This window comes from Lepidochelys olivacea, assembly GCF_965140295.1.
Source record: "Lepidochelys olivacea isolate rLepOli2 genome assembly, chromosome: 4".
NCBI classification, from domain to species: domain Eukaryota; kingdom Metazoa; phylum Chordata; order Testudines; family Cheloniidae; genus Lepidochelys; species Lepidochelys olivacea.
Window position 1 is genome coordinate 135685787 of NC_140414.1, and position 108702 is coordinate 135794488.

The following is a 108702-nucleotide window of genomic DNA, read 5'->3' on the forward strand; positions in this document are numbered from 1 at the left end:
GGTGAGCTACTAGCATGTAGTTCATGAAATTATGGACAGCAGATAGTGCTATTTGTTTTATTGTGATAAGGGCAAGAGAGAGAGAGGAAATTTTCCATCAGAACATGCCAGTTAGTTGAAAGCAAAATGTTTCAATGGAAACATGTTGATTTTGCCAAAAGTTCATTTAGAAAGAAAAACTGAAATAAAGCATTTCAAATCTTCCATTTCAACCTTTTTGTAATGGAGTGTTTTCTGATTTTCCATTTCAAAATAACTTTTTGTGTCAATTTGTAAAAAAAAAATATAGTATGTAATATAAAATGAAAAAGTTGAAATTGGAATGAAACATTTTGATTTTATCAAAGCAAAATGTTTCAATCAACCTGAAATGATTTTTTTTTATTTGTTTTCCACTGGAAATATGAAATGTTTGCTTTCATTTCATTTTGGAATGGGAAACAATTTCCCAGGTATAAGGTCAGAGCTATCTGAAGCTTCAGAAAAGCTGAATCTTACATAGGTATCTTATTATTAATATTGGAATTTTAATTATATATTGTGGTACTACAGTATCATGGCCTACAAGTTCACTGAGTGGTAAACTTGTGCAACCTCTGATGAGCAGCAGAGAAATCTCGCTGCTCCCACAAACTCAAGAGCAGATCTTTGTAAAGCTATTCAGAATTCATGCTTGCTATCTGAGGACCCAAAAAGGCTAACAGACTGCTGTTTACTTTCCGTGACCAAGGAAATGGTGCCACAAGTGGTGGCACAAACACACTAGTACACACTGTGTTGAGGGTGAGAGGTCCCAAGCATCAGAGGCAGGAGTGGAAAAAGACCACAGTTTTGAGGAGATCAGTTTGAAGTGGAACAAAATCATTTTCGAAATGTTAGAATTTCCCACAGAACTGGAATTCCAACTCTAGAAGTCACTTCCTCTTTTACCCTTTTCTTCTATTTTATATGCTTTATGCGTATAATTTGGAAATATAGTCACAGTAGCCTTGCCCAGGCTTTGGAAATAGGGAGAAATGCCTGGGCAACAGAGCAGGCCTCCTTGCTACTAGGGTCAGCTATCACACCCCCAACAAAATACCAAGAGTTTTCAGATGTATTCAAAAGGTGAAACATGGACACACTGTCCCCTCACTGGGAATATGACTGCCTGATCAACTTACAGTCTGGGCAACAATTCTGTTTGGCGGAATATATTCCATATCAGAACCCAAATGAGCCGCCCTTAAGGACTACATCCATGAGGCTACATCCCCTGTAAAAAAGAAAGATGGCTCCCTAAGACTCTGTGTGGACTATTGTGTTCTAAACAAGATCACCGTGTGGAACTCATACTCTCTACCCTGATCCCAGAGTTCCTGGATCAGGTAAGAGCAGCCTGGATATTTACCAAGTTAGACCTCAGAAGGGCATTCAGCCTAATCAGAACCTGGTCAGGGGATGAATAGAAAACTGCTTTTTGCACTCAATAGGGACACTTAAAATATCTTATGATGCCTTAGGACTTACTAATGCACCTATGACCTTTCAGCATGTAATTAAAGATGTCTTTTGAGATATGATAGACCACTATCTGGTTGCCTGCTTAGGTGACATCCAAATTTACTGGTCCAAAAAGGCTCTGTCAACAAAGTCTCTGTGCTAAGCTGGAGAAATGCATCTACAGTCAGCCCACTGTGGAAATTCTTAGGTTACATTCTCTCTGCCGAGGGAGTCTTTATGAATCTGCAGAAGGTAGAAGCGGTTTGAAAGTGGGCAACACCATGAAGCAGTTGGGAAATTCAACACTTCATTGGGTTTGCGAATTTCTATAAACTCTGTATACGAGACTACCCCCAAATCCTGGCCCTTATAACTTCTCTGTGGGAAAACCCGCCCAGGTCTCTTGGACACAAGAAGCCTTCACTCATCTAAAGGCAGGGTTCGCCTTCATGCCCATCCTCACGCATCCTGACCCAAGTCAGCTGTTTATCCTGGAAACCAATACTTCCACCATGGCCATTAGGGTAGTGCGGTCCCAAAATCAGGGCCTCAACAAAGAAGTTCATCCCTGTGCATATTCCCGCAAGCTCACTCCTGCCAAGTACAATTATGAAATTTCAGACAAGGAGCTACTTGCCATCAAAGTGGCTTTTGAGACCTGGAGGCATTATCTTGAAGGAGCCAGCCACCCAGTTCAGGTGTTCACTGATCACAGAACTCTAGATTATCTGTGCTCTGCGAAAGCTTTAACCCAATAACAGCTACACTGGGTTCTCTTTAAAAGGAGTCTTAAAAAATCTAGTTTGGATAACACAGATGCCTATTTTAGCCTGTTGGACTATCGGAATACACTGATGGGAGATATGCTATCATCTGCCCAACTCCTCATGAGAAGATGTCTAAAAGCCAGATTGCAGACTTCATCATAGTTGTTGCAACCTAAGCGGATTCAAGGAGACACACAAAGTAGCCTAAAATTGAGACAAGCAAAGCTAGTTCTTTGATAAAGGTGCAAAGCCTTTATCACCAGTGGAAAATCCAGAGACTGTTTGTATTTGGCATAAAGGAGCATGGAAACCAGCAAAGGTGACAGACCAACACACTGCTCCAAGATCTTATCTTGTTGAGACAAAGGAAGGAGATCTCTGTAGGAAAAACAGAAAGGATTTGATGAGCACTAAAAGAAATAAAAGAAACGTGCAGAAAGGGAATAGAAACATGGAACAAATAGAAACTGTGTCAACATCCAACTCAGAAATGCAAGCAATGCCAGACCAGTTTACTGAATCTCTGAGTCTCAAGTGGTCAGATCAAATTCAGGAAGAAGAAAAAAAAGGGGGGGAGGAAACACACTGATACTATTATCTCTAAATGCAGAGTGGTAGGAAAACCTGCTAGATAAAGAGACTAATTGTTCTAGACTCTTTAAGGATTCAGAGTAGAGTTATGGATGCTAAATTAAATTGATATATTTAAGTAAAAAAGTTGAAGTTCAGTTAAATTGTATGTTTTTATTTAAAAATAAAGGAAGATGTAACGATATTAGGAACTTTGGAGTAGGAACCAAAGTTACCCACAGTGTTGTTGGGGGCGGAATCGTAGTGAGCATTATTAGCAGAAGCATGTGGCTACGGCACTTGGAGCCAGGCAGGTAGCTGTATGGTTTGACTAGGTAAGTAAATTGTTTACTGTTACTTAAAAAATCTCCAGTATCTTTTTGTATGTTATAATAGTAACTTGGCAGTAGCTCTTACACAAGCTATTAGTGAACCTGAGTAATCACAGTAGGCTTCCCTCCTCATTTGGGCTTTTATCAGTATGTCTGAAGTAGATGACCCAGTACAATTTCTAAAGAACTTTTACAGCACTTCTAGAGAGAGAGAGAAAAACTTTCAAGGAATCCTAAAGTGAGGGGGTTTTCTGTCTTTATCTCCATTAACTGCAACGGGAATGGAGGATGTTCAGTTTCACACAGGATCAGGTCTTATGCTTTCTGTAAATCCTGGCAAGTCCTTGCTTGGTTCCCGAGTCACTCTTTTTCATGTGTTAATGAATATTGTAGTTTATTACTGATTGATATAATAAATCATGCAGTGACCAAGTAGAGAATGCTTTTGAAATGGAGTCAGAGGGGTTGCATGTGTCTTAAGTGAAAGCAAAATGTGGCTCAGTTACTACAAACTTGTGTTTCTCCCAGGCCCTCTGAAACCACAGTGATGGGCATGGTATAAGAACATGAATAGAAGTGTGATTGGGGGTGCTGCAGGGTTCTCCTGCCTAGTGGTCACAGTTCACTACAGTGGCCGTTATGCCTAGTAGCGGTAGTCCAAGGAGGCGTCAGTCCCGCCTAGTGGCACTAGTTCAAGGTGGTGGCAGTCCCGCCTTGTGGCTGCCGTTTGGGTGGGAGCAGGGGAGCCCAGGCCTGCCTTTCTCCACCGGATTCCAACCCATGGCCCTGTGAGGCTGACTCAGCTGCTCACCTGTGTTCGTGTGATGTGCAGCTTCCTGTCAGCTTCCCTGGGTCACTTTGTGCTCCAGTTCACCTCCCATCTGGCTGCTTCCGGACTCTGGAGGATGTCGCCTTCAGGCTTTTGGTCCTTGTCTCCTCCAATGGGTGCTGTGGCTCCCTTCTACCATCTTGATACTGGCTCGACTCTGGTCCCTCCTGAGAGCTCCCAGGTATGTCCTGCTTCCTGGCTCACCAGCTCCAGATTGAGCTGCCTGACGGCTTTTAGACCCCAAATCCCCCCCAGCCTCCGCAACACAGCCTTCACAACGTCTTCTGGCAAAGAGTTCCACAGGTTGACTGTGCGTTATGTGAAAAAATACTTCCTTTTCTTTGTTTTAAACCTGCTGCCCATTAATTTCATTTGGTGATCCTTAGTTCTTATGTTCTGAGAAGGAGTAAAGAACACTTCCTTATTTACTTTCTCCACACCAGTCATGCTTTTATAGACTTCGATCATATCCCCCCTTAGTTGTCTCTTTTCCAAGCTGAAAAGTCCCAGGCTTATTAATCTCTCCTCATATGGAAGCCGTTCCATATCCCTAACCATTTTTGTTGCCCTTTTCTCAATCTTTTCCAATTCCAATATATCTTTTTTGAGATGGGGCGACCAGAACTACACACAGTATTCAAGATGTGGGTGTACCATCGATTTATGTAGAGGCAATATAATATTTTCTGTGTTATTGTCTATCCCTTTCATAATGATTCCCAACATTTTGTTCGCTTTTTTGATTGCCGCTATACATTGAGTGGATGTTTTCAGAGAACTATCCACAATGACTCCAAGATCTCTTTCTTGAGTGGTAATAGCTAATTTAGACCCCATCATTTTATATGTATAGTTGGGATTATGTTTTCCAATGTGCATTACTTTGCATTTATCAACATTGAATTTCATCTGCCATTTTGTTGCCCAGTCACCCAACCATACAACACAATTTCATAACTTCATATGCACTAATGATATACATATTTAGATAGAACAGTGACTTTCAGCAGATCCTAATCTTTCCTGATACTTTACATGGCGTGCTTTATATGCAAGATCACAATTATATATAAATGAGGAATATGGGGGTTACAGAGCAGTCCCCCAAGGAATAGAGTGTCACAGTAGGTCTCTATCCTGCTACAAGGGGGCACTAGCAGACAAAGGCCCCCATATTATGCATTGCAATTGCAAAACAGAAGGGTCATATTGTGCCCAGTCCTTTCATAGGTGCACAAGATGGTGGGATGACACAAGAAGTGCCCCGCACTGTCCAGCAGAGATCTTCATAACTCCCTAGCTAGTAAGTGGGTCCTTCATGTAGCAGCTCTTGTCTGCATTCCAAAGGGAAGTTATTTATTTTTCAATCCAGCCAAGCTCTTGTGTGCCCTACTGCCTCAGGTAGATAGGTTTCAGAGTAACAGGTTTCAGAGTAACAGCCGTGTTAGTCTGTATTCGCAAAAAGAAAAGGAGTACTTGTGGCACCTTAAAGACTAACCAATTTATTTGAGCATGAGCTTTCGTGAGCTACAGCTCACTTCATCAGATGCATGCCGTGGAAACTGCAGCAGACTTTATATATACACAGGTAGATAGTTACTGATAAAACCCCAAGTTTTATTGATGTGTTGATACCATATTAAAAAATATGAGAAATAAAGTGATTTTTGTCTATTAAAGAATTGTTTCCATTCATTGCTTCCCAAGGGCAGGATTTCTACTGTAAGCAGAGGTTAGGAGTGTGGTGGGGAGTTGAGTGGTTTTGGCAGGTCCCTCACACAAATCCAGATCACCACAGGAACCTCCCCAAGAACTACTTGGAGATGGATACACTCACATGTCAATGTGGAATAGGAACACTGGGCACATGCAGGTCTCTAGACTTGGGCCTGAGCCTATGATGCACAACTGAGCAGTTCTGGGATTGTCCAGAAGATGGCAGGGGTGTGTACATACGCTCTCTCTCCCTGGCTCATACAACCCTAGTTAGACAGAGTTCATCCTCAAGTGGCTGGGGTTCACTCAGCAGTAGGGTGACCAGACAGCAAATGTGAAAAATCGGGACGGGGGTGGGGGTAATAGGAGCCTAGATAAGAAAAAGACCCAAAAATCGGGACTGTCCCTATAAAATCGGGACATCTGGTCACTCTACTCAAAGGAATTAACCACGTCATCTCTCTGTGCCTTTCTTCAGAGTAGCAGCCGTATTAGTCTGTATTTGCAGAAAGAAAAGGAGTACTAGTGGCACCTTAGAGACTAACCAATTTATTTGAGCATAAGCTTTCGTGAGCTACAGCTCACTTCATCGAATGCATTCAGTGGAAAATACAGTGAGGAGATTTATATACACACAGAACATGAAAAAATGGGTGTTATTGTACACACTGTAAGGAGAGTGATCACTTAAGATGAGCTATTACCAGCAGGAGAGCGGGGGCGAGGGGGGAGAGAAAACCTTTTGTAGTGATAATCAAGGTGGGCCATTTCCAGCAGTTAACAGGAATGTCCGAGGAGCGGTGGGGGAAATAAACATGGGGAAATAGTTTTACTTTGTGTAATGACACATCCACTCCCAGTCTCTATTCAAGCCTAAGTTAATTGTATCCAGTCTGCAAATTAATTCCAATTCAGCAGTCTCTCATTGGAGTCTGTTTTTGAAGTCTATTTGTTCTAATATTGCAACCTTTAGATCTGAAATCGAGTGACCAGTGAGATTGAAGTGTTCTCCGACTGGTTTATGAATGTTATAATTCTTGACATCTGATTTGTGTCCATTTATTCTTTTACGTAGAGACTGTCCAGTTTGACCAATGTACATGGCAGAGGGGCATTGCTGGCACATGATGGCATATATCACATTGGTAGATGTGCAGGTAAATGAGCCTCTGATAGTGTGGCTGACGTGATTAGGCCCTATGATGGTGTCCCCTGCATAGATATGTGGGCATAGTTGGCAATGGGCTTTGTTGCAAGGATAGGTTCCTGGGTTAGTGGTTCTGTTGTGTGGTGTGTTGTTGCTGGTGAGTATTTGCTTCTGTAGGCAAGGACTGGCCTGTCTCCCAAGATTTGTGAGAGTGATGGGTCATCCTTCAGGATAGGTTGTAGATCCTTGATGATGCGTTGGAGAGGTTTTAGTTGGGGGCTGAAGGTGATGGCTAGTGGCGTTCTGTTGTTATCTTTGTTGGGCCTGTCCTGTAGCAGGTGATTTCTGGGTACTCTCCTGGCTCTGTCAATCTGTTTCTTCACTTCAGCAGGTGGGTATTGTAGTTGTAAGAATGCTTGATAGAGATCTTGTAGGTGTTTGTCTCTGTCTGAGGGGTTGGAGCAAATGCGGTTGTATCGTAGAGCTTGGTTGTAGACGATGGATCGTGTGGTGGGGTCTGGGTGAAAGCTGGAGGCATGTAGGTAGGAATAATGGTCAGTAGGTTTCCGGTATAGGGTGGTGTTTATGTGACCATCGCTTATTAGCAGTGTAGTGTCCAGGAAGTGGATCTCTTGTGTGGACTGGTCCAGGCTGAGGTTGATATTGGGATGGAAATTGTTGAAATCATGGTGGAATTCCTCAACGGCTTCTTTTCCACGGGTCCAGATGATGAAGATGTCATCAGTGTTGCGCAAGTAGAGTAGGGGCATTAGGGGACAAGAGCTGAGGAAGCGTTGTTCTAAGTCAGCCATAAAAATGTTGGCATACTGTGGGGCCATGCGGGTACCCATAGAGGTGCCACTGATTTGAAGGTATACATTGTCCCCAAATGTGAAATAGTTATGGGTGAGGACAAAGTCACAAAGTTCAGCCACCAGGTTTCACGTTACATTATCGGGGATATTGTTCCTGATGGCTTGTAGTCCATCTTTGTGTGGAATGTTGGTGTAGAGGGCTTCTACATCCATAGTGGCCAGGATGGTGTTTTCAGGAAGATCATCGATGGATTGTAGTTTACTCAAGAAGTCAGTGGTGTCTCGAAGATAGCTGGGAGTGCTGGTAGCGTAGGGCCTGAGGAGGGAGTCTACATAGCCAGACAATCCTGCTGTCAGGGTGCCAATGCCTGAGATGATAGGGCGCCCAGGATTTCCAGGTTTATGGATCTTGGGTAGTAGATAGAATATCCCAGGTTGGGGTTCCAGGGGTGTGTCTGTGCGGATTTGTTCTTGTGCTTTTTCAGGGAGTTTCTTGAGCAAATGCTGTAGTTTCTTTTGGTAACCCTCAGTGGGATCAGAGGGTAATGGCTTGTAGAAAGTGGTGTTGGAGAGCTGCCTAGCAGCCTCTTGTTCATATTCCGACCTATTCATGATGACGACAGCACCTCCTTTGTCAGCCTTTTTGATTATGATGTCAGAGTTGTTTCTGAGGCTGTGGATGGCATTGTCTTCTGCACAGCTGAGGTTATGGGCAAGTGATGCTGTTTTTCCACAATTTCAGCCCGTGCACGTCAGCGGAAGCACTCTATGTAGAAGTCCAGTCTGCTGTTTCGACCTCCAGGAGGAGTCCACCTAGAATTCTTCTTTTTGTAGCGTTGGTAGGAAGGTCTCTGTGGATTAGTATGTTGTTCAGAGGTGTGTTGGAAATATTCCTTGAGTCGGAGACGTCGAAAATAGGATTCTAGGTCACCACAGCACAGTATCATGTTCGTGGGGGTGGAGGGGCAGAAGGAGAGGCCCCGAGATAGGACAGATTCTTCTGCTGGGCTAAGTGTATAGTTGAATAGACTAACAATATTGCTGGGTGGGTTAAGGGAACCATTGCTATGGCCTTTTGTGGCATGTAGTAGTTTAGATAGTTTAGTGTCCTTTTTCTTTTGTAGAGAAGCAAAGTGTGTTGTAAATGGCTTGTCTAGTTTTTGTAAAGTCCAGCCACGAGGAAGTTTGTGTGGAAGGTTGGTTTTTTATGTGAGTATCCAGTTTTGAGAGCTCATTCCTAATCTTTCCCTGTTTGCTGTATAGGAGGTTGATCAGGTGGTTCCACAGTTTCTCTGAGAGCATGTGGCACAAGCTGTCAGCATAGTCTGTGTGGTATGTAGATTGTAATGGATTTTTTACCTTCAGTCCTTTTGGTACGATGTCCATCTGTTTGCATTTGGAAAGGAAGATGATGTCTGTCTGTATCTGTATGAGTTTTTTCATGAAGTTGCCTTTGTTTCCCCATCAGTTAAAGTGTATAATCCTTACTTGCCTCTGAGGGAAACGGGGAAGCTAAATTGATGAGTGTTTATAAAGCACTTTGAGACCCTGGGATGAAATGGGGTCAGATACCAGTGTGATGGGCATGTGCGGTTACCATGAACTTTAAAAGTGCAAAGTCTCATTGAAGAACTATAAGATGCTAAATAGCAATATTTAGTTGATTGAGAGTCCAGGGCCACATTCTTCACCTCAGCTACAGCAGTGTGAATGTGGAGCAACCCAACCAACCTCAGTGAAGTTGTTCTGGATTTACACTGACTGGGTTTGTAAAGGCACCACTCAATGCAGCAAAAACAAGCCTACTCTCAGGACTGCAGGCTAGGAACTTGCTGCTTTATTAAATGCACGCCCCCTAACACAGCTGGGGGAAACTCCTACTAACTAACCAATGATGGGTAGGGGTTGAGCATGGCTCCACCCCCTAAAACTCTGAGTAACCCAATTAACCCCTTGATGACCGTGTTACTACAGTTGCTGTAAGGGGAGAGCAGAAACTGGTCCCCATTTTTGCAATTTAATTGAACTCACAGGTAATATTCTCTTTCTCTTGTGCTCTGTGGCCCCAATTCATCCATCCAATTCAGTGGAGAGGAACTTGGGTGAATTTAATCCTCTGACATGTTACTTCATTGAGCTTAGCCTATTAAACACCAGAGGGAATAGCTGACATGGCAAGCTTGCGCTGAAAGAGATGCCAAGTTTCTGCAGTCCTTCCAGCATATTCCCCATGCTTCTACAAGCCACTTGGCTGGCATTTGAAAAGCATCTTTTCCAGGCCTGTCTTCTCCAGCAGCACTTGGGGCAAGTATTTGACTATGGCCTCCTCTCTCCTACTGTAAATCTCACTGAGGGGGGAAAAGAAAGCAGCATTGTTTCCTTACTGAAAGAGACCAGATGACAGCGCAAAGGATACACACCAGCCCACCACTTACCACTGTCTCAGCTGTTGGCTCCTGACAGACAGAAGCATGTGGTTTCTAAAAATACCCTCCTAAAGAAAATATGTGCTCTTTCCAATGGGAGAGGGTTAATTAGACGCTGTGGCCATAACATATACAAATGCTTTCAGCTTGGGGAAATAATTCCAACGTGTTTTTCAGACAGGCGTATCCTAATGAAGCAAACAGTGCTGGTCACACGGGACCAGCCCCTTTGATTTCCGGGCTTACAACTATATTAAGTAAAAAGCTCCCCCCACAAGTGGAAAATAGTACAGCCTCATGTAGGTGGGTGTGATGGGGACCATCTATTTCTAGGATTGGTCCTGTGGCAACCCAAAGGTGCTGAAAAAGCAGGAGTGACAAGGGACCTGGCTCACAGTGGGACACTTGCGTTGCAAGCCCAGTTTCCCTGACATGACACCTAGGGAGATGGAGATGGTGGAAGTGTTCACTTCGGAAGGCAAAGGCAGGGGGTTGAAGGCAGCCAAGGAATTCTGGGCTGGAGATGTCATCTTTGCGGAGCCAGCCTACGCCGCAGTAGTTTTTGACAGGTAAGAGAGAAGTTATTACACAGCAAAAAGCCAATCTGTGCTTCTTGTGAAGCCTGATCTGGCTGCGGTCGGTGAAGGCTTCCTTACAGTCTGGATAGCATCAAGAAAGGCTGAGAATCGCAGTCAGCAGCTCTCCACTGTGAGTCATTCTGTGGAGATGCAGCTCACAGCGGCTGTCCTCTTGCTATGATGGGATAGTCAGTCTGCTTGCCTGTTTTAAATACAGTGTGCCTGCTTCTGGGACATGATCTTGGAAGGTGCTCAGCGCCTTTAGCTTCCATTGAGAGCAGAGGGAGTGGAGGGAGCTCAGCGCCTCTCAAGATTGGTCCCCAGCGAATTATTCAAGTGGATTGCAGTGTGCAAGCTGCGATTCTAGTTACAATGGGCCTCTAACTGACTTTGCTATAGGAGGCTTCCACTATATACTGTATGTTGCGGGTACAATATGCCATTGTGCTTTGTTTTCACATATAACCTCTTTGACTATATACGTAGAGAGGGCACTAATGCTAAAAGTCAGTAGATACATTCATGCCACTGATAGTTTGTAGTAACTTGAGATTCCTTCATCCTGTGCCCCTTTAAAACCCATTGCCCCCAAACAAATAGCCTAATACATGGAATTTGGCAGCATTTGGCCTGCTTTAAAATGGTGTTATACCTGTCAGTGGATGAATTAATGGGCTGGGCTGGTGCAGTCATCTTTGAGAGGAGAGATCAGATTTCTGTAACTTTCCTGTGATATTGACGAAACCCGAAAGTGAATCCTGATGAAGATGCATTTTCCAGTGATGTCACTTGTCGTGCGCTTCTTATTTTTACATGAATAATATTTGATCAACTTCTCTTGCGGATGTGGACACTGAGGGCTAGATCTGCAAAGGGATATAGGCACCTAACTGCCATGTTAGGCACCTAAGTCCAAAACGTAGATCCTCACAACCACTGCTCAGATGCCGCCTCCCACAGTAGGTGCCAATTTTTGCTGCTAAAGTCCCTTAGGCACCTACATTCCCACCAGTGGCCATGCAAAAAGCTTCCTGATTCCTGGCACCAAGTGTCTAGCTGATGCTTAAGCCCCAGTGGGATCCTCAAACTAGGCATTTCTCCTGCCTATGTGGCCTGTGGGGTCTGGTCCATGGGCATTTTCAGATGCTGCCTAAGAGCACAGCAGATCAGATGCTGTGGGCCAGGGGTTAGTTGAGATGTGGGAGGCTTAGGTTCAAATCCCCTTTGCAAGGACTTGCACCCATGTCTCCAATTCCCATGTGAGTGCCGTAAGCCTTGGGCTAAAGGTCATTCTGGCCTGGGGGTTTCTCAGTCTCTCCTGGTGAAGCTGTTCCACTTTGTATGAAATCCTTAAATACTCAGCAGGGCAGGAACTGGAAGCTGGTTCTCCCAGGTGAGTGCCCTAAACACTGGCCAGCAGAGTCATTCTCACTCTTTCTCTGGCCCATGAATATGAGATAATAGAGTTACTCTGGATTTGACATCAGTGAAATTACTCCACATTTGTATTGGTGTAACTGAGAGCAGCATTTGGCCCAAAGTTCTTAAATATGAAACTAACCTTCAGCTGCTGTTTTTCATTCTGCACTTAGGAAGAGTCTAAACTTTCCTTAAGTGCAGCACAAAAATGAATTCTGGGATTGAATTTTGCTCAAAACTGCCATTCATTTCAGTGGGGCTTCTGCACATGAAATAAAGGTAGGATGTGATCTTTCCTATTAAAGCCTTCCACGAACAAATGGTTTCTTTGAATGAGGTCACGGGTAGCATCTAACCTTTCACTGTGCTTTTTAACTCTCGTCATCTGGGATATTTTAAATCACTCACTTGAAGTGAATTTGCTTGGCAGCTTCATGTCACCTGACATGAAAATTAGGTATTGAATGGAAAGAGTAGAAAAGAAATGTGTGGAGTTGTTTGTGTTTGCATCTTTTCACTCCTTCTTTCCCTGCCTTTGCAGTATCAGTGGGAGAACATGTCTGTGAACCTAGCACAATGACAACGTAGAGGTTGAGGCCCAGATCCACAAAAGGATTTAGGCACTAATTCCCTGAGAGAGACGGGGCTTAGGCCATACCCTGTCCTTGGCATCTGCTATTGGTTAGCTCTGCTCAGCATGCTGGTTGTTGTGGATTTCATTCTTAGGCACCTATCTCTCCCCATTCATTGTATAGAAAGTCTGGGAGTCTAACTCAGGACTGTGGATTCCACTGGGTGGCAAGACGTCTCAAAGTTAGATGCTGCAACACTGCGCATTGCGATACCTTATCCCTTTGTGGATTTAGTCCCTAGGTTTTATTTTGCATTTTAACATGTCATTGCAAGAGCTGCTGTTTTAAAATGTAACTGCAAATGTAACACCGACAGACCCCGCTGTCGGCGGGTGAGAGCGAACCTGGGACCTCTGAAGCTAAATGCATGAGCCTCTACTGCATGAGCTAAAAGCTACATAGCCCTTAGCTAAGGCTGTAGAGCAGACTCATTAATCTCTCTCTAAGTGGTCTCGGTGCCAGTAGATGGGACAGAACACCACACCCAGGCGGTGTGTGGGTTACACAAACACAACTGTACTTGAATTATGCCTAAATACCACAGTGGGTAGTGCTATATAAATGCCCAAATAGATTAGACTGACAGACTATGGGCCCAAATTCTGCTCCTGTGACTAGGCCAGATTCTGCCCCCCGTTACATTGGCCCTGATCCAGATCCCATCAAAGTCAATAGGGCTCTTTCCACTGACTTCAGTGGGCGTTCGGCCAGGCCCATTGAGTAACTTACTCTGCAATTAGTCCCACTGGAATCAGTGGATCTAATTGTGGAACAGGTAGTACTCACTAAGAGTTGGGGTGGCAGTACCTGGCCTATTGAACTCAGTGGAAAAATGGAAGCAAGATAGGATTAAGAGGTGATTTTATAGTGATTTGTTCCTAAGCATGGTCGTTTGATGCCAGTTAATCATTCTAGCCAAAGCTGAACTAGGCTGGATCTGATGGATCCTTATAATGAACTTTTTTTAAAAAAATAAGCAGCAGGCTAATTAAAATATCTGGAAGAATGTTTTGTCTCAGGCAGAGACAGCAGTAGCTTGCACAGAATGTTCTATCTTTAAAATATCTTTAAAATAAAATGGTTTTATTTAGTTAGGGTTTTTTTTTTTTTAAATATGTTCCTAGTAAATGGACACTGCCCATTGAGACGAGTCTTAAAGATTGTAGCTGCCTTGCAGACTCCTCTAGAAATGGATGGTTATGATTATACACTGTTCTTGGAGTACTGTTCTTGGGAGCCAGTTATGCTCATGTTAAAGGCCTAGATCTTCTTCAGTCGGCTCTTTGCATACAGATCCTTATCTCTATGATGAGCCCCTTTGACTACAGCAGAGATACTCCACTTTACACTGGCTGAGGTCAGGCCCTTAGATTGTGTTGTTTGACAAAAAAAGGCTGCTTGGTCTCTTTACAGCTAAGGATCTCAAAGATCTTCACAAGCCCTCATTAATTTGCACAGCGCCTTGTCAAGGTAGGTATTATCCTATCAATGGTCCATTTATTCTACATTGTTCTGTCTACTGAACACAGCAAGCCACATCCCCACATGGTGTAAATTGCCATAACCTATGTCTGTGTATGCCAGCTGGGGATCGGGACCAATATACGGAGCTTTGCAGGCTTATGTGTGGAAGCAGCGTGTAAGGCGGGGGCGGGCAAACTTTTTGGCCTGAGGGCCGCATCCGGTTTCTGAAATTGTATGGAGGGCCGGTTAGGGGAGGCTGTGCCATCTCGGCACTGATCCTGGAGCAACTGGCCAGCCAGAGGGGTGTTCCCCAGTGCGGCCATCTCGGCACCGACCCCCAAGCAACTGGCCAGCCAGAGGGGTGTTCCCCAGTGCAGCCAATACCAGCAGAGGAACCTCCTGCTGTGAGCTTGTTCGGCACCCAAGCTCTGGAAGCTGAAACCTGAGAAGGGGCTTCCTGCCGTGAACTCTGCCCTGCTCTGAGCTCTGCTCTGTGCACCGACATGGGGCTTCTGTGAGTTCTGTGCTGCTCTGAGCTCTACTCTGGTCAACTACTGCACCGAGAGGGCACAGTTACCATACCATCTCTAAAAGAGTGCCACAGAGAAGCCCTGCTGTCAGTTCTGCTTCGCACTGAGACACCAGAGGCTTCCACCGTCATGCTCTGAGGCAATGGTACTGGTACCGTCCCCTAAGGAGAGGGGACAGTTACCGTACCATCTCTCGTCCCCTAAGGAGAGGGGACAGTTACCGTACCATCTCTCATCCCCTCCTCAGACGTTCTTGTTAAACCCTGGATTTGTGCTGGAAATGGCCCACCTTGATTATCATACACATTGTAAGGAGAGTGATCACTTTAGATAAGCTATTACCAGCAGGAGAGTGGGGTGGGGGGAGAGAAAACCTTTTGTAGTGGTAAATACCCATTTTTTCATGGTTTGTGTGTATAAAAAGATCTTCTGTACTTTCCACAGTATGCATCCAATGAAGTGAGCTGTAGTTCATGAAAGCTTATGCTCAAATAAATTGGTTAGTCTCTAAGGTGCCACAAGTACTCCTTTTCTTTTTGCGAATACAGACTAACATGGCTGTTACTCTGAAACCCATCTCTAAAAGAGCGGCATAGAGAAACCCTTTGGTACCAGGTGCAACAAAACTCCCATCTAGGAAGTGTTCTGCACCTTCCCAACCATTGATACCGACTCTCATTTAGGGAGTGCTCTGCCCAAATATTGGTACTGACAACGTACCATGGATCCTCCTCTGTGGTACCAAATGAACCCATGGTACTGCATTAGCTCTGGTACCCTGGAAGCTTGATGACTGAGGAAGAACCACAATCCCCATTACTTGGTACCAGGACCCCGGTATCGAGCACATCCCAGCACCCAGAATCGCTCTTAGCACTGGACTGTATACTGCCAATACCCCAGTCAGCGGCACCGTTACCCACTGACCAATCTGACGCTGGCCAAGAGAATATCATTCCCTGGCCCCTCAAGGTGGCCCACCACCACACTACAAGGGTCATCCCCAATTCCATCACGCCAACCACCTGTGCCTGTCTTCCTACCTCTCCTTCCCAAGGCCATATTGTAACTCTTCGGGTATATACACACACATGGTGTGACAGTCTCCGGTGTCTCTCAGGGAGAGTCCACCAGATGGTTTGCTACAGCCTGGCACCTGAGCCAGGGCAGGAGAAAGCTTTCTGAGAACAGGAAAGAAGGGGGAAGGGGAAAAACAAACAAACAAAAACAAAAAACCACACCTGAAGAGGAAGCTACCTCTTCAGCACACTTCTCCTCATCTCTGCCAGATGAGACTGTGCTGCCCACCCCTCATCACTAGGTGAAGATTTAAGAATTTTCTGGATCTTACCAAGAGGGTGGCAGACGAGCTGCAGATTCCCTTACAGGAGGTGGCAGATACACATCACAAGTTGGTGGAAATTCTGCACACTACCTTCTCATCTAGAACTGTCCTCCCAATTAATGAGCTAATTCTAGATCCTACCAAAATCATCTGGCAGAGCCAGCCTCTATCGCACCAACCAGCAACAGAGTGTAAACAAAAACAACCCTACATCTCTACCCAAAGAGGCAGACTTTGTTTTCAAAATCCGCAACCCAACTCCCTCATAGTGGATGTGGTTAATGCATGAAGCAAGCAACATAATGCCAAGTCAACTCCATATGATCAGGCTTCACAGGATGGCGTATTCATCAACAACTTTACTGTTTAGAGTCATAAATTACCAAACTGTCATGGCCAAAACAATTTTGTTAATCTTGGGAAACCGAGGATGTTTCTGAAACATTACTGGAAACACAAAAAGAACAGATTCAGACCATTCTTAGAGAAGGTCAGTTAATAGCCAGACCGGTCCTAGAGACACCACTGGATGTAGCTGTTACAGCTGCCCGCCAAGTCTCCATGACAGTGGTACTGAGGTGGGTTGTGGTGTTTTTTTTTTGTTTTCTACACCTCTCTAGATTGCCCAAAGAGCTACAGACTTCCAATTTGAAGGATCAAACTCTTTGCGGAGAAGACAGATTTTTCTCTCCACATCCTGAAGGATTCTCAGACTGCACTACATTCCTTAGGAATCTACACTGTGGAACAGAAGAGAAGATATACCTCTCAACCACACCACAGATCACAATCTTCTCAATACTCACCGTCTCTGTGCTGTTATGAGCCACAGTGTAAGAGCCCAGGGCTCAAAAGTGAGAACAGTCTGCACCCCAGTCCATGACCTCTCAAACTGCCTCTTATAAGCACTTTGATGAGCTGGTCGGGGGCCTGAACAATGATACTGTACAGCATCAGCTGCCATCTATACACCTGTCAGGGCACTCAGAAGTCACCTTACCTTACTTCACAGCAGTTAGGACCAGCTCTAGAGCAAAGAGATTGATTTCTAGCCTTGAACTTACAGGGTGCCTATTTCCATATCTCAATACAACCATCGTACAGGAGATTTCCTACTGCTTACCTTTGAGGCAGGATCATATAGGTACAGACTGCTCCACACAGGGTAGTCTCCAAGGTTCACTTTATTGTAGAGGCATACTAACCCCGGTACAGTGACTGGACTTTATCAGCACCAACCTGATGCAGTACAAGTGAGATCACTCCTCTCACTGCTCACATTCACCACCCGGAGACACATGTCTCCCTGATATGCTGGGGAGCTCACATGCACAACAACAAGGTTCAGGACAAATGGCCTTCCACAGAAATGACCTTCCATATCACTCTTCTGGGGTTAGGGGCGGTCAGGAGTGCCTGTGCACAAACTGCCTTTCATCAAAAACAACACACAAAGGTTATGATGGACTTAATGTGACCTGTATGTTTTGTATAAACTGCCAAGGAGCTGCCAGATCTCCCTCCCTCTGCAAGACAGCATTCAAACTTTGGAATTGATGCACTTATCACAATGTGCTCATCTCAGCTGTTTGTCTACAAGGGATACAGAACGGAATAACCAACAGTCTCAGTTGGAATTTTCTCACGACAATGAGTGTATACTGAATTCACAGGTGCTTCAAGATATAGCCACCCTTTGGGGAAACATTCACTGGCAGTTGCCCTCATCTTCTCAGCGGACAGGGCCCACTTGTATGTCTTTTCCCAGTTTCCTACCCTATCCAAGATTCTGTAGAAAATTCAATGAAACAAAGCAAGAGTTATTGTGATTGCCCCTCTTGACTATGACAAGTCTGGCTCCCTTACCTGATGCAGATGGCAATATGCCCTCCTGTTCCTCTGACATCAGCCCATTCCTCACCCGCTCTCTCAAAACAATGGGCTGACCCTTCACCCCAACCCATGGGTCCTCTGCCTCCAGGCATGGATCTTTCTTTGTTCCAAGGCTTAGAAGCAGAATGCTCTGACAAGCTGAAACACATGTTGCAACACAACCACAAGTTGACCCCTCCACATACCTATCTACAAAATGGGAACGACTCCCAAGTTTGTACCATTCCCAACGGACAGACCCAACCTCATCTTTCCTCCCTGTGATTTTGCATTACATTTTAAACTCTCACTCAGCTCCCTTAAGGTACATCTCATGGCAAACATGGCTTCCCACTTGGAGTTTGCTCAACAACTAATGCGTAGACTCTTTAAGGGCATTGGGACTCTCTTCCCTCATGTGACACCACCCGCTCCAGCCTGGGACTTTAATCTAGTTCTCAGGGCTTGGACTAGACCTCCCTTTGAGTCCAGGGCAACTTTTTCTCTCTTCCACCTGTCCATGACGACAGCATTTCTAATTGCCCATCACCTCAGCTAGGCTCATAGGAGAAATAGCGGCCCTGATGGCACACCCATCATTCATGGCCTTTGTCTTTAAAATAAATAAATAAATAAAATAAAAAATAACTCTAAGGCCATATCCCAAGTTTCTCCCTACTTTTTTGCACTTTCCATATGAATTAACAGATCCATCTCCCTGTTTTTCCCCAAAACCACATTGTGACAACTGGGAGACAAAATTATTGTGCATATAAAAGATATTAGAAGGACATTAGCATTCTACTTGGACAGGACTAAGGACTTCAGGAAATCCCCTAAACTCTTCCTTTCGTCCACAGAAAGATCCAAAAGCTCTTGATATCTCCTCAAAGACTATCCAAACGGGTCTTTAGTTGCATTAATCACTTAGCAAGGGCACAGCTTGCTTCCGTCCATATGCACTCCATGAGATCAGTTCCTACCTCAGTCACATTCCATAGGGATACCCCTATCTCCCCAATCTATAGAGCAATGATTGGGGCCTCTGTCCATACTTTCACAGAACATTATGCGATCACTGCAGATTTGGCTGCTGACACCATCTTCGATTCCACAGTACTCTCTGTAGTGAAAGACTCCGCTCCGAAGTCCCAGCCTTCAGTGGTACGTACTACTCTGGAGTCACCTAAAGTGGAGCACCCATAGGGACACTACTCAAAGAAGAAGAGGAAGTTACTCACCTTGCACACCTCGATGGTTCTTCGAGATGTGTGTCCCTATGGGTGCTCCACAACCCACCCTCCTCCCCTCTACTTCGGAGTTCTCTATAGGGCTCTGTGGTAGAGAAGGAAGTGAGGGGGGTTCACCCATGCAGTGCTAAATAGACTCAAGGCAGACCACAAGGGAGGGAGAGCACATGTGAGGGCTCAATGGGACACTGCTACCGAAAGTCTCCGATTAGAGGTGCAGGGGCATACAGATACCTAAAGTGGAGCACCCATAGGGACACACATCTCGAAGAACCATCGTTACTGCACAAGGTGAGTAACTTCCTCTTTCTTCCTGCTCTCATGGGGGGGGGACCCCAACAGCCATAGGTCAGCGGTTCTGCTGCAGCACATCCTCCAGAAAACCTTCCTTTGCTTTGACGGGTACATTGTTTACAAACCTTTTTCAGCTGCTGTCTACATGTGTGCAGTAAGATGGCTCCCCTTAACGACAGTGGGGAGGACCCCTCCATTCCCAGGCATTATCTTTCTCCTTGCTTCCCAGTACAGTACACTTGTGTGTTTTTATCAGTCCTGTGGCTCTTTGCTGCCTTACAAGGAGCGTAATCTCTGCTGCACCTTTCTGCCCCCATGACTTGACAGCTGACAGAACACAGTCTTGCATTTCTGACCAGCACCCAGTTCTGCCGTTTGACTCAAGAGAGCAGGCCACTGCTCCTGCTATTAGCATGGAACCTGCTGGCCAGCCTGCCTATTGTTAGCATTCCAGCATGCCTGATCATTGTCATCCTACAAGCCACAGTTTAACATGGGACTTTACACTCTGCCTATAATCTTGTTTGTAATTGTCGCTTAATAAAGCTCTGTTTGTGTTGCAAAACCTTGGGTGAAGGGAGCAAGGCATATGTCGTTAGCAGCGCAGGTAGCAATGCTAGACGAATTAGAGCTGGGCTGGCCTTTCCCTTTTAAGTAGCGAGGAAGGATGGCTGTGTGGGCACTGGATGAGGCCTCTGAAGCTCTGGGTTGAAGTCCCATCTCTGGCACAGACCTCCCATGCATATGGCACCTTAGAGACTAACCAATTTATTTGAGCATAAGCTTTCGTGAGCTACAGCTCACTTCATTGGATAAATTGGTTAGTCTCTAAGGTGCCACAAGTACTCCTTTTCTTTTTGCAAATACAGATTAACACGGCTGTTACTCTGAAACCTCCCATGCATAGTTTCTCTCAGCCTCGGTTTTCCATTTGCAAAAGGTAGGTGATAATCATAGGACTGGAAGGGACCTGGAGAGGTCATCTAGTCTAGAGCCCTGCACTCATGGCGGCACTAATAAATAATGCCTCCTTTGCCTGTCCTGTCTATTTAGATTGTGAGCTCTTTGGAGCAAGGATTCTCCCTTCTAGGTGCATCGCTGTGCCTACCTAGCACAATAATGCATTGCTTGAGGCCTTTGGCTGGTAGGTTAGACCTTGTTACGCTTATTTGGATTCTCTTGTACTCAATAAGACACTCTTAGACTTCTTTACACCCACTGACCACTGTCTAAGCAAAAGCTGTGCACAGGCTAGCCTACCTGAACTAGTTTGAACCCAGCTGGTGCAGGTAACAACAGCATCGAAGAAGGCTCAGTGTGAGCTTCAGTGTGAGCAGTACAAGCTCGACATGGCCCGTCAGTACGTACTCAGGTTTCAGAGTAACAGCCGTGTTAGTCTGTATTCGCAAAAAGAAAAGGAGTACTTGTGGCACCTTAGAGACTAACCAATTTATTTGAGCATGAGCTTTCGTGAGCTACAGCTCACTTCATCAGATGCATACCATGGAAACTGCAGCAGATATTATATACACACAGAGATCATGAAACAATACCTCCTCCCACCCCACTGTCCTGCTGGTAATAGCTTATCTAAAGTGATCATCAAGTTGGGCCATTTCCAGCACAAATCCAGGTTTTCTCACCCTCCACCCCCCTACACACAAACTCACTCTCCTGCTGGTAATAGCCCATCCAAAGTGACAACTCCCTTCACAATGTGCATGATAATCAAGGTGGGCCATTTCCTGCACAAATCCAGGTTCTCTCACCCCCTCACCCCCCTCCAAAAACCACACACACAAACTCACTCCTGCTGGTAAAAGCTCATCCAAAGTGACCACTCTCCCTACAATGTGCATGATAATCAAGGTGGGCCATATCCAGCACAAATCCAGGTTTTCTCACCCCCTCACCCTCATACACACACAAACTCACTCTCCTGCTGGTAATAGCTCATCCAAAGTGACCACTCTCCCTACAATGTGCATGGTAATCAAGGTGGGCCATGTCCAGCACAAATCCAGGCTCTCTCACTCCCCCCCTTCCCCCCGCCCCCGGGGACACACACACACACACACAAACTCACTCTCCTGCTGCTCCAAACGTACTCAGTTTGCTAGCCAAGGCTGTGCTGTATTCATTGCCTTTGTTACCAGTGCTAACCAGGTTCAAGCTAGCATAGGCAGGCTAGCCTGTGCACATAGACATATCCTAAGTTTCCAGTTCATTCATGGTATAACTGTATCAGAGACTGGGGTGGAAGGATCCTGAAGGTTCTGGGGCTTACGGCAGAGGAGAGAAGTGGCTTCCCCTTTTTTCCAAACAAAGCAAGTGACCAGGAGAGGCAGCTATATGGATGAAAGTTGTAGAGTTAGGTGCATTATGGGTGGGCTTCTGCCTCCCTCTGAAGTATCTGACATTGGGCACAATCAAAGAAAGGATAGTGTGCTACTGGCACTTCCAATGTGTTTTATGAGAGACACAAGTGAAGCCCTTATGCACTTGGAGAGGAAAGTCTAAATCTCACCCTTTGAAGTGTAAACTGTAAGCTAGTAAACTACAGAGCCAGCTGGCTGCACCTGTTGTGTCCTCTGGATATAAATGTCCCTTGCATTTCAAGTGAACTTTCTGGGGACAGCTGGTTCTTCTGAGAAACCTGCCATCGCCAGCCAGTCTGCATGAAAGAGGAAGGTGTTCTAAAGAGCAAACACAAGGGTATAAAATCCTCTTGAAATGTGTGGCACATAACCTAGAGAGGTTACTCGTTACCTTGTAGGTTTAATAGTAGGCTGGTGATGAGCCTATGAAGACATCAGTGTCCAGTTCTAAATTGCTAACCTTTCAATTTGCCAAAGTGCACTTGATTCATTACTAACATCCTATCATGGTTGTTAATGCTAATCGCCTGGCTGCATTTGGCTAATATTACAGTCTGTCACCTAAAATCCTACCTGCGGTCAGTAATTTTGCAGTTTTTTAGAATTCTTCTTTATTTCCTAAAAGAAAAGGAGTACTTGTTGCACCTTAGAGACTAACCAATTTATTTGAGCATGAGCTTTCGTGAGCTACAGCTCACTTCATCGGATGCATACAGTAAATTGGTTAGTCTCTAAGGTGCCACAAGTACTCCTTTTCTTTTTGCGAATACAGACTAACACGGCTGTTACTCTGAAACCTGTCTTTATTTCCTGGCCTCAGCTATGATTTAATGTTGCTTGTATACTGCTAGACAGCTGACACATTGGATCCCACTTCAGTGATAGGTAAACAGATTCCTATGTGTATATATGGTTTTATTCAGGAGAAAGCAAAGTTAGCTCCTTTTTTAGTGCCTGATTTTGCTGCCATTGAACCAATGGACAAACTTCCAGTGATTTCACTGGGAGCACAGTCAAGTCAGTGTGAGGCAACATTTCAATCATTACATATGTAGGACCTGATCCTGCCTATCCTTACCCTGAGTACCACTTGTGATGATGGAGGACCAGGTGCCAGCTCATGCCGAAGCCCTGGGTTAATTCACTTGTGTGTTAGTATAGATCAAAGTAACTGTTAAATGTAGAAGAGTGTATTTGGTGTTTAAACTTCATGAAAACTAATGGGATGTTAGTTGCGTTGTTTTCACTTATCTGTATTCTGTTACACTATACTAGCAAACGTTTACATTGTGCATATCCCATAACGAAATAACCCATCAAACAGGAAGAGGCCTTGTGGAATTTAACAGAAAAGTGCTAATTTCAAAGCAAGAGGTCACTGTGTGTAATGATCGGAGGCAGGACCGGTGTAAGGATCTTTTGTGCCCTAGGTGAAACTTCAACCTTGCGCCCGCCGCCCCCCAGCCCTGCGGCAGCTCCCTGCCCCCCCCCGCCTTGAGGCACCCCCCCTGCAGCAGCTCCCCGCCACCCCCTCCCTGCCTCCCTCCCCTCGGCCCAGGGAGCCGTGCGGCAGCTCCTTGCCGCCCCCTCCCTCGGCCCGGGGAGCCGTGTGCAGCAGCTCCCTGCCCCAGCTCACCTCTGCTCCGCCTCCTCCCTGAGCACGACGTCGCTTCTCCTGTCTCCCAGGCTTGCAGTGCCAATCAGCTGTTTGGCGCGCAAGCCTGGGAGGGAGAGAAGCAGAGCGGGGCGGTGTGCGCAGGGGAGGAGGCAGAGCAGAGGTGAGCTGGGGCGGGAGCGGTTCTCCTGTGCGCCGCCCCCCCCCATTACTTCCTGCAGGTGGCCCTCCCCGCGCCCCCCTGCCCCAGCTCACCTCTGCTCCACCGCCTCCCCAGAGCGTGCTTTTGGCCGCCCCCAACCACTTGGCGCCCTAGGCGACCGCCTAGTTCACCTAGTGGTTGCACCGGCCCTGATCGGAGGTCAAAGACTCTAAATGAGTTCCTCACTCTCTGTCCTCAAAGGAAAAGCCCATGTGGGTAGTGACACTGTCAGCTTGTTTTCTGTGAGAAGACACTATAAGTATGGATTCAAAGCAGGATCTCTGGACTGTTCAGACTCTTACAGAGAAATGTACTAGATGCAATCTGGAGATCCCCACAGATAATCGGGGTACCCCGAAAGACATTTGGGAAACTGGCAGTTTATTACATCACTGCCACCATTTGAAATGACAAACCATGACTCACCTGTGAATATAACCTCTCAATAACTCTCACTTCCTTAGCTAATAGACCTTTAGTTAGTTTTACTATAGAATTGGCTGCCAGTGTAAGATCTTTGGTGTAAAATCTGGAGTACCAATTGATCTAGGGTAAGTAACCAGTCTCTTGGGACTGGGAGCAACCTGATGTGGTGTGATTTTTGGTGTAAGTGACTTTTCATCATAAAGTCCTCTTTGTCTGGGTGGGAGAATGAGAGTGCCTCACAACCTTTAATATCTTTATTTGTCCTCACAGTACCTCTTTGATGCAGGGCACTACACCCGCAGCTTCCCTGCTATTGTCGTTTGGCAGCTAGATCAAAACAAGCTCAGGTCGGTTCATGCGTGCTCTGATTACCGTGTAGACCTCTTCTTAGGGTACATCTACACTGCAGCCAGGGCAGTGAATAGCAGCTTGGATACAGGTACCCACACTTCTTTAATCTAGTAGCTCACTGAAAGTAGTAGTGAGGACACAGCGGTGTGAGCTGCTGATCCTCCCCCTCCTCCTCTTCCTCCAGGCATGTGCTCGCTTGTGCAGCTCACGCTGCAGCATGCTCACTGCTATTTTTAGCAAGCTAGCGAGATGGAAGCTAGTGCAGGTAATTGCCCATCACGCACCTGGCTGCAGCGTAGAAGTACCCTAGATGATTCACCCAGGGTCACGCAGGACAGAGAACTGAACCCATAACTCTAAAGTCCCAGGCTAGGACCTGAACCACTGGATCATTCCTCCAGCTGTCCCTAAGCTTGTGGTCAATGTCTATTTCTACCTATTGTCAGCATCATGGCAGAGAGGCCATTACTGTTTTACCCATTTGGTGCCATACCCACTTCACATTACAGACTTTTTTTTAATTCGTGCTTTCATGTTTTCAGTTCCTGCCAGACCGAGGGTGAAGTGGATTAAAAAAGTGCATTTGTTTTTCTTATTCCTACACCATAAGTTATATGCTGTGTTTCAGGTGGAACAGTCGGTAAGGTTTCTATGACATTTTCCTTGTTTCCCAATCCGACCTGTGTGCTGGAAACTCTCAGGCTCCTAATATTTCTTTATGCAAAGGATCATGTCTGCAATGCACCCTAACAGTCACAAACCTGTTTTTCCAGGAGTTAGACAGGCTCTTAGGGGAAAGGAAATTGACGGGGTAAACATTAGCCAGGTAGATGGAGGGAGCTACAATTGTGACAAGGATTAATTGCAGAGAGAACATGGTAAATGCTTTGTAAACAATGGTAGTCAGTCATATGGTAACAAGCTGTACCTTTCCCATGGATTGTCCTAAGAGTGTGCACTTTACTCGGACAGGCCCCAATTCAGCAAGGTACATGAGCTAACTTTAAGCATATGAGTGGCCCCTTTGATTTCTGTGAGACAGCTTACATACCTAACCAGTGAAGCAGAGCTGTAGCCATCCATTAGAAGGCAGTGGCGCATATCAACACTAGCCGTCTAGTTACAAATATCTCCAGGTGATTTATTGCTATCCAGTGCTGTTGCCATGTGTCTATGGTGGTGGGTGGGTTACGGACGGCTTATGCCCTAGGCAAGTTCTCTGTCTCAGCCCATCCAGTAGAGTTGCCACCTGTTCAGGTTTTTCCCAGTATTGTCCCCTTTTTGGAGGTAGCTCTCCTCAGAAATCTGTGAGGATGCTCAGTAAACACTGTCCCGTTTTATGGTCCCAGGATCATCCCAGATGTCCCCCTTTTTTGTACCTCAGAGGTGACCAGTTCTTAATTTATGCTGGGGCTTGCCAGGGCTGAGCCCTGGCACCTCTAGGCTTGGCAGCTCATAGTCCTGGCTCCTCTGCGCTTCCCATGTCAGTTATGAAAGTAAAAAAACTGCTTGAGCCCAGGTACCTCTTTCATTAGAAATTAGGCACTGGAGGTGGCAACCGTACCTCTCAATTAAAATGGGAGATAGAAACTGGTATCCCCAAGGGGGTGCCGAAAATCAGGATCCTCCCAACTATTGTGGGAGACAGAACAGCTCTGGCTGGGGCCTTTGGGTACTATCTTGTGGAGGGGGAGCCAGGGAGCCCCATGATACGTATTGCTGGGGTGTGTGAAGGTGGCAGAAATGTCCCAGTGGACAGAGCAAGCACTCCTGTCTGTCAAGATGGATTTGCTAGCAGCAGCCCCTTATGGGAGACTTGTAGAATCATAGTAATCACTTTCATGAATTCATGGCTGAGGGAGGGTGAATCAGTGGGGAGGGAGGAAGGAGAGGGAATAAGAGAGAGAAAATAAGTGGGGGGTGGGGACTGGCTGGGGCAGCACTCCTAGGTTTTAAACCCTCAGCTTGGCTGCTTTTCATTCGACACACAGGGGAAAAAAATTTGGGAACATTGGTGAGTGTCTGAGTGTCTTTACCTGCTTCCAGAGAGAGTTGGAGAGGGTGAAGGGGGGAGTTCTCACCTCCTGCCTCCCACTCCTCTTTGTTCCCAGTGCACTGAGGGATTTAGGCCTGCCTGTCCCACCCCTGCCATTGCATGGGGGCTAGAGGGGGTGAAAATTAGGGCTTCTCTCTTGCCTGTGAGAAATGTCCCCCATGGAGCCACAGAGAGCTTGGCAGCTGGGTTCTCACGCAGGTTTGAAATCAGTGTAATCTGTTGAATTCAGAGGAGTTACTCTTGAGTTACACCAGTGTAAAGAGGTTCTGCTGAGTGACAGACTCACTAAAACAACGAGGAGTCCTTGTGGCACTTTAGAGATTAACAAATTTATTTGGGCATAAGCTTTCATGGACTATAGCCGATGCCCAAATAAATTTGTTAATCTCTAAAGTGCCACAAGGACTCCTCATTGTTTTTGCTGATACAGACTAACATGGCTACCCCTCTAAAGACTCACTAAATGAATTTTTAGAAGGAAATTCTCAGTGGACAGGCAGCTAATGTTTTAACAAGGGCCTACCGGGAAAACAGTGTCCCTTTAGCAATGATGATACGAACCAGGAGTGCATATGCTGAAGACAGGAAGATTGGAGGACTGGGGAATGCATCCATTTGTTCCCTCTTTTAAACAAAAAGCTCTCTCATACTTATAGCCCAGGAAAGAGGCAACAGCACTTGGCAAAGACACTGATAATAACTGCACTTTGCTTGAAATGTTTATCCTTCCTTCCCGATAGGCATGTGGAATATATTGCTCAGCATTATTCAGTTTATTGGGTGTGATAACCTCATGGGGTTGGTGTGATGGGTTCGGTCACAGAGACCCCCTTGGAACTGTCACCTGATGTGCTGAAATTACTCTGAGCCCATTTTCCCTGCCAGCTTGGGACTCCAGAGCCCTGCCTTGTTGAGCCAGACGTGCAAACCTGCTGCAGCACAGACTCAGGGTCTGGACCATGCTCCCAAAGCTGCAGACTTTAACTAAAATCAGCTCCTCATGTTACCTACCTCCAGCACCCGGACACCCAGCTCCCAGTGGGATCCAAAACCCAAATAAATCTGTTTTACTCTGTATAAAGCTTATACAGGGTAGACTCATAAATTGTCCGCCCTCTATAACACTGATAGAGAGAGATGCACAGTTTTTTGCTTCCTCAGGTATTATATACTGTATATTATATATATAATATTACTCTGCGTATATTAATAAACAAAAGTGATTTTATTAAGTATAAAAAGTAGGATTTAAGTGGTTTCAAGTAATAATAGACAGAACAAAGTAAGTCACCAAGCAAAATAAAACAAAACATGCAAGTCTAAGCCTAATATTATTAAGAAACTGATTTCAGGTAATATCTCACCCTCGGAGATGTTCCAATAAGCTTCTTTCTCAGACTAGACTCCTTCCTAGTCAGGGCCCATTCCTTTCCCCAGTACTTGTTAGTTCCAGCAGACATCTTAGGTGGTAAACAGGGGTTTTCTAATGACTGGGATTCTTTGTCCTGCTCCACCCCCTTTAATAGCTTTGGCACAAGGCGGGAATCTTTTGTCTCTTTCGGTCCCCACCCTTCCTTCTAAATGGAAAAGTACCAGATTTAAGATGGATTCCAGTGTCATGTGACATGGTCACATGTCACTGTAAAACCTCATTCTTCATTACCCATGGGCTGGCCCACACATACACAGGAAGGCTTTCAGGTAAATAAACCATTTACAACCAATTGTCCTAGTCAATGGGAGCCATCAAGATTCTAAACCACCATTAATGGTCCACCCTTTGCATAATTACAATAGGACCTCAGAGTTATACTTCATATTCCTAGTTTCAGATACAAGAATGATACATTCATACAAATAGGATGAATATATTCAGTAGGTTATAAGCTTTATAATTATACCTTAAAAGAGACCTTTTGCATAAAGCATATTCCAGTTACATCATATTCACACTCATAAGCATATTTCCATAAAACATATGGACTGCAACGTCACAGTTGGGACCTAGGCTATCCTCCCAGGGAACATCTCCATGGAGCCAGGGACCAGCTGGGAAGTTTGGATTGGGATCCGATGGACTTTTCCTGGGTGCTGACTGCCATCTCCTTTTGTCTTTTTAGCCTTACTCACCTGGTCTGCCACACCTGCTTTAAAAGGCAGGAGAAGCTCCACCGCTGTGGTCAGTGTAAGTTTGCCCACTACTGTGATCGAACCTGCCAGAGGGATGCCTGGCTGAACCACAAACATGAGTGCTCTGCCATCAAGGCGCATGGGAAAGCGCCCAATGAAAACATCAGGTGAGAGGGCAAGAGTGTTGATTTTGGTCTGGTTCTTGAGTAGGCCTGAAGAATGTAGGCGTGAGAGGGGCCTTCCCTTCTATGGCTTGGAAATCAAGATAGAGCCTAAATCAGATCTAGGCAGGAGTGATGCCTCCACAAAGAGCTGGTGACAAAGAGCTAGGAAGAGCCCAAGGATCATAGCCCTAGGCCAAAACCAGTACCAGGTTTACAATGGCAACAATGGCTCCATCGTGCTGGGCCCACACTCATATGTTTGCCAGGCAGGAGTGCTGGAAGCTCCCTAGAAGTGTGTGTGTGTGGGGGGCACCAGTGCCTGGACTGTGACCCTGCCCCCCCACCGGCTCCACCCTTCCCCCCAAGGCCCTGCCTGTGCTTCGCTCCAAGGCCTCATCCCCATTCAGCCTCTTCCCAAGGCCCTGCCTTTGCTCCGCCTCTTCCCACTCCCATTCTGCCTCTTCCCCGAGGCCCTGCTTGCCGCTCGCTCCTCTCCACCCTTCCCTGTCTGTCGCTTGCCCTTAAGGTAGGGAAAAAGTGGGAGGGCATTGCTTCCCACTTTTAAAGGTGACCCCTGATGCCCCTGTTCCAGCGCCCCTGTTGCCAGGTGTCCAGTTTTCGACTGGAAAGTCCAGTCAAAAAGCAGACCTGGTAGCGTCCAGTCAGCAGTGCTGACTGGACACTAAAAGTTCGGTTACAGGAGTAACCACAATCAGCCTCAATCAGCCTCCCCGCCAGGAGGGCAGGAAGAGCAGCTGCTGCTGCTTGGAGGAGCTGCAGCTCAGCTGGAGAGAGAGAATTGGCTCCCAAGAACCCGGCTCTGGTGGAGAGAAGTCGGTACCGGCTCTGCGCCACTCTGGGGGGATCCTGTCTCTCCCCCCCTCCCAGCCCTGCTATGCATGTCCCCAGCCCCTTCCTCATTCTGGGGACAGACCCCTCCTTCTGTCCCACAGTGCTTGCTCCCAGCCCCTGCCTCACTAAAGGGACTGAGCCCCTTCCCACTCCATGGGGGCCCTCAAATATGTTTGGTGCCAAGCCCACAAAAGGTTAAAACAGACTTACAGGGTGTCACTCCATCCTCTGCCTACCAAGTCCCTACCTTTCTGTGTCTTGCTATTATTTGTATCACTGTGGTTCCTAGCACCCTTAGTCACGGACCAGGACCCCACCCCTAAGAGCTTACAATTGAAGTATGAGGCAAGGAACAACAGGGAGATACAGGCAGACCAACTGGAGAGCGCAAGGAAACAATGAGACAAGATAGGTCAGCAGGATAGGCTGCATCTGCTCCCAAAGCATCTCTCTTAGCAGAGCCTACCAAGCCAAACCCAGCCTGAATGGTTTGGTCAGGTGAGGAAATGTGGAGAGAGATCCAAGCAGAAATTTCACTTGTGTCCAACTGGACACACTGATTTTGATTCCTGTCTGAATCCTGGGGGCCAAATCCCAAGGTCAGTGATTTATTTGTGAAAGTCCTGGGTGACGGGAAGCCACAAGAACGTTTCAAATACTAGGGGAAATAGCGTAATGTAGTATATAAAATATGGCTGTGAATTGGTGAGTGTGTGCACCACTGCCCTTTAGAGCAGTGGTCTCCAACCTTTTTACCCAAGATCACTTTTTGAATTTAAGGGTAACCCAGGATCTACCCTGCTCCCTTCCCTGAGGCCCCACCCCTTCCCCAAAGCTGCACCCTGCTCACTCCATCCCCCACCCCATCTCTCACTCTCCACCACCCTCACTCACTTTCACCGGGCTGGGGCAGAGGGTTGGGGTTCAGGAGGGGGTGTGAGCTCTGGGCTGGGGCCGAGGCGTTTGCAGTGTGGGAGGGGGCTCTGGGCAGAGCCTGGGGCAGGGAGTTGGGGTGCAGGAGGGGGCTCTGGGCTGCGGCAGAGTGTTGGGATGCAGGAGGGGGTTTGGGGTGTGGGCTCTAGAAGGGGGTTAGGGCTGGGGCAGGGGGTAGGGGTTCAGGAGGGGGTTTGGGGTGCTGGCTCTGGGAGGGGGCTCAGGGCTGGGGGTTGGGGTGTGGCCTCCCGCCGGGCGGCACTTACCTCGGGTGGCTCCCGGGCGGAGGTGCAGCAAGGCTAAGGCAGGCTCCATGCCTGCCTTCGCTCCATGCTGCTCCTGGAAGGGCCAACGCGCCCCTGCAGTCCCTGGGTGGGCGGGCGGGCGGGCAGGGGGCACATAGCTCTGTGCACTGCCCCTCTCTGCAGGCACCACCCCTGCACAGTTCCCTATTCCCGCCAATGGGAGCTGCAGGGGCTGTGCTTGCAGGCAGGACAGTGTGCGGAGACCCCTGCTCCCTGGGGCTGAGGGGGCATGGGGCCAGGGCAGGCAGGGAACTTGCCTTAGCGGCAGTGGGCAGCCCCGCTGCACCACTGGAGATTGCGATCTACTGGGAGAGTCTCGAGGATTGACCAGTCGATCGCAATCGACCAGTTGGTGACCACTGCTCTAATGTATGGAATCAGAACTGCTCACTTGTGTGTCCTAGATTCTACACTGGATAGAGCAATAGGAAATTCCCTTTTAGCTCAAGTGGTAGGGGCCTGTGATTTTTGGAGCAGGCAGATCAGAGTTATTATTATTTATTATTTGTATCGTGCGAGCACCCAGAAGCCCTCATCCTGGACCAGAACCCCCTTGTGCTAGGCACTGTACAAACATAGACCGTCCCTGCCCCAAGGGACTTACAATCTCCATCCCTGCTCTCTCTGTGAAGGTCTGAATGGCTGTGGCATGCAGCATGGTGAGGATCATTGGCAGCTAAAGGTCCGTCTACAATACACAGTGGAGGAGAATGCAAAACAAAGAATTAGTCAGCCTCCTTCCCCTCTCAGACCATTTCCTCACTCATCCCTAGAAGGAGTTGAGCCCTCAGAGATGCACATGGCTGAGTGTGCTTTGTATTGCATCATGCTGTACTGACCGCACACAGTATTTCAGCCAGCAGGCGAGGGCCACCAAGGAAAGGAGACAGACGGGGTTTCTGAAGACGCTCTGGGAAGGGGTTATGCTCTGTGTACTGCATCACCCAGAGGGATAGTATGGGGAGAGTCCCTTTTCTCCCTTCCCCGCTGAAGTTGGAAACACCTCTGCTGTGACTCAGTTCTTGGCTTGCCCCATGCACTGCCCACCTGCCATTTGCTGCCCTGGGTGTTTGAATTCAGCACGTAAACATGCTGGGCCTTACAGAGTGCCTCGGGTAACGTAGCGCTGTAGTATAACCCACTAATTCAAGGAGGATATGAGTTGTTACAGCCCCCAGCTTGGGAGCTGGGCTCTAGCTCAAACTGTATCAGTTCGTGCTTGAAGCTGTGGAGGCCCCCGGTGTGTGGCTAAGAGGGTGGCTGTCACAGAAGCACACTGTATTCAAACACTGGGCAGCTGAGTCCAGCCTGACCCCAACTGAATCCCTGTCCTCACTTTTCTCCAGCAGTCGGGCCTCCCGCGATGGAACTGGGGCTTGAAGTTCTGTTGGGCCCTGGACTCTGCGTGTGATCTGCCGTTGCTTGGAAGGGTTTTGGGGGCCTCTGAGGCCTAGGGCCTCTTGGGAGATGGACCTGTAGCACCATCTGACCCTGACCGTATGCCACTCTGTGTTTGTTTTGTATTGTGTCACACTGTTGTACCCATATATGCTCTTTGGGGCAAGGAACTGTTATTTGTCCAACCCCAAACACCTACTGAACAGTGCTGTGTATGCTTCCAGCCCTGTATAAATAACACAGCAGCGGAGAGGAAAATCCTTTCATTGCTTGGGAAGCTACTGAATATTTGGAGCTGGGGGGACAGACAGCTTAGAGCGGTGAGGGGATCTGGGAATAGCTTTGGCCTTTCACTTGCCCACTCCAAATAAATTGGGGAATCTGCTGGTAGCCCTAAGGAAGGTATGTCTAAAAGCCGTTCCTTCCAACAGCAAAGTTGACAGCTCTCACCATCCAGAAAATAACAAACATCTCTACAATGAAGGAAGTTAATCTCCCCTTAAAATATGAAGTTAAAAGGCAGGTTGGCTTTCGCTAGGACATGGAATTGCCACCTGCTTTCCCTGGGTTTAGTCTTTGCCTCACTGTAGAGTTTCTTCACTTATCAGGCTAGCTATTAATAGCCTCCGTATAAAAATAAACCTTTGTGATACATGAGACTGAAAGGTATTGTTAGCTAGTGGCAAACATAGCTCCAGGGGTTAGCAATCACTCAGACGGCGCTGGCATGGGAGTGTGTGTTGCCAACCACCAGTGTGGGTGTTCAGCCTGCAGGACAAGCAGAGGAAGGATGGAGACTGCATTGCCACTTTTAAACTAACTTGTTAACAGTTGCACTCTGCACATCGTCCACCCACGGGGCCTGTGGAGCTTAGGGTGTATTATCCTTCGATGGCTCCACTCCACAGGGGGATCCCCCTTCATGGGGGGTCCACTAGGCAGCCACTAGCTGTGGGAGTTCTGTCAGGCCTTCCATGCTGCTGGGGTGGTGCTGGAGTCCCAGAGGATACACATAGAGTGGAGAGTGGGTGTGGTGAATAAGAAGGTGCCATTTCTCAGCTTAATGACTCTGTAGAGGAAGGATTGACTAATGGTTAGAGTGAGAGCTGGCGACCCAGGTTCAATTCCCTGCTCTGCCCTGGACTTTCTCTGTGATCTTGGACAAGTCACTTAGTCTGTTTCAGTTCCCCATCTGTAAAATGGGGGTAGTAGCACCCACTCCCTACCCTTGGAGGATGTATACATTAAACAGTGTGAGGTGCTCAGATACCCAGGTGATGAGGGCCAGGTGAGCACAGTAACTATAGTCACAAGTTGATACATTTCATACCATATTTTAAAAATGAAAAAATTACTGAACTCCCTGGTTTAAAAGTTTCGTGCTTTACACAACTAGAGAGAGGACACGAATAACAGAAAAGTCTCATCACTGTTCTGCTTTAAGACTCTGCATTGTTTTCCTTCGGTGCTTTGAAGGCCATGTTCAGTTATATTGGTAGCTACCTGCGAAGGGAGCCAGGAGCCACTGATTGAACTAATTCCAGATGAGAATCATCAAGGCCAAATCCTACCCCTGCTTTGCCCTAGTGCAGTGTGATGCCTCCATTCGGTCCCTGCCGCCTTGCTGGGCTTGGGTTTGATTGTCTGTGGATTGCACAAGCACATTGGAGTTTCCTAACATGCTTCTGTATTGGCCAGGCTGGCAGCCCGCATCATGTGGAGGATAGAGAGAGAGGGAGGTGGCCTTACAGAGGGCTGCTTGGTCTCCATCGACGACTTGCAAAACCACGTGGAGAACTTTGGAGAAGAGGAGAAGAAAGAGCTGAGGGCCGACGTGGAGAGTTTCCTCAACTTCTGGCCCCCACAGAGTCAGCAGTTTGGCATGCAGTACATCTCTCATATATTCGGAGTGGTATGTCAGCCTCCCGGGAGAACAAAGTGAGAGCTATTTATAATGCTCAAGGACAAGGGCTATGCTGAGTTCACAAAGAAGGTTGAAAATGAGCCTTCTGCCATTGACTCCTGTAACCAATTAGTTCATTTTATCATCCATTTATCATTGTGCTATGTGGTGTTCTGGTCAATGCATATGCTATTGCATATATAATCAGTGTATGTTAAATAGATTTAAATTGTAGGATTATAGAAGTATAAGGTTGACAAGTATTTAGGAGTGATGAGTGTGTATTAGATACATAAGTAAAGCATGGCTGGAATGCAAGGCCTACAGGTTGAGGCCTGTAAGATTTTTGTTTAGCCAAACTAGGCCATAGACTTAAGAACACTTGACATGAGTGGATGACCTAGGAATAACCCTATGTCAGTAAGGTCACAAGATTACTGAAAAAGATGTGCCAATAGTTAACATTATGGAAACCTAGATGGCAATAAACTGCAAGTTGTTGTCCAAGATCATGAGACACCTGATTGTAATATCATGGAATGTCCTGTCCTGACTGCAGGGTCCATGTTATGTGTAGCTGCTATGAGAATAAGAGGAACTAAGAAACAACCTATGTAAAACGGGCCACCCCAGTATTCACAGGGTGTGGATGTATAGATAAGGAAAAGAGGGTTGAAACCCTCATGCATATGCATAAGCTGTTAGGTGTGGTCAGAACACCATTTCCCAGTAAAGTAGTTTGCTCTTTTTACCAGAGGCTCTCCAGACCCTTTACAAACAGTGAGGAACTTCCCCCAATACCAGAATTCCTATGTGACCTGGAGCAAGTCATTTAGTCTCTCTTTGCCTCAGTTCCTCATTCATAAATGGGGAATTGAGGCGCAGAGAGTCCAAGTGACTTGCCCAGTGGTAAACTGTGCTCTGCTTGGTGTAGCAGAGAGGGAGGCCTCAGCATAGGTGCTGACACTGTGGGTGCTCCGGGGCTGGATCACCCAAGGAAAAAAAACAGTGTGTGCTCAGCACCCACCGGTGGCCCTGTCAATCAGCTCCTCCCCCTCCCTGCCAGCACCTCCCACCTGCCACGGATCAGTTGTTCAGCAGCGGGCAGGAGGCACTGGGAGGGAGGGGGCAGAGCAAGGGAGGAGCGCACTCCAAGGAGGAGGCAGAGGGGGTGGGGTGGTGGCAGAGTGGGGGTGGGAAGAGGCAGGGTGGGCTGGGGACCTATCAGGGGCGGGAAGAGGCGGGGTGGCAGTGGGGTAGGGACAGGAAGAGGCGGGGCGGGGTGGGGCCTTGGGGGAAGGGTTGGAGTGGGGGCAGGACCTGGGGCGGAGCAGGGGTCGAGCAGACCCGTGGAAATGAGAAAGTCGGTGCCTGTGGGCCTCAGTGAACCAGTTATGGCTCTGATTCTCTGTCTGGCCCTGGTACTGGTGAGAGTTGACATGAGGATGCTGTAACATACACCAGTGGGCAACAGTCCCAAAGAACCATCGCCAGCTGAGGCTAGATGCATAGAGTGTGCTCCAGTGATTCCTTCTCCCTGCACCAGGGGCTGATGGGAGGGTTGCACAGGAATTGGCTATGCTGACTCTCAGCCTGCTGGGGGAATCCCCAGCTAGGGGGATGCAGCCAGTCTCTGCTCCCTCTGTGCTGCTCCAGCAGAGGGAACGTGTCCAATGGGTCAGTGGCAGAGCCAGGAATTACAGAGTCCAGACTCGCTCTCACCTCTGCTAACTGCTAGACGATGCTCTGCTAGTCCTTGGCTGGAGGATAGGGTCAGGGAGGCCAGGAAAGGAAATAAAACAGATTGTAGTTGAGTGAATTATTTCCTAGTGAACAGTTCATTTGACAGATTTCCGCTCCTTTTCTGTCTCTGAATTGTCTGAAAACACCTTATGGTTTTTTTGGTTTCAGAGTAGCGGCCGTGTTAGTCTGTATTCGCAAAAAGAAAAGGAGGACTTGTGGCACCTTAGAGACTAACCAATTTATTTGAGCATAAGCTTTCGTGAGGTACAGCTCACTTCATCGGATGCATTCAGTGGAAAATACAGTGGGGAGATTTATATACACAGAAAACATGAAACAATGGGTGTTATCATACACACTGTAAGGAGAGTGATCACTTAAGATGAGCTAATACCAGCAAGAGAGCGGGAGTGGGGGAGTGGGGGGACACAGGGAAGAAAACCTTTTGTAGTGATAATCAAGGTGGGCCATTTCTAGCAGTTGACAGGAACGTCTATGTTTTTTGTTACTGAAATTAGTCCCTGAATAATGACTGCAAATAGTTCTCAGTTTGTTGGTCATTTGGGAGTTGCCAGGATGCGATAGGCGAAAGCCATTACAAATGGTGTTATTTTTATTTGGATGCATAGGTCACGTGTTCTCAGATTGGGTGAGGGTGGCATGTAGAATTAGGTTGACACACATACTCTCACAAATTTGGAATTTGCTTCCTGTGACTATTCTGCACAAATTGCTTAAAAGTCCCTTTCCCCATGAGACTTGTTTGCTGGAATATTTGCAAAAAGTGAACACAAAAGGGGCTTGAACACGCTCAAAGCAACAACATTTAAAAATGGGAATAAATGTTAGCAGACAGTGTTTTGCAATATTTGCTCTGCTCATTAGATCATGCAGTCTATGTGCTAGAGTTCTGCATTGTGAACTTTCTCTTGCTTTGTCCAGGCTAAAGGATGCTGTTTCTAGCACTCCGTGTGTGTATCTCTCCCTTGTTCCCAAAATTTGAAGACCACGCCCCTATGCCTAGAGCACAGAAAATATACATTTTATGAAGAATCAGTGGAAAGTATTCTAAAATCTAGGGTGCTATCTGGGCCTCAGTGAAGTCAATGGCAAAACACCCTTTGAATTCAATAAGGCCAAGATTTCACCATTATTCTCCTCCACTAACACTTTTTTTGCCTATGTTTTGCGGCCTAGATAAACTGCAATGGCTTCACCCTGAGTGACCAAAGGGGACTGCAGGCTGTTGGCGTGGGCGTCTTCCCCAATCTCTGCCTGGTGAACCATGACTGCTGGCCTAATTGCACTGTCATATTCAACAACGGCAAGTGAGTACATTTCCATTCTAAGGGACAGGGGGGAGACGTCGGCTCCAATGCTTGACTCATTTCCCAGAGTTGGTTCCAAGCCTCGCATTGTGCACCTAGGAAGAAAATCCCTTGGTTTCCTCTTTTTCTGGCTTGTTTGTGGAAAACAAAATACTAGACGCAGGAAAGCCAAACCCCTTAGTGGCGAGCTGCTGCTTTTTCTGTCTTTTGTTGTTGTTGTTCTTGTTCTTATTGTTTTTTGGTGCACAAAACAAATATGCAAAAGACACCTAGAAGGCTTGGTCCAAACCCATTGAAGCCAGTGTTTCAATTGATTTTAGTGGGCTTTGGATCAGGCTCATAACACTCAAATGGAGTAAAATAGTAACAAGACATATGGGTTACACTTTATATTAAGGTTCCACTTAGAAATAATTTACAGTTAATGGATGATTATGGTAAAGCAATTGTTATAAGAGTCCAGGTCAATAGGTTGCTTAGAACTGTGGCTTGTAACCACTTATAATACCTTGATGAGTTTACAACCATCTATAACACAGCATACTCATGTGGCTGGCATGCTTATAATATCTAGTAATCATTTATTAACCCTTAATAAACCATTTATAAATGGAACCTTAATATAAATTGTGACTGACGTATGTGAGCTGAGACCCCCCATGCAAATATGGTGCTGAGCACCCACAATTCCTCTTGAGGTTACTTAAAGATAACAGCTGAGGCTGAAAGGGATTGTGCAAGTTAGAGTGGAAAACACAGCACCAGCAGACCAGTTGGACAGGGCTGGTAGGTTGCCAGCTGCCAGAACATTTGTCCAGCCAAGTCAAAGGGGTGTGTGTGTGTGTGTTCAGAAACTTCTTGGGATCATGCCCGCAGATTTTAACATACAAGGAAGGCCAGATCCTCAGCTGGTGTGAATGGGCATTGCTCCACTGACTTACACTGACTTATGCTAAGTTACACTAGCTGGGGATCTGGTACACAGTGTTTAAATCTGAGCAAAAACTGCTGTCACTTTAATTAACAAAGAAAACCTCAGAACATCTGTATCGTTTGTAGGGTTTGTCACATCTTGTTCTCACAAAAACTAAATGTTGGGCCTAAATCAACCCAACAGTGTCCTCTTAATTATCTTCCTCGTGCACCAAAACAGGGAGCTTAAGGGGTGCCAGGAATCGGATTGAAACCCTCGCAGCATCTACTGACCATTCAAGCTTCTACGCCCACCAGTGGGGAATGAGAAAAGAGCAGGAAACTGCTTTGTAACTGTTAGATTTGGGGAGATAGGGCCTGATCCAAAGACTCTCATGTCAATGGGAGTCTTTTAATTGATTTCAGTGGGCTTTGGATCAGACCTATGTCATGGCGATGGGACTGTATAAGAACCTAGATAGATAGTGAAGTAGTGAGGTCAACAGCTCTCACATCTGATCTTGGCTCTTTGGCAGCTATGTAGGGGAGTTATTGATAGTTTTGTTTATTTGGCAGTATGTTTATTTTAAGTTTGTATGCCCGTAGACACATTCTGTTACTGAATTTAAACCATTTGGTTATTTTTTTAAAAAGGCATTTCAGTTCACTTTCAATAGCCACTGCACACCAGGCCTGGGTTACTTATAGTGCTATCTGTCATGTCAAGTGTTTGCCTTCAAAAGGTGGAGACCATTTTGAGCTGCATTCTCATCTCATATGTGTGGCAAACACTGGCTTATTTCTTTAGGACTCCACTACTGTGCATATACCCCACATACTCCCCCATGAATGAGGGTACATGCATTGTTTCTTAAATCTGTGGCAGGAAGAGGGCTGGGGATGTTCTGAGGCAGACACTCTCCAGGGAAACAAAGAAAGAGTAGATTTCAGGACAACACTGTTTCCCTGCTCCTAATAAATGTCCTTGTTCAAGAAAGTGACTCCTTCTGTGATTATATGCCATTGCCACATGACACGGCTGCAGAGACCTGGGCTGCACACTGCAGATCTACCTAGGGCCTGGGCTGCAGAAACTTTTCCTCTCTGCCCCCAGGATGGCAGTGGAGCGTCTCTACGCTTGCTATTCCAGCCACAGCTGTAGGACCAGCTTCCATACATCCCTCTCCATTCGGAGGGATGGCCCAAGAATCCATGTGACAACTGATCCCCTCACCCTGATCCAAAATGCTGACTGTGCAGCCATGGGCAAGGACTCCTTCTGGAGCTGGCCTCTGCAAGGCACAGGGGAAGTGCACTTGCCCCATGGGCTCACCAGAGCCTGCCCCTCTGTATTGTGGCATAAGTGAGGTTCTGCCACAGACAAGGTCTCCTGGGCTCCCATACTCTGGGCTGTGCTGAGGAAGGAGTTGCTCCAAAATGTGCGAGCACACTGGCAATCCGTTACATAGACACACACATCAACGCCCACCACATGTCTGAGCTTAGAATCTGCTCTTTTGCTTTGAACATTGCTGTTTCTCATGTGTCCTGAGGCCTATTACTATTTTAGTTCTAAATGTCCAGGGCCCTGTGCGGAGTGAGTTGGAGGTCTCAGTTCAATGCTTAGGAAACCAGTGTTCATATGGCAAATCAAGGGCACTACAGCTGGCAGCTTCACCTGAGTTTCAGAATTAACTTCCCTGGAAAATGTGGAGGGTTTTTCTCCATGAAAAGTCATACATTTAAGATGGTTTAAATCATGACTTTCCAGATGATATATTATCTGGTTAGTTACTGCTCTCCCAAATCCCCTCTCGAAGAAAATGTCCCAGACACTGGTATTCTCCAGATCTCTATGCACAGTTTCCCCCCGCAATGAATTTACCAAGACTTGCAAAGTGGGTAAACACGTGAACAAATATCATGTTCAGGACATCTGCTGACCACTTGTGGGAGTCAGGAAAGACACTCTCCACCCCTCTTGCAATTGGCCAGGTGCATTATGGCAGTTTCTTGTCTTCCTCTGAAACCCGAAATAGGTAATGGGGCCTGCTCCCATGAAAGTCAATGGGTATTTTGCCATTATTTTTAATGAGGCTGATCAGATATGATCATTTCTATGTTTCTAATAACTGGGGCTGATTTTCCTTTCACGCTGGTTTTAAGCCAGTGCATATCTATTGGTGTCAATGGAGTGATTCATGATTTATGGAAAAAAAATCAGATCCATTCTTTTCATAATGTAGCAAAACATGAGTCTCTCTCATCCAGGTTATCCATATATGCCCAGTTCCTTGCAGATAACACCTGTCGGTGGCTAAACTAACTGCAAACAGAGCTGATTTCCCCTTGACACTCACATGCACTCTTGTGCAGAATGCTCCTTAAGTCACAGTGCCAGGACAGCTGCCAGCTGAAATTGCCCTGGGCCTAGGGTGACCAGATGAAATGGACAAAATATCCAGACGCATGGGGGGAGCAAAAAAAAAGAAAAAGAAAAAAGGCAGCTGGAGCAGCCAAAGCCGCAATATTGGGACAAATGGCGTCCCGACCTTGCATCAGTCGGGACGCGAGACAAAGAACTAAAAATCAGGACAGTCCTGACGTCCGGTCAACCTACCCGGGCCACCGATGGCCGATTTGGTTACAGCTGCTGTATAGTGACAGCAGAGAGCTACATCACTTCAGACTCCACCCTGCAACTGTTTGTCTCTGGGGCCTCTGTATGTCCCCCGGACCGTGAGCAACGAATGTGCCATATACTGTATGTGCTGACTCCATTTTGCTTGTGTCGTACGTGTACTTGTGTAAACTGCAGATGTTTGTTTTGTCTTTCAGTCATGAGGCTGTAAGATCAATGTTCCACACACAGATGAGGTGGGTTGGTGTTGTAAGCATAATCCTTCCCCTTTGACCTTCCCCTCTGACCCTGTGTTAACTAAAAGCCATAAGTGACAATGATGAGGCTTGAAGTTGCCTCGGTTTGTGAATAGTTTCACTCTCCCCACTGTCGGAATGTAAATGTTTTTTCACCCCCATGTGTAAAGCCCCACTAAACCCGAAGCCTCCCTTTGTAACCTCTGCATTTTGTAGTAGATTAAAATAAAAGCTGACATTATTCAGTATGCTTAGACCTGCCACTTGTTAATGCCCTCTCTGTCTCCTCATTCCTTCCTTCCCCTGCCCTCCTTCTGTATTTGCCTTCTGCACTCTTCACTCCTGTTCTCTCAACTACAGCAAGGGCATGAAAGTCCAACAAGGCCTCGCTAACCTTGCCCAGCCCCAAATAATTGCAATAAAACCTGGTTTATTATGAGATGAGAAGTGATTGCATTACTGACAAACTAAATACTCTGTGTTTCTTTGTAACAAAGAGTTCCCTCTGGATGCACTGATTACAGTGGCAACACACTGAGATTTAGATGTCATCCATTTTTACCTTTACAGTTGTTCTTGTTATGCCTTTTTATGATGCCACTGTTAGCTGTTCAAAATATTTTTCTGTGTGGTGTTATAAAAGGATTTTTAAAGGTGTATTTTGTTTTTTAAATTCTCTGGTTACCTCATTGCACTTGATATATTGCAATCTGTTTAGTTTAAAGGGACACTGTTGTCTTAACCAGGGCTTTGGAGCTGTGCTCCGGCTCCGCTCCAGCTCCAGGCAAAAACCTGCAGCTCCACTGCTCTGGAGCTGCTCCGCGGGCTCTGCTCCAAAGCCTTGGTCTTAACATATAGGATCCAGAATCTCAACATATGTAAACCAGCATAGCTCCATTGGCTTCAATAGGATCTGCATGCAAAACAAGCAGGCAATGCATTGTCATAAATTAGAACTGAAATATTTTAAAATGATTTTCACCATTAATGTTGTTTGTGTCCTCAATGTATTTCCATGAAAATAGACTAGTGAGTTTCATGTTTGTTTACAGACATTATATCTGGTCAACTTCACTTTCTGGCTGTTTTGTGTCAGCACACTGGGGCAATGCTCCAGGTATAAACACTGCAAGTTCATTGGAATTTTGGCGGAAGAAGGGAAGGTCATGGGAGCAGTTTTGTTGATCTTAAAGTCTTGTAAAAACCTTGTTTTGAGCCCTTATCAAGCAGACAGTGTCCCTGTAACTGTACAGTTCCAAACAATTCCTTGTATTTCTTTTTTCCCCCAAAATGTTGCCAGTTCCTTCTATGGTACGGCTGGCTGGTTAAAAATATCTAAACCTCTACTGTGCTTGGGCTACCAAAGCACCATCAGAGTTCAAAAGCTTGATTTTGTTTCTCTACGTTTATGAAAGGCCCTAGATAAGGCCCCACTAAGTCTGAAAAGGGATGTGCATATATGTAAACCTTCACCATGGATACTGTACCTGATGCATTTTTCTCCTTAGACTCACAGCTGGTTGCATCTTACTCTATGTATATGTAGTACTTTCTCGTGACATAACTAATAGCTGTCCTTTTTGACGGCATGTTCAGTGGTGAGTCTAGTCTGAAGGAGCCTGCTGATATAATCTAATGCCAACAGGTGGTCAGGGCCAGCTTCACAGGATGAGTAACTTAGGTAGCAGCCCTAGAATTTTATGGCTGAGAGATTCAAGATGGCAATCCCTGCATAGTTATGGTCAAACATAGTTATCCTCTGCAAATCTTCGTCCTCTTAGAAAAATGCAGTAATGAAAATCACTGAAGTAGATTTGCTCCATCCCTTGAAAATTCTCCAGGTATGCTTTTGGCTGTATTTGCCTTAGGTGCCACTGTTTAAATGAAAGCGAAGAGTTCTCATATGACCTACCCTGTTCTACTGAAGTCAGTGGGAATTTTGCTATTGACTTCAATAGGAGCAGGCTCAAATCTTTACTAAAAGAGGATAATTGTTTGAATTGTTTCAGTTCCCACGGCCCCACCTTCCTCCCGCTCAGGTTTGGTGTGCTGCTCCATTTAGCTCTGCCGTTTACAAACTAATTTAATTACGGCTGCTCTCAAGGCAGTGAACACTCCCGATAGTGCTTTATCCTGCTCTGGCAGCTGGGGGTTCTCTGGACATGATTTGCTGAAGAATAGACTTCATTCACTACAGATCCCCAGGCCTCGTAGAGAGGTACGCAGCCCTTGATGGGTCATGCAACTAACCAGCTGAGTCAGAGCAGGATTGGGAGCATGGCGATAGATTAAAACAGGGTAAAATGTACTGTAGATCCGGTCACTGGACTAGCTCCATCTTGCTGATATGTAAGCATGCTTAGCTATGCACAAATACATTTTGCTTGCTAACTGGGGCTCTGTTCCCAAAAATGTAGTGATCTAGTGCTAAGGATGGCCAGAGTTGCTAATAGGTGGATGGGGAGAAGGGTCAAAAAGGGTAGAATAAAGGAGATATATATATATATAAACAACCTAGTACTTTTAACCATCTCCAAGGGCCTTATTTACAGTCACTTGGTGGAGCTTTCCCCACCTTAGATAGTAACCCCACAGCTGGGCTAAATTCTCCTCTCACTCACACCAAAGCAGCCTGTTAACTTCAGTGGGGTTTGTACCAGTGTAAAGCAGAGGAGAATTTGGCCTGCTCCAGTGAAACAAACTATGGTGGACTTTTGAGTATCCCGGGTCTTTTAAACACATGGTAGGGGATGAAATGATGATGCAAAGTACTGGCTCTTTAAGGGGGTGGTCTGGCATCGTCCCACAGCTTTCACCACAGTACTGTAGTAGCAATTGGTATTTTCTGAATGGTCAGTGAAGACAATAGTAACACGCTGGCAGTTAGAGACATGGGACAGTTTTGTTAGGAAACCTGAAGCCCATGCGGGATTGGCCTCACTGTACATTTGAAGCATGGCCATCTTCACTGAAGGGTTTGCCAAATCTTTGAGTAGAGATGGGTGAAGCGACGTGGAGAAGTCACTTTCAGATTCCTGATCCAGGGCTTTGGAAAAAACAAAGAGTCTCCCACCTTTCAGGGATCCACCCCAAGTTTTACACTGAGTCCAGTTTGGCCAGGGTGGGGTGGGGTGGGGAGGCAGTTTAGTCAATGCTTTGTGAATATTCACATGGGGCAGACAGGATCAGAAAGGCTAGTTTCAGTGGTAGCCGTGTACTATCAAGCGTCAGTGCCTTCATCTGAGGAGATTCCCCAGTAAACTGGGACACATCAATGGCCCGGAACCAAAGACCCACATCCAGCTCTCCTTAAACATAATAAAAGTTTGTATCTTAGATTCAGCCCCTAACTATATAAGCAGATCCAGATCTGAAGATCACAGTTCATTTACTACTTTCAAGTGAACTTCTGGTTGGGACAGAGGGAGGGGCAAGAGGCGGCGAAGGGTTTGGACGAGGCGTTTTGTAGTGGGCGTTAGAATAGCTGAAGTGCTGCACAGCTGTGTATTTTCTTCAGCATTTGAAGGGTTCAAGTGGTTCTTTAAGACAACAGTTTGCCTACCGGAGGCCGGATCTTTAGTGGAAATTGTCCCTTTCAGTTTTACAAACAGTGTCCTGGACTTGAGATGTCACTGTCTAATTCCACATCTCTTCTTGTCTGACACCAGAATCGAGCTGCGTGCGCTGGGCAAAGTCTCACCGGGGGAAGAGCTGACTGTCTCCTATGTTGATTTCCTCAACGTCAGCGAAGAGCGGAGGCAGCAGCTCCAGAAGCAGTACTATTTTCGCTGCACGTGTGAGCACTGCCAGAAAGGGATCAAAGATGATCTGATGCTGGCTGTAAAAGAAGGTGAAAACAAGGTACTTCACTGACTTTGTTAGCTGCTCTCAGTCATGGGGCGATGCTTTTTCTTTACTATTTGTATTGCAGCAGACAAGAGGGGCTACCGCCCAGGCAATAGGAGACAGGGTAGGCCAGAGCTAGCCCAAGCAGGTTAAAAGGAAGTTTCCCTGGTTACAAACACGGGGTCTAGGTCAGCGTTTCGGCTGCCAGGGGCTTTTCTTGGGTAGTGACTGGGGGAAGGGGCAAAGCAGCAGTCCCTCCTCTGGGGCTGCCAGGAGGGGATGGGCCCTGGCCTCCCCTGGAGCCACAAGCATTGGAGGAGCAGACAGCCAGTGTGAGTTCCCCACCTTCCCGGGGGAGGTGGGACTCAGGCTTCTGGCTTCAGCGCTGGGGTGGCGGATGGCAGGGTCCGGCTCCGCAGAAGTGGGCTCCTGCCACTTGCTCTGACTGTGGGGCTTTGAGCTCCAGGCTTTGGCTGCACTGCGGCGGGCTCCATCCCCCGGCTGCAAGACTCTATCCCCAAGCTTATCACCCCCCTCATCGCCCCTGCTGCCTCCCTACTCACCTCCTCATCCAAGGCTTAATTTGTGCCCCAGCTTGCCAGGACTGAGTAAGTCTGCTGTGAAAAGTGATATTTGAATATTTGTCAATATCACTTTCACTGCCTCCCTGCTAGAACAAGTCTGCTGCTGTGAAAAGTGATATTAACAAACGTACAAATATCACTTTTCACAGAAGCAGACTTACTAGCTAGTAAGTCTAAAAAAATGCAACCAAAATAAGCAAAAGAAACAATAATTAAAAAAAAGAACAAGAACATGTAAAGCCCCTATATTTGTGTTTCTATTCTGTTTAGGTCCAGTAAAGAATAGAGACAACTTACATTATTTTTATTATTGAGTCTGCAAAAAACCCCTACATTGAATCATAGAATATTAGGGTTGGAAGAGACCTCAGGAGGTCATCTAGTCCAATCCCCTGCTCAAAGCAGGACCAACCCCAACTAAATCATCCCAGCCAGGGCTCTGTCAAACTGGGCTTTAAAAACCTCTAAGGATGGAGATTCCACCACCTCCCTAGATAACCCATTCCAGTGCTTCACCACCCTCCTTGTGAAATAGTGTTTCCTAATATCCAACCTAGACCTCCCCCACTGCAACTTGAGACCATTGCTTCTTATTCTGAATGTAAATAAATAAGTTGCTATGATTTGGACATGTATATGTGCATATTTATTTGTTTTTCATAAAGTTAATTAAGTATTTTAGGAAAAATTGTCTGAGTGACCACCAGCAAGAGTTGGTGGCCGCACTCTGAGGCCACCAAAAAAATTGTTGTGAGAACCTCTGGATAGGTCTTTGTGGGTGACTGCATTGGGTCAATTCTCTGTGGGGAGTTCACACGACAGGCTATTTATCTTTTGTGCAGAAGCATAGTGACTTGTATTTGTTTATTATTCAGCTTCACACGAGTTCTTGGAAGAATGGATTATGATAGCATGGCAAGTTTGTGGGGTGTCTTGTAGGTATTAAGCTGTTTTCCTTGACAGGCTGTTTTACTTTGAGACGGTGCTGATAGCTCCTGATTACATGTAAGTGGGAATTTTTTCCCTTGATTGCTGTTCTCTTTCTGAGCTAGCTTTATTCACACAATGATCAGCTCCTCTCTAAATCAAATCACAGCTGAACTACGTTAAGGACCTAGTCCTGCAACTTTGCACTCATGCAAGTAGTATCCCTGGAATCAGTAAAAGCTTGATCCTGGAATGTGAGTCTTGCACTCGATTTTGGTAGGACTACTCCCACAAGTAAAGGTTTACAGGATCAGGCCCTAATTGAAGTCAAGGGGACTACTTGTACAAACAGGATCTACTCACATGAGTAAGGGCTGGATGCAGCCCGTAACTCCTACTAACTTCTGGGAGACCACTGCAAATTAAACTGTTGTTTAGTTTCTATTATTTGCTATAGTAATTCATCGTGTACTAGTAAGTTACCTCTCTTTATTCTGTATCTGTGGCCACTTGTACCACACTTATCACCATGGCTTCGGACCACTTCCAGCAATGTCTTCAGAAATATAAGATCTTTCTACAGCACCTGCTGTTAAACCTTTAGGCTACATCGACACAAGGAGTGAGGGGATGCGATTCCCCTGCTCATGTACATATACTCTTGTTAGTTCTGATCCAGGTAGCACGTGTATAAATAGCATTGTAGTCATGGAAACATTGACACAGGAGTGGAGGCGCAGTTTAGCTGTACTGAATACCTACCCACTGGTTTTCAGGTGGGCTCATACTCAGCCTGGCCTCTGCGGCTGCTCATAGTGTAGACAGAGCCTTAGTGAGCAGCGAGGGCTTGTGTGTCTCTGTGTGTGTGTATGAGTGGGGATCTGCTGTACACACAGTCAGTGTGTGTCACTTTCAGGGTGAATATTTTCCATATCTTTTAGTGCCCTCATGGAAAAATCTCCCTGTATCTATGCAAGGCCTGGGATTTTACGTATTAAAAATACACTCCATACATAGGTAATAAATCTTGGTATTGACCTTAACAGGAGACAGTTCCTGCTTGCTGCCCAGCTTGTCTACATTCTCCGAATTCAGGCTCAGTCCCCGGTTAGTAGCAGCCCTCACAGCTGCATGGAAAATGCCCTCTGAATGTATGCTGGAATGACAGTTTACATACTTGACAGCCGTTCCGTTCTCTGATCCTTCACCCCTTCAGATTAGTGGCAAAGCTTCCATTGATTTCAGTGGGACCGGGATTAGGCTCTTAGTGAAGGCAGGAAACAGCTTTCATTTGACAATTCATGTAGGCAAATGGGATAACCCCTCTTCCCCCCCGCCCCACATGCATGTGCTGCTACTGTTTAAGTGACATTTCAAGTGCCCATTATAGGACAGTGCCCTTACTCAGACAAAACAACTTGCATTGACATCAAAATTCTTTTTGAACAAAGTCTGCAGGACAGGATAGGACCCCAATAGGTCTACACAGCAGCTGGGAGGTGTGATTCCCAACTGGGCTAGAAAGGACATACGCTAGCTCTGCTTGAATTAGCATGCTAAAAATAGCCATGTGGGTTGTTGAGGCACAGGTAGTGGCATGAGCTGGCTGGCTGAGTCCAAGCCTGCCTGGGCCCCCTGACCACACTCCGGTGGCTAGCCCGTGTCACAATGTCCATACTGTTATTTTTAGTGTGAGTTTGAGCAGAGCTAGCATGTGCCTGTCTACCTGGGCTGGGAGGCATGCTCTCACCTGCAGGGTAGACCTATCCCAAAAGCACTATTCAGGCTTAAACCCTGGTTAAAATATTAAAACCTGGTTACCTTCAGTAGTTTCAGTCTTTTAAGCTATAACTCTGTATATAGGCTCCGAGTAAAAGACCATTCTTGTTCCTTGTATTGTAAACTTTCAGGGCCCTTTCTAGCCTGGCTGTCATTAGGATCACAGGTGGCTTTCTTCACAAATTTAGCAAAATCTAACACAAAGATTCCCCAAGCCTCCCGCAGTCCAGATGTTAAAAGCAAACAACAGGACAAACCTAGAGCACTGAATCCAAACCCCTTCCTCTTTCAGGAGGGATCAAAATCTATTCCTCAGGTCCAAACCCAGGATTACTGCTTTGGTTCTTGGTCGTATAACAGTGTTGTCAATTTTATCGTGAATTTCACAATAAAGGGTGGTTGGGTTTTTTTGAAGCCCCACCTCAGGGCACCATGTGATTATAAAACAACTTCAGCTTTCCTTAGAAACAAAAAAAAAGTAGATTTCTAGCCCTTGTGATTGTGGGGAAAACTGTAGCATTTAATTTCAGAAAGGAGGACTACACAAAAATGAGGAAGTAAGTGAAACAGAAATTAAAATGTACAGTGCAAAAAATAAAATCCCTGCAAGGTGCATGGAAACTTTTTAAAGACACCATAATAGAGGCTCAACTTAAATGTATACCCCAAATTAAAAAACATAGTAAGAGAACCAAAAAAGTGCCACCGTGGCTAAACAACAAAGTAAAAGAAGCAGTGAGAGGCAAAAAGGCATCCTTTAAAAAGTGGAAGTTAAATCCTAGTGAGGAAAATAGAAAGGAGCATAAACTCTGGGAAATGAAGTGTAAAAATATAATTAGGAAGGGCAAAAAAGAATTTGAAGAACAGCTAGCTAAAGACTCAAAAAGTAATAGCAATTTTTTTTAAAGTACATCAGACGCAGGAAGCCTGCTAAACAACCAGTGGGGCCAGTGGATGAACGAGATGCTAAAGGAGCACTCAAGGACGATAAGGCCATTGAGGAGAAACTAAATGAATTCTTTATATCGGTCTTCATGGCTGAGGATGTGAGGGAGATTCCCAAACCTGAGCCATTCTTTTTAGGTGACAGATCTGAGGAACTGTCCCAGATTGAGGTGTCATTAGAAGAGGTTTTGGAACAAATTGATAAACTAAACAGTAATAAGTCACCAGGACCAGATGGTATTCACCCAAGAGTTCTGAAGGAACTCAAATGTGAAATTGCAGAACTACTAACTGTAGTCTGTAACCTATCATTTAAATCAGCTTCTGTACCAAATGACTGGAGGATAGCTAATGTGACGCCAATTTTTAAAACGAGCTCCAGAGGTGATCCCAGCAATTACAGGCCAGTAAGCCTGACTTCAGTACCAGGCAAACTGGCTGAAACTATCATCAAGTACAAAATTGTCAGACACATGGATGAACATAGTTTGTTGGGGAAGAGTCAACATGGTTTTTGTAAAGGGAAATCATGCCTCACCAATCTACTAGAATTCTTTGAGGGGGTCAACAAGCATGTGGACAAGGGGAATCCATTGGATATAGTGTACTTAGATTTTCAGAAAGCCTTTGACAAGGTCCGTCTTTGACAAGGCTCTTAAGCAGAGTAAGCTGTCATGGGGTAAGAGGGAAGGTCCTCTCATGGACTGGTAACTGGTTAAAAGATAGGAAACAAAGGGTAGGAATAAATGGTCAGTTTTCAGAATGTAGAGAGGTAAATAGTCATGTCCCCCAGGGGGCCTGTACTGGGCCCAGTCCTATTCAACATATTCATAAATGATCTGGGAAAAGGGGTAAACAGTGAGGTGGCAAAATTTTCAGATGATACAAAACTACTCAAGATAGTTAAGTCCCAGGCAGACTGCGAAGACTACAAAAGGATCTCTCAAAACTGGGTGCCTGGGCAAAAAAATGGCAGATGAAATTCAATGTTGATAAATGCAAAATAATGCACACTGGAAAACATAATCCCAACTATACGTATAAAATGATGGAGTCTAAATTAGCTGTTTTACCACTCAAAAAAGAGATCTTTGAGTCATTGTGGATAGTTTCTCTGAAAACATCCACTCTATGTGCAACAGCAGTAAAAAAAGCTAACAGAATATTGGGAATCTTTAATAAAGGGATAAATAATAAGACAGAAAATATTACATTGCCTCCATATAAATCCATGGTACACCGACATCTTGAATAATGTGTGCAGATGTAGTCTCCCCATCTCAAAAAAGATATGTTGGAATTGGAAAAGGTTCAGAAAAGGGCAACAAAAATGATTAGGGGTATGGAACAGCTTCCATATGAGAAGAAATTAATAAGACTAGCACTTTTCAGCTTGGAAAAGAGACGACTAAGGAGCGATATGATAGAGGTCTATAAAATCATGACTGGTGTGGAGAAAGTAAATAAGGAAGTGTTATGAGAAGGAGTAAATAACACAAGAACTAGGGGTCACCAAATGAAATTAATAGGCAGCAGGTTTAAAACAAACAAAAGGAAGTATTTCTTCACACAACGCACAGTCAACCTGTGGAACTCTTTGCCAGAGGATGTTGTGAAGGCCAAGACTATAACAGGTTTCAAAAAAGAGCTAGATAAGTTAATGGAGGATAGGTCCATCAATGGCTATTAGCCAGGACAGGCGTGAATGGTGTCCCGAGCCTCTGTCTGCCAGAAGCTGGGAATGAACAACAGGGAATGGATCACTTGATGATTCCCTGTTCTGTTCATCCCCTCTAGGGCACCTGGCATTGGTCACTGTCGGAAGACAGGATACTGGGCTAGATGCACCTTTGGTCTGACCAGTATGGCCATTCTTATGTTCTTATTTCAAAGAAGTGGGAACCCCAGAAACTCAAAAACCAGAAGGCAAAGAAAAAGAATCCAACATTAATTAGTTTTTAAATCTCATGACAATCTCAATATTTTGGGGGCCTGACTTGTGGTTTTGGAATGCTTGCAGCTGTCATTCCAGCATGGAGAGCTGGAAGGGGCCAGCTTTTAAGGCCAGGTGGGAAGTCATGTTTTGGCCCAAATGCTGACATTTTTTCAAGTATGTAAATGAAATAAAGGGTTAAATTCCTCCCTGGTAGAACTCTGTGGAAGTCTCAGTCGATGGCCCCAATCCTGCCATACGCTGTGCACATAGAATCATAGAATATCAGGGTTGGAAGGGACCCCAGAAGGTCATCTAGTCCAACCCCACATGCAGTACCTGGTGGCTCTGTGGAACCCCACTGAGGGCGGCCTCTTCTCTGTCTCCCATGCTCAGTCTCTTCCATTCCCCCGTGAGGTTTGCAAGAGTCTCCCAATTGCCAGTCACTAACTTCTGACATTTTGCAGGAACAAACAAACCAAACCAAGCCACCCAAACCACTCAGGTCCCTTCCTGTCCCCCTACCCTGCTACACCCTCGTCCCAGCGAGAGCACAATCGGGTCATATCTATTCAGTAGCAGCACTGAGTGACACTGTAGATTAGTACAGGTAGGGGCTGATCCTGCTCCCATTGAAATCAGTGGAAGTTTTACTATTGAGTTCAATGGTAGCAAGCTTCAGGACCTCAGTGTGGCAGCTGGTTCTATTCCGGGGAGCATGGGTGTAACTTCAGAAGTGAATTCGTTTCAATAGCTTTCCAATGCTGTCCCCAGCCCTCCCAAGATGTAGTGAAGGAAGTTCTCCAGTTCTCCAAGGACACCCTGGAGAAGATCAGCAAGGCCCGATCCGAGGGGGTCTACCACGAAGTAAGTCACGGTGTCTTTGGTCTCTCGTTGCTGTGGAACTTCAGGGGCAGGAAGCAGGCAGCTGATCTCACCAAGCCACTGGGCAGACTCAGACAGCCTTTGTGTTGTCATATTAATGAAACAGTCCTGCAGACAGGGGCACTAGTTGCACACTCAAGCTGACGGGTCAGTTTGCTTATGTCAGTGTTTATGGGGCAGACAACGAATGAATACACTGAAATTAATTCACCAGTGTTCACTTCCTTCCTCCCTGGCTCATTCATTCTCCTCTGCCCGTCTTGGCCTCCTCCACCTCTCTATCCACAGCCTGGCAGTGGGTGATCCTTCCACCGGGGCTGCCTATCTCGCTGGAGTGCTCTTTTTCTCTCTCCATGGCAATAAAATAGGGATGGGACCAAGTCACAAGGGTTCTGGGGTGGATCCAAACTCCCCCAGAGTCCAAGGGAATCAGATCCAGTCCTTCTCCTCAGATCCATCTCACAGAGGATGAGTCTGAACCTCCAGGGATGACACTGGATCCACCCTTCACCAGCATGTGAGAGGTTCAGAGCTGGTGTCAATCTGGTCCCATCTCTCTGCTGATGCCCTTTAGTGAGGTGGGGAAGTTAGTGTGATGGCAGCCATCTTTGCCAACACACTAGGGATCTCCAGAACTAAAAGCATGAACTAAGAGCCAAGACTCCCTAGGTGAGGCTGCAATAATCTCATGTCCTTTGCAGATGGGGACAAAGGGGAAACCTGTGACTCACTCACCAGTGGGTTACATTTGCACCCTTCACTCTTACTTTCCTCGCTTGTTTATGACTGACTCTCTCTATTTGGCGAGCAGCTATTGAGCAAATAGGATAAACGTGAAACATACAAGATACAGCGCTCTGTCGTGGCGGATGTGCAATTCTAGGGCAGGTGGTGCTGTGACATTCTCTTGAACTCATTTGCCTTTCATGGGTGCCTAGGTTGTGAAGCTCTGTCGTGAGTGTCTGAAGAAACAAGAGCCTGTGCTGGGAGACACTAACATCTACCTGCTCAGGATCCTGAGCATCGCTTCGGAAGTGCTCTCCTACCTCCAGATGTTCGAGGAAGCAGCAGGCTATGCGAAGAGGATGGTTGATGGTTACATGTATGTGATCAAGTCACCCATTTTCATGGTGGCTCTTTTTGACTCAATAATTTAATTAAGACATTTCTACAAAGAATCTGGACCTGACTCTGCTCTCACTTTACAGTGATGTAAAACAGGAGTAAGTCCACTAAGGTCAGTGGAGCAACACTGGTGTAAAACCTATATAACTGAGCTCAGAATCAGGCCCTGCTTTTATCACCAAAGAGAGAGAGAGAGAGTTTTGCTCACTTTGTGAATGGAAAGCTCCAAAACAGGATCATTTTTCAATTTGTCTACATATAACTTCAGAGGGCAACTGGACAGGTTTAATTAACCCATCTCTTTTGTCTGAGAAGCTGCCCAGAGCTGCTTAGATGGTGTCAGAGAAAGTAGACATGGAGAAAACCTATCATTATGTAAAGAACACACTGTGCTCCTGTAATGTGATCTCTGACTGGTAAAGAGATGCTACTGTGATAAGAAAACTGCTGGTGGATTGCACAGATGTCCCCAAATGCAAATTTTTGTCTTGCCCTTTTACTTTACACTTCAGGTCACATCTAGGCCTTGCTCCTGCTAGTAACTGTTCCTTGCAGTTTATTCCTGAGTGTCACAGTCAGTGTTTAAGGCCAGAAGGGACCACTAGATCATCCAGTGTGACCTCCTGTATGGCACAGACCACCAACACCCACCCAGGACTCGCACACTAAACCCAACAGCTGAAGTCAGACCAAAGTAAATGAAACCCATGGAAGACTAGAGTATTATGTGCGACAGGCAGAGAACAGGAGGGACTGAGGTGCACCCATGCCCAAGGCCCCCACAATGGCAGGGAAATAATTAAATGAGATACACTCAGATAATCCTGGCAAGTCACCTGCATCCCCAGCTGCAGAGGAAGGCACAACATCCCCAAGGTCCCTGCCAATCCAACCTGGGAGAAAATTCCTTCCTGACCACACACATGGTGATCAGTTAGACTCTGTGCGTGACGGCAAGAACCAGTCAGCCAAGCACTTGAGAGAGCAAATGCTTGATTCTACCCCAGAGCCCTGGCCCAACTCGCCCAGTGTCCCCTGTGGCATCCCTGAAGCTTCAGAGGAAGAAGATAAAAAAAAACCCTCCCAGAATACACTGGGGGAGGAGGAGGAGGAGAATCCCTTCCTGACCCCCTGCAGCTGGCTTGGCCCAGTCCCATTTTAAAGGAGTCAAGTGACGGGGGTAGGGGACAGGCATTTAGGAAATAATATATATTCAACTTTGTTTTGGCTGTTGACATTTTCCATTGTGAAATAGTCTCTTGCTTTGCTGGGGCATCTCCACCTGGAAGCTGCTTGCCTTCCTTCCAACAGTTGGCCATCAAGAGGTGATTGGCCAGAAACACCCAGTTGGTCTAGAAAGAGCCTCAAACCGTCTAGAATTTCCTTCCATCTTAGCAGCCCAGCAGCATCTTATCCAGGCGCTTCCCCCATGTTGTGATAATTTTAATGTGATCTCCTTTTGGACAGCCCAATCATACATGATGGAAATTGCTGTCTCCTTTGCACACTCTGTAGCTACTTCTTTACTGAGTAAACCAAGTTTCTACTGCAAAGCCAGGAAAGCTATGGATTGGGTTTTATTCTGTTCAGGCTAAGGCGCTCCAATTTCTGTTTTTCCTCCCTCATGCTAAGTGTAGCTCAAATGATAAAGTGAGCACAGATTCTTAGAAATCACAGGTTTTAAAATCATAGACATTAGAAGTGGAAAAGGCCTATTGCATCACCTAATTCATCCTCCCTTCAAAGAAGAATTGTTCCCAGGAGTGTGTTGTTTGCCATTTTGTCCAGTTTCATTTTAATGCCTTTCACCACTGTTGTTTGATGAGAGGCAGCGTGGTCCAGGGGAAGGGTCATAAGCCTGGAAGTAGAACCTGCATTCAAGTCCTGTCTCTGCCGCTGATCTGCTAGGTGACATGGGGAAAGTCATTTCACCTTGCTGTGAGTCAGAGTCCCCATCTGTAAAATGGGGACAATGATACTTTCCTTCCTTTGCAAAGTGCTTTGTGATCCACAAATGAAAAATGTTACATAAGAGCTAAGCGTTAGGTTTAAACGTAATTTCAAGCAATTGCTCACTGTGCTGGAACTGCAATGTTAGGGGCATAGCGTCGGATCCTGATTGCAGTTATATCGATGGAATGTGGTGTTACAAACCTTCGGAGCCTGTATCAGACCCTGTCAGCATGTTGTTCCTGCCCAGCCAGGTTCTGCCACACCGTGTAGTAGCTCCCACTTCCAGCGGTTCGACTGATTTCAGTGGGGCTACTCATGGATTGAGGTACCGCTCAGTGTGAGTAAGCGTGACAGAATCTGGCCCTCAGTAAACAGTGTTTTCAGGTAATATTTGGAAAGTTAGACGCTCCCCACAATGAAATTTCTCAATGTTTTCCCAGGAAAATATACCATCCCAACAATGCGCAGTTAGGGATGGCAGTGATGCGGGCAGGAGTGACCCATTGGCATGCCAGTCTCATTGAAGCAGGGCATGGCATGATCTGCAAAGCCTATGCTATTCTTCTGGTGACCCATGGACCTACCCACCCAATCACCAAAGACCTGGAGGTAGGTGGCCAGCGTCTCTTGGACAGTTCCTACGTTGACATGTGTCTGTGTAATCTGGTTTGTTGTCATTGTATATGAAAAGTTAAATTTAAATAAACAGTAGAAGCAGATGCCTAAAAAGCTGGGAACTGATCATATAAAGCTTGCTTTGTGCAGTGTGATGTTAATATGTTTTCCATTAGATTATACTGGAGCTGGTTAGAAAATGGAATTCCTATCCTCTGGGACATTCCAACGTTTTAACATTGGTTTTCATCCCAAATGGGGAGAATAAGTCAAAATACAGTATTGAAAACCTTCATGGAATGAAAAGCGATAAAAAATTGGAAATGTTGAAACAAGATGTTGATTCGAAATGAAGTGTTTCATTTTGGAATGTCGATTTGAAACGAAAATGTTCATATCTAACAGACATTTGGACTAAAAGTTGACATTTTTAAGTAAAAAATTGTCAATTCAAAACAAAGTGTTTCACTTCCAAATGCAGCGTTGAGAAACTGAAAAATGTGACATTTTCCGATGAAGTTGTTTCGCTTACCTCTATATTAGCCACAGAGTGGGATGTAAGCTTTGCTGTGCCTTTGGAGAAGTGACATGTTCTCCTGCCAGCTATGTCCTCACCTGAACTTGGCTGGTGGCACTGTGACTGCTAGGTCAGGGATGTGTGTGTGTGTGAGAGAGAGAGACAGACATGCATAGGTCTTTATGCAACTGCCCCAGTAGTATAGGGCTAAAGCCACTGCCAAATGTGCATTTTATTTCCTCGGCCCATAATAAGGGGCAGTGCGTTGCTGTGCTCTCCCAGGAAAAGAATTGTCCTTTAGGGACCCACTTCATTCCATTGTAACGCTGACGGGCCCCAATCTTCGGTGGGCGGGATCGAACCTGGGACCTCTGGAGCTTAGTGCATGAACCTGTACTGCATGACCTAAAAGCCATAGGCTCCTTAGCTAAGGCTGTAGAGCAGGCTTATTTTCTCTCTCTCTCTAAGTGGTCTTGGTGCCACTCAATGGGACACCCAGGAGGTGTGTGGGTTACATATGCTCTCCCTTTGCTCCCGGGATAGTAATTTGTTGCTGGCCTACAGAAGCAGCAAATTACAGGCCTCCTTTCTTCCTGCCCGCACTGACTTAGCTCAGTTGTCTGGTGTACTGGAGGATGGAGTCAAGGCTCTGCCCGTTCCCTGTTGTTCCCTGCCGAGCTTCTCCAGGAGGAGAGCAGTGGGCTCACAGCACCCACTTACCCTTGTGTGCCTGGATCCAAGGCCAGCTAGCCTGCAGAAGGGTGTAAGGGGAATCCTTAGCACCTCTTCTCTGCCTGTGCAGGCACAGAGGCAGCCCTTTAATCTAGCGCTGGCAGTGAATTTGTGCTCATGAAGAACTCTGGGTTGACAACTTTGGGAATGGGAACCTGTATTTGTCTGCAGAAGAACCACAGCAGACAGGCAGTGCAATCTACCCCACACTGCCTCACCACTAATCAGCCTGGTCTAGGAGGGACCATGATTGGGTTTGGGAGAGCAGCTGAGTCTCTATGTCTAGGCAGCCTTTGGCCTCCTGGATGAGGGACAGGTTATGGAACTGGACTGATGTCATCCTCCCTTGTCACATGGGCCACTGAATACTCATTAGATGGCACCGATGTTCAGCCATCTAACAGAACTGGGGAGCAGGAGGCCACTATCCTACCTTAGAAGGTACTTTATTTCTTTACTTTGAGAGATATTGTAGAGTTTTCACCACTTGGCCTGCCCTTCATCCCTGCAGGTCATGCGTGTCCAGTCGGAGATGGAGCTGCGCATGTTCCAACAGAACGAGTTCATGTATTACAAAATGAGAGAAGCAGCCCTGAAAAACCAGAAGATCCAAGTTATGCCTGAGCCCACCAATGAAGCTTCATCGGGCCTCTTCCACACGAAACAGTAACCCCAAAGCTTCCAGTTATCTGTATTCCTGCACATCTGGTAGAACATCCACCCTTTTCTTCCAAATCTGAAGAGGTTATTTGTAATAAGCACCGTACTATCTAATTAAGAACACTTATATCTCCTGAGACAAGTATTCTTCCAGGAGCTCAGGGCACCAGCTAAGAAATATTTCACAGGAAATAGATCTTGTTTCCACAAATAATAAAAAGGTCATTATAGCTTCGCTTCCACAATAATTCATTTTAGGAGTAGTTCTCTTCATATAAGGCCAAATCCTGAAGTCCCTCACTTAGACTTTCAATCAGTTCTTTCTCAAGCGAAACATCCACTGGAGTCAGCAGGTGCTTGCCCAAGTGAGGATGGGGATAGACCCCAGTAAAAATGAGGATGGACGACAGTGTTTGACCCAAAGGGAGTCTTGTCTGTGTGAGGACTGAGTGAAAACTGAGGAAAGCTGTTAGGATTTAGCACTGAGGAAGTTTTAAGTAAAGACACTTTTCCTGCCATTTTTCTATAGTTCAAAAACGATTCTGTAGTGTAGGAACTAACCTGCCGAATGGAGCAGACTTTAGGCAGTACTGTGACCAGTATGCAGATTAATTAGAGATCCTACCTTCGGTAGAAGAATTTAGGTACCATTAGGGCCGTATAAACTAGGGTGACAATGGCTCAGCTGACATTGCCCTGCCAAGTAAAAAGTCCATAGACAATGGTTTAAATCTCAGCATGAATGAAGTCAAAGCAGGTTAGGTTTCAGAGTAACAGCCGTGTTAGACTGTATTCGCAAAAAGAAAAGGAGTACTTGTGGCACCTTAGAGACTAACCAATTTATTTGAGCATAAGCTTTCGTGAGCTACAGCTCACTTCATCGGATGCTGAGCTGTAGCTCACGAAAGCTTATGTTCAAATAAATTGGTTAATCTCTAAAGCAGGTTAGGACAGTGATCAGAAATGGAGCTCTGGTGTTGGTCCAAACCAGTGGCCAAAGCAGATTGAAAGAGAATTGGGAGCTTCCATCACACCAACCAATGGGGCAGGGAGTGGCGGGGAAGCACTCGGCCACAGTGTGGGAACTCCCATCTGGAGTGATGTGGAGGACAGGGAGTTGTCCTCCTCACTGCTTCTACTTCCTTTAGTTCCCAGTCCCAACCTGGACTGGAGCAACGTCGGTGTTCTAATGTGCTTTGGACCCCTTCATGCTGGCCGACCAAACTGTGTCGTGCTTACCCTGTTTCAATACAAGAGCATTTAAATCATGCTTAAGCCTGGTGTGTAAGTTAATTTATGAGGCATGTGTAGCTGGGGCCTGCAGTGAGTACCACAGATGGATCTAATATAGTATATAGCCAGGGGGTGGCTTTAAGGCTCATGTGCCATAGGAACTGAACTCTGATGGGCGGGGAGTGGGTAGAAGGACAATTCTTTTAGGAAGAGAACGACAGATGTCGTTGCCAATATCTTTCCTGCGTACTTGCTTTGATTCAAGAAATGTCAAGTTCAGCTTGGACTTATCTGGTGGTAAGGAATATGGTCTAGTGTAATGGCCAAGGGAGCCATCATCATCTGTGTTCCAATCTCGCCTCTGTCATTGACTTTGGTAAAGTCAATTACTCTCTCTAGCCAAGTTCAGAGTTGAGTCTAAATTTCAGCTAAAAAAATGTGAACTCTGGTGAAGCTGGAAAGAAATGTAGATTACATCAGTTTAGATTCACCTTTGTATTTGACTTTCTGTGCCACCATTTAATAGGCAGCAGGTTTAAAACAAACAAAAGGAAATATTCTTCACACAACGCACAGTCAACCTGTGGAACTCATTGCCAGGGGATTTGTGCAGGCCAAAACCATAACTGGATTCAAAAGAGAATTAGATAAGTTCATGGGGGATAGGTCCATCAATGACTATTAGCCAAGATAGTCAGGAATGCAACCCCATGCTCTGGGGGTCCCTAAGTCTCTGCCAGAAGCTGGGAATGAGCGACAAGGGATGAATCACTTGATGATTGCCCTGTTCTGGTCATTCCCTCTGAAGCACCTGGCATTGGCCAGTATCAGAAGACAGGATACTGAGGTAGATGGAACATTGGACTGACCCAATATGGCCGTTCTTATGTTCTTTTGTTCACCATCTGTAAAGTGTAGGTTCATAGATTCCCAGGCCAAAAGGAACCATTGTGCTCATCTAGTCTGACCTCCTGTATAGCACAAGCAGAGGATTCCCCTGAATTAATTCCTGTTTGAATTAGATCATGTCTCTTAGAAAAATGTCCAGTCTTAATTTTAAAATTGCCACTTATGGAGAATCCACCCCAAACCCTTGGTTGGTTGTTCCAACTGTTAATTACTCTCATTGGTCTAGCCTGAATTTGTCTAGCTTCTACTTCCAGCCAGTGAACCTTGTTCTACCTTTGTCTGCTAGATTGAAGTGCCCACGCAGGTACTCACAGGTTGTGATCAAGTCACCACTTACCCTCCTCTTGATGAAGCTAAACAGACTGAACTCCTGGAGTCTGATTGGATACCAGTCCCATCTCAGGGAGTGCTGGGAAGATCAATTAGATAATGTTTGCAGGGTGTTAAGTGGTGTTGATTTTCACTGCTGTGGAAGATGCACAGCAATCTGACAACCAGCTTTGCCCCAGCATGTATTAACACAGTGTCTCTTTAAAACTTCCTGTAACTCAGGCTCTACAACAGATGCACCTACAAAACAATTCTCATCCGCTGTTAATGCATGCTAGACAGTGACCATGCTGCTAACATCATCCTTGGGACTGGTTTGGGTTCTGTACAGTGCCATTAGCAGGTTATGTCACTGAGGCTTTCGGTTTTATGTTAAAAAGGAAATACATTAGAAACAGCATTTTTAAACAAAAAGGTGTTTTCTGTCTGTCTGTATTTCAGAAATCAAATTCTCCAAATCTTCAGTGGTGAGTAGCAGATAAAATTAATGGCATATTCAAGAAGTTTCTCATTACTCCTGACCAGATAGGCCACTGAAATAAGGCCAGGTTCTTATCTCATATTATCCATTGACTTTGCTGCAGTTACTCTAAATTAAAATGGGTGTAATGCAGATGAGAATCTGTCCCATAGGGCCCACTTTACATTAGTCCATTGTGTGTGTGGAATCTGGACTCCAGCCTGGCCAATCCCTGAGGATTCAGGGGGTGAAATTCGTTCTTGAGCCCTACAGTGAACACTTCACATCTTCAAGCATGAGAATTTCCTACCCGTTGCTATTGTCCACAGCTGCTGATGTTATTAAAAGTCATAAAACTATTCAGGGAGACAAGGTGGATGAGTTAATATCTTTTATTGGATCAACTTCTGTTGGTGAGAGAGACAAGCTTTCAAGTGTTACACAGCGCTCTTCTTCAGGTCTGGGAAACACAGGGCAAGTCTACACTTAAAATGCTGCCCTGGCGCGGCTGCGAGGTTGTAGCACTTTAGTAAAGATGCTCTAAGCTGCCGGGAGAGAGCTCTCCTGTCGGCATAGTTAATCCACCTCTGCAAGAAGCAGTAGGTCTGCTGGTGGGAGAAGCTCTCCTGTCAACACAGCGCTTTCTGCATAGTTTAGGTCAGTATAACTACGTCACCCATTAGGTGTGGATTTTTCACACCCCGAGCGATGTAGTTTGGGTGATCGGACAGCAAATGTGAAAAATTGGGACGGGGGTGAGGAGTAATAGGAGCCTATATAAGAAAAAGACCCAAAAGTCGGGACTGCACCTATAAAATTGGGACATCTGGTCACCCTAGATATAGTTATACCGCAGGGGTTCTCAAACTGGGAGGTCGTGACCCCTTAGGGGGTCGCGAGGTTATTACATGAGGGGTCACAAGCTGTCAGCCTCCATCCTAAACCCTGTTTCACCTCCAGCACTTATAATAGTGTTAAATATAAAAAAAAGTGTTTTTAATGTATATTGGGTGGGGTGGTCGCGCTCAGAGGCTTGCTCTGTGAAAGGGGTCACCAGTATAAAAGTTTGAGAACTTCACTCATATTGGGGCCATAATACTGGATAGAGGTAGGGGGACAACTTACCACTTTGGAAACCATCTTGTTCGGCACATGGTCAACTGTAATGGGAATGCCTAAGTGTTTCCTTTTAGCCCAAAGCTGCCCATCCATATGGGATGGTTTAGGTTGTGTTCCTGTGTTCTACTGCCCTCTGCTGGCCTGGATATCACACCTAGTCGGTATTCAGCATACTGGACGAGCTGACAGTGTTACTTCCGAGTTTTATGACTGACCGTGGTAACTTTTTCCGCTTCTTTAGTGCCTGCCATTGGTTGATGACCCGGGTCTCTGTCTGCACACGTCTCCACTGATTGCTCGTTACATATTCTTTATCCCCACATAGCTGGATGAACAGAATGTTGGGAATCATTAAGAAAGGGATAGATAATAAGATAGATAAAGGGATAGATAATAATATCATATTGCCTCTATATACTTCCATGCAGGGTCGTCCCTAGGGGGCCCAGGACATAGGCGCTGAGTTTCCTGCGTGCTCCCCCAGGCCCCGACCCCACCCCACCCCTTCCCCCAAGGCCCCACCCCCACCCCACCTCTTCCTGCCCCCGCCCTACCTCTTTCCTGCCCAGTTCCGCCCCCTCCCCTGACTGTGCTGCACCCTCGCTCTTCCCTCCTCCCCCCAGTGCCTCCAGACACCGCGACACAGCTGATCGGTGGTAAGCACTGGGAGGGAGTGGGAGGCGCTGATTGGCGGGGCCAGCTGGCGGGCAGAAGGCACTGGGGGGAGGAGGAGGTTGGTAGAGGGGCACCGCCTCACCCGCTGGTGCCCCGCCTCACCTCCCCGCCAGCCTTCTCATGAAGCGCGGGGCCCTCCAAAGCACAGGGCCCAGGGCTGTCGCCCCATTTTGCCATACCCTAGGGATTGCTCTGCCTCCATGGTACACCCACATCTTGAATACTGCATGCAGTTGTGGTTGCCACATCTCAAAAAAGATATGTTGGAATTGGAAAAGGTTCAGAAAAGGGCAACAAAAATGGTAAGGGGTATGGAACGGCTGTATGAGGAAAGATTAATAAGACTGGGACTGTTCAGCTTGGAAAAGAGATGACGAAGGAGAGATATGATTGAAGTCTATAAAATCATGAGTGGTGTGGAGAAAGTAAATAAGGAAGTGTTGTTTAATACTTCTCATAACACAAGTCACCAAATGAAATTAATAGGCAGCAGGTTTAAAACAAAAAAAAAGGAAGTATTTTTTCACACAATGCACACTCAACCTGTGGAACTCTTTGCCAGAGGATGTTGTGAAGGCCAAGACTATAACAGGGTTCAAAAAAGAGCTAGATAAGTTCATGGGGGATAGGTCCATCAAAGACTATTAGTCAGGATGAGTAAGGATGGTGTCCCTAGCCTCTGTTTGCCAGAAGCTGGGAATGGGCGACTGGGGATGGATCATTTGATGATTACCTGTTCTGTTCATTCCCTCTGGCATTGGCCACTGTTGGAAGACAGGATACTGGGCTAGATGGACCTTTGATTTGACCCAGTATGACCGTTCTTGTGTTCTTATGTTGATGGGCTGACAGATACAAGCACCTGTCTCAATTGGCATGGGAGATCACAAGAATTTCTCTGAACCTAACTGGTATTGTTGTTAGGGCTGTGGGAACAAATTCTGCCCACCAGCAGAATCAGCAAAAACTCACATTTCATCAAACATGCATCATGATTTTTCCCCATGGCAAAAGGGAGGTGAAAGAAATGATTCTCCATTTGTTTGAAAGCACATATGAAAGATGAATCAGGCACAGCTTTGAGCTAGAGGCATGAACTAATACCCCTGATCCCAAAACTAGGGGCCAGGAACTCCTGAGTTCAAATCCTGGGTCTACCACAGTTTGCTGCCTTGGTCAAATCACTCACCACTGCTTTATCTGTGCAAGGGACATGATATTCACAACTGGATTAGGGAATCTTGAGGATTGGCCAGGTAATATCTGTACAAGATGCTGAGGATTAAAAGCGCTAAGTAGTCTATGAAGGAACAGAACAAAAGAGAGAGAGGAAAAAAACAACCCAACTTCTGTGGGCGGGGGTCATCAGAGCTACAGCTGCGGTGAGCTAGTGTCAGGAGTAGATGAATCAGTTAGACAAAGGAGCTGACAATGGACACTAGAAATCAAAAAGATGGACCAGAGAAGAGATGAATCTTGTCTGAGTAGAGCCCCTCCCTTCAAACCTGATTGGCTGGGGGGTGTGCCACTTAGGATGACCAGATGTCCTGATTTTATGGGGACAGTCCTCATATTTGAGGCTCTCTCTTATGTAGGCACCTATTACCTCCCACCCTCTATCCTGATTTGTCACCCCCGCTATCTGGCAGCCGTCTGGGAGGGTTTGAGCTAATAAGAGATTGGGGAAGGGGCGGCAGGGTCGCAAGCCTGGGAAATTTGGAAGGAGGAGAAGAAAGAAGGAGCAGCTGTCCCTGGAGGAGCAGAACCAGCAGCACAGAAGAAGGGGCAGGCAGGCACCAAACAGCCACTTGGACAGCTGAGACCATGCAGCAGGACTCACCGTTCTGAGTGCATGGTGCATGCTAGCTAAGTTTGGGGGCAGTGTGCTGTATGGTGTACCGGGGTAAGGGACTCTGTGGAACCTCTGCCAGAGATCTGTCCCTGGGCTGATTCTTTATGGTATACTGGGGGCAAAGCAGTCTGTAACACCACCTAGAGGTCTTCCCCTGGGTTTGCTTGGCATAAGGGAAGGTGGTGTTCTATCATTAAGCGTGGTACTTTTCCCAGAAGCTTAACTCTGATGCACCTAGGAGAGAGGGTTCGTGTGTGCATGGGGCTCGGACCCCTTCCCCAACCCTGGGAATCCCCAACCTGACACTTGCAAGTAAATTGGAGAAAATTCCTCTGCAAGGTAATTAAGGTTTAAAAATAAATTCTGGACTCTCCAGCAGAGAGTCTGAAACTATGGTTCTGAATGGCTGAATTCATGTCAATGGGTGTAAACTCAGAGGCCAATGGAGACACTTTAAATCCCCAAACTGTTCACTGTTTGAACGCCCATCACATGTAAGGCAGGAAGAGGGAAGATTGTATTATGAAGATCTACTATAGTGTTTCCCAAAGTATGGGGCATGCCCCGCTGGTGGGTGCAAAGGACTAGTGAGGGGAGAGGGTTGTGGAAGATGTGTACATTAAGATGGGTCAGGCCTTTAACAACCCAGTGAGGTTCAAGGGTGTGTGTGTGTGTGAGATTGGTTTCATCTTCCTGAAGCTGTGTTCAGCTGTATAAATGTTTGGAAACATCATCTTAATGGGACATTTGATACCTGAAAAGATACTGGAACAAATTATTCAACAACTAGTTTGTAAGCACCTAAAGGATAATAGCGTGATAAGTAATAGCCAACATGGATTTGTCCATATCAAATGATACCAAACCAGCCTAACTGCCTTCTTTGACAGGGTTATTGGCCTAGTGGGTTGGGGGCGTAGCAGACATGATATATCTTGATTTTAGTAAGGCTTTTGACACAGTCCCACATGACATTCTGATAAGCAAGCTAGGCCGTGAGGTCTGGAGGAAATTACTCTAAGGTAGGTGCACAACTGATTGAAAAAAAGATGGTCAGAAAGTAGTTATCAGTGGTTCACTATCAAACTGGGAGGATGGATCTAGGAAGGTCCTACAGGGAGGTCTGTCTTGGGTCTGGTATTATTCAATATTTTCCTTAATGGCTTGGCTGATGCCGTGGGGAGGACACTTATAAAATTTGTAGATGACACCTAAGCTGGGAGCGGTTTTGCAAGCACGTTGGAGGACAGGCTTAACATTCAAAATGACCTAGATGAATGGGAGAATTGGTCTGCAATCAACCAGATAAAATTCAATAAAGAGAAATTCTTAGGAAGGAAATAAATCAGCGGCACAGCTACAGAATGGGACTATCTGGCTAGGTCGTAGTACTGCAGTGTCTGGGGATTCTGGTGGCTCACAAATTGAATATGAACCAACAATGCGATGACTGTGTTTAGCAACAGAACAAATACAGCCTGGGCCACAGCAATGGGCCTCAACGCTGACCTGGAGGAACCACTTCTGTGGAACAGAGGGTAATTCAGTCTCTATAGCCCATTCATACTGAGTCCTCTGTGTCGAACTTGCTCACCAGTTTGTGCCAATTGTGGTGGTGGCTTTTGTGATATGGACAGTTGTTCACTAGGAAAATGGATAGAAACCACGGCCAATACAGCTCTTACAACAGGCATCTGCGAATCACAGCATTGCCACCAAATGACAAGGAGGATGCTAATAATAATAATAATAATGAATAACAACAAAGGGGCTTTAATACAAACTGTACTTTATTGGGCACACTTTACACAGTATAGGAAATGCACCGGCTAGCTAGATTCTCTTGCTGATTCGCGTGTAGCTGATGTCTCCCATGGTCATTGTCTAAAAACCACACAAAAAGCACAAAGTGTTAAGTCTTTCACTGAAGTAGTCTGCAAATATCACACATATCAAGGCCCTGATCCCACAGACCAGAGACCCACACTTCAGGGTGGGGCCCAAGTCCAACCATTTAAATTGAAATTTATCTCATTTAAATTGTACTGCTAATCCTTTAACTATATTAATAAATACTCTAAAACGTGTGTGTCCCGTGTGACCTTGCTTATTTGAAACCAGTCAGCTAACCCTCCCTTTTTTCCGACACCGAGTCATGCCCCACAACTTCTACTATAATGAGAGTGAAAACATTCTTCACTTACCTGAAATCTTAATTATTAACACTTTTCATTGGATAATTAAGGGTGTACAGCATGTAGCGTACTGCATGTTCTCATTGAAAATGGCCTTAAATGGCCACTTGATTAACCAGCCAAACTTAAGCACCTGGGGTAGACGTTGGTCATTACCAAAAGGCCAAATTACGCACATGCTTGTACAGGATATATTTAGAATAACTGATTCTCACAGATTACTACATAATAGGCCAGATCCTTAGCTGGTGTGATTCGGCATAGCTCGACTGAAATCAGTAGAACTATGCTGATTGATACCTGCAGAGGTTCTGGCCCAATGTATAAATCAGTACTTTGGGTCAGTGGGTCTATGCTGATAGCTACTTGCTCTTGCTGGTCTCCATTAGAAACTCCCACTGTAGTTTCATGCTATAAGTGATGACATTTTTCTAATGTTATATAGAACCTCATGTACTTACATTGGTGACTATGTCTCCCTTTATTTCAGTGACAGATTTGATTTTGCTCAAGTTTGTGACCAGTTTATTGTCACCGTCCATTTGAACAACAGCCTGAAAGAGAAGGGGTGCGGGGGAAGAGAGACATGAACATTATTGCTGTGGAATAAAGACCAATTTGCACTCTCACATGTCTAATTACTAGATACATTAGGCAAGTGTAAGACTCCAAATTAACTAAAGGTGTGAATTTGAAGTGGATTAGTTAAATCACATTAAATCCCTGTGTGGATGCTGTTATTCAGAATTAAAAGTGGCCTTAATTCCATTTAGTTTAATTCACTTTGGAAGTAAACTAAATCAAGTTAAGGCCACTATCATTTTGAATGAGGGTGTTCACATGGGGGTTTAATGCGGTGTAACTAATCCATTTCAAATTCACACCTTTAGTTCCTTCAGCCTAACTTTCCCAGGTGTCCCCGTGTAGACAAGTCCTAAGTGGTTTAACATCACTGCTAACTGAAATTACACAAGTAAACCCCTTCAATAGGAAAACATTATTTATCTGTCTACCTCCTTAGATTTGTACTCTTTGGGGCAGGGAATGACCTTTTGTTCCACGTTTGTATAGTGCCTAGCACAGTGGGGTCCTGGTCCATGGCTATGGCTCCTAGGCAGTATGATAATACAAATAGTATTGACCTACATGCTCCCTAGTGGCTGTTATATAGAAGGTAAAACTCTTATAGCCACACTTGCAGAGAATTCTCCTTTAGCTCAAGTGCTGGTGGCCTGTGGTTTGCTCCAGAAGTTCATGATGCTATCCCTAGTGCAACAAGTGTGGGATATCAGTGACCTCTAGGTGTGTAGCCTTGCAGTGCTATTTCAGGTGACAGAGAAATTCCTCCAGTCTTCAGAAGATCTAGAAAGCTACCTGCTGATGAGATAAAGAAGGTGAGGGGCAGGATTTGCCAATTCCTGGGTTTTAAATGAACCACTGGATCTGTCCCTTTCCTTCCTGGAACAGGAACCATCCAGTTTTAAGAGCTATGAACCCCAATTCCACAATCACCCACCAAATGCAAACAAGGGCAGAGGAAGGAGCAGTCAGAGCTGCCAAAGAGCCTGTGCGTGTTCCTTCTTTAAGAGGGAAGGTTTTTGTTTTATGACTGTACATCTCCTCCCACATTTCATCATCCCCTTTTTTAAAAATAAAACAGAACTCCATGTCTCTTTTGTAATGCAACAGACCACATGAAGTCAAACCCGATTCAGCTGGCTAGTCTGAAAGAACAGTATTTAGCACTTTTACAGAATTGTTCATCTGTGGCTCTCGAACATGTTACACGGGGAAACTGAGGCAAAGAGAGGCTACCGCCCGCATTTTCAGGGGTGGCCTATAGTTTTGGGCATCTAACTTTAGAACTCCAAGGCCTGATTCTCAGAGGTGCCAAGTGATGAGTTTAAGTAGGAATCTAGTAACAGTGAGCAGCCACACATCCAACTGAAGTCAATGGAAAGTGCTTAGCACCTCTGAGAATTAAGCCCTGGGGCTCTAAAATAGGGCACTAGAAACAGAGGCACCCAACATTCGAGGTCACTTTTGAAACTTTGCTGACACACAGCCAATGGCAGCCCGCGGCAGTGAGCGCCGCACCCAGGACGACAGACTCGGGCTCATGCCACAGAGCTAAAAATAGCGGTAGATGGCGCCCTTAAGCTGCAGTTTGGGTTCTAAAGCCCAACCCATCCCTAGGTTTCAGAGCCTGAGCACCAGCCCGAGCTGCAACGTCTACACAGCTGGTTTTAGCGCTTTGGCGTGACTGAGCCCAGTGAGCCTGAGTGTGGTGACCTGGGCTCAGAGGCTCACTGCCACGGGCTGTGTAAGAGACTTGGTGACGTCCTGTCTAAAGCAGAGCACGGCATGGCCCCCAAGTGGCCAGACATCCTCTCCATTGTGCAATGCTTCCCTCGGCTACCGTGTGGAGCTTTACTTCCCCTCCACTACAATAAATCACACATGGCCAAGCTGTGAGCCAAGATCAAGCCATGAAGTTACACACTACAATCCATGGCCACCTAAACTTTACTATCTGGGACTCAAGCCACAGCAATTACAGGTCCCAGCATGCAGTGCTCCATTTTGATCCATGTGTATGCTGGGAGCTCTAATCGTTGAGGGCCACTCATCCCTATTACACACCAGGGGCCAAATTCTTTGCCAGTGTAAATGGGTGCAATCCCACTGAAGTTAGAAGAGCTGCCCCCGTTTACATGAGCAGAGAATGTAGCCCAGCAGCAGTTATGGGCTTTGATGCATCTTGCAGATCTGCAGGCAAGCTGATGGTGTGGCTATTAGTTGAGCAAATCTGGGGCACCTCTGGGTTAGATGAAAGGGAAAGAAAGTGCTACAAGTCCACTAGAAATCAACTGCCGTGTACTGGGAGCAATGTCAGTTCAGCCCTTTCTGTGGGATAGTGTAGCTGGGATGCGGCGTCAGGGCAGGATCCTGCAAGTTGTGGAAGGCCCCTTCCAAGGGACTGAGCACTCTCAGGGCACTCAGCACCCCACAGGAGATGCTCAGCAACCCACAGCCATACACGAAGGGAGGACCAGGCATCTACCTTGACCTTCTCTCCAGTGGGGGTCTCCAGCTCGGCCTCCTCTCCAATAGTGAACTCATTGGTCAGCACTTTGCTGCCAGTTGTCACGGTGACCTTGAACTTTTTGCCATTCTGCACAATTTCTGAGATGCTCTTGAGGTCCTTACCCTTTTCGATCAATTCATCAGAAAGACCTGGCCAAAAATAAAAGCCTAGGCTTAGCGAGCATTCTGAGAAGCGCTATTTCTGGGGCAGATGGGGAAGCCACACAAACAAAGCCAGCTTTCAGGGCTGTTAAATCCACGGCTGAGAGGGCTCCTTGACTGGTACACACTCTGAGGGACACTTCCTACATTAACATAGGACCATGCGGTTGGCTGCTGTTTGAGTGCAATGAACAATGTCATTCATAGTCGAGTCTGGGGAAAGTTTCCAACCCAAGGATTTGTCCCCTGTCCTACATGGCTGGTTAGAAAGAGAAGAAATGCAATCCCCGCCCCCACCTTGAAAATCTAAGGGGAAAGAAAAGATCAAGCAGAAGAAAGTGGATGGAGGATAGGAGAAGACAGGAGTTTTTGTGGGAGATGTGGGAGGAATAGGGACCCCAAGAATATCCTGGTTGGGATCCCTCAAAATCCTTAAGCCAATTGTACATATGAAAGGTAAAAAGAATATCACAATACATGGAAGAAATGATACAGCAAATCACTGATGAATACCTAATGAGACTGGAGAAAATACAATCCCTGGTTAGAAAGTGATTGAAAATGTAAGCCAACATTTTTCAAACTTGAGTGTCTAAAAGTAGGCACCTAAATCTACCTTCAGGCACCTAAATAAGTGGCCCATTTTATCTAGTTCTTGGCAAGCAATTGAATCAGAGCTTCCATACAAAACGAACACAGTGACAGATTAGCAGAGTCAAGGCAAAATCAACAGAGATTCATTTAATAGATTCCTAGGACCAGCTCCTCAGCCAGTGTAAATTGGCATACCTCCACTGACTTAGGGGGAAATTCACACCGGTCTGCAGTAGAGGAGGATCTGGCCCGCAGACTCTTAGGGAGAAGGGACCATTATGGTATTTTAGACTGATCTCCTGCATAATACAGGGCAGAGAATTTTATGCAGTGTTTTCTACATATCAATCATAGAGAGAGACTCATTCTATTATGTGTTCTTTTCACGAATGCACAAGATCACATGTACACTATTATGTATTTTTAAAACATATTAATGTATAAAAATTAAGGACAGTAACATTTAATATTAGAAATTAAAATTATTTTCATCTAAATCCTGAATGCCTGCAAGCAATAGACTAATTTTAACCAATGTTGGACACTACATACAGACAGAGGCAACACACACTAAACATAGTTACATTTATCTAATACTTACCAAGGGCTTTCATGAAAGGCTCAAAATTTTCATGGGACTGGAGTTCAAACTTTCCATTGAAGCTCATGATGGAGATGTTCTCTGTGGCCCTGTCAGGAGAGAATGTAGCTTGTCAATAACCAGCACTTGAGCTTTGTAAAGATTCATTGCCTTGAAAGTTGGTCAGAGGTAATATGATGTAATTCTTTTATGGCCTTGCTCAAACATTAACATATGACTGAGCAATGGTCAGTGATAAACTGCCCTCAGCTGCTGACCTAGGTTTACAAAGTGGGGGTAGGTTATTTTTGATAAAGACACAGAATTACAGATGTAACAAAATACAAAGCAGCATCTGTAAAACCAAAGAAATGAAAAAAAGTGCAGAGAGATCTTGCCTGCTGATTGTCAGAAAAAAAACCCAAATGATTCAAACCAGCTAGAGCAGTGGTTCTCAAACTGCAGATCAGGACCCTAAAGTGGGTCATGAGCCCATTTTAATGGGGTCACCAGGGCTGGCTTTAGATTTGCTGGGGCCTGGGGCCAAAGCCCGAGCCCCACCGCCCGGTACCAAAGCTGAAGCCCGAGTCCCATTGCCCGGGGCTGAAACCCAAGGGCTTCAGCCCTGGGTGGCAGGGCTCTGGCTTTGGCTTTGGCCCTGAGCAGCAAGGCTCAGGCTACAGGCCCCCCGACCTGGGGCTGAAGTCCTTTGGCTTCAGCTTTGGCCCCTCCCACCCAGGGACTCAGGCTATAGGCCCCCCCCACCTGGGGCTGAAGCCCTTTGGCTTCAGCTTTGACCCCTCCCACCCAGGGTGGCGGGGTTCAGGCTTTGGCCCCCCCACCCGGGGCGGCAGGGCTTGGGTGGGCTCAGGCTCCAGTCCCCTCTGGGGTCATGCAGTAAATTTTGTTGCCAGAAGGGGTTCGCAGTGCAATGAAGTTTGAGAACCCCTGGACTAGAGCTCTGGAAACACGTTAGAGAGAGTAGGGCAGCTGGGAAGATATTTTGACACCTGAGTGTGGTGCTGTGTGAGACGCTGGGATTTTCATTTCTTCTTCCCAACATATTGGCACAAAGAGCAATGGTTGTGGTCCAGCAGCTACACATATCACCCAGTTGTAATGCTTGGCAGCATCAGTGTAACTGCAACTTGTGTTGCAATCCAGGGCTATCCCTGGATCTCACAATAGTATTAAAAAACCGTGACCGTCCTCCAATAGGTCAACGAAGATACAGATGAGTCTGAACCAACACCCCAGATCCAACTTGGAAAAACGTTGTTTCAGATCCAAGCTTGATCACCGGCCTTTGTCTCCATATCCAGGCTGAGCTTATGAACAAAACAGCTAGTTGCCACTAAATCAGTGATGGCAGCGGAGGTGATAATGCCATGTGCTACCATACATGCAAGGGGAAAGAAACAGGAACAAACCATCCGTAGACTCCCCCTTCTCTCCCCGCCCCCTGCCCCCTTCCACTGCCAGATCTGCATATTAGTCTCTCTAAAAAGCTGCATAATTTGTGAGATGAGCAGCAACCTCCATGCTGAACTGTTGCATGATCCATCCATCCAAAATGCTGCTGTCAAAATCCTCCTCACTGCTTGGAATCATCCTCCCTTGGCTGGTCTCTGCCTGGTTTGTGCATCAAGTCCAGGCTTCCATTTGTCACCCTTAGAGCTCTGCCCAGCTCTGCTCCTTACTCCATCTCTGATCTCATCTCTTCCTATGGCCCCTGAGGATTTCTGTCATTCTCCCTAAGCCACCAGCCTAATTACTCTCTGCTTTTTCCATCTTCCATTCTCACCCCTGTTGCTCCTTACGCTGAGAAGAGTCTCCTTGTTTACTAGATGACCATTAGGGCTAGGAAAAATTTTCTATCAAAACTTTTCTCTATGGAAAATTGAAGGGTTGACTCAATGTACATTTGTGCAGTAAGTTTTTGCTTCCCTCTAATTTTTTTTGTCCGAAAATCAAAAAACCAAAAACCCCAATTTTGTGATTTTCAGCCAAAAATTTTCAATTTTTCAATGAAAAGTCACACATTTCCACAGAAAACAACCCCATTTTCCAACCAGCCCTACTGACCAAATTCGCTTCATCTGAACCCCTCCTTAAATCTCACAGCTTCCATTAAGCCTTTCAGGGATGACCTGCTAAAGAAATCCATAACTCTTCACTGTCTGCGACAAGACCTTTCTTTGTTCAGCTGGTTTATCACAGCGTGTGTCTGAGCGGCATTGTCTGGGCTATATTAATCCAGTTAGCATCTGCTGGGGTAAACTTTGTGTTAGCCCTTTTGACCCAAGCAGTTAGTTAAAAACCTGGACTCTTGCAGGCTGTTCCAGTTACAAGAGGAAATTGATGATGGGGACAGGTATCTTTGATGCAATCCTGTTTATGTACAAAGTCCTGTTTCCCTGAATACAGGATGAATCAAACCACAGGAACCAGCTGTTTTTCTCACAGCTCCAAACCTCTTTCAGCCAGCTCTCAGCCCCAAAAGCTCGGTCTCTCTCTGCTTTTCTCAAGGCCATGCTCCCAGTTCTTGTTCAGGCTTTGTCTGTTGCTTCCTTGCTGCCTTCTCTCTCAGCTTCTCTGGTCTTTCTTCTTTTTCTCTCACACACACAAACCTGCACAAAACAATAGCCACAGAACCCGCTTCTCTCACGGGTGCCTTTGTTTGTGTTCTGTCCCATCTAGTGGGACCGAGACCACTTACAGAGACATTAATGAGTCTGCTCTACAGCCTTAGCTAAGAGCTGCATGGTTTTTAGCTCACGCAGTAGAGGCTCATGGATTTAGCTTCAGAGGTCTCAGGTTCGATCCCACCCACTCATGACCAGGACCCATTTCACCTCCTCCAGCCAGCTTCAGGGCATCTGGCCCTCTGCGTAATTCAAGTAATGAGCCCCTCTGGGCAGGGGACATGTTGCACTGAGCAGGGGTGAGAACACCAAGAGTGCTTGGTAGATAAGAAATGCTGCTAATATTTATGCATGCCTGTCTTCTTTGTGAGAGAGGATCCCCCAAATGGACTCTGAAGCAAGAGGTTGCAGCCCTGCCTGCATGTGTTGTTGGTAGACTGTTATCAGAAACAGGCTGTCTCCTGGGTGTAATTTATTACTCACTCTTGGTGGAAAGACTAGTATTCCAGGACCTATGGTGTTTGACCAGGCCCGGCCTCTGATTTTGACACCAAACTCCCACCCACTTCTGCCCGTCGGTGGAAGACAAAATGTGGATTTTGAGTCACCAGGGCTTTGCCAGGCCGCAGGAGTTTTAACGAGCCTCTCAGCCAATTTGAGATCCATTTACAACATCCTGCACTCAGGGACCTTGCATGCGTGTGCCACTCCCTGGGAGATTTGGCTTCATTACCCAATGGGCAGATCCCAGTGAGACAGCAGAGCTGGGCCAAATGAAGCCAATGGCCCAAACCTTTTCTGCCTGAGAAAGGGCCATGTAAAAACACCAGGATCTGACAGATAGTGTTTTAAATTGTGACAGGTACAAATCCTAGTGAATCAGTCGAACTTCAAGTGTAGACTAGGACAGATTTCTGAAACCATGGTTAAAGCCTGCTCTAGTCTTGCACTCATAGGCGTGGGAACTAGGCGTGCAGGTTTTGTGCGGGGTCCTGGCTGCTGGCCCCACGCCTGGGGCTCTGTTCCTGGCCCTGCACCCGGAGTCCCGGCTGCAGGACCCACGCCCAGAGTTCTGCTCCCATCCCAGCTGTGGTCCCAGCCTCAGCCCCTTTACCCCTGTCCATGTCCTCCCCACCCCCTGGAGCCATGGCCTGGTCTTGGCCCCAGCTCTGGGGAGAGGGCACAGACAGGGGTAGGGGTGGGTGTGAAGTAAAACATTTGGGGATCCCTGGCTTTCAGCACCCCCACTGTAAAAAGTCTTCCAGCGCCTCTGCTTGAACTACGATGTGTCCATCCCCATTTCAATTTCATTCAGCCCTGACACCCAAGGCCTGCTTATGAGTGTGTCTTCACTGCAAAGTTAAGTGGTGATTGTCATGTGGGGGCTGGGTACGCATACCTGTGTTAACTTTAATCCAGCAATAGCCGTGAAGATGTGGTGGCATGGCTCAGCTTTTCCCCACCCTCTCCCTATTGCCAGAGTCTTTTCCTGGACCCTTGCCCGCTGCAGGGAAAGACTCCGGCAGTAGGAAAAGACTCCGGCAGCAGGGAGCTGCTGAAGCTTTTCCTTGCTGTCTTCCCCTGCCAGAGCCTTTCACTGCCCCGTGTAGCTACACTCCATAGTGTGGACACAGCAGGCTTTTCACTGCGGTATGTAGCTTGACATACTCTACAAGCACGTCCAGTGCAGGGCAGTGTAAAATCAGGTGAGTTGAACCAGATTTAAAGCAGTCAGAGTTTGGGGGAAATTTCCCCAGTGTAGGCCCCATCATCAGCAACTGGTAGTTTTCCTAGTGTAGACCAGGCTTTAGAGAAGCATTTTTGTCTCATCTTGGTATTTACTACAGTGGATTTCACTCTAACCTGATTATCTCAAGGCTGTTCAAATAAATTGCTGTTCATGAGTCTGGAAAACCAAACCCAAGCCCCTATTCATATTTGTTGTAAGTGGTTTACAATAATTGATTGATCACAATGCTAACACCACTATTGAGTGTTTACATCCTTTGTCTGCAAATCCTTTGGGGGCTTTAGGTTCTTTTATTATACTCAGTTATACCATACAGAAGAATATTCTTTAGAAAAGAAAGAAGACTTGACTGAATGAATTTTGACTTGGGTAATTATTATCTAGATAGGCTTGCTGACAAGTGAGATAAACTTAATCTCAATAGCAAAGGTCAGCCAACTTCTCCTTGTTGCAATGTGGGTTATTTTAAAAAATGAGGTCAGTTTAACCTCTCTAGCCCAAGAAAGGGTGTCCTGAGCTGCATTATTATGGGATCCATAATTGATTGTTGGGTTAAAATTAATTCAGTCCTCCCTAAGCTTGAAATCTCAAGGTCAGGTTCCCAGTTTGGGTGAGGGGTGGGGAAAGGGATGGGGAGAGAGAAAGAGAGAGACGGATAGGCCAAGATTGTCAAGAGTGGCTAGTGATCTTGGGAGTGTCCATTTTTGGGTGCCCACCTTGGGACACTTTAAAGTGGTCTGATCTTCAGAAAGTGGGTACTCACCCCTTTCTGAAGATGATGATTAAAATTTTCAAAAGTACCTAATACTGTACATATTGTAGTTGTAGCCACATTAGTCACAGGGTATTAGAGAGACAAGGTGGGTGAGGGCATATCTTTTATTGGACTAACTTCTGTGCTGAGAGAGACAAACTTTGGAGCCACACAAAGCTCTTCTTCAGGTCACCCAAAGAAGAGCTCTGAGTAAGCTCGAAAGCTTGTCTCTCTCGCCAACAGAAGTCTTGGCCATAAGTTTGGTCAACATATTCGTAAATGATCTGGAAAAAGGGTGAGGTAGCAAAATTTGCAGATGATACAAAATTATTCAAGATAGCTGAGTCCAAAACAGACCAAAGGGATCTCACTAAACTGGGTAATTGGGAAACAAAATGGCCGGTGAAATTCAATGTTGATAAATGTAAAGTAACGCACTTTAGAAAATATAATCCTAACCATACATACAAAATGGTGGGGTTTAAATTAGCTGTTACCACTCAAGAAAGAGATCTTGGAGTCATTGTGGATAGTTCTCTGAAAACATCCACTCAATGTTCAGGGGTAGTCAAAAGAGTGAACAGAATGTTGGGAACCATTAGGAAAGGGATAGGGATAAGACAGAAAATATCAGAATGGCTCTATATAAATCTATGGTACACCCAAACCTTGAATATTGCATTCAGTTCTGATTGTCCCATCTCAAAAAAGATATGTTGGAATTGGAAAAGGTACAGTGGAGGGCAACAAAATGATGAGGGTATGGAACAGCTTCCACATGAGGAGCATTTAAAAATAATGGGAGTTTTCAGCTTGAAAAAGAATCAACTAAAAGGGCTATGGTAGAGGTCTAGAAAATCATGACGGGTGTGGAGAAAGTGAAAATGAAGTGTTATTCATTCCTTCACATAACACAAGAATCAGGAGTCACCCATTGAAATTAATAGGCAGCACGTTTAAAACAAAGAAAAGGAAGTATTACTTCATACAATGCACAGTCAACCTGTGGAACTCATTGCCAGTGGATGTTGTGAAGGCCAGAATTATAACTGTGTTCAAAAAAGAATTGAAAAGTTCATGGAGAATAGGTCCATCAATGGCTATTAGCCAAGATAAACAGGGATGCAACCCTATTCTCTAGGTGTCCCAAGCCTCTAACTGCCAGAAGCTGGGAATGGATGACAGGGGATGGATCACTCGATACGTGCCTTGTTTTGTTTATTCCCTCTGAAGCACCTGGCATTGGTCAGAACACAGGATACTGGGCTAGATGAACCATTGGTCTGACCCAGTATGGTCGTTCTTATGTTCTAAACCATCAGTTTGTTCACACCAGGAGGATAGTAAGGTGATAAGTAATAACCACACTGGATGTGTCAAGAACAAATCATGCCAAACCATTCTAATTTACTTCTTTGATAGGGTAACCAGCCTAATGGATGGGGGGGAAGCAGTGGATGCCTGAACTTTAGTAAGGCTTTTGATACTGTCTCTAGTGACATTCTTATAAACAAATGAGGAAATATGGTCTAGATGAAATTTCTATAAGGTGGGTGCACAACTGATTGCAAAACCATACTCAAAGAGTAGTTATCAATGGCGTGCTGTCACACGGGGAGGATGTGTTAAGAGGGGTCCTACGGGGTCAATGGATGACACCAGGCTTGGGAAAAGGGGAGGTTGCAAGCACTTTGGCAGACCAGGTTAGCCAAACTCCTGTCAGGGATGGTCTAGGTTTATTTTATCCTGACTCAACACAGGGGGATGAACAAGATGACTTCCCAAGGTCCCTTCCAGCCTTACATTTCTATGATTTCCCCCACTTTATAGATGGGGAACCTGAGGAAGAGAGTGGCAAAGCGACTTGCCCAAGATTATCCAGTAGGCCAGTGGCAAACCCAGTATTACAACCCAAAGCTTCTGAGTCCCAGGCCAGTGCTCTGGCCACTAGATCATACTGCCTTCCCATGTTTTAGAGGATGTCACCAGTGGATTTGTGAGAAATTTAAAGGGCAGAGCCCCAAACCTGGTGAAATCAGGTAAGGTGAGCTATTACCAGCAGGAGAGCGGCGGGGTGTGTGTGTGGAAACTTATTGTAGTGATAAACAAGGTGGGCCATTTCCAGCAGTTTACAAGCACATGTGAGGAACAGTATGGGGCAGGGGGGAGGGGCGGAAAGGGGGAATAAACATGGGGAAATAGTTTTACTTTGCATAATGACACATCCACTCCCAGTCTTTATTCAAGCCTAAGTTAATTGTATCCAGTTTGCAAATTAATTCCAATTCAGCAGTCTCTCATTGGAGTCTGTTTTTGAAGTTTTTTTGCTGAAGAATTGCCACTTTTAGGTCTGTAATCGAGTGACCAAAGAGATTGAAGTGTTCTCCAACTGGTTTTTGAATGTTATAATTCTTGATGTCTGATTTGTGTCCATTTATTCTTTTGTGTAGAGACTGTCCAGTTTGACCAATGTACATGGCAGAGGGGCATTGCTGGCACATGATGGCATATATCACACTGGAAGATGTGCAGGTGAACGAGCCTCTGATAGTGTGGTTGATGTGATTAGGCCCTGTGATGGTGTCCCCTGAATAGATATGTGGACACAGTTGGCAACGGGCTTTGTTGCAAGGATAGGTTCCTGGGTTAGTGTTTTTGTTGTGTAATTATAACATTCAAAAACCAGTCGGAGAACACTTCAATCTCTTTGGTCACTCGATTACTCTCTAAGGTGCCACAAGTACTCCTTTTCTTTATACCTAAAAGTGGCAATTCTTCAACAAAAAAACTTCAAAAACAGACTCCAATGAGAGACTGCTGAATTGGAATTAATTTGCAAACTGGACACAATTAACTTAGGCTTGAATAAAGACTGGGAGTGGATGTGTCATTACACAAAGTAAAACTATTTCCCCATGTTTATTTTCCTCTTCCCGCTCCCCCCCCCCCCAAACTGTTCCTCACACATTCTTGTCAATGGCCCACCTTGATTATCACTACAAAAGGTTCCCCCCCTCCCCCCCGCTCTCCTGCTGGTAATAGCTCACCTTACCTGATCACTCTTGTTACAGTGTGTATGGTAACACCCATTGTTTCATGTTCTCTGTGTAAATAAAATCTCCCCACTGGATTTTCCACTACATGCATCCGATGAAGTAAGCTGTAGCTCACGAAAGCTTATGCTCAAATAAATTTGTTAGTCTCTACGGTGCCACAAGACCTCCTTTTCTTTTTGTGGATACAGACTAACACGGCTGCTACTCTGAAACTACACATGGAAGTTATTCCAGAAGAAGGTAGAGTATGAATTTAAAGCAGAATAGGTATTCCTGAATTACTCCATGCATGAACAGTCTGATTCTGTAAGAAAAGGCTTCCCCACATGGTGTTATTCAGGAATAGACAAGCTCTTAATATGGGGTTTCTTGTATCACTATCTTCTTTGATTTCACCCTATGTTAATTACCGAATGCCTGTCCCTGATGTATATTTCCTAGATTAGATTACATCATTATCAGCTGCCTGATAAGTCCTTGCAAGCGCAGAAGCTTGTTCAGAAGGCTGCAACATGATTTACTTCAGTGATTAATGCTCATAAGGGGTAAACTTCACCCCTGTGCAAAAGGCCAGTCCCAGGCCTACATACCATGTAGGTCCCTATTTTGAAGGCTTAAAGGGGATTTATGTAGGGTGTAGTCGTTGTGCTGGCTCACGGTGAACAGGGCTGAATTTCACCCAAACAGTGTGACACACCAAATCTTAACTTATTTTCTTAGCTTCTGTTTACCCAGCACTCATATTTGAAAGCAGAACGTATAGAGTCAGTGGCCTCAAACAGCAGGTTCTCCTCGAGAATCTTCTCTCCTCTTACAATGGATGAATGTGACAAGGTGGGTGAAGTAATATCTGTCATTGGACCAACTGCTGTTGGTGAGAGAAACAAGCTTTCGAGCTTACCCAGAGCTCTTCTTCAGGTCTGGGAGACGTACTCCGAGTGTCACAGCTAAACACAAGATGGAGCAGATTGTTTGGAGTGAGTAGTTAACACATATTTCAAGGGACCATTCAAGGTGAAGTGGCCCATGAACTGTGACATTAAGTACATTTCCCAGACCTGAAGAGGAGCTCTGTGTTAGCTCCAAAGCTGGGCTCTCTCACCAACAGAAGTTGGTCCAAAAAAGATATTCCCTCACCCACCTTGTCCCTCTCATATCCTGGGGCCGACACAGCTCCAACAGCACTGCATACAACAATGGAGCGATGTGTGCATTCAAAGTTGTTGGGTATTCTCTGGTACCCTCCAGTGTCCTGTAGATTTGCCTTGCTTGTTTTAGCATCTGCACTGGTGAGATGTCACTGACTGTTGGGATGGAGATGCCCGGCGTCCTGAAATTCACAGAACAGTTCTGACTTCCCTGGGGCTGTCCCTTATTCTGCAGTTGGAGTCCTTCCTTTATTTCGGGAGTGCTGGGGCTGTGGTGCAGTGACATGACGTGATGACACTGCGTAGGGAGGCTCTTTCCTGATTGCAGGAGGAGAAGATCATGATTTTGTGGTGGCACTCCTTCGCATGCTTGTTTTGTTCCACCAATCAATGGGAAAGGCACTGAAACATTCTATGGTCTCATGTTTGAGTAAGATGGGCTCCCCCAAAACCTGCCCTTGTTGGGGTTGCCTTAATCCGAATGCGGAATCTGAACTGACATCTGGAGTTACACTCTATGTGGAATCACCCTGGGCCCATTTTACAGGGCACAATGGCATTTTCCTTTTGAGAAGTTCTTATCTGTGAAGCACCCTCACCAGAGGGTCTTGGAGAAGCTGGAACATATTAGTGTTAATGAATCACCATGATGCATGGGCAGTCAGTAAGAGCCAGATTGTCCCTGGTCCTTAATGGGGGTGCAGAAGGGTGTGTGGGAATGAGGAGACTTGCCACCCCTTGAATTCTATGAGCAAGGATCAGGGACAAGTGCAATCTCTGCCCTTTGGGGAGCATAGAACCTGCTCACTCTGTGCATCTAAATGTACGATCTAGCCCTAATTTATCCTCTTCCCTGCTATGTCACTTGGATAACTGTGCTGTTACGGTCTCATGCACTACTTGATATTCAGTGAAACTTGGTGATTCCAGGACTTCACGTGCTGAGAGCATCACTGCTGTCATCAGTAGGGATCTTCTCAAGGCCCACCATTTGCATCTGGATTTGGAGCATGGACCGTCTTTTTTGTCTGTTTGTACAGTACCTAGCACCATGGGGTCCTGGTCCATATCTGGGGCTCCTGGGTGCTACCACAACACAATATAATAAATAATAATAGGTTCTGATTTATATCTGCCCCCTAATTCAGGAGGGTCAGCTCTGCGCCCAGTCCAAGTCATGAGCTTGATTGTAACCTCCCTTACACCAGTTTGACTCCAATGCAACTACAGTAACTGCAGCAGAGTCACTCCTCATTTGCACTGGTGCAAGTCAGACCTGAATCAGGGCCTATATATGTAAAGTTTCCCTTTTAAGGCTTGCATATGTATAGTCATTAACTACTATTAAGTGGTTACTGTTATTAATCACTATAATTAAATGTACAAGTGTTAGTAATCAAATTATTTTCCTTCTGGATGTCAGTTGGGAGACAGCATGATCTAAAAGATGCTGTATGGATAAAGATGACTTGTACTTGTCCTCTCTTTGCATTGGAACACCTCATTTCCTACCCCAAACCATGCTCTGTGGACCCCATCACTAGGATCTGAGCACCTCACACTATTTAACCTATTTCTCCTCAAAACACCTCTCTGAGGTAGGAAAGTGCTACTGTCCCCATTTTGTAGGGAGGGAAATGACACACACAGAGATGAAGTAACTTGCCCAAGGTCATAAGGGAAGTCTGTGGCAAAGCAAGGAATTGCACTGGGGTCTCCCAAGTGTTAGATTATTGGGCTAGCCACTGGACTCTCCTTTCTCTCTGGTTTGGAGCACAGGGCCCAACAGGCATTCCTCACTCATTTTCATTCACATGCAAAAACAGCTCTTGAGATAAAATGTAGCCCTTGGATTTAATGTAATTGCTAGACTTTTAGGGCTGGGTTGTACAACCCTTCCTTTGGTGAACCCTTACCCACTCAAATAGTCCCATAGACGGGAGTAAGAGTTGCACAATTTCTCCCTCAAGCTTCCTGTGACCTCTGTCTCCACAGCTGTGTCTTGCACTTTGCTCTACTGAACACAATCGGACGCAGTGGTGCCTTGGAACCCATTGTGAAACTCATTTCTGCATTGAGAATCTACAGTGAGAAGCTGAGATGAAAGGGCTAGAATCCTCTTTCAAATTCTGCCAGCTTGTCTTTTTCCACACAGTGATCTTTGGCCTGATTAAGTATTGCCCTCCAAAATACAGAATAACTGTGGAGGAAGTGGGAAAAAATCACCCACGTGGAAATGTTATCTCTGAGCCCATGTCAGATGATAGTCATTCTTTAACACATACTGTATCTGGAAGAGGGGATGTATATTTGTCATGCCAAAAGGGCAATTTTGTGCACTTTCGTTTGTTTGCAGATTTAATAATATATCCATTGTGACAAAGTTCCTCCTCTGCCTTGGCGGGTCCTGCGCTTATTGGCGGATATGCTTGCCTCAGAGATACACAGCAGCCCTCAGTTTGGCCACTTTTGCTAGTGGCTCAAACCTGCCATTCACTCAGCTAACCTCATCCCTGGCCAGCATGGGGAAAAGGAAGGAGAACAATCCCCACAGTCTCTGCTGGTCCACCTAGTGGGTTGGGGGACAGGCCAGGGACCTTCCCCTCTGGTGGGACCCACAGTCCAGGTCAACTCCTCCTCCCTGTATCCAATAGGGAGTTGGGGGGAACCCGGGCCTGCCCTCTACTCTGGGTTCCAGCCCAGGGTCCTGTGGATCACAGCTGTCCACAGTGTTTCGTGTAACACCTGTGTGACAGCTACAACTCCCTGGGCTACTTCCCCATGGCCTCCACCCAACACCTTCTGTATCCTCACCACAGGACCTTCCTCCTGATGCCAGATAGCATTTGTACTTCTCAGTCCTCCAGCAGCACACCCTCTCCCTCTCAGCTCCTTGCACGCTCCGCACTGACTGAAGTGAGGTCCTTTTTAAACCAGGTGCCCTGATTAGCCTGCCTTAATTGATTCTAGCAGCTTCTTAATTGGCTCCAGGTGTCCTAATTAGCTTGTCTGCCTTAATTGGTTCCAGCAAGTTCCTGATTGTTCTGGATCTGCCCCTGTTACCTTACCCAGGGAAAGGGGACCTGCTTAACCTGGTGCTAATATATCTGCCTTCGATCACTCTCCTGTAGCCATCTGGCCTGACCCTGTCACACCATATAAATATATCAATAAAAAGGCATTAAAAGAAGATTAAAGGTGCACAGTGACATGATCCAGAGGATATATCTACACTGCAATCACAGGATGTGATTGCATCTCATCGAGACATCCCTGAGCTAACTTTAATCCAGATAGTCCAAGTAATTACCTAATGTCCTGGGCAGGCATTGTACACACAATGTTTCTCTATAGACGTAGATACAAATGCACAGAATCTTCCAGTGCTGTCTATTTCTCAGACAGAACCAGAGGAAATACCATACTGGATTAGACCAGTGAATCACCTATTTATTTATGTACTGTTTAGATTTGTTTGATTTTAGTTTGGGGGTTTAACATCTAGCTAGCTAGTACTTACCTGAGGGGAAGGCTGGGGTTTGTAGTCCCTGTGCTGAGGCATACCTGTCAAATTTCTTTATGATGTGTGAACTGTAGAAGAACTTAAAATATGTTTCTGACATGGATGGATATTCTGACAATCCATCAAGTGGATTTCTAATGACACTTGAGTTGAGTATGTTATGTTGATGGATGACTGCACAGAAAATTAGTATTTAACCTACAAGATCTTAGAATCATAGAATATCAGGGTTGGAAGGGACCTCAGGAGGTCATCTAGTCCAACCCCCTGCTCAAAGCAGGACCAACCCCCAACTAAATTATCCCAGCCAGGGCTTGGTCAAGCCTGACCTTAAAATCCCCAAAGGAAGGAGATTTACCGCCTCCCTAGGTAACCCATTCCAGTGCTTCACCACCCTCCTAGTGAAAAATTTTTTCCTAATACCCAACCTAAACCTCCCCCACTGCAACTTGAGACCATTACTCCTTGTTCTGTCTGTGGCCTTGTGTTTAACTCTGCTCCTGATGGATGAGTTATTAGTTGTTTTACTCTACAAAGGGGAAAACATTGCAAGCTTTTTAGGCCAGGGACCTTGTCATCTTCTGTATTAAGAATGGGCCCAATTTTCTCAGATCTGCAGTTTCTGCTGGAATCGAGGTAGGTGCTCATCGTCATTGAAAATCAGGCCCCTCTGATTTTACACGTCTACAGAAACTTTAACTGAAGGTTTTAAACAACACCAAGTTAGATCTCACAACAGGAAAGGGTATTGGAGATGGTGGGATTGCTTTCTCCCACCCATGAAATGCAGCCACCTCTGGGGAGGGGAGGGAATAAAGCAGCTCTGCACCTCACAGCAACACTACACCAGCAATTAGGACAGGAGGTGGAGAATATCTTTTCCCAGTCAAAACCGATGAGGGAGCTGAAGTAGGGAAAATGTAGTTACCTGAGTTTAGCCAGAATAACGGAGGTGACACCCCTTATTTTAGAAAAAGTGCCGTGGGAACTTGAATACCACAGGAGGTCAGGACCTGGATTTATGTCTTAGCTACAAGAAAGAGGAACAGGACAACAAAGGCTGGGTTAAAGCAAAGTCACAAGTGTATGTAAAGCCACTGAGGAGTGGTCTCCTGCATTCTCAGTTCTTGTGGTCTCCAGACTCTACTGGAGTGAGGAATCGAAGCAGGGGAAAAGTCAGTGTCTGAATTATCCCACCTAGGGGAGTTGGTAACGCTGGTTATGCCTAGACAGACACCGCTGTTGGGATCCTGCTTGCCTTTCCATCAGCTCCTTCCAGCCCTGTCCATACTCAAAAATGACTCTGATCCAAGGCTAAGTGTTACAAGTAAGGGTTTCTAGCACCCATTGGACTTGCATTACTAGCCTGGCTCTGTAAATCAGTTCAGTGTGTCCACACTCAGCACTCTGTGGCCTGGGCTTAGTGGTTCCTACCCCATAGTTGAGGGGGTGGGCCTTTAGTTTTGTGTGGGCCTGGACCCGACTGTCCTAGTATCTGCAAATAGTACACAGCACTCCTATGCTGTAGCGGGTTTCCCATTCCACAGTTCCCAGCACGGCTCCCCAACAAGGGGTTGTGGGAGAACCTGCAAATCACTGTGGGAGCAGAAGCGTAGTCTGAGAAATAGGGTGAACATCCTACAACCTCCCTCCAGCCCCCACTGGATGCACTAGGGCAGCTGTAGATGGCTGCAGGGCATTATGGACAGCTACAAGGCATTTCATTTACTGCACGTAATGACCTGGGAAGGGGCCCACAAAGTCCAGGCAGGTTCCTGCAGGGTGAGGCAAGAGTAGCGAGGGATTGTGCCAGAAAATGGCCGCAGTGCAGCTGTGACACCTTCCCAGCCTCTCTAACTTGGGAATGGTTTGACCAGAACCAGTTTGGGTGGAGGCGTTCATAAGACCAGCTCGGAGATGGTGCAGTCATTATCTGGCAACAGGTGCTTGTGTGTGTGCAAACATCAGCCTGCCCATATTAGCACACAGGATGTCCCTTTCTCTAGCAGGGGGTGCAGGAGCCTTCCATGTCATGCTTAGAAGTGAGATTAAAGCTGACTAGACCCGCATATTCCAACCCAGGCAGAGAACAAGGAGTTCTGATTGCTCTCTTCAAACTAACTAGCTCCTGAGGAGGGAAATCCCAGTCATAAGGCATGGTGAAGAGTTACACCATGGGCCAGCTCTGCAGATGGCATACACTGGTGTTGTTCCACTGACTTCAGTAGAGTCTTGTTGACGAACTACACCAGCTGGGGATCTGGCCTATGGCATCCGAGCACAGAGTCAAAGCACGTTTGGAGAGTGTGGCTGCCGGCGGTGGTGGACTTGGGGCTCATCGAAAGCACGGCTTCGAGCCTGATTCTGAGGGGTGAGCACTCGCAGCTCCCACTGAAGGCAACTCATTGCCACCTGTAAAGTTCAGGCTGCTAGTGATCAAGCCCTCATAATCCATTCCTGTGCTCTTCTTCTCCACTCACCTTCCTCTCAGGGAGCTCTGAAAGGCCTGGGAATTTGGAGGCCGGCCTGAGAAATCTCTGAGAAGCCCGAGTGTGTGGTTGAAAGCTGGTACAGTGTGGCCTAGTGGCTAGGAACCTAGACTAAGAGGAAAGCTTAGTTTTATTGCAGGTGCTGCTGTGTGACTACCCTGTGCCTCAGTTTCCCTAGCTGTAAAAATGAGGTTAATGATACTTACCTCCTTTCTAAAATGCTATGTAAGAACTCAGCAGGATCATTAAATGTGTATGCAGGCACCCATGTTCTGTAACTGCTGTACACCCCCAGTGCGCTCTGTAAATGATACAAAAGACAGAACAATCATTGGTAGGGTCAGCACAATACAGAGAACTTGAAGGTATAAGAGAATTAAAAGGGAAGGGGGAGAAATCTGGGCAGAATCATGCCCTGCTCCCCAAAATTTTATCATTTACAGGGTGGCGAATAAACCACCTCTGCCCAAGGAAACGCCCTGCATAATTCTCACAGGGGGACAAAAGGATTAGAGGGACAAAAGGATCTGTACAATGAACAGCTGGCCGGACCCCTGCACTTGCATTTCATTGTTTGCAATTTGTAAAATAGGTACAGGATAGCAAAATGCTAGAGCCTCATGGCACTATGTGTGGAAGTAGAGGTTGCTGTCACCTACTCTTTAATAAGAACAGTACATGTTGCTCTGGTATAATAAAGCATATGGAGTCCTGCTGGGTTTGGTTCTTGTGGGTTACATTATTTGATCCCTGCAGCATCTTTTCTTTGGGGTTGACACACTTTTGGTTTGCTTGGCGTTTATGGTTCAACTCACCCTAAATCTCCAAGGGGAAAGTCCCCAGGCATTAGCCCTCCCCACCCTTGCTCCTTCCTTCCTAACTTTGCCTTTAGATGATTCTGGAGGATGGAGGGACCGAACAAATCAAATCCATCTTAATGAAAGCCAATGCAGTATTTAAAATGCTATGGATGCCTAACAGTGACTAGATGCTACTGCGACTGGTGCTCTGTACATACAGAAGATTGTAATCAGCAAGCACTGCAATCGATTTAACTCCTGTGTACTCTTAATGGCAAGCACCAGGTACTTGCACCAGAATAGAAATGCAAACTCAGCCTGAAATCAGGGTTGCCGGGTGTCCGGCTTTTGACGACCCTGGTGGCTCTGGGCTGCACCACTGACCGGGCCGTTAAAAGTCCAGTCAGTGGCGCTGCAGGTCTAAGGCAGGCTAGTCCCTATCTGTCCTGGCACCTTGCTGCACCCCAAAAGCAGCCAGCAGGTCTGGCTCTTAGGTGGGGGGGGGGGCATGGGGCTGTGTGTGCTATCCCCACCCCAAGCACTGGTTCTGCACTCCCATTGGCCGGGATCCTGCCTTAGCCCCACTGCACCGCTGACTGGGAGCCGCCCGAAGCAAGCCCATGCCCATGCCCCAAACCCCTGCCCCAGCCCTGAGTTCTCCCACCAAACCCCTCATCCCCGGGCCTACCCCAAAGCCTGCACCCCCAGATGGAGCCCTCACGCCCCCCCCACTCCAACCTCCTGCCCCAGCCCAGAACCCCCTCCTGCAGCCCAAACCCCTCATTTCTGGCCCCACCTCGGAGCCTGCACCCCAGTTAAAGCCCTAACCGCCTCCCGTATCCCAACCCCCTATCCCAGCCCAGTGAAAGTGAGTGAGGGTGGGGGAGAGTGAGCCACCGAGGGAGGGGGAATGTTATGAGCAGGGGGCGGGGCCTCGGAGAAGGAGCAGGGCTAGGGTGTTGGTTTTGTGCAATTAGAAACTTGGCAACCCTACCTGAAATACTGGGACGCTAGCCAACATTGTGGAATCCATCACTGGAGATTTTTAAGAGCAGGTTAGACAAACACCTGTCAGGAACGGTCTAGATAATACTTAGTCCTGCCATGAGAGCAGGGGACTGGACTAGATGACCTCTCGAGGTGCCTTCCAGTCCTATGATTCTACGATTCTAATATCTTGCTGTTAAGTGTTCAAGCTTGTAATTTACTAACGAGGTTGGTAGGGAGCCTGGTAATACACCTAGAGAACTGAGCACTTCCCCCCCGACCTCAACCCATGTGCCCACACTTTTTTTTGTAATCAAGAAAAACACCTAACAACCTAGGAAATTAAGTGCACAAATACATTAATCCCACATGAAGGGTTAAGCACTAAAAGGTCAGGAAAGGCAAAAGTTATGACTGGGTGCACAAACCACTTCCTTTTGTGCATAGGCTTTATGATACACCCTTTAAAGACATGAACACTGATTATATGAATTACTTGGGGAGTATGTGAGGTTGTAGCAAATGGTGAATTATTCACAGTTATCAGAGAAACCGTATGTAATCACATAGTCAGAGACTACCGTCATCGTGTAAAGGCGCAAGGACAGTCACAGAGGAGCAGCCCTTGCTTCTGCAGTTCCTCACTTTTGCATGCTGAATTGTGCAACTTTAGGCCTGGTCTGCACACGGTGTTGGTCCTGATTTAGCTATGTCGGTTAGGGGGGCTGCTTTTATACTGCCATAGTGAAAACAGTACAACACCTGCTGTGAATGCAGTGAGACCAGTGTAAAGGTGTTTAGACCAGGATAACTTTATTTCCCAAAATTTAGGGGAATAAGTTATACAGGTATAACCATCCCCACACTAGGAGGTTCTGCTGTAACTATAGCGGTGTCTATAGTTAAAGCAGCAACACAGCTGTGTGTTGACCAGCCCGTAGTGTTGCACTGTCACAGGTTTTGCATTCAATAGCTTGTGGTCTGTTGTCAGTACGGCTGCAGGGGTATAAGCACCCGGCCTATGTTGCTGCCAACCAACTCTCACTGGCAGAAGCGTTACACACGAGTCGAATTTGGCTGATCATTTGCACAGTCGCTCAGGCTTGCCTTCCCTTCAGCCAGGTGTAGCTCAAGCGTTACCCCTCACCTGACTCTGGTGTGCACACAAAAGTTCGGTGGTGCTTTAAACTCAAGCTAGCTGGCCTGTGAGGGGGTACGAGTTGGAATTCAAGTGGGGCTGTTCCAGCTAAGAATGCAGTGGGGATGCAGCGCCTCTGTGCTGCTAATGCAAACACTCTGCTGCGAATCGGATCAGTCTGTGCAGCTCGGAGTGTTGTTTTGCCGTGTGAGCGCTTTCACTGGAGCTGGCTAACTCAGGGAGAATTAACTCAAGTGGAGATAACTTGAGCTAATGCTGCAGTGAAGACGAGCCCTTAGTTACACTGGAGCATACTGATATCCAGCTGGATGAAAGGTCCCATACAAACGCAGTATCGATATCCGCACTTGGTGCGCTCAGGTTTTTGCCAGCCATTGCTGGGCGGCCCATTCGTCGCTTCTTGATGTTTGCTTGTTGTGTCTGCTAAAGGACCTGCGTAGACTTGAAAATGCCCACATGCATATCTAAGCCGGACAGTTTAGCTGTTCTTTTAAGTGATGGTCAAAAGCATCTAGAGTTTGCGAACTGTGCCTCTTTTTGGTGCATTATAAATCTAAATAAAACTAATTCAAAGCTGAGCTTGACATCCGTCTCCAAACAATGGTTCAGGAATAATGAAATGAGACACACGTTTTTAACATCAAGGGCAATTAATCATTGGAAGGGTTACCAAGGGATGTAGTAAATTCTCTACATCTTGGGAGTCTTTCAATCAGGATTTGATGTCTTTCTAAAAGAGAAGCTCTCATTCAACCACAAATTGTTGGGCACCATGCAGGAATTCCTGGGTAAAATTCTCTCCTGTGTTATGCAGGACTAGCTGATCAAAGTGGGCTCCTCTGGCCTTAAGATCTATGACAGCTAGGAAACCATTTCTACCACAAAGTACCGGGGAAAGACGAGACAACCCGTTAGAGCAGAACTTTCTTGCAGTTCTAATTATTCTGTGACATCACAGAACTAATGACCAAGGCAGCTAGATGAACCCTGATGCTCTTTTAGGCTCTAATCCTGCAAACTTTTGTGCATGTGCTGGACTTTACTCATGTGCATAAATGAAGTACTTGCATAGGTGTTTGCAGGACTGAGGCTTTAGACTCAATTGCAGTTGTTATCAGCATTGCACTGTACCTTTGGATCTGATTTTTCTGGGTCGAAGTCCCGTTAGGTACCATAGCAGTGCTTGGGCTGATATATGGTGACACTGATCAGCCATGTGCTGCTCACAGCAATGTGGCATTATCCTGATTCTTGAGCCTATAGAAAAGAATGAGTATTTTTCTCAAAAACATAAAATTAGAGGTGGAAACTATCTGTTAAGACCAATCAGGGAAGCACAGAGTCACAGACAGAGGACATATAACATGCTAAACTGATTTAAAATTTTGTATTAAAGCTAATGCTAAAATTATATAACACACAGGTTAAGGAAAGCATGTCTGTACATCTGGGTATAGTGCTTATATTATCCAAAAGTACAAAGTTTGGCTTAAAAGTCATAGAACACTTATTGTACATAATCTGCAATATTCCAAATTAAGGTTAATAAATTTAACAATACAATTTAGATATTAGCATACAAATATCCGGGTACATCACTCATGAAAAGTTATACAGAGAGTTGGTTGTGGAAAGCAAATATAGCAATGAGTGAAGATTGTCTCTTGGTAATTGAGAATTTAGGATAGGTTGTCTGCTAGAAAATACAATCCATCAGGAAAGTATTCCAGTTACTTTCCCGATTGCGCTTCTCATCGGCTCTCCAGCTCATCTCCGATGGTATTGCTGATGTCCGGTGATGTGTTCTAGGTAGATATCCCTTCACTACCTGATAGCATCCGACACATGATTGGCCGCATCAGCCGAGTGTAACGCTGACCAATTCTGCATTCCTGCAACACTTGCTTGTTGCTGGGGTCCTATTTGTTCAGGGCTCCAATGATCAGAGCATGAGTTTCAACCTGGTAACCCCTAGCTCTTAAAGTGTCAGCCAGAGGAGTGTATTTCTCCACCTTTTGAACTTGAGCTTTGGAGAAAGCCAAGGTCCTGTTCTCAAAGGGCACTGTGATGTCCACCGTGACGATCTTCTTTTGGTTCTCATTGGTGATGACAATGTCCGGTCGCAATTGGCTGTCTGTTCCAGAGATGGGGGAGTTCACGGCCACTTAAACTGAATCTTAGCCTAAAAGGTCAACTATACGTAAAATGGTTTCTACAGTCAACTCTATGAACTCTTGCAAATAGACTGTATGAGACTCTCAGGTGAAATCTTGGTTGATCCAGAGCTGTCTATATACCAAGGATGTCCCTGTCTCAGTTATTTCTGTATGACAGCTGAACATAATCTAAATAAACAGTGTGTGTAGCACAACTCATTTCCTTATGCAGAGTTTATGATCTACCTGTTCAAGACATATGGATTCCCTTAGTTACAAATATATTATTGTTCAGAGTACTTGACCAAACATAGACAAGAACCCTGCCCCTAAGTACTGATCATCTAGTGATGCCTGAGGTAACAGCTAAGGTATAAGGACTTCTGATAGCAGTGGCCAAGTAAGTCCCACACTATTTGCACCAGGCACATTCATAACTCACTGGGAGATGTGATTATACACAGTTATTTATCTATGGAGATTTTTATGCCATGCACCTTGCTGTAGTATCTGAGCACTTTACATGGAGATTGTGGAATAATTTCCTCTCTACTTTCCCTGGGGTAATCGTAACAATTTGCAAGTCAATAATTATTTCTCTGTGTCTCTCTCTGGTCCCTGTGCATGCATACATACACACAGAGCAAACGTCCTGGAAGACTTGGGAGTGCATTTTTCCAAATATCCAGTGTGAAGCTCACTTTGAAGCATCCATTCTGTACTCACCTTCTCCCCAAAATACAGCCATGTAAAAACAAACTTATTTAAACTGATGCAAGAAAAAGAAGATAGAATAGAGAGGAAGGATTGTCTTGTGGTTAAGGCTCTGGGAAAGCTGGGTTTTAGCCCTGCCGCTGCCACTAGCTTGTTGTCAGACTTTGGGCAAGTCACATCACCGCTCTGTGCCTCGGTTTCCCCATCTGTACAATGTGGATTTTAATTGCTTACTTACCTCCCGGGGGAATGTGTAGCTTTATTCATCATTGTCTGCAACGAGTCCAGAGATCTACGGACGGATCGAAGTGCAAAGGTTCCGTATGCAGATTTTTGACTTACAACTGGAGTCCTGTTGACAGCGGAACCTGCCGTCCCTGTGTGAGTTGGCGCGGGGAGCGTTTCCAGGGAGCACACGCAGGCAAAGGCTGGCTTGCTGCCTGGACGGCGGGTTGGTACCGGCTGGTAAATAAAGCAAAGCTCCCGTGGCTGGCTGGGGGCGCCTGGTTTTGCTCTGTGCCGGAGTCTAGCCGGCTTGTGCATTAGGTGGCTGACGCCTTGCTAATCAGTAGGTAAAGCCCAGCCGCTTTGGGCAGGGCCAGGGCGGCTCTCTGGGGCTGCTTTGAGCCCTGCTCGGAGGTGAGCGGGCATTGCTTTCTGCTGCCGGGGCGTCCTTGCAGCCCGCTGGCTGGGGCTGCGGCTGGGGCCGGGCTCGCCTCGCCTTCCCCGCTCACACTCCGCGGGATGGGCTGGATCAGCTGCCAGCTTCCAAAGCTCCAGGGGGCTGAAGCCGGTAACTGACCAGGGGGGTATTTGCCTGGGCTCCTGCACCCCACAGCCCGCCTCCTGCTGGGGCCAGCGGCTCTCAGGGCTTGAGTGTCTGCAGGGCGCCCTGTTGCCGGGTGGTGACTGGCTCTGATTTCCGCGGCTGGGGCCGGCAGCCGCTTTGGATTGTGCGGGGCTCCCGCTCCTGGCTCGGAGAGGCTGCAAAACGCCGCCCCCCCACCCCCCAGCTGCAGATAAACATGGCACGGGCGAGCGCGCCCCCTGCTGGCGTAACAGCGCTGGGCTGCGCTTGGATGGTTCGGTTCCCCGGCCAGGCTCATTCTGGGGCCCTCCAGCGTGTTGTATTCTCCAGCTGTTTGAAGTGTTTTTTTCAAATCAGATTGGAGGAGATTTTGAAATAAAACGTAATTTTGAATTAAAAAATCGAATGCCAGTATTCTCCCCCCCCCCCAACTGAACCAATCTGGTGAATTTAACACAGTTTTGGAAGTGTTCTGGTCGACCCAAATCTGTATTTTTTGGGGGGAGGGGGCGTTTAACTGAAAAATCTCACCCCGCTCTGCCTGAGAGCTTTCCGGGTGGTGCGGGGACACCTCCTCCTTCCAAGGCTGCATGCCTGAATCGGAAAGCCATCGGTTTGCCTACGCTGTATGATGATTTATTATTTGTATTGAAGTGGCGTGCCTAGGGGCCCCAGTCATGAACCCATTGTGTTAGGCTCTGTACAGATGCGGAACAAAAAGATGGTCCCTGCACCAAATTGCTTACAGTCTAATAGTGTGTGTGTGCAATGTTGTCCTCCCCAACACTGAAATATCATGATCCAGGCCTCTTGAAAAATCATGAGCTTTTAAAAAATAATGAGTTTAGGCTCTTTTTATCTGCTGTGTTTTTAAAGTCTTTAGTGTTCACATTTTCCAGCGTTACTCCACAAACATGAGGGCTAAAAACTTTGAGCGTGCAATAAAAGCTGAGATTCCGAGGCATTTGTACATTCTAGGGATGTAAAATATCATTTAAAAAGTTAACCGTTTAAACAATTAAAATTATATTGTTTAAATGGTTAACCAATTAAAGGGAGAGGGGCTGGGGCTGCTCTGGCCAGCTCGGGGCTGGGGCTGCTCCTGCCGGCACAGCTGGGGCTGGAGTTCAGTTCAGCCAGCGAGGCTGGGGCTGCTCTGGCTGGTGCACCTGGGGCTGGGGTTGGCCGGTTGGCATGGAGCTGCTGGAGACGGCGGGCCTAATGCTTACCGCCTAATATTTTACATCCCTAATACATTCCAAGGCCAGAAGGGACCATTGTGATGATCTAGTCTGACCTCCTGCATAGCTCATGTCAGGGAACTTGCCCAAAATAATTCCTACAGCAGATCTTTTAGAAAAGCTATTGAATTCTCTTCCTATTGCATTCAGTGGGAATCTGGCCATTGACTTCAGACAGTGGGCCTAGGCCTAGTGCTAGGATCATTTTTAGAAGGAGCTGTGTGTCAGTGTCTGGGAGTGCTAATGTGGTCCCTTGGGAGGCTGTAAGCAGGGTCTCTCTGATCCAGTTGGTTTCCACGGCTTGTGAACTTTACTTACTGGGCAGTCCCCTTGCTGGGTCTCTGGTGTGGTGTCATCTTCTGTTTTGGCTGTGCTAAAGTTATATAGGCCTAAATTCTCAGGATAAAGTTAGGGGCCTAATTCTCAAAATGCTGACCCCCCCCACAGCTCCCTCTGGCTTCAGTAGGAGCTGGAGTGGTGCTCTGTGGACAGGAGTAATACCAAGAGAAGTGTTTCCATAGTGAAATAAGTTCTCTCCTTCCCCAAATAAATCTCCCAGTCCCCATGGAACGTGCAGAGTCCCACTAATGTCCTCAGAGAGTCCTGGCCTGAGAATACCCCATTGCACTTCCAGATAACTAGTTGCCTTGGTGAATCAGTCTTGAAGCCAATCTTGTTCCCAGTTTCCATGACACTGATCAGTAAAGGGCACAACAGCAGCATCCACAAAATACCTGTCTGTCTGTCCCCCTGTCATGTGATACCCCAGACTTCTCCCCCAGGGCACCCTGGTGTAACTGTCACATCTCTTGCAGCGACGCTGGAAACATGAGGTATGTCAGCACTCGAGGAGAAGCCAGGAGCGTTGACTTTGAAGGAGCCCTCTTTTCTGGCTATGCACCGGATGGTGGCCTTTTCATGCCCCAGGAAATCCCTACCCTGGACTATAACACCCTGCGAACATGGAGTGCCTTCTCCTATCCAGAGCTGGTGAAAGAGCTGAGTTCACTCTTCATCTCGTCTGAACTAATCCCACGGAAAGAGTTGAATGGTAAACACAAACCAGACAGCAATTCAAGCAGTGTGCTGTAGGGTTCGCTCTATTTGTATCAAAGCTTTTAGATGACTATTATTTTATCCTGTATTAACCCATCAGCCTAATAACCCTGATCCTCACTGGACCTCTGAAGGCCCTTAGTGGCCAGAATCTCCATGGTTATTATAATGTTAGCTTGTTCTTTCTCTCCTCCAATTGTTTCATCCACTGGATGCGTCTTGTTGTTAAACTAGATTGTTGGAGATCTGCTTCTCTTCTGAAGACTAGCAGAAGATTCTCTTTAAATGAACACAGGGCCAAATTCTGTCTCTGTCTATAAATGTCATTCTCGTAGAGGGCTAATGCAGTTTCCAAGGTTGCTGTACGAAGGCAGATCTCTGCTGCAAGTGGGTGCAAATACAGTGTGTATAACGTTTCAGAATCGGTGCTATTTTATGCTGGCTGCAGCAGCCCTTGCCCACATGGCTGTTCCATGTAGAACATGGGAGCATATCAGATGAGACCTTTGGTGTATCCCAGGGTGTACATGGGAAAGATAAGCAGGCTCTGTCACCTTTGTGGCTCCTATCATAGAAGACCTGTGAAGCCCTAAGTGGTTTTTGATTGGTGTAGACAGGATTAAGGAGGAAATTTCCTCTCTTCCTGTGTGTGTAGTTTTTCTCTGCCTTTGGGTAGCACCCTGTCAGAATTTGGCCCAGACTGTTTTAAGTAACACATATTTGTAAACAGAAGTAAAAGCAAATGTGGCAAATTGATTGCTCCTTCTGCCAGGTGTTCCTGGTTCTATATTTTCCCTTTGCAAAATGGATTACAAAACAAGCATGTAACATGAAGCCAGGTGTAGATTTTGGTAAAGAAAACTTGTAACAAATCGGTGGCCTCTTGGTGCTTCAGAGCTGTCACTGTGGTGCACTCCATGGATGCCCAAATTTCTCTCCGACAGTGGGAAAAGAGTTTGGATTCTCCTGCTGTAAAAGCAGCATCTCCTTAGCTGTCAGTTGTAAACGGCCTCTGACAGACAGTTGCGCAGTTCTGTTTATACAGTTAGATTTTATTATAGCACCTATCCAGAGTCTCACTGCGTCCATTAGAGGGCAGTGGGGACCATCCACCCGAGCTGGTTCACTGCAACATTGGTTGATTCTTGTTTTAATTGTTCAAATAGTTCTGATTGGGTCAGATCCTCAGTTGGTATAAATCAGCACGGCTCTGTTAAGGTCAGTGGAGCTGTCCAATTTACACTGAGGAGCAGACTCTTAATTTGTAAGAGAATAATGTGTTGGGCTTCTGTCTATCACTTCCTCAGCTCTGTGGTACTGGAGAGTCTTTGGTTTTTCAGTAAAGATTCTCATGAGCTTGGCAAACCATGATCATGCAGGTGACGTGTTGGAGGTTTGTTCCTGGTACCTGTTCTAACAGTCCCCTTCAACTGCTTCCCTCCAGATCTGATTGACAGCGCCTTCCGGAGGTTCCGGCACAACAACGTTGTGCATCTGGCCAGGCTGAAGGATGGGCTGAATGTTTTGGAGCTCTGGCATGGTGTAACTTATGCCTTTAAGGACTTGTCCTTGTCCTGCACAGGGCAGTTTTTACAGTACTTCCTGAAGAAAAGGAAGCAGCACATCACTATTCTAGTCGGTAGGTTACAGCTAAACAGATGGGTGCAAGCAATGTACTTGGAATTTATGCCAGTGAGAGGTTGTGTGTGTGTATGTATATATATACACACATAATACCATCCTATTCGTGCTTATGAGTGGAACTGGATTGATAACCCTGGAGGCTTACATCCTAGATATCTCCGGAACAGGGCAGCCAGTATTCCTCACTTGACCTAGAGGGCATCTTTACTGGTTCAGCCTCCCATTCATTCCTTGGTGCCACTGGTGGTAGTGGTTTGTGATGCAGACATTTGCCTATTGGGAGGTGTTCATTTTCCAGTATTAAATGCCACACAACCGGCACTAACCAAAAGTATCCCAGACTGAGAACTGCACCCTTCTTCTGTGTGAAAACACAAATGTGGCTGATCTTTCAGTCTTTAATTAACTCTTAATTAGTAGATATAATTATTTTCTCTTTGATTATTTTCATGTGAAACAGGAACTTCGGGAGACACCGGTAGCGCGGCAATTGAAAGTGTGCGAGGGGAAAACAACATGGATATCTTTGTTCTGTTACCCAAAGGTCTCTGCAGCCAGATACAAGAACTGCAGATGACGACGGTGATCGAAGAGAACGTCCATGTCTTTATTGGTTTGCGTTTTGTTGAATGATCTACTTTATACTATTGCTGGGTTGATGTTAATGTCAATCCCAATGTGAATTGGCCATTAATTCTAGAAAGCCTTGGGGGGGATTGTGTTACACGCTGCTCCCACTGTGGGTGTACCATGCTGGGCCATCAATCACCATGACTTGTGTGCAGTATTGTTGTAGCCATGTGGGCCCCAGGATATTAAAGAGACAAGGTGAGTGAAGTAATACTTTTTATTGGACCAACTTCAGTTGATGGGAGAGAAAAAAGCTTTTGTGTTTGCACAGAGCTTTTCTTCAGGTCTGAGTAGGTTTCCCAGACCTGAAGGAGAGCTCTGCATAAGCTCGAAAGCTGGTCTCTCTCACCAACAGAAGTTGGTCCAATAAAAGGTATTATCCCACCCTCCACCCCGTCTCTCTGATCAGCATGACTGTTACTTCAGTGTTTGACTTTTCAGCACCCCAGGCCTCTGACTAATGGGAGGCTAGTTGGAGTTGCTTTACTCTCTTGACTTGTTCACCAGCTGACTCAGAGCTGCCCAGGATTCCTTCTCTTCTAGTGATAGTTTTAAAGCCATTCCCCTGCAGCTGAATGGGTATTTAGCTGTGCTACACAGACTGTTGGTTTGCACTAAAAGAATGAGAATTTATCCTCCTTTCTGCTCAGTTTTTCCCTCCCTTGTAAGTGGTTTGAGTTGTTCTGATGAGTTTCTTCTTCGAAGGGTCTCTCGTGACAGGGGCCCTACCAAATTCAGGGTTGTAAATAACATGTCATGGACTGTGAAATGAGCCCTCCCCCCTGAAATCTAGCTATTGGAGGGGATGGGGGAAGGGAAGGGCTGAGGGTTTTCCCCAGGATCCGGCTGCTAGTCCCAGCCAGGTTGGAGAGGAATGGCATTTACTCTCCCCCGAACAGCTGCTCTCGGTGGGAGATCAGACCCACGTCCACCTTCAGGAACCGCCTGTGGCTGCAGGAAGCTCTGGGGCTGCTGCCTTCAGAGTCCAGCTCTGAAGGCAGCACAGAAGTGAGGGTGGCAATTCCATAACCCTCCTACAACAGCTTTGTGACCCTCCCACAAACCCCTTTTGGGTTGGGATCCCCAGGGTTACAACACTGTGAAATTACAGATATAAACATCTGAAAGCATGAAATTGACCAATTTTCATATCTGTGAAATTGACCAGAATGGACCCGGAATTTTGTTGGGCCCTACCATGGCTCACTTTGAACCAGTCAGCGCTCTGAGTTACTGAACAGAACTGGGAGCCATAAGACATTGGTTCAAGACTGACTGTGCTGCTGGTTCATTTTATGACCTTGGAATAACCTGTAGATGGGCCCAAACCAAAATCCCAGATCCAAACATCCTTAAAAGTTGGGAATTCTGAGTAATTCAGAATTGAAACCCACATCTGGATCCAAATATTGCTGTTGGACCCTCTGTATGTGCGATGGCTGAACCAAAACCCCAGCTCCCACAACTCCAGTTGGATGGCTAGAATAACCCGTCAGTTTTGAATCCTCTTTGGTAGGCGAAAACAACTATTTTATGCCTAATTCACTAATTTCAGCAACACTTCAGTTAATACTCCTGATTGTTCCTTCCTCTTTTCCACAGCTGATGGAAATAGTGATGAAATTGACGAGCCAATCAAAGAATTGTTCGCTGATGCAGATTTTGCCAGACAACACAATCTGATGAGTCTGAACTCAATCAACTGGTCTAGGATTATGGTGCAGATCGCTCACTACTTCTATGCTTACTTTCAATGCACCCCATCCATGGACATGACTCCACTTCCGGCTGTGGAAATTGTTGTGCCAACAGGGGCTGGAGGAAATATCACAGGTTAGGTGGGTGGGGGGGAGACATTCTTTGGGTCTTAAAACCAAACACTGGTTTGTGATAAAGAGGGAGGTTGTATTTTTTTTCTGAACCACTTAAATCATGATTAGTAATATTTAAGAACAAACAGCATTGTTGGTGCCATACAAAACACAGAACAGTGCGATGGTGCCATGTGTAGATAATACGGGGATGAGCATGTTAGAAATACACGTGAACAGAATGAGTCGGAAACTGAAGAGAGAAAATACTGAGGATCTGATTATTTAAATTAGACACGAATACAGAATCATAGACTCATAGGACTGGAAGAGACGTCAAGAGGTCATCTAGTCCAGTCCCCTGCACTCATGGCAGGATGAAGTATTATCTAGAGCGCCTCTGACAGGTGTTTGTCTAACCTGCTCTTAAAAAAATCTCCAAAGATGGAGATTCTACAGCCTCCCTAGGTAATTTATTCCAGTGCTTAACCACCCTGACAGTTAGGAAGTTTTTCCTAATGTCCAACCTAAACCTCCCTTGCTGCAATTTAAGCCCTTTGTTTCTTGTGCTATCCTCAGAGGTTAAGAAGAACAATTTTTTTCCCTCCTCCTTGTAACAACCCTTTACATATGTGAAAACTGTTATCACGTCCCCCCTCAGTCTTCTCTTTTCCAGACTTTTCCAAAACAAACCCTTTTTTTTTTTTTTCAATCTTCCCTCATCGGTCATGTTTTCTAGACCTTTAATCATTTTTGTTGCTCTTCTCTGGACTTTCTCCAATTTGTCCACATCTTTCCTGAAATGTGGTGCCCAGAACTGGACACATGACTCCAGTTCAGTCCTAATCAGCATGGAGTAGAGAGGAGGAATTACTTCTCGTGTCTTACTTACAACACTCCTAATACATTCCAGAATGTTGTTTGCTTTTTTTGCCACAGCATTACACTGTTGACTTGTATTTAGCTTATGATCCACTATGATCCCCAGATCCCTTTCTGCAATACTCCTTCCTAGGCAGTCATTTCCCATTTTGTATGTGTGCAACTGATTGTTCCTTCCTAAGTGGAGTACTTTGCATTTGTCCTTATTGAATTTCATCCTATTTACTTCAGACCAGTAGTAGTACAACTAATCTGGCCTGTGTGTACCCATGGCTCATTATACATCCATTTGCACATGAACGTTATCCTATTTGGGAGGGCGGGGGAGGGCAAACATGGTAACAGCTCTCTCCTAACTTTACAATTCTGGCCTTTTTAACTTTAGGGGAATCATATCTACTGGAAAAGCAATACAAGGGGTGATGTAAAAAGTTGCATTCATGGTATTTCAGGAGCATCTGCCTGAAGCTGCATTAGCATGTTGCCAAGAGTTCAAAAGTCACATCCTATTTGAATGAAAAGCATCTTCCAGAGGCCCCTCTCTTCACAACATCTCTTAATAGGATGGTGGGGGCTGCAGAGAGTCCAGGAGCAACCATGCGGTGGTCTCTCTGGCTGTGAGGCTGCTCAAATGGAGCATTGTATACAGGGAGCTGTAGTTTCTTTGCACTATACCCGTATTATGAAACCTAATTTTTGACCCTTCCTGATAAATTTGCACAAATGGAGGAGCAATGATTTCATTGGTAAATCTGACTAAACAGATAAATCTGGTAAATCTGTTTTATGAGTGTTTCATCGCAGGGCTGAAGCCCAGGTGTAATTGCTTTCTTTCCCAGCTGGATATATCGCCCAGAAAATGGGACTTCCAATCCGACTCGTCGCTGTGGTGAATAATAACGACATTATCCACAGAGCAATTCAGCATGGAGATTTCTCATTCTCTGGGAGCGTTAAGCCAACTTTAGCTTCTGCAATGGATATTCAGGTACGTGTCTGCTTAAGAAGGAGAGATCACGTATACTATATGGACTGATACAGCTACTAAAATTATTTTGCTGTCCGTATTCTGTTCTACAGTGTTCTGACACCACCCTCATTACTGCAGAGTCTGAGTGCCTTCCAGTAGTGCATGAAGTGATGTGAGTAACGTGCCACGTGTGGTTCATTCTCCCTCTGATTGTCTCCCTAGTGGGAGAATTGTGTGTGCAGTGTGGTGTTTTGTTACGGATTTTTTTGTTTGGTTTATGTGTTGTTGCTCTGTGTTTATACTACCAACGGCAGGCTGGAGAAGTGTCCCTGGCATTTGGAGAAGGTGGGGAGGTTTGTGATGGTCTGTAGTTCCAGATAGGTCATTCCACAGTCTCAGACCATCTTTGAGACAGCTCTGTCTCCTGTATAGATGAGCTTTTCCCCTCTGGTAGAAAGTCCCATTGTGCCTGAGAAGTGGCGTTGTCGACCATGTTCTTCATCCGGGAGCGCAATTAAAAAATCCTGGGTCTCTGCCAAGATGTCAGTAATTCTGCGAATCTTCTTCCTGACCTCTAGCCAGGTCACCACTACATCATCCCCCTGTTCTGGGGTAACAACGTCACCCAGACAAGCTGTTTGTATGTTGCCTCAGGCAATCTTCTCTTCCAATTGCAGGACGTGTGTCGCTTTGCCAGTGGCTGGTAGGGGAGCCCCGGCTCACCTACTCCTTAGCTCCAGCCCAGGGACCCTGTGACTAGCAACCTAGATCTGTTCAATCTAGGACTCTGTTGCTGTTTCCCAAGGTTCCTACTCCACCTCTCTATTTCCTTGCCTATCTCTGGTTTACCTCCGGAAGTTCCTGTTCTCTCTATAGCTAATTTACCTTTCTTGGGCTCTTGCTGGAACCCCCAGTCTAGGGTAGGACCCCAGGCTTACTCTCCACCTGTATCTCCTCCTTTCTTTTTCCAGCCCTATTTATTTTGACACAAATATACAAGGCCTGATCCTGCAAGCAGCTGAGCATCTCCAAATCCCATTGAGCACACAAGAGGTGCTGAGCCGGGCGGTATAGTAGTATCTACCGCACTAAGTATCCAACGAGAGCTCAGCAGTGCTCCAGATTCTGAATTTGATCCTTTGTGGATGGAGGTTCATGTGTGTAGTGTGTGTTTTTATAGGAACCTTACAATATGGAGAGAATCTTGTGGCTGCTTTCGGACTGTGATGGCAGCTTGATTAAAACACTGATGGAACAGTTTTACACGTCGAAAAACCTTACACTCCCAGAAGAAGTGCAGAGAAAGGTCAGTCACTTCATGTGTGTTTAGTAAATACTTTTCCATCACAATTTTTTTTAAATCAGCTGTTTTCAGAATAAATATTAATATTGCAAGTGCATTGAAGGGATCATGCCACATCATCTCAAACCTAAAATGAAGGTATCTTAGGTCGGTTGGTGGAAGACAGGTGTTTACAAAACCTATGTGCATAGGTATCTTATCAAAACCTTTCTTTTAAAATTACAATTACAGTATTTTGTTGGGATTTAAACATTCCCCTGCAGTCCTAGAAACCCCAGTCCAGTACCATGTGCATTATTTGTACATAGGACCAAAACGCTCCCCGACAATGTAATTTCACTGTCCAACACCCTGAGCCAGCAAAGCTTTTAATCAAGTCCGTAACTTTAAATATGTGAGTGGTGGTATGGATTTCTGTGGAACTGCATGCATGCTTAACCTTTTAAGCAAGAGCTTTGGTGAATCAGGCACCAGGCTGGAGAAATACAAAAAGGAAAAAAATTAAAGGTGAAAAGTAAACTAATGGTTTCAATGTTTATCTCCATGGGAAAGAAACACTAGCAAAGTCCTTGTTAAATCATAAAAGTTATGTATTAATGCGTCCATCACATACATCAGGGGGTTCTTTAGACAGTTTGAGATCGATATCCTCAAATACCAGCGTCAGTTGCATTGTGTCCACCAACAAAGGGCAGTTATTAACTGATAGCTGGACTGACTCTGGTGATGATATTAATGTGATTGACAGAAGTACCCGTCTCTCTTGCATTCAAGATACTAACAAATAAGAAGGTCTTATGTACAAGTGGTAGCATCACAGAATGCACTTTTAATACATTTTTAAAAATGATTTAACATTGATCTGTAAATTCTAGTGTGGTTTTTGTCTATGATTTTTGGGGATTTGTTTCCATTTCCTCCTCTCCCCCCTCCCCCTTGGTTCTCCAGCTTTCTGAAGCGCTGAGCTCATGTTCAGCATCTGACGAAGACATTGTTCAAGCAATGAGACGCTGTTGGGAAGATAATCACTACCTGTTGTGTCCCCACTCAGCTGTGGCTGTTCACTACCATTATCAGCAGTTGGACTGCCATGTCAGCAGGTAAGAAGCTACTAATGGAAGGCCAGATTTCTTTCAGGAAATGGCTAACATGTGCTTTTTATGGCGCCGGGGGGTGGGGGCGGAGAAGCATCCTTAAAGGGCCCTAATTTTTAGTAGGAGATTTTGGCATTCTGCTTTTGCTCAAGTCTTTCCAATTCTTAGAGGAGGCTGTTTGACACTGATGATACATGTAGTTGGCAGTAGGATAATTTTGGTTATAATTGTTCAATGAGAGGCAGTATTTAAGGAGAGGTGTAACACACATGTTTGAGGCTAGAGCTCAGCCAGCTGGCCTGGCTGGAATTATGGGCTAGAGTCTGCTGTTGCTTTCACTCAGGCTGGTATCCCACACAGTTTGTAGTGAGGATGCAGGCTAAACCACTCGAGTGCTGATAGTCCTCAAAGCCTCCCCTCAGTCCCTCCCACCCCGCGTGCCCAGATTAACAAAGAAGTTCTCCCACCATTCACTGAGAGAGAATCCTAGAGTGATTTGGTTTACTTCAGCACAAGGAACCAGGGGAGTTTTAGCAACACACATGTAAGAAGGCAGCACCCATGAGGACAACTACACTCTAAAACCAGGGCCGAGTTACTGTATCCTCACTGATGCTGCTCACTTGTGTGTATGTTGCTAAAACTCAGGGTAGGCTAACCTCATTGGCTGCATGGCATCCAGCTGGTCTGCCTCTGAACTGCGTCCAGGAAACATCTGTACGCGCTCGTGCTCCATCCTGTTTATTTCCTCGCCCTCGTGTCCCGCCCTGACACCAACTGGTGGGACGTATTGCCACCTGAAGAGGCAAGGAACTCCAGGACCTCCACTCTATTCCCACGGCCCTCCAGGGATAGAAGCTGGCGGCTCCTTCATGGAGCCATGAGCATGGACATGTACCTGGTGTGGTTCATGAACTCCCCTGCCCTCTGTTCCTTCTGCGGCAAGAGGGAGATCCTGGCTCACATCAGTATGGGTGCATCAGGTTGCAGCCTCTCTTCCAGCTTCTTCATAACCTCTTACTGAGGTTGTGGCTGCACCTCCTGATCCAATCACACCGCATCTGTGCCCCACAGGGTTGCGGGACCTTCTTGTCAACCCCAATGGCCAGGTCAACCATCCATCACAGTGGGAGGAGGAAGCTGGACAAGGGGGTGATCTGTGACCATGGGGCCTATTTCCAGGGCCTATTTCTGGTCCCTTCTCAGATCAAACCTCCAGGCAGAGTTCCTCTGGGCAGTGTCCATTGACTCCTTACACACCTTTGAGGAGCTGTGGGCGCTGTCTGGAGTTCTCTGCTCAGTATCTCTTTAATTGTCCCCAGAAATCACTAGTAGCCTAGGCTTGGTGGTTCTTCCCCTTTAGCTGAGGGGACGGGCCTTTTATTTGGGTGGGTCTACACCCAACTGACCCCAGAACTGACATCCTCTGTCTGTCTGTCTGTCGCAGCAGACCCAGGTGCTGCTTAGCACCCGCCTCAGCTGCAAAGTTCCTGGATGCCGTGCTCAGAGCAAACCTTGTTCCTGAAGTTCCACCTGAGATCCAAGCTTTAAACACAATGGAGACCAGATCCACAACATTGAGGAGAGAAGATGATTGGGCAAAAACCCTAAGAGACAGAATAGAAGCTATTGCCATGCGCAGACACACATAGGTGGAGTTCGTCTGATCCTGAATAATGCCATGCCTGGGCAGTTCCATATAAAAGACAAGGCTGACTTAATGATGCTTAAGCTTTCTGATGATTTCCCTCCTAAGAAAGTCCTAACAAACTCAATAGAGGATTATATCGTCTCCACATAGCGTGTAACCTAAGCGATAGAATTCTGTAACAGGAATATAATTTTCAATCAAATTCTATAGAATGGTTTAAAAAATTATAGAAAGGATCTGTCTGTCAAATTCTATAGGGTTTTTAGAGTAAGTTTGATACAATCCTATTTAAAGTCTCTGGACTCATATTTTATCCCTGTTAACCCTTATGGAAAAGTTCTTTGAAGATAAATTTAAAAGTGCCTTACAAACATGAATCATTAACTGACTAAGGCTTTACACAATTATTATAAGCCCATATCTTTTCTTCCCTAGTAAAAAATCTGTAGAGGAATATAATACAAATTGCTGTAATGATTTTTTTCCCTAAAAAGTTATGTTGTAATTTGAATAAGTAATACAAATGAACTGTTGTCCAAAGTACATTAAATAAAATCAGTGCTGCATTCTGGCTTCTGTATCCATTTTTTGATATCTTGATAATGGTGAATTTTATCAGTTTCTTTACCTGCCCACCAGAGGGCACTTCTAATTTTTTTTCTGTATTTTAAAATAGATCATAAATTGAAAGAGTGAGGAGGAGTTGTCACCTGTATACTGTTCAAGCATCCTTAGAGGGTCTTCGGAGGCTTGGATCTCCATTTAGGTGAACAAAAAATGCCAAACGATGCTTCAACAATACTTCCAGGGACTAATCTTCACAATTCAGGATGTGAATTTTTCCCCTGGCAATTCCATGCCTTATTTGCATGCACAGACATTCAATGCCTGCAGATGGGGTACTTGCACAGTCGGTAATGCAGCTAACTGGCCATTTGCATACACAAATAGTGGAACTGCACGGGCAGTTGGGGGTAATAGGGCCCACAGGCTAGGCAGGCAGTTTGGCCCTTGTGAATGTGGGCAACTAACTTTTAAATGCGGAATAAGTCACATCTCTGAAAATAACAGAGGGTAGCCAAATAATAAGACTCTCCGCATGTGGAGGATGAAGACATTCTGTGTCCAAAGAGGAGAAGCTGTTTCAGTTAAGGGAAGGTAGGTGCTATGGATGTGCTCACAACAAGGTGGCATTATCCACGGTGAGAAAAGATTCCTGGTCCTATAGAAAAGAGTCAGTGTTTTTCTCAGAAACTTAGTTTCTGTCTCTAATTTCTATTATTCAATCTGTGAAGACCAATCAGGGAAGCACAGAGTCATAGACAGGCCATATAACATGTTAAATGGATAATCTTAGTCTAAAAGATCAACTATATGTAAAATGGTTTCTACAGTCAACTATATGAACTCTTGTGAATAGGCTATATGAGAGTCTCTCCGGTGAAATCTTGGGTGATCCAGGGCTGCCTTTGTAAGTATGAAGGATGTCCCAGTCTCAGTTATTCCTGTATGACAGCTGAACATAAGCTAAATAAATAGAGTGTGTAGCACAACTCATTTCCTTATGCAGAGTTTATGATTTACCTGTTCAAGACATGGATTTCCCTAGTTACAAGTATATTGTTGTTCAGAGCACTTGACCAAACAGACAAGATCCCCGCCCCTAAGTACTTATCATCTAATGATGCCTGAGGTAACAGCTAAGGTATAAGGACTTCTGATAGCAGTGGCCAAGTTAGCCCCACACTATTTGCATCAGGCACATACATAGTTCACTCGGAGAGGTGATTATACACATCGTTTTGTCTATGGAGATGTTTGCACCATGCACCTTGCTGTAGTATCTGAGCACTTTAGATGGAGATTGTGGAATAATTTCCTCTCTAATCGGAACAATTTGCAATCAATAATTACCTCTCTGTGTGTCTTTCTGGTGCTCAATTGCATGTGTATACATACATAGGAAAAGTCCTGTAAGGCTTGGGAGTGCATTTTTCCAAATATCCAGTGTGCAGCTCACTTTGTAACACTGAGGCATCCCTTCTCAATTCACCTCCTTTGTTGGGATGGTGCTGAATTATTATGAATTATTGTGGTTGACATGAGTGTGGTAAGCTTGATAAGTTTTGAATTTGCTAGAGGATTCTGGGAGCAGAATTCTCATCGTCAGACATGCCATGCGGAAATTTCCTGAGAGTGCTGACATTGCACTTGGACGTTGACTCGATGTGATACTCTGTGCCCCATATTCACCACAGTGATATGACTATGATGATGTACCTTTTACAAAATATGTCATGTGAGGTGTCAATGGAAAAGTTAGGGTTTGCTTAGTATGATTATCCTATTTGTATGCATGTATCATTTTGGTATCTGGAGTTATGAATATTGACTATGCATCGGTATCTCAAATGTACTTGCTCCTAGGTAACTCCCACAAGTTAGTTTACATCCAGTCTAGCCAGCACATTGTGAATGTTCTATTTATGGTAAGGGCCCATCAACAAAAACAGTGGGCCATGGAAAAAGCTTATCCTCATCTGAGGAGCTTTCCTGTGGACGCTTCAGCCCATATATGGCTAATGGCTGCTATGACTCATCGAAGCATGCAAAGGCAGGTGACCAGATAATGTGACTCTAGAGGCCATCTAGTTTCTGTATTTTTCCATAAATTGTGCTGGGAACTTTGCTTGGAACAATGAAGTTCCCTCCACATGAAGCTATAAAAGGGGGAAGTGACATCTTCACTGGGCCTCACTCTCGCCCCCTCGCAACTCAGCACCTGGAAACACCTTAGGAACAATGACTGAACAGGGGAAGAGGGTCCCAGGCAGGAAAGAAGAAAGCCCTACATGCGTATGGAAGATTGGTGGACTGTTTGTACCATCAGAGTGAGACACTGCTTAATACAAATCATGTCTAATGTATAGAACGGGGTGGCCAACCTGAGCCTGAGAAGGAACCAGAATTTACCAATGTACATTGCCACAGAGCCACAGTGATATGTCAGCAGCCCCCCATCAGCTCCCCCATCCTGCTTCTAGCGCCTCCTGCCCACCGGCAGCCCCGCTGATCAGCGCCTCCCCCTCCCTCCCAATCAGCTGTTTCGTGGCATGCAGAAGGCTCTGAGGGGGAGGACGAAGGTGCGAGGGCATGGTAGGCTCAGGGGAGGGGGTGGAAAGGGGTGGAGTGGGGGCAGGGCCTGGGGCAGAGCCAGGAGTTGAGCAGTGAGCACCCCCCCGGCACACTGGAAAGTTGGCGCCTGTAACTCCAGCCCTGGAGTCGGTGCCTAGACAAGGAGCTGCCTATTAACTTCTGAAGAGCCGCGTGTGGCTCCGGAGCCCCAGGTTGGCCACCCCGGTATAGAACTTTCATTGTGATTTTGTTTATTTCTTAGGCAACTAACTTGATCTGTACACTATTACTTATAGTCACTTAAAATCTATCTTACTGTAGTTAATAAATTTGTTTGACATTTTTTACCTAAAACAGTGTGTTGCTTGAAGTGAACAAAAACTGGTGCATATCCTCTTCACATTGAGGACTAGGCATTAATCTTATACTGGTCAGGCTTTTGACCAGGGCAGGACGGTACAGTGCAAGTCTAGGGAGCTTCAGGGAATTGGCTGAAGTCTTTCTATTGTTAGGTCATGAGTGGTTGAGGAGAAGCATTCATGTAACTGCAGCTGGGTG

General features: G+C 46.0%; 3 protein-coding genes and 1 long non-coding RNA gene across 12 annotated transcripts; 2 read left to right on the top strand and 2 right to left on the bottom strand.

Annotated features, from left to right (window-relative positions):
• The first annotated feature begins 10423 nt into the window (after nucleotides 1-10423).
• SMYD1 (SET and MYND domain containing 1) lies at nucleotides 10424-60797 on the top strand. Of its 2 annotated transcripts, XM_084626883.1 has the most exons (10): nucleotides 10424-10653; nucleotides 28617-28793; nucleotides 33977-34190; nucleotides 37122-37252; nucleotides 41003-41041; nucleotides 44710-44902; nucleotides 51830-51922; nucleotides 52879-53042; nucleotides 55459-55627; nucleotides 57394-60797. In XM_084626883.1, exons 1-10 carry the CDS (start codon nucleotides 10517-10519, stop codon nucleotides 57550-57552), a joined length of 1476 nt encoding a protein of 491 aa, XP_084483009.1. In that variant the 5' UTR covers nucleotides 10424-10516; the 3' UTR covers nucleotides 57553-60797. The 2 variants fall into 2 exon arrangements, with proteins under 2 accessions (XP_084483009.1, XP_084483010.1); XM_084626884.1 differs by lacking the exon at nucleotides 41003-41041.
• Nucleotides 60798-65892: 5095 nt separating this feature from the next.
• Nucleotides 65893-70902, bottom strand: FABP1 (fatty acid binding protein 1). The gene is made up of 4 exons (XM_084627112.1): nucleotides 70760-70902; nucleotides 69380-69552; nucleotides 66777-66869; nucleotides 65893-66004 (listed from the first exon to the last, which is right to left on the bottom strand). Exons 1-4 carry the CDS (start codon nucleotides 70824-70826, stop codon nucleotides 65954-65956), a joined length of 384 nt encoding a protein of 127 aa, XP_084483238.1. The 5' UTR covers nucleotides 70827-70902; the 3' UTR covers nucleotides 65893-65953.
• Nucleotides 70903-84547: 13645 nt separating this feature from the next.
• On the bottom strand, nucleotides 84548-92286 carry LOC311519913. 2 transcript variants are annotated; one of them, XR_014711416.1, is made up of 4 exons: nucleotides 92158-92262; nucleotides 90181-90306; nucleotides 86310-86404; nucleotides 84548-84644 (listed from the first exon to the last, which is right to left on the bottom strand). It is a non-coding gene; the product is annotated as an uncharacterized lncRNA (long non-coding RNA). The 2 variants fall into 2 exon arrangements; XR_014711415.1 differs by lacking the exon at nucleotides 90181-90306 and having other exon boundaries at nucleotides 92158-92286.
• A 2-nt stretch (nucleotides 92287-92288) lies between these two features.
• THNSL2 (threonine synthase like 2) lies at nucleotides 92289-105580 on the top strand. Of its 7 annotated transcripts, none has more exons than XM_084626988.1 (9): nucleotides 92289-92370; nucleotides 94784-95019; nucleotides 96469-96663; nucleotides 97129-97281; nucleotides 98901-99131; nucleotides 100831-100979; nucleotides 102142-102267; nucleotides 103213-103364; nucleotides 104806-105580. In XM_084626988.1, exons 2-9 carry the CDS (start codon nucleotides 94797-94799, stop codon nucleotides 105008-105010), a joined length of 1434 nt encoding a protein of 477 aa, XP_084483114.1. In that variant the 5' UTR covers nucleotides 92289-92370; nucleotides 94784-94796; the 3' UTR covers nucleotides 105011-105580. The 7 variants fall into 7 exon arrangements, with proteins under 7 accessions (XP_084483114.1, XP_084483113.1, XP_084483119.1 ...); XM_084626987.1 differs by having other exon boundaries at nucleotides 92307-92384; XM_084626993.1 differs by having other exon boundaries at nucleotides 92307-92384; nucleotides 104809-105580.
• Nucleotides 105581-108702: the final 3122 nt, after the last annotated feature.

Excerpts from the sequence above, each read along its gene's own strand:
- FABP1 (XM_084627112.1), bottom strand. The coding sequence starts at position 70,826 with ATGAGCTTCAATGGAAAGTTTGAACTCCAGTCCCATGAAAATTTTGAG. Across the intron at positions 69,553-70,759 it reads GCCTTTCATGAAAGCCCTTG|GTCTTTCTGATGAATTGATC; the intron begins GTAAGTATTAGA and ends ATTTTTGGCCAG. Across the intron at positions 66,005-66,776 it reads AGGGAGACATAGTCACCAAT|ACAATGACCATGGGAGACAT; the intron begins GTAAGTACATGA and ends TGTGGTTTTTAG.
- SMYD1 (XM_084626883.1), top strand. The coding sequence starts at position 10,517 with ATGACACCTAGGGAGATGGAGATGGTGGAAGTGTTCACTTCGGAAGGC. Across the intron at positions 34,191-37,121 it reads TCTCTCATATATTCGGAGTG|ATAAACTGCAATGGCTTCAC; the intron begins GTATGTCAGCCT and ends TTTGCGGCCTAG. Across the intron at positions 51,923-52,878 it reads CCGAGGGGGTCTACCACGAA|GTTGTGAAGCTCTGTCGTGA; the intron begins GTAAGTCACGGT and ends ATGGGTGCCTAG.
- THNSL2 (XM_084626988.1), top strand. The coding sequence starts at position 94,797 with ATGAGGTATGTCAGCACTCGAGGAGAAGCCAGGAGCGTTGACTTTGAA. Across the intron at positions 96,664-97,128 it reads GCACATCACTATTCTAGTCG|GAACTTCGGGAGACACCGGT; the intron begins GTAGGTTACAGC and ends CATGTGAAACAG. Across the intron at positions 102,268-103,212 it reads CAGAAGAAGTGCAGAGAAAG|CTTTCTGAAGCGCTGAGCTC; the intron begins GTCAGTCACTTC and ends TTGGTTCTCCAG.